The sequence below is a fragment of the Gadus chalcogrammus genome, chromosome 17 (genome assembly GCF_026213295.1).
Source record: "Gadus chalcogrammus isolate NIFS_2021 chromosome 17, NIFS_Gcha_1.0, whole genome shotgun sequence".
NCBI lineage: Eukaryota > Metazoa > Chordata > Actinopteri > Gadiformes > Gadidae > Gadus > Gadus chalcogrammus.
The window spans coordinates 11,903,669-12,040,256 of NC_079428.1; the positions used below are offsets into that span (position 1 = coordinate 11,903,669).

Consider the following 136,588-nt stretch of genomic DNA (forward strand, 5'->3'; position numbering starts at 1 on the left):
CACGACCAGGACGTGCTCCCGGGCTCCGGCCCCCAGCCTCCAGCCCTGAGTCAGGAGATGTACCTCTTCTTTGCTACGGCCATCCACCAGCATCGCCAGGCCAGAGTCGGACAGGAAGTGAGACGAGATGAACAGGAAGTGAGCCGAGATGGACAGGAAGGCATCCAGAGAGAGGTGCGGTCTCGTCCTAGCTCTCTTGTCTCCAGCATAGGGGCTGTGTTGAGGTGTTGGTTCTAAGGCCACAGTATCGATAAACTCAACTGACTTGGTGCTGCTATCGGTACTGGAGAAATTAAGTAGATACACTTTATTTTAATTTAGGCTAGGTATTACATTGCGCTAGTTATATAAATCGCCTGCAGATGCAATTTTGTTCTTCCAGAGTCAGTCCCGATTATGACAATTAAAGAAAATTATCTGATTAAATCGTTAAAATCATACCGATTGCCATCCCTAGTCAGGGCTCAGACGCTTTCCTCTCTTTGGAACCAGCAGGTCTCAATGGACTTCGACAAGACCACCTCCTCATCTACGTCTAGTGGATTGGAGTCCAACTCTTCAACGACAGCCCACTCCTCATCCTTGTCTGGAGCCACAGTGTCCTCCTCACATCTCCCCAAGTCCTCATCTTCTTCAGATCTGCACAAGTCCTCCTCATCTTCTTCAGATCTCCACAAGTCCTCCTCATCTTCTTCAGATCTCCCCATGTCCTCCTCTTCTCCTACTTCTTCTTCTCTCCCTCCGGTCGGAGTAGTCCCTTCCTATTCTGAACAGAACACACAACAGAGGAAGTGTGAAGAATCTCCTGCCCAGGTGTCTGAGGCTTTTGACACAACACACACTCCATCGCCTACCAGCCAGGAAGGGTCACGCATCACTACCACGAACGAGGCGGAGTCTCTTTCTGCCTGTCCACCAATCAGAAGGAAGGAGGAACTAAGTGAAGCAGCCATGGTATGTGAAGATGACGTGAAGAGGCCTGGCCACATGATGGCAGCAGAGACCTCTGCAGTGAAAAGTGCAGCATCACTGACAGGAAAGGATGTCTTACACACTGATCCATGTCGAGAGGAAGATGGGAAGAGAAAGGCCCAGCAAGAGTTAACCCTCACAGGAAAGGATGTGGTTGTCTCTCCCAGCGAAGACATGAAGGAGAACAGAGTAGAGGTCGATGAAACACAAGAGCAGCTGGGTGATGAAAAGACAAGCGACCAGATGCTCCATTCGTGGCCAGAGTGTGATGAGGAGACGCCACATCAAACCCCGGTCCAGGCTGAGACACCAGGCCTCCCTGACCCTGAGAGCCAGACCTCTGAACCCCAAGAGGAGGAAATGTTGGCCAAAGTCGCTGATGAAGCTGAGCCATTCCAGGAGATCCCAGAGCACGAAGAGACCATTTTGGAAGAGGGGAAGGTGACAATTGTAGAAGAACAAATGCCTTCTGTGAATGAAGAAACCCCATCGGTAGTTTCGGAGGCAGCTGATGCATCACTCAACGGTGCATCGACTGAGGAAGGAGACACCAACAGGCTCATGGACTGTGTTGAAGGATCTCCTCCCAAAGAGGAGAAGCAGAAGACCAAGGAAACCCAAGAGGAGGAGCAGAAGACCAATGAGCAGAGCATCAAGGAGGATCAGACCAACAAGGAGAAGAACAGCAAGGAACCCTCAGAGAAGGAGCAGGGCAACAAGGAGCAGAGCAACGAGGCCCACAAATTCAACAAGGGGCCCGCTGTAGAGGAGGGTGCCCCTGAGATGGTTCAGCAACGATCTAGGAGAGGTCATCCCAGTCCAGTGCCGCCATCGACCAAGCCGCTGTCCACCAAACTCGCCACCAGGCACTCCACCCCCTCCATGAAGAGGGAAAGCCCTGGGGAGCTACCAGTGGAGAAGGCAGTCTCTGTAGAAGTGGAAGCCTCCTCCTCCCCCCGGGGAGGTGAAAACCCTTCCTCCGGGGCCCGCCTCCCCCAAGGTCACCCCCATCCAAAGGAAGAAGAGGTAGAATACCAGGTGACGGACTCTGTGGAAGGTGAGGTGGTCGAGGGAGTCCAGCTCCCCACCAGGAGGAAGAGGGGAAGGCCAACCAAACAGACGGCCAAGAACGTCCGGGTGAAGAAGGAGCAGCCCACTGCCCCGGTAGCAGAGGGGGGCAAGAAGCCAGAGGAATCGTTAGAAAACCAGGGCGGTCCAACCAGGAAAGAGACCAAACCCCAGGAGGCCCCAGAAGAGAAGACGAGGGGCAAGGAGGATGGTGCAGAAGAAAGCCAAATGGCCGACATAGTGACCCCAAGCAACCCCAAACCAAGGGTCTCCGGCGAAAGGGTCAGTTTGGAGGAGGTGGCTACATACCAGGTACTGGACTCTGTGGAGGAGCTGGAGGTGAAGGAGGGGCCACCCGTGACGAGGGGCACTAGGGGCAGAGGAAGGAAGGCCAAAACCCCTACGAGGAAGGAGTGCAAGCGGAGTCTAGAGGAAACCGTGTTTGAGGTGTTGGATTCCATCGGGGGCGACGTGTTGGAAGACGCGCCAGCGCCAGAACAACCAGGACGACCCCGACGGGGGCTAGCGAATAAAGACCCAACGCCTGAAAAAGATGGAAAGGTAGTACCTGACGACACTCCTGAAGGAACGCACGGCAAGCAGGAGCAAGTCAAGAAGGAAGAGGAGGTGGCCCGTCCAGTCATGGAGGAGCCACAAGGTGACGAGCAGCCTGCTGCCGGAAAGAGAAGGAGTGGACGAGGGAGGAAAGAGGAGGTGGTTGTCTCTGGGACCTCCAAAATGGACGCCAAAGAAGGTCAACAGAGGGTGAAGGAGGAGGAGGTGTACCAGGTGGTGGACTCCACCGAAGACGACCCCCATGAGGAGGAGCACTTCGACCCCCCCGGTCCAAGGAGAAGGAGCCAGCGGAGGGACCCAGCACCGGCCGTGACCAGAGCCCCCAGAAGGCCTGCTTACTCCACCCAGGGGGAGGAGCCTCTGTACCAGGTGGTGGACTCAGTGGGGGGCGAGGAGGAACCGGCTCCAGTGGAGGAACAGCCGCCAGGGTTAGAGCCTAGGAGGGGGGAGAGAGGTCGTAAGGTCGCGGGGAGCGACTCCGCGACAGAAGACAAAGCGGCAAAGAAGATGAAAACCACGGAGCAAACCGTAACGCCCAAAGTAAACGAGGGTGTTGGAGCAAAGAAGGTGATGGACGGAAGGAAGAAGGAGAGCCAGGAGCAGGAGGAGAACGCTCTGGTGAGTCTGGATGAGGTCAGTGAGGAAGAGGAGGACTACCCCGATGATTCAGTTGAGGAGGAAGAGCTGGGGAAGAGGCAGACAGTCGAGGAGAGGCGGAGAGAGGAAGAGGAGGAGGAGGAGGAAGAGGAGAGGAAGCTGGGAGAAGGAATGGCGGGGCTGGTGACCCTGGATGAGGTTGGAGAGGAGGAGGGGGATGAGGAAGAGGTTGGTCCTGGAGGAGAGGAAGAGAGTGGAAGAAGAGCGGGGGGGATCACACAAGAAGAACTGCAGGCGTTGGTCACTCTGGACGAGATTGTTGAGGAGGAACAGGAAGAGGACGAGTCAACACATTCAGAGCCCCTTCCAGACGACCAATCAGAGGCCAGGTTGAATACTGAGGTGAGAGAAAAGTGAACTTGTGTGCAGATAAAAAGTTTGTTTATATCTATGTATTCAGGATGATAGGGATTGCATAACAGGCTCTTATTCTGTCCTTCACTCCCCCTCCGTCCCTTGATCAGACGGTCTGTGATGAAGAGCAAGCGTCTTCCTCCATCGTTGGTGAATGTAAACAAAGCGAGGAGCAAGCAGGTGAGTGTTTCAGTTCTTGGCCCATTCCATTTCAGAGGATTTGATTGGCTGATTGTGATGGAGGATAGTGCTGCCGTGTGTGGAGGTTGTGACCTTTGAGCGTGTGTCCCACAGAGGAGTGTGTGAGCTTCGTGACCTTGGACGAGGTGGCATACGAGGAGGAGGAGGAGACACAGCCACACAGCAAAAGAGGTAGACAGGCTACAGGTAAACCTCACTCACACCGGGATTCCACCGGACACGTTACGGCAACGTTACGGCTGCGGCACGTCTTGGCCGCGACTTTGCCCTGCTTGCATTTCCACCGGGCGCGTTACGGCAGCGCAACGCTGCCTTGCGAGCCAGCCGTATTCCCGCGAGATCACGAGATCCCGCGATAATCCTAAACCTAATGTACTCACCTTCCACTCCCAAAACTACTGCAATTAAATGCCACGCTTTGTCCTTATAAAAAGGATGATTTGAGACCCTTTGATTGACTGACTGCTGACCTGGTGCCACCGGTCATGACGTAATAATGTTGGCGTTTTATTTATTGTGTTTTATTTTGAAAATTTAGCGGAATGCTCTATGGCTTTTACTTTTTCACTTCCTGCCCTGATCGATCTGCTCTGTTGAAATTGACGCGGTTCAGCAGCGGCTCGCGGCAAAAATAGGAATGCTACGGAATGATAGCGCTGCGGCGCGGCACGCCGCTCCTGGGACGCTGCTGAGACGTTCCGCAGCCGCGCCCGGTGGAAATGGTCTCATTGATTAGAGTGGAACCTATCTGCTGCGGTGACAGCGGCCAAGACGTGCCGCTGCCGTAACGTTGCCGTAACGCGTCCGGTGGAATCAGGCCGTCACTCACTCACTCACTCACTCACTCACTCACTCACTCACTCACTCACTCACTCACTCACTCACTCACTCACTCACTCACTCACTCACTCACTCACTCACTCACTCACTCACTCACTCACTCACTCACTCACTTATCTTCCAACATGGCTCCTCCTTTTTTTTCTCCAGAGAGGAAATGCACCGGGAGAGAACAGCAGCAACAACAACAACAACAACCACCAATGGCTAAACCCTCTGGAGAGGAATCCCCGCCCATCCCGGCTCACGCTACCTCCCTATTGGCCAGCGAGCCCGGGGCTGTTTTGAGCGTCAAAGGAGCAGAGCCAATGGCAGAAAGCCCCGCCCGGGATGGTGAAGAGACTGGGTCGGAGGAGACGAGGCTTCTGAGAAAAGGTACATCTCTCTCTTCTTAATAAATTACCCAATATTGTGCCTTCAAAATAAAGGCGTCTGTGGAGTGCAATAAATGAGGAGATAAGAGACAAATATGCGTCGCGTAAGCTTTACTCTCCACTTATACACAATATAAAACTTCACATCAAACGAGAGTGAGGTCAAACGGGGACACCAGGTTAAACCTGAACTGCTATCACATAACCCTTTCCCTTAAAGGTACAGTCCCTTGGTGATTGTCTCTTAATCGTACTTGTGGGTCACCACAAATGCCCCCCCCCCCCCCCAGAATTCACCCAAAAGAACAGAGCCAGACCTAACGGGTACCCCAAAGAGAACACAGGACACTCTAGTGCAAAACAGAACAGACCAGCTCATAGAAGACCCTAGAAAAGTCAACGTATAGGGGGGCGGACCAGGCGGCTAGAACGGCTGCGCTTAACAGGAGAAGAGCAAGGGCAGGGGCAGGTGTCAAGGCTGCCGCAGGGGGGCGCCCTCGCCGCAGGCTTGAGAAGGTCTATAGCCACCCGCTCAGGCCTTCCCCCCATATCCACAACGAAGTTCTGGATAGAAACTAACCCGGGACGCGCAGGGGCTAGCCGTACACCAGTTCGGCCGATGAGACTTGAAGGTCTTCCTTGGGGGCGGAGCGAGGGCCCAGCGTAACCCATGGGAGGCGGTCAGCCCAGTCACTGCCCGTAAGGCTGGCCCTGAGCGCGGCCTTCATGTCACGGTGAAACCGCTCGCAAAGTCTGTTGCTCTGTGGGTTATACGCTGTGGTACGGTGGACCTTCACCCCCGGGACCCCGCCGACCGCAGTCCAAAGCTCCAATGTGAACTGCGGACCCCGGTCCGAGGAAAGGTCGGACGGTGTGCCGAAACGGGCCAACCAAGCCATAATGAACGCCCGGGCCACTTCTGCTGATGTAGTCGAGTACAGGGGAACCACTTCTGGCCACCTGGTGGTCCTGTCCACCATGGTGAGAAGGTAGGTGGGACTACGGGAGGGGGAAAGTGGGCCCACCAGGTCCACATTCACATGGTCAAAACGTCTCTCTGACACTTTGAAGGGTGCCAAGGGGACGTTGGTATGACGAGTCACCTTTGCACGCTGGCACGCCACACAGACAGCAGCCCAGGCCCTGACTTCCCTCCGCAGGCCCGGCCTGACGAACTCGGCCCCCACCAGCTTGGCAGAGGCCTTCACCCCTGGGTGGGAAAGGCCGTGGATCGTGTCAAAGACCTTACGCCTCCAGCCAGCAGGTACCATGGGGCGCGGTTGGCCGGTGGAGACGTCGCAGAGGAGTGTAGCGTTGGCCGCCCCAAACACATCTTCCATGAGCAGCGCCCGGGGGGGCCGTCCTGTAGGCTTACACCTCAGAGTCTGCAGCCTGATCCTCTGCCATGGCTGTGTAGTCGAGGCCCAAGTGGACGGACCCAGTAACCACCCGGGAGAAGCAGTCCGCTATAATTGTCTTTGTCTTTGCCGGCCATGTGCTGAATGTCAGTGGTGTACTCGGAGTTGGTGGAGAGCTGACGCTGCTGTCGACCAGACCATGGCTCCGAAGACTTGGCCATGGCGAAGGTCAGCGGCTTGGGGTCAATGAAAGCCGTGAAGCGACGGCCCTCCAACAGGAAACGGAAATTACGGGTGGAGAGGAAAAGAGCCAGGAGCTCCCTGTTGAAGGCTCTGTATTTCCTCTAGTTGTCACGGAGCTTCCTGCTGAAAAAGGCCAGCGGTTGCCAGGCTCCGCCCACCAACTGTTCACAGAAAGCCCCCACGGCATAATCAGAGGCGTCCGTAGTAAGAGCAAAAGGGGCGGTCTGAGACAGGTGCGCCAGCAGAGCAGCCTTGGCCAGCGTGGTCTTGGCAGCATCGAAGGCATCCGTCATCTCTGGGGACCAATCCAACAAGTACGCCGGCCTCCTGCCCCGCAAGGCGTCGTACGAGGGTCGCTTGAGTTGGGCCGCATGGTGGTAGAAACGGTTGTAGAAGTTCAGCATGCCCAGGAACTCCTGCAGGGACTTCACATTGCGTGGGCGTGGAAAATGGCGACGGCGTCCACCTTGGCAGGGAGGGGAACAGCCCCCTGTGGGCTGACATGGTGGCCGAGGAAAGTGATGGGCAACCTGCCAAACTCGCACTTAGCCGGGTTGACGAAGAGACCATGCTTACTGAGCCGAACGAACAGCTGCCGTAAATGCGTCAGTCGTCTGCGGACGCACTGTCCACGAAAATATCGTCCAAGTAAGCAAGTCCATGACGCGCTGAAACGTCTGCGCCGCATCCTTGAGGCCAAAAGGCATCCGTAGAAATTCGAAAAGGCCAAAGGGTGTGATGACTGCCGTCTTAGGGACATCCTGCGGGCGGACTGGCACCTGATGGTAACCGCTCACCAGGTCCACCTTCGAAAAGATGGCGGCGCCGGCCAAGTGGGCGGAGAAGTCCTGATCGAGGGTGGTCGCATTGTTCAGGCGACGGAAATCACTACAGGGACACCAACCACCATCAGCCTTGGTCACCATGTGCAGGGGAACGGCGCACGGTGCCGAGGCGCTCCATGGTGGCGAACTCCTCCCTGGCGATCGCAAGCCTGGCAGAGTCGAGGCGCCGGGCTCGTGCATAGACTGGGGGGCCAACCGTGGTGATGTAGTGCTGTAGTGCTAGAGGCTAAGAATGTCGCCCTTCTTAGCCACTGCCGATGAAAACGTGGCCGTGGTGATGGTCAGGAAACACAGCAAGCATTAAATCGGATGGCTTGCTGTCGCCCAGGCCATTCAGGGAAAGCAGGCGGTCTGCCTTCTGCAGCTCCAACAGTTCAAAGAGGTTCAACAGGAACGTTTTGAATGCGTCGTACTTGCCGAAAGCTGGAGGAGCCTCCAACCACGCCATAGCCCTGGCCGTCGTCGAGGCATCTAAGGCCGGTACAACGTGGAAATGCTTTGTAACGTCCTGCGTTATTCCTCACAGCTGGATCTTGAACTCGGCCGTGTTGAAACCACGGCCGTGGGTTGTGCTGCCAAGAGACTGGTGGCAGCATAGATAGCACCGACGTTAGCCGTGACGTCAGCCGCAATGTCAGCCGCAATGTCAGCCGCGTCGCCAGCAGCGGCCAGCACCGCAGCAGCATTTTCACTACCGTCGATGTGAGACATAACCCAGCCGTAATCCAACTTGCGTCGGGGTCACCTATTGTGGAGTGCAATAAATGAGGAGACAAGAGACGGAGATGCGGCGAGTCAGCTCTGCTATAAACCTTCACATCAAACGAGAGTGAGGTCAAACGGGGACACCAGATTAAACAGGAATTGTTATGACATAACCCTTTACCTTAAAGGTAGAGTCCCTCGCTGAATGTCTCTTAATCGTACTTGTGGGTCACCACAGGTGTATGAAAGATTTGGCCCAAAATTTAAGGGTTTGTGCTTATCACCCAGAGTTTAATGGCTGCTAGAAAGTAAAGATAGACATGTCGTCATTTCCTACCACGCCTTTACCGTCTTTCTGTCTGTCCGTCTGTAGCGTCGAGTAAAGCGAAGAGGGAGGAGGAAGGGTTGGAGCCTAAGAAAGTCCGCTCTAACTCTCCCTCCGTTGCCAATGACTACACCCTGCCCGCCTTCAACCCCAACAACCCCCTTGGTGAGAGGAGAGACACACACATTATATCCTTGACAATGACATGTGTACATGTTTGAGGTGATGTTATTATTTTCCCCATCTCTTGATCCGTGCGTCTCTAGGGTCGGAGCATGTGGTTCCTGGGTTCTACTGTAATCTGTGTTCTGTGTTCTACAAAAACGAGACCAGCGCCAGGACACTCCACTGCAGCCGCTTGGGTCACTACAACAACCTGAAGGCAGGCACACCCGTACACGCACAAACACACATACACATGTACATGCACACATAATGGAGCCAGAAAACATCAGTTCCACTATTTAGTGCATCATCCATAGGGGGGGGGACCCCATTGCTCAATTGTGTGCTTAAAGTCAGTTACCCAAACCCTCAAATGTGCTCTTTGCATGTGTCCATCATATTCCCAATAATCCATGTCCAAGAAGCAAACAAGCAAGCAAGCAAATAGTCGTTTTTGGCCCATCAAACCCCCCCCCCCCCTCAGCACGGCGGTGTGAAGGTCCAGGGGTCTCATTTATAAAACTGTGCGTGGTATCGTTACTAAAAGTGTACGTACGCCCAAAAGCCAAGTTTTGCGTGCGCCCAAAAATATTCAGATTTATAAAACCCTGCGTACGCACACCGTACGCAATCTTTGCTTTATAAATTACAGAGTGCCTACAAGTGTGCGCAGCTGAATCAGCTTCACGGTCCGCCCTGTACACGCCCCTTTTTAACCATAAATGGTCAATGCCCATGACCTCATGAATGCGATCTGCATATAAAAAAGACTTGGATGCAAGTATTATGTCTTGCCGGAAACCAATGGCAGAAGGACTGAGAAAAACAAAAAAGCTAGGGTTACGGTAATAAGACTGACCGAGAACACCTTGGATAATCAGTTTGTAATCACCCACGTAAAATGTTCTTGAACATAACACCTTTTTAATGCCTGATTTGTCATGAAAAGCATCAAGAGTAATGGACAACGATTGTGATGAGGGTGGCTTGGTTTTCCACCCTTGGGATTTAAATGACATTTGATTATGTGTTTACACTAGTGTCACATAAAAATATTATGTCATTGACACATGTTGGACAGATGCTTCATTCCATGCAGTCGCGCCGTCAGTGGACAGTATGGAGTGACGGGAGTAAATATTGAGAATTTTTTTAATTTATATTCTAAGGAGATGTGTCTGGAGTTATAACTGAGAAATAACGCAGTTGACTTAAATTATTCTGATTACATAGATTTAACGCATGATACGGGTTGAAATTAAATTTATGAAGGGCGATGATAAAACATAATCGTTCTTCTGCCTCTACAATTCTTCTGTCTGACTTCAGTTCACCACCACACCATCTGTGTCTCCCATTCTCCACCATGCGTACTCATGGGTCAGAGTTTACTTAGGGCTGCGCACATTCTCCCGTCAAGTTGGTATTTTATAGATCACAACCTTGGTGTGGAAAGTCACGTACGCCAATTTCAGCCCCGTTTAGTGCGTACGCAACGGTTATAAATGAGACTCCAGGCCTTTTCAATAGCGGCTACTGCTGTTGCTGCCGCAGAAAGTTTCAACACAGGGAAAACTGAGCGATAGGGCAAAATCTGTCCGTGTTCATGTGGGCGGCAACCGCTTCGTGGTCAACAGCCGCTTTTGTAACCGCCTCCCCTCTGCCGCCCTTCCCTCATTGAAATGTATGGTGGCAGCGAGTTGCCGCGTGGCGGTGTGAAAGCAGCTTTAAAGGGACGGTAGTCTCTAAAGGGCCCTTGTGTCAGCGTCCTAGTCCATACACGACCAGATAACCCAGTGGCTACCCTACTGACATCCTGTGGGTATTGTAGGATCTGACCTGTCTGGATTACTTCCCCGACCCCTTCTTCTGACCTCAAGTTATGAGTACTTAGCCTGAGAGCTGGTATGATGGTCTTTTTTGAAAGGCCGGGCCGCTGATTGAGCTCCTCCGAAGTGAAGCCTGGAGATTCACCCTCAGCACCTTTAAAGGTGACAGGTGTGAGTGTGATTATTAGCCATTACGTTTTGAGAATCTGCCTCTTCTGACATCACAAGTGGGCGTGTCCATCTCCGTTCATCTATCCGTCGTACATCGAGTAGACACAGCCCATCTCGGAAATGGTCCTTTGAAATCCAAGCCTTTTATGAACCTCTTCCACAACCGCAATGGATTAGCAAGGCCCTACTGTCTTGTTACTTCCTGGTTTATACTGCTTGCAGGAACCTCCCAATCGGGAAATGGCGTCCATAGCAATCGTCTCTAAATTATAGCAGCAGTCTGCTATTGAGAAAGAACTGATCGACCAATCTAAATCAAGGACTCATTCAGCTGTGAAACATTTTTACTCTACTGTCCATACGGTATATTCCTCACCAATAGGGTACTCATAATGTGCTTAGTCTAGACTGTACACATCTTGTCCACATCGGGTTACCGTATTCCTTTCTAGTTCATTCCTTCTTCTGCACAGTAGTGTTTCCCAAAGTGAGCGTTGCTAGGGCACTGCAGAGGGGTGCTGAGCTGGGATGGGAGGGTTCTTCTTAATGCATTCTGGGGAGTGGGAAAAGCTCAGTCGCTACAGTTGGAAATGCTCTGCACACTGGAGCTGTACATTTTGCATTAACATTAACATCTAGGACATTTAGCAGACGCTTTTATCTAAAGTGAATTACAGTTCATCTGTAAGAAAGGGAAAAAAATTATCGCTGTCGGTACAATCTGGATGTTAATCGAACAATCACTTCCAATTACTGGGTTAATGCATTCCCCGTGTTCAACAAAGCTGTTAATACATGACTGGTTAGTTTTTTAGCGCCACACACTAAACTCACTCCTCCTCTTACAGAAGTATTACCAGGGTCTCCAAGAGGCACAATCCAGGAGCGAATCAGGAGGCTCTACTCCTGGCGACGCCCCCAAATGACTAGCCCCGCCCACAAACAAACAACCGTCTTTTCATTGGTTTCACCGGAATATGGGGGAGCCTCGTCTATGTTGTTCAATCATTTTTTATATCGTTTGGAGTGTGTGACGAAGGAGATGAGTTTGTTTGGCGTCAAAACAAAAGGACGATGTGTACTCTGACCGTTCAGAGTACAGAAGAACAGAGGTCTGCACTTCCCAGGTCGTTATTAGACGAAGAGTTCACTATGGAGTAGACTGTGCTGGTCTTACTTTTTACTACTTTTTACAGGAGTCATCATGGTGTGACCACTTTATTAAAGTTCTCTATGTATCAAACTATTTTATGTTTAATGATTTCATATAACAATGTTAAATAAATGTCAACAAAAATGTAATCATTTCTTTCATGAGTTGTTTGTCACTCTCTCTCTTAGTTAGCAGATGATCCATGTTGGGCTTTCACTCAGAATAAATAGACAACTAGGAATACACACACAAATTGTGTTATTTATAATGTATATCTTAATACATGTGTGTGTATACATATATATATATATATATATGTATAGCTTATACATGTTAAATGCATATATATATACATACACATATTACATTTTTATTTAATTTCCTATGAAGTGGTTTGGAGGTGCTTCTGATTGGACAAAGCCCTGGGCCCCGTTTCCCGATGACGATGGATCTTCGCTCGTAAGATCATTCTCCCGATGGATCTTTCGAACCATCGATAATTTCTTTGTTGCGTTTCCCGAAACTCCCCTTAACGTGAACGCGCATTCGCTGCACTCACAACGTCATAGGATTGTAACTGTCTACTGACACAAAATTGTGTTAAAAAGGGTTAAAATATCTCTCCATCAAGGACAACAGCAGAGTAGCCTACGAAAAAAATAGACTGCAATTATATGAATGCTTAAGACATTAAAACACAATTGATTAGGCTTAAGCCGACATATATCAGTCCTAATGCTGAATGCACTGTGCGTTTCACGGCATTTTCTCCCCTGAAATAATTCCATATGACAAAAATTAAAAATAGGCAATGACGTTTGATATAGGCCTACCCTTAACAAATTAGCTGTTTAACATTACCGAGTGTCTGATTGATTGTTAATCATGTGTTGATAGTGTAGTGTTGTAGGCATGACGCATCAAATTAACAATCGTTGACAGGTTTGATTAATTAGTCTCTGAACATAGGCCGATATAGTGCAAGGGACAATGCAGTACATCAGTGCAAATAATGGCTGGGAGACAGCGTGTGCTAGCGCTCCGTGCGCAAGAGGGAGGGAGAGAGGGAGAGGGGTAGAGAGAGGGGGAGAGGGGGAGAGAGGGAGGAGGCGTCCCCGGAGTCGCCTTGTTGCGATCAATGGCCGAATCCGGGACAACTTTGACCCCCTCGAGGTCTACACTGACGCGGCAGTCATACAGCGCTACAGGCTGCCCAGGGAGGCCATCAGACAGCTGCTTGGGGCGATCAGGCAAGACCTCAGACGTGCTACAAGGAGGAGCTTTGCGCTCACATCGCAAGTGAGGCTCTTGGCCGCCCTCCGATTCCACGCCACAGGGAGCTTCCTGCAGGTGGTAGGAGATGGCCACGGCCTGTGAAAGGCGTCAGTGTGCAGATCAGTCCAGGCAGTGACATACAGCCTCCTTCGTCTCGTACCGCGACACGTCCGTTTCCAAAGCAGAGACGAGATGGGTGCGACCCAAGAGAACTTTTTTCGGTCGTTCCGCATCCCACAAGTGGCCGGAGTCGTGGATGGAACTTTGATTCCAATTCTCACGCCCCACGTTGATGGCCACGTCTACATCTGTCGGAAGGGATATGCCGCTGTCAACTACCAGGTGGTGTGCGACCATCAGGGCATCATCCTGGATGTCGTAGCGAGATGGCCTGGAATCACTCACGACTCCTTCGTGTTCCGCGAGTCCTCCATCGGACGGCTGGCTGCAGCCTCCAGGGGAGAGTGGCGGCTCCTCGGAGACAGTGGCTATCCGCTTAGGCCTCACCTGTTCACCCCAGTTGCGAACCCGGGAGACGTCCACGAGGAACAGTACAACGAAGCCCACCGTCTGGCCCGGTGCATTGTCGAGCGCACGATCGGCAGGTGGAAGTTGCGCTTCCGATGCCTCCACAAGTCCGGCGGAGGGCTCCAGTTTGCGTCAGCCAAGTCGTGCGCTGTGATCTGCGTGACAGCAATGTTGCACAACATTGCAGCTGGGGTGGCGTTGGGTGAACCGGACGAGGACGAGGAAGATCCGTTTCGGGACGGCCTCCCGGATTACGCTGCTGGTTTGGAATCACGCCGAAGAGTGATCGCGGCTTTTTTTTAACCCCCCCCCCTCCCCATGTCACTAAACATCCCCGTCAACGTGACCAATCCCCACCATATACCAGCCTTTTGCCTTTCATTTTTTTTTCATTTCTTTCATTATTTTGTATATTTTTTTTAGGTTTTATGAGTAGCCTATGTCACAGTCTGCACAAATCCCCCACTTTCTCGCACACATTTTGAGTGCCCTGCCTGCGCAAACATTTTCTGGACTGTCCCGTTTTATTTTGGCCATTTTAACATCTTTATTAATAAATAAATTAATAATCTTTATTAATCACCAAACTAAGAACATAAAGGCGCAATGCGTTTTAAGAAAACGCATCCAATACACGGAATGTCCGATGGTGACGCCACTGAGGCTATAGTAGGCTAACGATGCTCTTAGCGTCCTACGAGTACCAACGAGTACCCCTGGAGTACTCGTTAGTTACGAGCGTTTTCACGACGTTCGTTACCAACGATGCTTTCGGGAAACGCGGTGAAAACTCTACGATGCCCTTTCGACGCACTTCACGATCCACTTAGGCTAACGACGCTTTCGGGAAACGAGGCCCTGGTACACGTGTGAATGTTTTTTGTACATTTTGTTTGACATGGCATTCGTTATTTGGATAATAACATACCATCTCCCATATGCCCGTCTCTTCTGTTCTTGCTCATTCTCCCTCTAACCCTCCCATCTCCCTAATTGATATGATGGCAGTCGTGCATGCTATAGCATTGTTCCTAGCATCACTTTACTTCATGCGGTGTGTTTGCAGCTGTGTGTTCATACACAGCTCTACCGCCCCTCACTGTGTGTGTCAGTGTAGGAACTGACGTTTTGTGTTGCTCTCAGAAAGTGACTCTGGCTCACTTCTCCCCGGCTCGTCTATTACTCAGAGCGGCTCCTCCTGACATTTATTTAGGTGTTGAGTATTTGCATTAAAAATGTAAACTACATTGTTATATGTATGTATAGATAGATTTTTGCTATATATGTGTACAGATTATATGGTTGGCTGTCTCTATCTCTCTCCCTCGACTTATAAAATGCATCAACAGACAAATTCTGTGTCAGTATACCCAAAGGATTGTTTGGATTGTGCGTGTGTGAGGGAATGTGTGCATGTGAAAGTGTGCATGTGAAAGTGTAGGCTGCAATGATGCTCACTGGGTTATGACTGAAAGCTGTGTGTGTGTGTGTGTGTGTGTGTGTGTGTGTGTGTGTGTGTGTGTGTGTGTGTGTGTGTGTGTGTGTGTGTGTGTGTGTGTGTGTGTGTGTGTGTGTGTGTGTGTGTGTGTTCTCTCTAGTATACATCTCTCTTAGTTAGTCTTCTGTCTCCGTCGCCACGGATACCACTGTATGGTATCCGCCACTCACACAGCCACATACTCTGTGTGTGTGTGTGAGCCATGCTGCGTGTGCTCCTACTCGCTGCAGAGCGGCTTCTGACAGCGGACGATGACATCAGCGATGCCTCTACTGCAGCGCCACCTACGTCGGTAAGGGAGGGCTTACACTGTTGATAAAGTGGGGTTCACTTTGGCTCTCTCTCTCTCTCTCTCTCTCTCTCTCTCTCTCTCTCTCTCTCTCTCTCTCTCTCTCTCTCTCTCTCTCTCTCTCTCTCTCTCTCTCTCTCTCTCTCTCTCTCTCTCTCTCTCTCTCTCTCTCTCTCTCTCTCTCTCTCTCTCTCTCTCTCTCTCTCTCTGTGTGTGTGTGAAGACTGTTGTATTCCATCACGCACCAGGGTGAGTTATAACAACGACAAACCCTGGTTCAGAGCCAAACTCAGGAACCTACGGCTGCAGAAGGAGGAGGCGTTTAGGAGTGGGGACAGAGAAAGGTTTATAGAGTTAAAGTACGCGTTTAGCAAGGCGGTGCGTGAAGCTAAACGTCAGTACTCTGAGAAGCTCCAACATCAGTTCTCAGCCAAAGACTCTAGATCTGTTTGGAAGGGGCTCAAGCAGATCACCAACTACAAACCAACCCCCCCTTGCTACATCAACAACCTGCGCCTTGCAAATGAGCTCAATGTGTTCTACTGTCGCTTTGATAGGCAAAGGGACAGGCCTGACACCATCCCCCACGACACCTTCTCCCAGCCTCATCCCACTGACTCCCCCACCACCAGCTCTACAGGACCTCCACACCTTCAATCCTCTGTGTCCCCCACCTCCCCCACCACAGTGACGTCTCTCTGCCTGCAGGAGTGGGACGTCCACAGGCTCTTTAAGAGTCAGAACCCCCGCAAAGCAGCCGGCCCAGACTCTGTCTCTCCATCCACCCTGAAGCACTGCGACGACCAGCTGTCTCCAGTGTTCACGGACATCTTCAACTCCTCGCTGGAGACCTGTCACGTGCCAGCCTGCTTCAAAGCCTCCACCATCATCCCCGTCCCCAAAAAACCAAGGACCACAGGACTCAATGATTACAGACCCGTCGCCCTGACCTCTGTGGTCATGAAGTCATTTGAGCGCCTTGTGCTGCCCCACCTGAAAGCCATAACCGTCCCACTCCTGGACCCCCTGCAGTTCGCCTACAGAGCCAACAGGTCTGTAGACGATGCCGTAAACATGGCTCTGCACTACACCCTCCAGCATCTGGACTCCCCAGGAACATATGCCAGAATCCTGTTTGTGGACTTCAGCTCTGCATTTAATACGATCCTCCCAGCTCTGCTTCAGGTCAGGCTCTCCCAGCTCCACGTGCCCGATTCCACCTGCAGGTGGATCACGGACTTCCTGTCTGACAGGAAGCAGCGTGTGAAGCTGGGGAAACATTTATCTGAATCCCAGACCATCAGCACCGGATCCCTCCAAGGCTGTGTTCTTTCCCCTCTGCTCTTCTCCCTGTACACCTGGGGCCGGTTGCACCAACTGGGCGTAACTAAGACTGGTCGTAACTGCTAAGTAGGTCTTAGTTACGACCTGGCGTTAGAATGGAACTAACGCCGGTTGCACCAACGGGACTTACGCCTGGTCTTAACTACGCCCGGTCTTAGCCATGCGCGGCCATGTGAATGTTCCATGGTATGCGCATATCACCGCGTTGCTAGGATACCTCGTGACAACAGCTGTTTACTATTTTATTTGACATGCTGTTGGACACCGAAATAAATAATTCATTCGTTCACTCATTGTCATTCATCAATTGTGTTAATGCCTAACAATAAAACACTGCAAACGAATATATAATTAAAATATGTATTTGTAATGTCTGGTTTACGACGAGCAGGCATTTAGACGGGAATGTTTCTGTAGGAGAGATTTGTTTAATGTGTCGGCCTGTATAAAATATATAAAAATAGTTAAAACAACATTCACAACTGATTATAAGTTGAGAACGGACTAATCGGCCAGCGATATCTTCCCGACAGGCAGTCGATCTGTGAACACTGATCATATCGCCGGCTGTGCTTTGAAATGCAGTTTAGCGAAGCGTTGCAAGGATGGTGGTAAAGCTGCATTGGATTGGATGTAATTGCTATAGAAACAGCCTGGAATTTCAACTCTACGCCTGCCCCTGACCAGGCGTAGGATTTACGCCTGGTCTTAGTGAAAAGAACGCTAAGCCCAGTTGGTGCAACCGGCGTAACGGTTAGGTTGGACTTAGAACGCCAAGTTACGACCAGGCGTAGTTACGACCAGGCTTACGCCCAGTTGGTGCAACCGGCCCCAGGGGTTTTCAAAGTGTGAGAGAGTGAGCCCCCCCTCAGAGAAAGAAATTCAGCTGAGCCCCCCCCCCCCCCAATTTTTTTTTATAAATACCTGTGTTTTGAAAGCTATTTTAATTATACTACACATTTCAAACATCTCCGATCATAATTTTAAAACATTTGGAACATATTTTTGAAACATTTGAAACAAATTTTTTAACATATCTTTTAAACATATTTCTGAAACATTACTTATCTTTTTGCGTTTTTAAACAACACAATTTAACAACTTTATCTGAGCATGTTTTAGCTTAACCTTTTTTAAATACATTTGAACATCTTAATCTGTGTAAACCAGTGTTAATTTTGTCAGCTATTTTAGATTTAGTCTTAGTCTTAGTCTTTTGACGAAAATGCTTAGTATATTTAGTCACATTTTAGTCATTGTTTTCCTTTGTAGTTTTAGTCTAGTTTTAGTCGACGAAAATTCCTTACATTTTAGTCAACTTTTAGTCATTACTTTTAGTCAAAATGTTTTCTCTTTTTAAACTAGGCTATATGGACACCTGCTAAGTTGTTCCACTCAAATAGAGTACTAAAGTGAAAACGTTACGTTGTCCTGGCAACCGGATTTTCAGTTCTAAACAACCGAACGAGAGATGGTGTTCTCCATTGCTTCCATATGTTGTTTCTTTCAAAATTAAAATAAATCAATTTCAAGAGGTGAAAATCACTACCAATCGAAAAATATCGAGGCGTTCATGTATTCCCCTGGGGTATTAAAAGGAAAAGTTTGTCAACGTTAGTTTAGTTTAGTTTTTTTTTTAATACGAAGACAATCTATTCTCAATATTACTTACATCATTGGTAAAGCAAACTCACAAATCAATTCGCAAAAAGATTGTTCCTTTTCTATAAAAGGTTTGTGTGCCATAGGATTTCCCCTTGTTAATTTGGTTTGTGTAGAACCGAAAATCTGTTGCTCTCGAAACGTGACGTCACACTTTACTACTCTTGTCTGTTCAGCCTTCAAAACGATAGCTGGTAAATTGTGAACAATGCATTAAACTGTAATCAGAAAACGCGGTTATATGCTATAAACCCGATAGTATCTTGGGAATAAAGGCTGGGACGAATTTCAAAGTCCACCTTATGTTGAAGTCAGAGTATAGACCGTGGCGATTCCCATTGAAACGAATGGCGCGGTGATTTTCTTCAAAACAAGAGCCGGTAAATTGTGAAAAATGAATTAAACTGTAATCAGACAACGCGGTTATATGCTATAGACCCTAGTATATGTGGAATAAAAGCTGGGAAGAATTTCGAATCATGTACAATGCATAACGTTAGCTCATAGCTGAGTGGACCATACCTCCCGTTGCCAAGTCGTAGCTAAGGTCCGTCCTATTTACTGGAGGAGTGAACAGTTGCTTAAGAACCTTACGGGAGTGCACTGATTGGAAAATATCGTGCATTTTGAATGTCCAAATAGCACACCAATAACATTTTCGTCCTGTCTCGTCTCGTCAACGAAAACAAAATGACATTTCGTCATCGTTTTTATTATCACAGATCTATTTTTAGCTCGTCAACGTCTCGTCTTAGTCACGAAAAAAGGTCGTTGACGAACATTTTTCGTCATATTTTTCGTTAACGAAATTAACACTGGTGTAAACTGCCAGTTTACAGATTCATTCAGGGTCCCCGACTCTGAATTTTCTGAGTCGAATCAGATCTGCCTTTTCAGTCCAGAGATTCGACTATTCGGCGGGGTTTGTTTACCGGCGTTGCTATGGTGACTTAAATTATTATAAGCAACTGAAAACGACGCCGGTTTGAAACTAAAACTGTGATTCTGAAAAAAGTATAAATGCAATCAAAATTCCGTTTAGATAGTATTGAAGATACAAGTGTGTAGATTTCTTTAATGGTTTGAATGATGGTAAACGGTTGAAAAAGGAATGAGTTACGATGTCTAGAAGTAGGTGTATCAGAATGGGCTGACGTCTTCAATGAAAACATCTGAAAACGAAGCGGTATGAAACTAAAACTGTGATTCTGAAGACATTTTAAATGATATCGAAATTCTGTTTAGATATTATTGAAGATACAAGTGTGTAGATTTGTTAAATGGTTTGCACGAAGATAAACGGTTGAAAATTGATTTAGTTATGTTACTTCTACAGTTGAAGTACGTCTGATGATTTGAATCATCGTCTTTCAGGGGTTTTTTTTGTTGGTTTTTTTCTCACGTCGCGCCCCCCCTGAAGAACTCTGGCGCCCCCCAGGGGGGGCGCGCCCCACAGTTTGAAAACCACTGCTGTACACAAACAGCTGCACCTCCAGTCACCAGTCTGTCAAGCTCCTGAAGTTCGCGGACGACACCACGCTCATTGGGCTCATCTCTGGCGGGGATGAGTCCGCCTACAGGTGGGAGATTGACCATCTGGTGACCTGGTGCAGCCAGAACAACCTGGAGCTTAACCCTTTAAAAACAGTGGAGATTATTGTGGATTACAGGAAGAACCCAGCCCCATCCACCCCCATCATCCTGTGTGGCTCCCCAGTCGACTCTGTGGAGTCCTGCCACTTCCTGGGCACCATCATCACCCAGGACCTAAAATGGGAGCTCAACATCAGGTCCCACACCAAAAAAGGCCAGCAGAGGATGTTCTTCCTGCGCCAGCTGAAGAAATTCAACCTGCCAAAGACTATGATGGTGCACTTCTACACTGCAATCATTGAGTCCATCCTCACCTCATCCATCACTGTCTGGTACACTCAGTTGGGTTCCTTAACAAGTCCCAGGACCACCACCCCCACTGACTGACACTGACTCTGGCACTCATACCCATCACCAATTTGTAAATTCTTATGTTCTTGTATCTTAAATTCCAAACTTTGCACACGACATCTTCAGACGCACACGCAAAGAATGCATGAAACACTTTTTTGATCCGACCTTCGACGACGAAACGGTAGCGTTTTGAATATTGGTTTATTAGCTAAATTAGACGTGGAATATCAAAAATCCAAAGAAATCCAAAATTAGACAAATTTTACATACATGTTGGTGCTAACCTTAATGTCGTTCGGTAAAAATTTCGGAAAATTTCGCCATTAGGGGGCGCAATAAACGAGGAAATTGTATATCTTCTACAAAATTTCGCTGCGAAAACGCTACACTGACTTTTCGCTACTCCTACCACAGTCAAATCCTTTGTATCCACAGGTTCAGGGTAGCGTTTTGAACACATGCTTCGCTTTGTGCCGGCGAAACGCACACTTCTTGGACCCCTGCATAACTGCTTGCAGTTCTAGTTGTTATTGTCTTAATGTATGCACCTTAATCACCAAGCCAAATTCCTGGTTGGTGTAAAACCCTTCTTGGCAATTAAATCCTTTCTCATTCTGATTCTGATTCTGATTAAAATAAAATAAATAAATGAAGTTATTATGCTCCTTGACCTTTTGACCTCAAGTTGTCAAACCAACTGTATAACACAGATAATAATAACCCCCATGTGCCACAAGGCTTATTTTTCAATATTATATTTTCGGCATTTTTTCAAAATTAAAATTAATAAATAAACTTATTATGATCCTTGACCTTTTGACCTCAAGTTGTCGAACCAACTCTATAACACTTTAATTGCGTCCCCTGAATTGAGACACAGGCTGTGTCTCAATTCAGGGGATGCATCCTTCGAAGGGTAGGGTAGAATTGTTATTGTACTTGAAGGGTGTATTCGAAGTGCGACGCATCAAGGGCTGTCCCATTTCGAAGGCTCCTTCAAATGCGGCCGACAAATGCAGCCTTCTTTTTCCCGGATTTGAAGGATACCAGGATGTATCCTTCACGGCCAAACGTATTTGCGCGTTCGATTTTTTCAGAAATGGCGGCAGAGAGAGCGGAAGCGGCAGGTGCAGCAAATTGCATATTCAATGACAAAACTATTAAACATTTTTTTATATTAAAATAAAGTTGGGACTATTTTGAATTTGTAACTTTATTGTCAAAGTTCAATTTCATTAACACGAGCCATATAAGGTTAAACTAATTAACGTTATATTTTATATAATTATTATATGACCGAATCAGAAAACTTCATTGATCCCCGGGGTGAAATTGTTTTGTTCTATGTGCTCCGTACAAATCGAAATTACAAGCATAGAAGATAAGATTAGAAAAATAGAAAATTATAAATAAAATACAATAAAATAAAAGTAAGAATAAAGTAAGAAGTGGACATCTAAGTGAAAGTGGACATCTGTGAATGGGTTACATAAAACGGCTCCATATTTCTGCTCCGCCGTCCGGTTTGAACCGCAGCTGTCAGGGTTGCTAGGTGACAGGAGCGGCGCGTCATCACACAAGGTAAAGGGTGTTAACGGCTTGTTACGCAAACTTGAAATGCTCCGTAGGGCAGACCGTCTCAATTAAAAACGTTTGTTCGGCTTTCGGTCCGGCCTTCACGGTCTACGAAGGCCACAGCTTCATAGACCGCGTCCTTCGAGGTTGCGTCCCCTGAATTGTGACACAGCCCCTCTGTTGCCAACGACTACCCTGCCCCCCTTCACCCCCTACAACCCCCCTGAGTGAGAGAAGAGAGACAATTAAATGTTTATTTTGTGACATGATTTCTCAATTCACTACCACTTTTTCCCTGCCATGTCTGTTTCCGAACGCATTCTCTGTCGTTGCGGGTTATGCATTCGAGGCGCAACGAACTCTGACGTAGTCCCGTGCACCTAGTAAAACTCTAGGACCCTACGGCGCTACCTAGGCTGTCCCAAGTGCCCGAAAAGAAATAACAATATACATATAAGGAAGGAGGAAGGGGCGGAGCCTAAGATAAATCACTCTCTCTCTCCCTCTGTTGCCAACGACTACACCCTGCCCCCCTTAACCCACTACAACCCCCCCTGGGTGAGAAAATAGACACAAATGTTATGATTTGCAGTACTATTAAATGTTTTTTTGGGACATGATTTCTCATTTCACTACCATTCCTTTTTCCCCACCATGTCTGTTTCCCTCCGTCTCTATCGGTGTGTCTCGGTCTCTAGGGATGGAGCATGTGGTTCCTAAGACTGGGTTCTACTGTAATCTGTGTTCTGTGTTCTAAGAAGACGAGACCACAGCCAGGACACTCCACTGCAGCAGCTTGGGTCACTACCACAACCTGAAGGTACCTTTACTTACTCACTCACTCACTAAACACCTCCTGTTCTTGGTGTTTTACAAGAAACTAAAAGAGGAACAATCAAGGAGCCAATCAGGAGACTCCGCTCCTGGTCACTCCTCTGGATGATGCTAGCCCCGCCTACCTGCTCACGTCAATCTTTTCAGCTGTTTCAGAGGTCTATACTTCCCAGGTCGTTATGAGACAGCGTTTAGATAGATAGATAGATAGATAGATAGATAGATACTTTAATAATCCCAGGGGGAAATTATATCTGGAGTCAAACTCCAGATATACATACACAAATATTACGAAATATATTACGAAAATAAATATAAAATATAATATTATATATATATATATATATACACACATACATATACATATATATATATATATACACATACATACATATACACATACATACATATACACATACATACATAAAAGACAGCGCTGTACAGTATTGTGCAAAAGGTGCAAGAATTATAGTCCTTGTTTGAGGTCAGAGATTACAGAGAGGGAGGGGGGGGGGGGGTGTCTGACATTCTAATGGAGGCGTTGTAAAGTTTAATGGCCACAGGCAGGAACGATTTCCTGTGGCGCTCTGTGGTGCATCTGGGTGAGAGGAATCTTCTGCTGACGGTGCTCCTCTGCTGGGCCCGTGTGTCGTAGAGAGGGTGTGAGACATTTCCAAGATGGACTGAAGCCTGGACAGCATCCTCCTGTCTGCCACGGTCGTCAGGGTGTCCAGTTTCTCCCCCACAACATCACCCGGCCCTCCTGATCAGTTTTTCAAGTCTGTTGGTGTCTGCAACCTTCATCCCACCGCCCCAGCATGTGACAGCGAAGAAGAGTGCACTGGCTACAACCGACTCATAAAACATCCTCAGCATCGGCCGGCAGATGTTAAAGGACCTCTTTGTAGACGGCCTCTGCGTTTCTAGTCCAGTCCAACTTGTTATTAAAGTCCACCCCCAGGTACTTATTCGTATTCCTCAACAGTATCCACTGGGACCCCCTGTATGGAAACAGGGGTCACAGCTGCTGTTTTCTCCTTTCTCACACCATCGGGGCCTGCAGCTTTGCCGGAGTGGAGTCTTGTCAGCTGTCTTCTCACCAGGTCGGGTGTGAAGGACACTGTAGAGGGGACAGTTGGGGTAGGGGTGAGGTCCTCAGGTTGTAGAGGACATGAGGCAGAGCAGGGAGGAGGGGTGGAGTAGGTAGGTGTGAATTGGAGGTGTCGAGGGGCGGACAAGAGGTCTGTAAGGAGAAGGAGTAGGGGGAGGTGGAGTGGCAGTAGGTGTTGGGCAGCCAGCAGAAGAGTCTTGTGGGGGAGGCGCGCGCATTATCAAACCTATTGAAAAATAGGTTCAGTTCATTGGCCCGGTCCAACCCCATGCCACCAGTCTTCTGGAACCCAGTGATGTTTCTCATACCACTCCACACATCCCTCGTGTTGTTTTGCTGGAGTTTATTCTCCAGCTTTCTCCTGTATCTGCCTTTTGCCTCCTTGGTTGCAAGGTTGAGTACCACCTGTACTCTCCTGCCCTCATCACGGTTGCCCTCTCTGAACGCCCTCTTCTTTTCATTCAGGATGGCCTTAATGTCCTTGGTGATCCACGGCTTATTGTTGGCATGACGGGTAACAGGGGGGAGGGACATTGCAGTCCACACAGAAGTTGGTATAGTCTGTGATGCACTCTGTGAGCCCCTCAATGTCCTCCCCGTGGGGCTCACAGAGTGTGTGGGAGAAATTAACCATTACCTTTGTATTAACTATGAGTATTATCAGGCCTATATACCAAGGCATAAACATTAATGGTGGAAAAGTAGAGAAACCACCTCTGGACCCAGAGCAATGGCCTAATAAGGCGCCAAAGACTTTGGGGCCCAGGCTACAGACATCCTCCCATTATTTACATTTACCACAGGAGATGAGCACACACGTAAGGGAATGTAAGGCTAACTTTACATACCATGTAAGGCCATTTTGAACATATACCAGGACGGTCATATAACATACATGACAGCTCAGTTTGGGTGGATAAGAGGGACTGGGATCGGGGCCCCAGTCAGTGTGTCTTTTGCAAACCACATGCTCGGCTCTGTTGTACCTATTTTGTGGGTGACAATAAAGTCTCTGTCATTACTTTTTCCGGACTCCCCGTTTTCTATTGCTCATAGCTAGTTGAAGTAAATCAGATAAGTCGTTAACAAAAATTGCAACTACAAGTGCAGGCCAGTCAGTCACCTCAAAGCAGCCTTGCAGTGCCTCATAAGCCTCCCCCGACCACCTCCTCACAGTCCTTGTGGTCGTAGGCTTCCTCTTCACCAGAGGTACATTGCAGGGTTTTGAGGTGCACCAGGTTATGATCTGACCTGCCCAGAGGGGGGAGAGAAGAGGAGATGTATGCATCCTTAATGTTAGCATACATCAGATCCAGGGTCCTCTCTTCGCTGGTAGGACAGCTCACATATTGCTTGAAGGTCGGCAGAACTCTGTCCAAGGTGACGTGGTTAAAGTCTCCCGACATGATGATGAGGGCACTGGGGTGTTGAGTCTGGAGTTAGGTTCAGTGGGATGACGACACTGGTCTTACTTTTGACTTGTGTCTGAACTGATTGGGGCTGCTTTCAATGATGTCCTTACTGTTTCCAGTTAGGTCATCACTTACTGGAAATGTGAGCTCTCATCTGGACTTGATATTTGGAATATATTCAGTTTATATCTCAATGTATCGTGTTTAATATGTTTGTCTTTATGTAACCAGTTTGAAACTTAACAGTTGATACATAACATTTGTTTGCACACACACACACACACACACACTCACTCACTCACTCACTCACTCACTCACTCACTCACTCACTCACTCACTCACTCACTCACTCACTCACAGGCACACGCGCACATATATATATATATACAAATATTATGGAAAAAAGTATAATGTGCTGAGGTTGGTCAGTGTGCTGGGAAAAACATTAGAAAACGTTAGAGACATCAAAACAGGAAATGTGAGCTTGGAGCTGAATGTGTTCACGTATAGTATCAGTTGAGTATCAGTTGGGGGTGGACATTTAGAACGCAAACCACTATTTTAGGAGATATTCTGGTGGATTTTAACCGAGATATAAAACACAGCAAAAGAAATCGAGGTGTCCGGAGCAAGTATTGACAAAAGACTTTAAAAAAAAGCAACAACGATAACACCCAAATGATTTGCCAAGCACTGCTGGTCAACGGATCTCGGCTTCTTCTTTATTCACACACAAAGCAGTTTTTTTGTTCGAGGTTTCCGCCCCCAATCAATCATGAGTTCGTCGAACCAAATTATTAACAAAATAATTTAGGACACCAGTCTGAAGTCAGCACGCGTTAACCCCGTATCTTCCTGCTCCTATGGGGGGTTTCTTCCAACATACGCTCTGACCCCAGTCAAGCCCTGGATCAGAATCCAGAGACGCTTTAAATGCTTTCTACCATTAGATATATAGTAATAATCATGGTTTACCATAGAATATAATCATTAATTTCTACCACAATATGTAAAACCGAGAATAAGAAAAACAATGGTATGTTTGGATGCGAGCCCTGATAACAATGACTGAAATGATGATTGAACAATGATGATTGAACAATGATGATTGAAAACGAGATTAAAATCGACACGTCGACTTTTAAGTCAACATGTCGACATTAAACTCGAAATGTCGAGAATAAAGTTGAAACATCATATCGACTTTAATATCGACGTGTCCATTTTCCGTTCCTCTGTCAGCACGCAGACGCTCCGGGCATCCTCCCAAGCGTGCAGCGGATGACACGAAGTAGTAGGCAATAACCCTGGGGTCATTGTTTGTGGTGTAGGCCTCCATCCAAACAATATAGCGACTAAAACCGTCAATGCAACCACTGATGGCAATGCCGCACTACTACAGCGGATGACTACTTCGTGTCATCCGCTGCACGCTTGGGAGGATGCCCGGAGCGTCTGCGTGCTGACAGAGGAACGGAAAATGGACCCGTCGAGATTAAAGTCGATATGATGTTTCAACTTTATTATCGACATTTCGAGTTTAAAGTCGACACGTCGAGATTAAAGTCGACATGACATTTCAACTTTATTCTCGACATTTCGAGTTTAATGTCGACATGTTGACTTTAAAGTCGAATCTCTATCGATTTTAAAAAAGAATTTATTTTCTTCAAGTGTGGCCCTAATACTCCGTCGTAGTCGTACACTCCCGATCATAAGATCCCTGTCTTTTTATTCTCACACACCAAGCTATTCCCCATATGATATGCCCCCACCTACAGAATGTATACTCTCCTTTTATGATAAGGGTCAGCCATGCATTCATATGAAATATAGTCAACTTCTGCAGCTAGTCTAAACTCTGGCGCCGCGTCTCTCCTATGGAGGGGAGAGGCGATTTAGCTGCTTTCCATTATCAATGTATCTATAGGCCTGATAATACTCTATAGTTTGCCATTGAAATGTATGGTTAATTTCTTCCATACATGATCTTTATCTTAAAAGGGTGTTTGTGTGAGTATTTGTGAGAGAAATTAAAATGATTCTTCTAATAAACTAATGTTATATATATTATTAAGTGTTTCTCTTGTCTGGTGCTGAAGCATGCCTATATAAATAATGAATGATTGTGGATGTGAAGTATTCTGCTTCTACTCAATAACTGCGAATACCACAATTCATAATTCATCTGGGAAAGAAACAGGTATTGTTTGAAGGCCGACTTGGCAACCCCGTAGACGTAGTCGGGGGATGAAGGCAGACCTGGCAACCCACGAGTTTTGGTCCATCGCTTGAAAGCGCACAACCAACATCGCCTTGTAAAGAGAGACGTCGGGAGTCGTGGATCCCAGCCGAACAAAGCAACGATATTAGACAAGTAAGATATGCCCGGTGTGTGATATTACATTTATCCTGTGTTGTAGGCTATATGTTGTTTAAAAGTGCAGCCAGCGACGCTATTCAACGGGCTGGCCTGCTGTTGTCTCTCACTTTGGAGTTTGAACTTCTGAACTTTCTTGAGCTTATCGCCATCCAGGTATATCATAAAAGCCTCCAATACTTTCTAAATTCGGGTTTGTGTTGGTAACCGATTGGTACTAAACCACAAACCACGCGGACACGCCGTTTAGTGCCTCTGGTTTTATCAGCTTACTAGTTTAGTTTGTTTACTGTTATCTTCCCTTTTTAAATGAGCCATCAACCATTTAATATCGTGTATCAGAAATAATGAAACCGCTGGATGTACGTTGCTTTTTTGCTATGTCGGATGCAGTGCCTCAACGATGAGAGAAGACTAGACGGGCGTATGAGGTTTGGGCTAGTCAAGTGTGATTCATGAACAGTCGCTCTAACGGAAAGAATCTTGTGCGCGATCCGTATCTGCGAACTTTGATAGCGTTCATTTCTTCTTGGATTTGCACATGCGCATCACTTCTATGATCTGGTACGTATTATCTGTATCTTTGAGTGGCACATTGATTTCATTCATGGTTTTGCTCATCAATTTATAGGGACCCTTTTTCTGTGGCGTTTTAATGTGTGCACTAAAGTGGATCCTCTCACATGTTCGTCTTGTGCCAAAATATACCTTATTATGGGGACTGATTTATGTTGGCTCTATCGTGTAGTTGTCTGCTGAAAAACTCCCTTAACATAGTAGGCTGAAAAATGATCCAAACTTTGCATCACTAGTTAGAGGTGGTTGACAATAGGACTTGTACATCAGAATGCATCATGGGATTTTTTTGTTGGCGATTGCAGTATGGGATAAATTAACTACCATCTAAAGGTAATACATAATTAGGGATATACCGATACCAGTACTCTTGGGCACGATACTGTGCTCATGTACTTGTACTCGCAAAACGTCCTTTTTGTTTTTTTTAAAGGTCCATTGACATGCCACCAGCTGCGAGTGTGATTTGCCTTACAAGTAGGGATGCACCGAAATAAATTCTTGGCCGAAACCGAAACCGAATATACTGAAACAGTTGGCTGAAAGCCGAAGCTGAATACCGAATGTTGCTTATGCTGTTTTTTTATTCATTTTGCTTTAATTTTTCACCATTGCATAAATCAAACAATTAAATGTCCTTTTTATAAACTATTTTGTCTTGCTTTTTAATAAAAAAAATCAATTACAAATTTGATACAAATATTTATTTAATACTGAACGTTTTCTAACATTCCAGCAGACCTTATAGCAAGAATTTAAGAAATTAAGCTTTTTTTAGGGGTCCAAGCCAACCCTATTGTTTTTTCTATTTTATTTTTTTATCAAAAATAAAAATGTTTGGTGTATTTTTTTCGGCCTTTTTACTCCTTCGGCCGAAACCGAAAATTATGTTTTGGGCCATTTTTGGCCAAGCATTTTCGGTGGCAAGCAGTTTTGAAAAAATGCATTTTATCACTGTTAGGGATTTTGTTCTTGTTCCCAATTTAGAGAGATTTGGTGAAAAAAGGGCACTGGCAGCTTGGTTTTTGTGGATGTTTGGACTTTGGGGCTCTGTCCGCGCAGCGGTTGACTGCAGCGTCCAAGAGTAAACCCCCTAAACCTCACTTATAGGGGAAAGGCGATTAGCTACTTTCCCCTATTAATGTATTTATACGATATATAGGCCTGATAATGTAGTAGAAACTATCAGGGTTCTAAAACTTCAACTTACTATAAACATGAGGAATCGGGGAGTCCGGACCAACAACTCTTATCCTTTCATACTGAGCTGTGTTGCATATGACCGCCCTCGGGACATGCTCAGAATTGCCTTACTGATAAGGACGGTCAGTCATGCATTCCTTTGAGCCTGTGGTCATCGCCTGCAGTCAATCTAGACAATGGGAGGACGTCAGTACGCCTTAGCCCCAGATTGCCTGGCTCTGTATGAAGCCCAGAGATGGTTCTTTCTTCTATCCACCATTAATGTATATGCCTGATAGATAGATATATATATATATGCCTGATAATACTTATTGTTAATATAAAAGTAATGGTTAATTTCTCCCATAATAATAATCATAGTTTGCCATAAAATGTAGGGGTTAATTTCTTTCATAGTAGGACTCTCCCCTAGTTAAGATTTTCATGTACAGGGTTAGCCCTAACCCTAGCCCTAACCCTATACATTTATACCAGGGATTAAAACTAACGACGTCCCGAGGACTTAAATAATTGTCATCGGGAGGATCAATATTCTATATCGGGTCGAAGAGAATTTTATGGGCACTGACTTCATTTTTCTGTTTAAGTTTTCAACACTTTCTGTGAACCAGAACGGGTTCGCAGTCGGTGGAAAGGACTTATGTGAAAAAGTAAATGGAAAAAGGACTGAGCTTCGTTCAATTGGCTGGCGCGCTTGTGTTTGTGTTGGTCAGTGAAACGATGAGACTGCTGCCAACAATGGTAAAGGCCTTTTTACATGTCTTATCTCACTTTTCCTTTGTAAAACCGAGGGGGTAAAATCCCCCGTTTGTCATGGCTCTCTTTGTTCATTCGAGAAGGCGGGGCTGAGCACAAAGTCTACACCTCGTTTGAATAATTTGCATACTCCCGAATGTTTTTATTTTTTTATGAATGAAGACACCCACATGCAAGAATGAGTTCACGTCTACAAATGCGATTAACTTTTTACAAGTGCAAAAACGCCAACATATTTTTTATTTCGCTGACCACTTGTTTTTTTATCCAGACAAAAGCCTTGTCAGGATAGTTCCTCTGCGTCTCCTATAGATCGCACCATCGCTCAACGTCTTTGTTTAATGCGACTGCATCACCTTCTCTTGCATGATCTTTGGAGACAGCGCAGGAACACCTCTACCCAAGCCACCCCCCACCCTGGAACCGCAGAGCTGTTGCATTTACATCAAAATGAAACCCAAAGCTGCTCATGGGGAGTCCCCCCCCCTCCCCATGGTGGATTTACGGTGGAATGTCACGTAGACCACAGTTCTGTGACTGAGGGTGTTGGTTGTCATCTTGAAGCTAAACAAATCTAGTCTGGAAATAAATATATTATTTTGTCAACATAATGTATTGTAGTATCAGTGAGTAACAACTCAAAATGTTAAGATAGTTTTTCGAGGCGTTTCCGGGACGGTGGTGAAAATTAGTTTTAACTGCTGATTTATACTTACCAGGGAGCAGCACATTTCCAATTAATGCAATTTATGTTTGATATGAGGAAACAACGTATGACGATGGATGGACAGAATAGAGCATTTAAAGTCTTGGAAGAGGCAAGTTAGTTATTTGCAAACCAACTCAGATGTTACTTGTTAGTGTGATAAAGTCTTTCTTTAAAATGTATCTTCTCTCACGACAACACCTCATATTGAGAGTGACGTAAATCCCAGATGAACGTACAAACGTATTTTTTAGCTGTTTATATAGTCTCTCTGTTGTGTATTTTCACCATAGTAATTATTGTGGAAATCAAGGCAGCTTGACAGGTTGTATCAGAAGAGCGAGTAGATGGTTTATTACAGGATGTAATACAGCAAGATACAGCCTTACTGTACGTTCACACCAAAAGCTGTAAAAGATGCAACATCCCCGAAATAGCTCAAAACGCAACACTTTCAAAAATATTTTCAGCTCATATCGCTCTTGCGCGTGCCGCGTACGTTTACTGGGACCCACGCCGGTGAGAGACATCTACTTTCCGAATGGCTGGCGGTCATTTACAGCCGAAACGCTACTAGCTCATTTGCATAGAGTTGAGCTGTTTTCAACTCTCATTTACAGCTTAACAAGCGTTTCATCGCTTCTATCGCTTTATCGCGCATATCTAATAGAAAGTGAATGGGCGTTTATCGCTTTAAAGCTTTTGCTGTGAATGTACAGTAAGGTTGAATAGTGCAGGTGGGTGAGGAGCATTCTCCATACGAGCTCCTTGGCTTTTTATCCCTCTTCTCACCGAACCAAAGGTTCAGGGTCAGTATTCTACCAAAGAAAGCATAAAGCACAAAAGGAAAAGATGCAGTGTCTCCCTTGATAAGGTATATGACCCTGGCTTTGCCTAATCCAGACGGCAAGGCACCGGCCATTTGGTTCGTCTTTGTAGGGACAAAAACAAATGGAGGTTTGTTGTAAATAACACATTGTATCAGTTAGAGAGGCACAAGCCTGTCCTTGCAAGCTCAAGCGTGTACAAATGGCAAGGTGATGCCCCTGTAACCGGTTTCTCAGGTCAGTCTTAAAAATAATAAATCAACAGCCGAGTGGATGTGGGTAGTACTTCTCGGTGGCCCTGGCATATGTGCGAGCAGTAGTTGCTCCAAGCGCATTTCTCAAATGAAAACGATACATTTCAGATAATTACACCGCAGGCAGTGACATCCGTAGGAATTCTGGGCCCCCTGACAGAATTCAGTTATGGAGCCCCCCACCCCCCAAAAATTCTAAAAATATTTTCTATAACATATATACATTTTAAATGTTATATATTCATTCACATTTTATAATCATTAAATATTGGGTAATACTGGGTCAAAATTGGGTAGTCATTATCATCTGAAGAAAATGAATAACAACATGATAAACCTACCTATCTACCTAGGCTACTTTGTACACTAGATGTCAGTATTTAGTGACACATTTACCTGGGTTGTAGTAACTATAGACAGAAATAAGCTAATAGACTGCTGCAAACTTCTCAGTAAAAAGGCTTCCGCATTCAACCCCTTAATGTTAACATTATATTCAGTCAAACATATAGACTGATCCACTGAAAACTGACATATTTTCAGGTGCACAAATCTAATAGACACAGTAATCAGCAATCAAAACAATAGCAATATTTTACAGATATTTCTAAACTATATGAATGTATGAACGTCATGAAAAAAGACATATAAAAACATCATAGCTTTTTCCCCGCCTGTTGCACTAATCATTTAGATGCCAAAATATACATATATTTTGGCATATAATCATATAATTCTTGATAAGATTCAGTTTATGAAATGCCCTTTCTCCACCAGCAACAGGAGTGCAAAAAATCCAACGGGCAATGCAGACCTCCAAAAATGCTCTGGAGTTGCATTTTATAAATTGCATTCAAGAGACCAAGGCATCTGCAAAGTGAGGGGACGTGGCATTAAATATTGAATTGAGATGTATGATTTCCCTCTCAAATTGAGGTGTGAGGTCCTTTCTGTATTTAGCTATCTGTGGCTGACTCAAAGAGGCAATATCACTGTCACTTAATCGGCCCACTTTAAGTATGACAGCAAATTCTTCAACATTATTTGCTATGGTCTGATAGCGAGAATCTAAGTCACTAATTATGTGGTCAATAGTGGTGAAAAACAGTGTTTCGTAACGTTGCACTGTGGTAGAAAATCTAACCGAATTCTATCACTTCAACTAACAAAGAGTGCACAAGGTATTGGGGAGTCCGGATCAAATATTGACAGACTTTATTGTTACCCGCAAGCAAGCAACAACGAAGCCGAGTGAGGTTTGCAAAGACACTCCAGAATGATTCTCGTCCTGCTCCTTATATACCCAATCCTTACATAATATGAGGTCAGATTTACATCAAATGTTGATTTACATAACATATTTTTCCAGGCCACAGCTTTACCCTTGAACACACATTAACCACAAATGTTGATTTACATAGTATATTTTTCAAGGTCACAGCTTTACCCTTGAACATACATTAACCACTATGCATATAGAACGATGGTGTACATGTGAGCTTTACCCTTGAAAAAGCACACAAGATAGGAACAGAGTGAACTTACTCCCTGGAGCCATGTCAAACCTATCTTATAGGGGAGAGGTGATCAGCTACCTTCCACCATTAAAGTAACAATATGATATATAGGCCTAATAATAGTCATAGTTTTACCATAAAATGTAGGGTTGATTTCTTCCATAGCACCTGCACTGTCTTTCTGTTGGGTTTCCTCCGAGGTCTCACCAGGGAGCCTCTTCCTCTCACGCCTGACCTCTTCCTCTCACGGCTAACCTCTCCTTTGAATTGAGGTGGAATATACATTTCCTGAGCAATTAATGATGCCTCAGAGAGGAAAGAATCCCATTTATTTCTAAAGGCCTGTATCTCACCTTTCAGTGCATTCACGTTGGCCGCCTTTACCTCAAGCGATATCTTGCCTGATTGTAGAATCACATTCCTGTTATCAATACACTGCAATAGTTTAACCCAAATGGTGAGAAGTACAATGGCCTCAAACGACTGAAAATAATTCTTGACACTGACACCATCAGCTCAAGCGTTATTCGCAAGGCTGCATGTGCTTAGAATGGAGGCAAGAGCCTCAATCACTCTGGGCAAGTGTTTTGCCACAGGTCTCACTGCATAAATTCGTGCACTCCAGCGGGTGTCGGGACAATTGATGAAGTGAGCATCCTGTGATCCTTTGAGGAGGCAGTTTAACGGTTGTTCAGTGTCGTTTAATGAGAACTTGCATATCTCTGTAATGCGTGCAGGCACATTTCAGTATCTTAATGACAGCAGAATGCGCGCAGGCACATTCCAGTACCTTAATGACAGCAGTATGCGTGCAGGCAAATTTCAGTACCGTATATGACATTCTGCGGTGGCTTTGATGTTTCGGCCATGGGGGATCCAAAGAGAAAAAATAAAGAGTCTATTGGGACAGAAACTGGTGCTTGCCACCTTCCCAGATTACAGATAAAAGATATGGAAGATTCCCATTCCCCTGCCATTCTGTGATCGGCAATGAACGGCAATTGGCAGATCACGGTTTTGGTGATCGGGCCAAAAAATGTTGATCGGAGCATCTCTAATAAATACATATAGACAAAACAATCCAATGATTTCAGACCCTTGGCCCGTCAACGGGGTGAGATTGCTCAGGAGGTAGACCGGAAATGTCGCTGGTTTGATACCTGGCTTCTCCAAGCTGAGTATCTACCGTGTTCCAATACCCGTACTGTCCGTACTTGCTAGCCAAAATTTGAGTACGCAGTACGTTCCAATTCAGATCCGACGAAAATAAGTATACCTCAAGGACCCGGATGCCGTACTCAAAACGGGCTAATCGTGAAGTGTGGATCGAAGGACACTCCCCGTACTCAACGGCAGACATCTTAGCTACGTAGCGGAAAAGGCGGAGCCAGGCTGAGCCAAAGTCGGCGCATTTTCCACATAGCCTGCATTAATAGTTATTTTGTAGTTTTTATAGCTTTTTATAGCTGCTAGGCGTAAAGAGTTCACCGTTCAAAGCGGGATGTTTATTGCGGGGGAGGAGCCACGGCGGCAGTCGTGATCGTCATTTCCGGTAAGTGCACCACAGAGTACTCGATTTGGAGGGTTAGGGATTTCCAGGGTTGGGGATTATTTACTATCCATGTTAAATAGAAGAAGGAATAATGCCTCAGATTGCAATTTTTTTAAAGTATTGACTATGCTTAAAGGAAGCAGGATTATTATTACTAATTTTTCACTTTATTTTGTTTACACATTTTAAGATTTTATTTAGAGTCACATTTGTCTTGTTTTCTTGATAGTTGTTGATCCGACCCGTGACTCAAAAACCTCGAAACGATCCGAACCTTGAGTTTTGTGATCCGTTGCACCCCTAGATAAAAGCGTCAAAATGTAAAAGTAAATCAACGTATGTGTAGCCGTTAGACAGCAGTTTCCCTATCCATCTACTTGTAGAGGTTACAGATTACGGGTCAAGAACTAGCATGTCAACCACACATGTCGTTTCAATGCAGCCTTAGTGAGCCCATGCGCCAGAATGTAACACAGATCTGACGTCCACACTTGAAAGCAAACTTTCGCTGGATCTGTATTAAGATTTCACTTTCCACCTTTTTGAAAGACGCAAATCTGCTGATTTCGTTTTCGTTAAAAAGCTATTGGATTTTCAATAGATATTTACGCTCTGAATTAGCAATGTGTCGCGGTGAACACAAAATGCGATCACTGTGAGAGGCATGTGTCTTGCGGTTTATGAGAATTACTGCGTCCTGGCACGATCAGATTATTACAGTCGCATTTTAAAACAATGCTAAACGGAAGCTGTCAAGAATGGCTATTTTCTTATGTAAGCGATTCTGCTTCAAAGACGTGTGGTTGAATCCTGGTCTGCAACACCTACTTTTACTGTGGATAAAAAGCTCTGAAAATTTGCCTTGAAAAGGAAATTATGTAATATTTTTTTCTTCATAGCATGCGTATGAAACTATTCTGAAAATAGCATAACTTGAAGGTTCCCCTTCAACTTGTTCATTGTTCCATCTGCTTCCCCAACCATTTCATATGCCTGTAATATCAATGTTCCAATGAAGTAGTTTGCTTGTGGTTACAAATCATTCTGTCTGTACCAAATAAAGAAGCAGTAGCTCCCGCCCCTCCTGCTAGCTCTTTGCTTTACTACCAGGATTTTCGTTGGTCGTGCCATTTATGTTTTCAATTCCTACCTGCAACAGGGAACTGTGACTGCGCTAACTAGGACGTGGCTAATTGGACTGTTCCTGATCGGTCCGGGGAAACCTGCTTGGATCCATTCACCAGAGGCCCCTGATGACGACGATAACTTGATCCTAAAATGTCAACATGTTATCCATCTGTATAACTGTTTTTTTTTTCTAACCATTTTCAGCTTTGGTTTGTTGGACCCTAGTCTGCTTCCTCCTGCCGCCGGGCCGCTCTTAGCTCTGACTGATATTAGCAGCTCTCTTGCTGCTGTCGGCAGCAGCGTTTCCTCGACGACTGTCTCCAACAACCCTGCTTTGTATCAGCACCAGCCCCTTCACCCCATCAACCAGCCTTCTGAAGGTCGCCAACATGTCCCGCGATCTGTATTACCCCCATTCCCCTGAGAGCCAGGACTCTCCACAGCGCTACCAACCTCCAAGTGCCCACGTAGGCCCTGGAAATGTTGGTGAGCCTTCTCACATGGTCCCTGGGTCTACCCATGCATCTTATGGTGTCTACGCCGGGACCTCTATGAATCCCAGCCACATGTACCCATCGATGCACCCTGGGTCTATGGGCTATATCCCTGGTCAGAGTAAGCCAACCACTGAATTGGAGAGTTCCATTGATGTCCACATCACAAGAGCCCGACAGGAGGCGGGCCTCCAATCGATAATAAAGATGCCAGCGCCAGACCAGAATACTCATACACCTGCTTGGCCTCTGGGATCTCTGGACTTGGCGCCCACTGGCTATAGATCATCACCGCCCATCTCCGATGGACAGTTTTCTAGATATTCGGAAACGATGCCAAGTGGTGCCCCAAATTGTCATTGGCCTTCGGGCCAGCAAACAAGCAATTATCACTCCACTTCATTCTCGCCCACTGCAACAAACATTCCCCCATCACATTACTCCCAATCTTCTGAGCGATATCCAGTCTCCCGTTATTCAAGTGGCGATGAATATGTTAGCAACAACAAGTCTTCTACTGCAGCAGCAGATTCTGCACCGTCCCCTCGATCGTCCCTGGCTTTTGAGCATCCTTCCACCACAAGAGAGGCTGATAACAACCAGACCAGATTCACCTGTAATTCAGCCATGGACATCCTCAAATGCTTCGACCTTCAGGTAGAAGACTTGGAGGTACTCTGTGCGTACTCGGAAGACCAGCTCTCTCCCGCCAACCTACCCTACCTGCTGCGAGACATCCGCAAGAAGAAGGAAAAAAACTCATCGGCTGCCTCTCTGTCAAGCACGGGCCACCAGGCTCAAGGCAGCCAGCGTGCCCCAGAAACCAGGGGCGCGTCTGGGGCCGACGTAAAGCGTGAGGCGCAAGCTCCTCCTACCTTTCAGAAGCAAAGTAAAGTGATCAGCAGCAGCTACATGAGCCAAATGTGGGACACTCAACCAAAGGATGCAGCACCAGCCAAATCCAGTGGTCCACTGTCCTCCAATGGCTCACAGAGATCAAACATCTCTTCTCCTGTTTACAGTCCATTACCAAGTGTTAAGGCTTCCCGGAGCCAAAGGCCAGCCGCCCAGTCCACCCAGACTGCCGTCGCTTCCCCACAGAAGGAACCTATTGCGTTGCAGCCAGCAGCACCTGTTGCTAAACCTACGGCCACCAATATTATACCTAAGAGGGATACCGGTGCCGATCGTATGGCGTCTTCAGGATGTCAAAGACCAGCTCCAGGCTCCAGAAGCACCAGTCACAGACCAGCTCCAGGCCCCAGAAGCACCAGTCACAAACCCGCTCCAGAACCTGGGAATACAAGTCAGAGACCAGCTCCAGCCACCAATCCAGGGCCACTTCCCACCACCAGGTCCATCCCTACGAACCAGGGACCCCCTCCAGCATCTGATGTATCCATCCAGAGACCTCCGCCAGTCAAGCCAGCCAACAAGAGAGTGCCGACGGCGGCCATGATCAGCGACTACATGGGCGTCAAACCTGAACTTTTCCCCCACACCTGTAGTCTCTGTAACAAACCTTGTTTTGGCATGAAGGTGAGTACATCAGTGGTGGTTTTCATCACGCCTTTTTGGAGCTAGTTTATAATACATTTCAGGTTGGATAGGCTTGGGAACCAATCATAACTTAGTAAGTTCTTACTTAGTGAGAATATTTCCATAAAAAATTCATTTGTTTGATTACTTTTGCGATACCAAAAAAATTGAAACTCCTTTGCCATTCTTTAAAGATGAACTGAAATAATCAACATCAATAAAGTGTTGGTTTCTGACCATTATTAAGAAAAGTGACACAAAAAAATATATAAAATAATAGGTCTAGGTCGTTGCTGCAGACAAGCGAGGCGGATTCATGAGTGTCACGTTTACTTTAGGTGGATGTTTATGGATATTGCACAGATACATCTTGCTATGAAACTACTTCTTCGAGTTTACCTCCTTCTGCATTAGCAATCGGCTAGTCGGCGAACAGGGTGAGCAGAAAGGGACATTTGTGGAACTTCTGTTTACAGACCCGCCGTGGTTTAATTAGCCGCTTGGAAACAGATCTGTGATATCGTCTGAGTAATAGTTTATACGCCTTATGGTTGGAGTGCTAGCCTTTGGAGATTGACATGACAGGGGCTGATTGACATCGGAGGGTTAGTCAGTTTTAAGGCTGCCAGCCATGTATTAAGACCTGTTTCCTATTCAAAGGTAGCCTGTGGAAATGTATGATTACCCCAGCTGCCTTGACCCTATATAATTCATTAATGCATCCAGGGGCAATGCAATAAGATGCTCGTCCTGTAGACCTGGTCGTTTGCTTTTCCGTAGCCATTTCAGTGAGCCTCGGAGCCTGAGTCAGTCATTACCTGCTATGGCTTCTAGAGCCAAAGAGTAGGAGTAGGTTACCATGCCAGTGACATAGCTGATTGTTGAAATCCAACATGGCGGCGCCCTGTATCACTTTCACCCCTTTCACCTTACAATTGAATCCCTTTTTAGCAAGTTCAGCCCATTTTTGTTATTTTACCGATGAGAAGGCAGACAATACGTCTGTTATGTCAACTAAACTTCAAATTTCCGTTCAGTTCATCTTTAACAACGGTATTAAGGGCTAGGGTGTAGTAGCAAATATCTGTAAAAGAAAACCTTTCCTACTCACCGATATGAATGAGTTTTTTTCTATTTTGAGGCAATTATCAGATATTTTCAATAGTCATCAAAATATTACTTAAAAGTTTGACTGAAACACAAGATAATGTCGATGTCCCGCTTTGCCAAATATGCGCAGGGGCAGGAATATTCACTCTTCCTCTTTTTCAAACTCTTGTAACATTCCTCAAAGGAAAAGGAGCTAACCGGGACATTGTCATCTACGGGTGTTTTGCTTGTCTTAAAATCTTAATGCTGATTGGTGAATGTTTTGTTTTTTGTTTTTTTTCATCAATGATTTTTATTGAATTTTCTTTTTAATTTAAACATACAAACATTAACAACCCCCACTCACCCCATACCCCAAACAATCCTTGGACATATGGAAATTACATTACAAAAAATATAGATACATTTCACCTTAATATAGACAATGCCGATCAAATACTGTACATCACATATGCACACATTCATACAAATCTTAAAAGGAGTACCTTGTTCAGCTTGGTTACCAAACGGACAGGTTTATTACTTAGCCATCGGGAAGCGACTTAAGCTTATTAAAGTGAGAGTTGAAGGGGCGCCACCTACAGTCAAATTTCTTCTTATTCACTCAGAGAATATTTAATTTTTTCCAGTTTGATAAAGAACATAACACGACTCAACCAGGAAGATGACAGGGGAGGCTTGGGAGACTTCCACTCAAAAAGTATCTTTCTCCGAGCTTAGAGAGAAGAGAACACGATAACATCGGCTTGAGGTCTAGAGTAGGCAGAAGGCACAAGGGGAACCCCAAAAATGTCTGTCAAAGGACATGGCTGAAGATTTAGCTGCAGGACGTCATACAGTGTTTTGAAGACAAAACACCAAAAATTGTTCAGTCTTGGACAGAGAAAAACATATGACTGTGGTCAGCCGGGGCAAAGCCACACCGGTTGCAGCTATCGTCTTTGTCAGGGTATATCTCTGCCAATTTGGCTTTAGAAAAGTGGGTTCCATGGAATGCCTTAAACTGTATGAGCCCAAGGCGAGCAAAGGATGATGTTGAGCTCATTCTATCGATAGCCTTAGCCCACCAGTCATCTGTGATATCGACATTTAATTCTTTCTCCCATGCAACCTTAGCTTTGAGCACAGGTTTGTTATTGAGCAACATAAGACCGGTATATATCCGGGATATAAGAGCTTTCTGATTGGGACTTAATTTAAGTAATTCCTCCCAGAGCAAAGTGGAGGGTGGTGAGGGAAACGAAGGATACTGCGTGCAAATGAATTGCCTTATTTGTAAGTAACAAAAGAAATGTGAACGTGGCAAACCAAATTTCGTAATTAGATCTGTAAAACTGGAAAAAACAGTTTTCATATAAATCCAAGAAGCAATTAATGCCTTTTGCTTTCCAGAAAGAAAATGAGGCATCTAAAGCAGGGGGAAATAGGTGGTTACCAACTTTGGGAGCAAGTATAGACGAGGATAAGAATTTGAAATGACGCCGGAACTGATACCAGATCTTAAGGGAAGCCAACACAATTGGGTTTTTGGTGTGCTTAGACACGACAGTTGGAAGAGGGGAACACAACAACGCCGAAAGAGATGTACCCAGACAAGACTTTGATTCAATGGTCCCCCAAGAGGTGTTAACTGTATGGAACCAAAACAAAAGTTTTTGAATATTAGCTGAACAGTAGTAGTACATAAAGTTTGGCAAGGCAAGGCCCCCTCCAAATTTAATAATTTCTAGTACGTTCTTGGTGACGTTCTATTTCTTGGGTGTTTTCCCGTCCAAACAAATGATGTAATACGTTTGTTCAGCGATTGAAAGAAGGATTTTGGTAAGAATATTGGAATGGATTGGAATAAGTACAGAAATCGGGGTAAAATTGTCATCTTCACTGAGTTAGTTCTGCCTGTCAGCGTCAGAGGGAGGTTACCCCATCTCTGAAAGTCAGATTTAGTCTGGTTAAGTAGGGGAGTGAAATTTGAGCCATAAGAGCTGAAATGGACGGAGTGATATTGACTCCTGAATAGTTGAACCCTGAGCGGCTAATATTAATTGGCAAATTCAACTGCTGGAGGTCTGAGGGGGGGGATGTTAAGAGGGAAACACTCACTTTTCTGCAGATTAAGCTTATACCCGTAAAAGGAGCGAAATTCATTAAGAATAGAGATCACAAACGGAATAGCTGTAGCAGGATTCGAGACATCGAGCAAGAGGTCATCCTCATATAATGACACAGGATGTTCGATTCCCTCACGATAGATTCCCTGAAGTAGGGCGGAAGAGCGCAGGGCTACGGATAGGGGCTCGATAGCTAGGGCAAATAAAAGCGGACTTAAGGACCAGCCCTGCCGGGTCCCGCGTGACAGTGGGAAATAATCAGACCGAGTGTCCCCAGTGCAAACACTTGCCTGGGGATCTGTATATAAAACCAAAACCAAATCTTTTAAGAGCAGTAAATAAATACAGCCATTCTACTCGATCAAAGGCCTTTTCGGCATCCAGTGCTATTACAACTTCAGGACGTTTAGTGGTAGGGGTCGAATAAATTATGTTCATTAATGTTCGGATACTGAAGAAAGAATGATGCCCTTTAATGTATCCTGTCTGCTCCTTCGAGACGATATCCGGCAAAACTGCCTCGAGACGTGTTGCTAGCACCTTCGCTAAGACCTTGACATCAACATTGAGGAGCGATAAAGGCCTGTAGGACCCGCAACAAGTAGGGTCTTTATCCTTCTTAAGTAGGAGAGAGATTGATGCCTGGGTCAGGGTAGGTGGTAATGTCCCACGTTCGATTGACTCACTATATACAGCTAGAAGAAGTGGAGCTAGTTTGCTACTAAATTACTTAAAGAACTCGGGATAGTCATCAGGGCCAGGGGCTTTGTTACTTTGCATAGATCTTATTGCATCAACCATTTCCTGTAGCACCAATGGCAATTCTAGGTTGTGTCCAATTGAAGGATCAATAGTGGGCACACTAAGATTATTAAAAAAACGGTCCTTGTTGGTGTTGTCGGTTTGGGAGTCGGATTTGTAAAGAGCCGAATAAAACGTTTTGAATGTTGCATTAATATCGGAAGGGGCAGACAGGAGAGCACCGAGTCCTTAATTTGAGTAATGAGACGTGAGGAAGCTTGGCGCTTTAGCTGATGGGCGAGCAAGCGATCACCCTCATCGCCATGTTCATTTCAATTACTGCGAGATTGCAAAAGCATGCGCTTTGCCTGCCGAGTGGTGAGCAAATCAAACTCAGCCTGCAGACTGAAGCGCTCCTTATACAGTTCGGGACTAGGGTTACTGGCATATTGGTGATCTAAATTGAGGATTAGGTCCGTGAGTCGAGTCTGATCAGCTCTATACAGTTTAGTTAAATTGGCAGAGTAAGCTATAATTTGGCCTCTAAGGTATGCCTTAAGGTCTTCCCATAGGAGAGAGTAAGAGGTAGAATCATTTTTGTAAATAGAAACAAACTCGTCAATAGAGGAGGAAATATAATCACAGAAACCCTAGTTAGAGAGGACGGGGTCTTGGAGGGGATGTCAATAGCATGTCAAGAACCAAAGGGGAGTGGTGACTTATAACTATCGCCAAATATTCAGTAGAAACCACATTAGGAAGGAGACTAGCATCCACAAAAAAATAATAAATTCTAGAATAGGAGCGATGTGCCGGTGAAAAAAAAGAAAATTCCTTTGCATGTGGATTACGAAACCTCCATGCGTCAGCACATCCGTTTTGTAACATAAATTCTGCAAATGCCCTTGACATGGAAGAGGGATGAGCTAGCCTGGGGCTGGAGCGATCTAATTCGGGGTTAATAACGCAGTTCAAATCACCACCAAAAATTAATCGATGTGTATTTAAAGCATCAAAATTAGGAGCATACACGTTAACCAGTAAAACAGGTGTCTGCTGTATGGTACCTGTTGCAATCAAATACCTTCCATTGGGGTCTGAGATTGAGCTAGTGGGAATGAATTGTGTTCTCTTAAGGATCAATATAGCCACACCCCTAGCCTTTGAGTTAAAGGTAGAGTGGAAGAACTGGCTTACCCAGGATTTGCGCAATCTGACATGATCAGTATTGCGCATATGCGTCTCCTGTATGAAAGCTATATCCGTTTTTAAATGTTTAAGGTGTAACAAAACTCTGGATCTTTTAATCGGATGTCCCGTGCCTTTGATATTCCATGACAGAAACCTAATAGAGTTTACTGAGTTATTAGACATCATTAGGGTAAGTGTGTAGACAGTGTCCTACAAGATAATACAGTGATATGAAAAGACCAAGTATAGAGAGGTGATAAAATAATAACCAGGGATAACCCACCCCCCAAACCCAATGTCCTCATCCCCAAACAATGAAGACGGCAGGTTGAATGCACCTTTAAACTTCTGTTGCATCTCGACAGAAAAATAAAACGCTATCCTCTCTTTATGCAGAGAGGCTCCGAGCGTTCAATCAGAGCACCGGGTGTGTATAAAACAAAAATGAACAACACAATTGAGAAAAGTCACATCTTTAACGATGTATGGGGATGGAGTAGATAAAAAAATGAAAGAAACAACACCCCACACAGATCAGCTGGGAACTTATTCTTTAAGTGGCCAATATCTAGGCTAAAGTATTTTTTACCTTACAAGATGAGAGAGTTCAGTAGTCTGAGAATCATTAGCGGGCAGAAAATTGCGAATCATAAAATGCCTGGGCTTCTTTCGGCCATTCAAAAAACCTCTTCTCCCCGCGGTGCTCCATGTGCAGACGGGCCGGGAACAGGAGGGAAAACCTGAACGTTTCACACCGGCAAAGGATGCTCTCTTCTTAGCGATGTTGGTGGTCATGTCTGGGGGAAAAGTAAACATTCTGTCCATGGTACTTGAGCTGCTGTGCGTCCGTGGCATACTGGTTAAGGAGTTGGACTGGTAACCGGAAGGTGGCCAGTTCGAATCCCGAACCTCCACGGATGAGGTGCCCTTGAGCAAGGCACCTGAAACCCCCCTGCTCCCCGGGCGCTGCACCGCGGCAGCCCACTGCTCCGGGAGTGCCGGTGTGCCCCCATGTGTGTAACCGCATGTGTGTACCTGCGTGTGCACCTGTATTTGTGTACCCCACGTGTGTGGACCTCTGTGTGTGTATGTGTTCACCGGCTACCCGGATGGGTCAAATGCAGAGAAAGAATTTCCCCCTAAAAAGGGATGAATAAAGGACTTATCCTTATCCTTATTATTCTTATCTCAAGTTTCCTGTGTAAAAACGACGAGGGGGTCAAACCCCGGTCGTCACGGCGCGGGCTTTCTTGGTTCACTGGAGAAGGAGTCTAGACCTCTTTAGAATATTTTGTAGTATTGCATACTCCCGAATGTTTTATTTTTTTTATGAATGAAGACACCCGCATGCAATAATGAGTTCACGTCTGAGTGTAGACTACAAACGCGATAAACGAGGGATGTTCGTACTCTCCAGACACGGTCTAATAAATAGTGAACTTCATCACAGCCTTACCGAAGAGCCTACAATGCTTAATGCAAACAATAGCAACAAAAAACGCCTGCAGAAATTACCCGACACCCTCTGGGCTCAGCATGATTCATGTCTACAGTAGCCTATGCCTTCTATCATTGATCAATATGTGGACATTTTAACCACGATGGTTGAATTAAAATCAGAGGGAGACGGCAAGTGCAGCTCGAAAAGCGACCTCCCACACGAGCAATGGAATCATTTGATTTTATTATATGCCTTGTGGCGTGGTGATTGATCGGTACATTTCGGGTGTGCATGTATTTTTGGAATTTTAAATTGCTGCAATAAATTATGTTGTTGTTGACTTCTAACATGTCTCTATCTTTGCTGTTTAAATCTAACAGTAGTCTATGAGTAATATATCGGCGGTAACCACTGTTTTTGGTTGCAAAATTTTGCCAGCTGGGCATTCCGTGGTGTTGGATGTGTTTTAATAAAACGCATCCAATACACGGAATGTTCGCTGGTGATGCCACTGAGGCTATAGTAGGCTAACGATGCTCTTAGCATCCAACGCGTACCCCTGGAGTCCTCGTTAGCTACAAGCATTTTCACGACGTACGTTACCAACGATGCTTTTGGGAAACGATGTGAAACTGTACGATGCTCGTATGACGCACTTCACAATCCACTTAGGCTAACGATGCTTGGAAACTGGGCCCAGGGCTGGTTCAGGTCCAACCTAAACCACCCATTCTGTGAGGCGTGTCATTAAATCAAACAATGTAAACTCATGGATTCATTAGGCCACCATGCTTGTCATACAGTAGTACCCTGTCATGGTTGCGTGTAACTATATTTAATAATTGTAATATTGTTTTTAAATAACATTTAGTTTGATTAATTAAGATGTTGGCATGGTCCAAGATCTTGAAGACAACAATGAAAACTCAATTTTAAAACATCTTAATGTCTGTATTTTACTTTTCTTGTGGATTGAACATCTTGTGTGTTGAGTCAATGTTCGACACGCCCACGCACAGACACCAACTCTTAACGTAATAACTTCTTGTGTGTGTTTCCTACAGGCCTGGCTGGAACACAGGATTCACATAGTCCACCTTGCCTATTGCAGACTTCTACGCAGACAGTCAGTAAACCTCAAACTCAAACTAGATAAAAAGCTGTTGTCCTCAATGTTGGTGGTTGGAGTCTGATGTTTGGAGGCATGATGTGCTTTTCTCTTGCCCAGGTATTCTGAATGGGAGCCGGATACAGTTTCACTTGAGTAAGTTCCCCTAAAATAAGTCTCAAACACAATTTCTGCTGTGTGTGTGTGTGTGTGTGTGTGTGTGTGTGTGTGTGTGTGTGTGTGTGTGTGTGTGTGTGTGTGTGTGTGTGTGTGTGTGTGTGTGTGTGTGTGTGTGTGTGTGTGTGTGTGTGTGTGTGTGTAAAATGAACTACCTTTTTAAAAACCATTCAGAGAACCGTAACTAGAGCAAGGAGATATAAGAAGTGAAATTGTCAGAATTAAACTAGACAAAAGGCTGTTGTCCTCAATGTTGGAGTCTGATGTTTGGATGCATGATTTGCTTTTCTCTTGTCCAGGTATTCTGAATGGGAGCAGGATACAGTTTCACTTGAGTAAGTTCCCCTAAAATAAGTCTCAAACACCCTTTCTGCTGTGTGTGTGTGTTTGTAAAATATACTACCTTTTTTAAAACCAATCAGAGAACAGTAACTAGAGCAAGGAGCTATAAGAAGTGAAATTGTCTGAATTAAACTAGACAAAAGGCTGTTGTCCTCAATGTTGGTGGTTGGAGTCTGATGTTTGGATGCATGATTTGCTTTTCTCTTGTCCAGGTATTCTGAATGGGAGCTGGATACAGTTTCACTTGAGTAAGTTCCCCTAACATAAGTCTCAAACACCCTTTCTGCTGTGTGTGTGTGTGTGTGTGTGTGTGTGTGTGTGTGTGTGTGTGTGTGTGTGTGTGTGTGTGTGTGTGTGTGTGTGTGTGTGTGTGTGTGTGTGTGTGTGTGTGTGTGTGTGTGTGTGTGTGTGAAGTGTACTACCTTTTTTAAACCAATCAGAACAGTAACTAGAGCAAGGAGCTATAAGAAGTGAAATTGTCTGAATTAAAGCAAGTGTTTGGAGAACAAGCAAAAATCAAACGTCAATTTAAAGGCATACAAACGAAAAATATCCCAGCCTTACAGGCCTACCTCCAAAGGCCCTCTCCCAAAACCCTCAAATAGCTTGTTAGCTTTAGCAACAGGTCTGCCTTGCACTGTGGACAGGCAGTGTTTAAATCAAGGTAGGTAGACAAGACAGTTGGCGCATCCCATCATTATAATCTGCCAAAATGAATTGATCGCACAGGCTTATTACAGACCTTCGACAGCCACAGAAAGTTTTCCTTTTTTTTAGCATTTCATTTATTAATTGCTGAGATTTTCCAGAGACATGTTGAGGAAAATTTGCTAGAATAAATTGCCTACCACAGCTTTAATAGGTGTGACTGAAGGCCAGAATGGGAAATGTTTTCTGCTCAAACAAATTTGTCAATGATAGGGAGCACATGACAACAAACATCAAACAATCAGAATACCTCGCTCAAATCACTCAAAGCTTAACCGTATTTGACATTACTGTATGTCTGCTCGTCTTCCTGCTTTAGCTCAACCCCTGAAGAATCCCAGCAACCCCCCACGACAACCGCAGTCCCCGCCTCCTCCCTGAGTTCCAGGCCCAGTCTACAGGCAATCAGCCATGGAGGTCCTGGCCCGTCAAACTCTGCACCTCCCTTGCCGAGGAGGATTTTGGAAGCACTCGCGTCTTGGACTCCACCGAAGAGATCAAGGTCAAAGTCTTCAGGAAGGAAAGGATCGAGGTCTCCACGGACGAAGAGGTCAAGGTCTCCACGGACGAAGAGGTCAAGGTCTCCACGGAAGAAGAGGTCAAGGTCTCCACGGAGAAAGAGGTCAACGTCGCCAGCGAGTTTGTGGTCCCCAGATTGGAAGCGAACCAGCGGTATTGCTAGCTCATTGCTTCGCTCCAGACCTATCCACAGGTAACCGTGATTCCTTCAATCTCAATGGTGTAGTTCACCAAATGCATCCGCACTATCCTTCATACTCTCTGACTTTAACAATATACATGATTACATGATAAGACCTCAGTACTTCCCATACGTAGATCAATGTGTGGCGCAGCGCCTCAGAAACCGGACCGAGCGCCACAAATTGATTCCGTTTTTTTTTTTTTTGTATCTTTCCGTTCATTCATCTCTGCATAGCACTCTTTCTCCCTGTCATTCTCGTTCGCAGACGCACACACAGAGAAGCGCGCATACATGCCAATGGTGCGCGGGTATCCACTACCACTTATTGGATCAACCCGCCTATCACTGATGCATGCACGCGCACTGACAGCTGATTCGCCCGCTCCTCCTCTCAACGCGCCTACAAAGGAAAATCAGAAGCAGCGTGATATTTGGCACAATGAAGACAGTCGACGACATCTGGAGTTTACCAATGTGTGCTCAAGCACACCTGCCCAGAATTATTCTTGACTCAGAAAAGATAATGTTAGCCTTATGAACTCAACCTTATTGATATTGAACATCCTGCACCCTAGGTCAGCATAGACAACGTTGGTAACGCAGCAAACAATGTGATTAATGTAAAATGCGGTTATAGTTTAGATAGATCAGTGTTAGACTGGGTTCCCCCAGCCCGTTCTGCCGGCGATTTGAATTCGCTCTGCAGCAGGGGCTGTACAGGAGCAATGCATTGCCTTCTGTTTCCGATCCCCGTTTACTGGAGCCAATCACCAATCACCTTTTGGCTGGTTTAGCACAATCAAAACCGTGAAGTGATTTCTGCGATCGAAGCGATCGTTGGTCGGATAGTTTGAAGGACTATTTTTTTTTTCATTATATTGTTAAATGAGCAATCGCGGCCTCCTCGTCTCACTCCGCTATCATTTTACACTATTATATTATAGTGTAATATAATATTATACCCCCATTATATTATACCCCCATCCTTCCCGCCTGAAAGTCCGGGAGCACCAAACGTTGCTACCTGATCTGTGGGAAACACTGGACCTCCTGTCTGGCCCTTCCACCTCACCTCTTTGTGATTGGTTCCTTCTTTCTCATTAACCAGCCGTAGAAGCCGCTCCCGGTCCTCGCCAAGCTCCTCCCCCAGCTCAGACCGTTACCGTGGCAAAAGGCCGTCCTCACCAGCCAGGAGATCTAGGCGAAGCTCTGGGTCCCCACGAAGGGGTCGGGGGTCACGATCGCCCCGACATGCACGTGGTACCAGACCCAACCGCAGGTGTGTTGGGTTACTTGTTTCTTTGAATGGTTTTATGGTTCACTAGTAACCATAGAAACAGTAACCGACTTACCACTCGTTACCAATCAAAACCACTGTTAAGTGTAAAGTAGTGACATCAACACAAGGTTAATATTTATTTCTTTATTATTAGTGAATAAAGCGGTAATACATTTCACAGTAATAAGTAGTAGTTGTTAAAGCGATGGTCTAGTATTCATGGTGATCTTGATCCTCCCAGGTCCCGCTCTGGGTCTCGATCCCCTCACCCCTCCTCTCAGCGAAGACGGTCGCGCAGTCACGATGGGAGGTCTTCGGGTCGCAGACAAGAGGAGACCAGCGTAGAACAGCTGGCCAAGAAACTACTGGAATCCTCTGGTAAGAGATCAGGTAGAGAGTAATGGAGGGAGGGAGAGAGAAGGAGGGAGAGTTATAGGTAGAGGACCTCGTGGATAAACCAGGAGAGGGAATGATTTAGTCTTTACGCACAGTTAAACCTTATGTGTACTTTTCATAATACTTACATTAATCAAATTTGATGTCTATCGCTTATTCCTACTCTAATCTCTTCCTTCTGTCTTTCTTGCCCGTCTTCCTCTGATCTTCACACCTCTTCTCCTCTTCCTCTCTACTTCTTCTCTTTCTCTCCATCTCCTCTTCTTCTCCCTGTTGTCTTCCTCTCCCGCTCCTCCCCTCAAGGTGTCCAGAGCTTTACAGGCTCCTCCAGTCTAGAGCTTGTGGTCCAGACTCTGGCCCCAGTGCTGCTGGCAGAGCTGGCCAAGCTGAAGGCCGCTTCATCATCATCCTCTGATTCATCTAAAGATCAAAAAAAGCCATCCTCGTCATCTAGAGATGAACAGAAGCAGTCATCCTCCTCATCTAGAGACGAGAAGAAGCCATCCTCCTCCTCTAGAGATGAACAGAAGCCATCATCCTCATCATCTAGAGACGAGAAGAAGCCATCCTCCTCTTCCTCATCTAGAAATGAACAGAAGCAGTCATCCTCCTCATCTAAAGACGAGAGGAAGCCATCCTCCTCTTCCTCATCTAGTGATAAACAGAAGCAGGCATCCACTTCTTCGACCAATGGAGGGAATGAACCACCTTTGTCCTCTTCCTCTGTTAAGGGAATCAAGAAGGTGCTGGTTAAGAAGAGTGAACCAACTAAATCTGCAAAACCTCCAGGGGTGAGTAGTTGAGTTGAGAAGTTTTCACCCTCCGTGTTTCCCACTTGAATCTCTTGTCTTTTTCTCTGCGTCCTCGTCTGTTTCCGTGTATCTGTGTATAACTCTGTGTCTCCTGGGTCTAGTCGGGTCTCCTGGGCTTCGTACCGGCCCACCCTCCCCTGCTCCTGTCTGGGCTTCCCTCCGAGGTCACCCAGCAGCAGGTGTTCTCCGCTGTGGAGAAGTTCGGAAAAAGCAGACTCACTTCTGTGGCGGGACAAGAGGTGAGCACTAACCTCTGGTAGTTAACTCCTGAGGTCAGAGTAAACTTTGGTTGGACTGAGCCATGACATGTTTCCACTTAAGGTGTAAGTGAACACACTGTTAAAGCTGGAATTCAAACATGATGAGATCAAAAGAAAAAGGTTTTTGGGGCTCGAGTTCTAGGAAGGCGGGGAGCACGTTACAACGGATGAAACAACTCTAGATACTTTTTTTTAGTACCGTTGTTTTTTAACGTTGTATTTGAAATGTTACACTTAGAAGCTTAACCCTCACTCGTCTGCAGGCACCAAAATTAACCGCTGCTCAGACAGAGCTCCAAACATTCACACACACCGCAGCGTTATTATGAGTGGCTCCTGAGAAGATTTGCTTTGTATGCCTGTGTCTTTAGGCCACGGTGTACTTTCTACAAGAAGCTGCCGCTCATGCCTTGCTCGGCTTTACGGAGCTGAAGATTGGTGGAAATCCAATCACTGTGACACGGATAGCGGTAACGGACAAACACTCACGCACATCATGTATCTCTAATGGCTCTTCCTCCTTTCTGTCTGTAACCAAATGGTTGTCTTTACAGGTACCTGGGACAACAACAGTGCCACACCTTCTTCCGACCCCGGTTTCTTCTGTCCAAGTAAAAAGCTCTGCCGCAATGGCCATCAATGTTGTGGCAGAACCTCCCTCAATTTCCTTGCAAAGCAACAAGACGACCGCGCCCGGTATCAAAACGACCACACCCGGTACCGAAGGGACCACGCCTGGCAACAAGAAGGCCACGCCTGGCAGCCAGAAGGCCACGCCTGGCAACCAGAAGGCCACGCCTGGCAACCAGAAGGCCACGCCTGGCAACCAGAAGGCCACGCCTGGCAACCAGAAGGCCACACCTGGCAACCAGAAGGCCACACCTGGCAACAAGAAGGCCACACCTGGCAGCAAGACAACCACGCCTGGCAACAAGAAAACCACGCCTGGCAAAAAGACGCCTACGCCCAGCAAGTCAACAACCACGCCTGACAACAAGGTGACAACACCCGGCAACAAGGCGGCCTCGCCTGGTAACAAGACTGCCACGCCTGGCAGCACGACCATGCCCAGCAAAAAGATGATACCTGGCAACACCATAACCACGCCTGTCAACAAGACGGCCACACCCGCCAACAAGATGGCCCCGCCCGTTACCGTAACGATCACACCTGGTAGCGACACGACCACAACCGGCAACACAACAACCATGTCTGAAAACAAGACGACCACACCCGGCAACAAGACGACTGTTCTCTGCAAAACGACATCCATGCCTAGAAACACAACGACTGTGCCTGGCAGCACAGCAACGGCCGGCGACAAGATGACCACACCCGGCAACAAGACTGCCACACCTGGCAGTGACACGACCACAACCGTAAACACAGAAACCATGTCTGAAAACAAGAGGACCGCACCCGACAACAAGGCGGCCACGCCTGGTAGCACAACAACCATCCCCGGCAGCAAGATGACCACACCTGGTAACGAGATTACCACGCCTGGTAGCACAACAACCATGCCCAGCAAAAAGGAGATAACCCCTGGCAACACCATAACCACGCCTGTCAACAAGGCGGCCACACCTGGCGACAAGATGGCCCCGCCCGGGGACAAGATGGCCCCGCCCGTTACCGTAACGATCACACCTGGCAGCGACACGACCACAACCGGCAACACAACAACCATGTCTGAAAACAAGACGACCACACCCGGCAACAAGACGGCCACACCCGGCAACAAGACGGCCACACCTGGTAACAAGATTGCCATGCCTGGTAGCACAACAACCATGCCCAGCACAAAGAAGATAACTCCTGTCAACACCATAACCACGCCTGTCAACAAGGCGGCCACACCCGGCGAAAAGATGGCCCTGCCCGTTAACGTAACGATCACACCTGGCAGCGACACGACCACTACCGGCAACACAACAACCACGCCTGACAACAAGGTGACCACACCCGGCAACAACACGGAAACGCCTGGAATAAACACCGCCCTGCCTGGCACAGCATCAATTATGCCTGGCAACGAGACCGCAACCCCTGGCAACACAATAGCCACGCCTGTCAAGAACACTACCATGCCAAGCAACGCAACAACCTTGCCTGTCAACAAGATTACCGCACCCGGCAACAAGGCGGCCTCGCCTGGTAACAAGGCGGACATGCCTGGCAGCACGACCATTTCCAGCAAAAAGATGATCCCTGGCAACACCATAACCACGCCTGTCAACAAGACGGCCACACCCGGCAACAAGTTAGCCCCGCCCGTTAACGTAATGATCACACCTGGCAGCGACACGACCACAACCGGCAACACAGCAACCATGTCTGAAAACAAGACGACCACACCCAGCAACAAGACGACTGTTCTCTGCAAAACGACATCCATGCCTAGAAACACAACGACTGTGCCTGGCAGCACAGCAACGCCCGGCGACAAGATGACCACACCCGGCAACAAGACTGCCACACCTGGCAGTAAAACGACCACAACAGGAAACACAACAACCATAACTGAAAACAAGACGACCACACCCGACAACAAGGCGGCCACGCCTGGTAACGAGATTGCCACGCCTGGTAGCACAACAACCATGCCCAGCAAAAAGAAGATAACCCCTGGCCACACCATAACCACGCCTGTCAACAAGACGGCCACACCTGGCGACAAGATGGCCCCGCTCGTTAACGTAACGATCACACCTGGCAGCGGCACGACCACAACCGGCAACACAACAACCACGCCTGACAACAAGGTGACCACACCCGGCAACAACACAGCCACACCTGGCAAAAAGACCGCCCTGCCTGGCAGAGCACCAATTATGCCTGGCAACGAGACTGCAACCCCTGGCAACACAACAGCCACGCCTGTCAAGAAAACTACCATGCCAAGCAACGCAACAACCTTGCCTTACAACAAGACGACCACACCCGGCAACAAGTCGACTGTTCTCTCCAAAACGACATCCATGCCTAGCAACACAACGACTGTGCCTGGCAGCACAACAATGCCCGGCAAAAAGACGACGACACCCGGCAACAAGACGCCCACACCCGGTAACAAGATTGCCACGCCTGGTAGCACAACAACCATGCCCAGCAAAAATAAGATATCCCCTGGCAACACCATAACCACGCCTGTCAACAAGACGGCCACACATGGCGACAAGATGGCCCCGCCCGTTAACGTAACGATCACACCTGGCAGCGACACGACCACAACCGGCAACACAACAACCACGCCTGACAACAAGGTGACCACACCCGGCAACAACACAGCCACGCCTGGTAAAAAGACCGCCCTGCCTGGCACAGCACCAATTATGCCTGGCAACGAGACCGCAACCCCTGGCAACACAACAGACATGCCTGTCAAGAACACTACCATGCCAAGCAACGCAACAACCTTGCCTCACAGCAAGACGACCACACCCGACATCAAGACGACTGTTCTCTGCAAAACGACATCCATGCCTACTAACAAAACGACTGTTCCTGGCAGCACAACAACGCCCGGCAACAAGTTGACCACACCCGGGAACAAGGCGGCAACGCCTGATAACAAGATTACCACACCCGGCAACAAGGCGGCCTCGCCTGGCAACAAGGCGACCATGCCTGGCAGCACGACCATGCCCAGCAAAAAGAAGATAACTCCTGGCAACACCATAACCAGGCCTGTCAACAAGACGGCCACACCCGGCAACAAGATGGCCCCGCCTGTTAACGTAACGATCACACCTGGCAGCGACATGACCACAACCGGCAACACAACAACCATGTCTGAAAACAAGACGACCACACCTGGCAACAAGGCGGCCACGCCTGGTAACAAGACGGCCACACCCGGCAACAAGATGGCCCCGTCCGTTAACGTAAAGATCACACCTGGAAACAAGATGGCCTCGCCTGGCAAAACGACGAACACACCTGGCAGCGACACGACCACAACCGGCAACACAACAACCATGTCTGAAAACAAGACGACCACACCCGGCAAGAAGGCGGCCACACCTGGTAACAAGACGGCCACACCCGGCAACAAGATGGCCCCACCCGTTAACGTAACGATCACACCTGGTAGCGACACGACCACAACTGGCAATACAACAACCATGTCTGAAAACAAGACGACCACACCCGGCAACAAGGCAACTGTTCTCGGCAAAAAAACATCCATGCCTAGCAACACAACGACTGTGCCTGGCAGCACAGCAACGCCCTTTGACAAGATGACCACACCCGGTAACAATACTGCCACTTCTGGCAGCACAACAACCACGCCCCGCAACAAGATGACCACGCCTGGTAGCACAACAACCATGCCCAGCAAAAAGAAGATAACCCCTGGCAACACCATAACCACGCCTGTCAACAAGGCGGCCACACCTGGCGACAAGATGGCCCCGCCCGTTAACGTAACGATCACACCTGGCAGCGACACGACCACAACTGGCAACACAACAACCACACCCGGCAACAAGACGCCCACACCCGGCAACAAGACGCCCACTTCCGACAACAAGACGCCCACTTCTGACAACATAACACCCACGCCTGACAACATGGCAATCGAGCTCAGCAACAACACGGACATGCAATGCGACACAGAAGTTTTCCCCACCATCCTCTTCCTCGAATCAATTCGTGAGTATCTACCCCCATCATTCATCAATAAGTACCTTCAGCCCGGGGTTAGATTTGGGCATAGTGTGCTTTAGTGATTTTTGACCATTTTAACCATCACCTTGCTGACTATTTACAGTGCTTATTTTCTCTCTGTCATTTAAACAGAATGTCTGGATGTTCAGTGTTGGACATGGAATAACGTAGGTCTAATAACGGTATCAAACAAACACACTCATGCATGCACACACGGCCAATAATTAATCTCAGTCTCTTTGCTGCTCTCTCGATATAGTTCCTATACTACGCCACCAGTGGTGCCACCATCATGGTGACTGATCTGCCAGAGATAAAATACGATGTTTACACTGCTACTTCGATCACAAAAGTTTTGGAGAAGTTTGGCAACATCCAACGTGAAAAATGCTTCATCCTTCCTGACAACTCCACGGTAAAGTTGAAACATAATTTACATTTACATTTACATTTAGGGCATTTAGCAGACGCTTTTGTCCAAAGCGACTTACAATAAGTACATTTGTCATAAGAAGTGCATCAATATATCGCTGTCGGTACAGAAAGGATGTTCATAGAACCAAGTGCAAGTACCACAATCGCTAGGTCAATCAATTCCCCGTGTTACAGACATGATAGCAGCTACTGCAGTTGCTACACAGTTAAGTAATACAATACAATACAATACAATCCAGTGCACAATGGTGGTCAGAAGTGGAAAGGTGGCTATGCAGAGTCGAGGTGGACTCTGAACAGGTGAGTCTTGAGTCCTTTTCGGAAGACAGTGAGTGACTCTGCGGTCCTGAGGGCGTCAGGGAGTTCGTTCCACCACTGAGTTCCCAAAACCGAAAAAAGTTGTGACTTTGCTGAACGGCCTTTGCTACTTCTTAGCGATGGTGGTTCCAGACTTCCAGCTGAGGTAGTTGAGCGGAGGGATCGAGCTGGGGTATGTGGCTTTAGCAATGCTTGGAGGTAGGCAGGGGCAGTTCCATCGACTGCCTTGTATACCAGTACCGTCGTCTTAAATTTGATGCGATCTACTACGGGAGCCAGTGGAGGTCCCGGAAGAGGGGGGTCACATGGGAGAACTTCGGTAGGTTGAACACGAGGCGCGCTGCCGCATTCTGGATGTGCTGCAAAGGTTTAATCGCAGAGGCAGGAAGTCCAGCCAGGAGTGAGTTGCAGTAGTCGAGGTGGGAGATGACCAGTGATTGGACAAGAAGCTGAGCTGCTTCTCTTGTGAGGAAGGGCCGGATTCTGCGAATGTTGTAAAGTGCAAATCTGCAGGATCGGGCGGTGATGTTTGCAGTGCAGGATAATTGATTGTCCAGTACCACCCCAAGGTTTCTGGCAGTTGTAGACGGAGATACAGTTATGTTCTCGACGTTGACCAACAAGTCCATGTGTGGTCAGTCTTTCCCTGGGATTAGGAGGAGCTCTGTTTTGTTGAATCATACATTCTACTTTAAACCTGCAACCATGTCACTTTGTACCGCACTAGGTGTGCATCGGATCACAAAACTCACGGTTCGTATCGTGTCACGGTTTTTGAGTCACAGGTCGGATCATTTTTTGATCAACAACAACAATAAAGATAACAAGACAAATGTGACTTTAAATAAAATCTTCAAATGTGTAAAAACAAAATAAAGTGAAAAAATTGGTAATAATCCTGCTTCCTTTAAGCATGGTCAATATTTTAAAAAATTGCAATCTGAGGCATTATTCCTTCTTCTTTTAACATGGATAGTAAATAATCCCTAACCCTGGATTTACAATTCAGGATGTCTGCATTGCCTGGGGAGTGTTTAGAGTCCACACCCCCAGGCAACGCAGACATCCCCATCCTCTTTTTTTTTTTTCATCAAGTATGGTAGCGAAATACAGTTTCTGTCGTGTTTTATTCTTCATTTTGTAAATCCATTGATTTTGGTTGGAAGACTCATTGCTCATTGCAAGGGAGATTGGTTGTAGTCTTTTTGCTCGGTTCTAGTCCTACTGTTCATACGGAGAACCGAGCGAAAAGACTACAACCAAACATAAATATGTCAGGTTCCGGTTCCGGTTTCCGTTTCAATGGGATTTACCGAACGCCAAATAAAACACAACAGAAACTGTATTTGCTACGAAACTTGATGATGTTTTTAATACCGGAATTGTCCTCAAAAAATGCGCTGATCAAGTGAACACACAACTTTTTTTTTTATCAGCCGATCCGCGGATCACTTGCGTCCCGAACCGTGAGGGTCGATCCGTACGGCTCACGGGTGACGCCTCGTGCCCACTACCTCCGTCCGTTGACTGATCCCCATTGACTTTGAATGGGGACAGACGCGCAATGCATTGTGGATCCGTCCGTCCCGTTGGAGCCTTTGGCTCCGCCAAAAAGTAGAACATTTTTCAACTTTTTCGGCAGCGACGGATCCGTCATCCAATCAGATCGCGTATGCAAATTTAAGCACTGTGACGCGACTCGGGCTCTGACGATACTGGAAAGCGGGAAAGCGGGTCATCTTGACAACGCAACAAGCAGGAAGAAGCGGGAAGAACCCGGCGAAGCGATTTGATTGGCTGACGGATGCCTCTGCAAGGACTACTCCCCCATCCGTCAGCCACGCCTTCCCACGTCCGTTGACTGACGGTGCAGTGGGCATGTAGCGTAACGCCTCGTGCCAACTGCCTCCGTCCGTTGACTGATCCCCATTGACTTTGAATGGGGACGGACGCGCAATGCATTGTGGATCCGTCCGCTGAAGGCTCTGTCAAAAAGTTGACATTTTTTTAACTTTTCCGGCAGCGACGGATCAGTCATCCAATCATATCACATATGCAAATTTAAGCACTGTGACACTACTCGGCGTCTAACGACCCTGGAAACCTCCCCCATCCGTCAGCCACGCCTTCTGAGTCCTTTGACTGACGGTGCAGTGGGCACGAGGCGTAACCCGTGAACCGTTGCACCACGATACCGCACTGATGGTCTCCGTTATAGTTTGTTTATTTGTGTCTAGGGAATCAGTGCCATTGTTGTTCTTTTAGTTATGCCGACTGCTTTCTGTATCCAGGCGTTTGTAACCATGACGGCCAATAGGATGGCATCCCTGATTGAGGCGCTGATGATGGAAGCCTTCTTGAACTTCAAAACTGTCCGCTTTCACCTTCTGAAGGAAAACGCCCTTGAATCTCCGGTACACACCCAAACTCACACACAGGAAAACTGCATTCTCTGAATCAATGGAGGTCTTGAAACGATTTGATGTGAATACTGGGCTTAATCTGACGTAAAAAAGCCCCCTATTTCCACTGAGACCGGCCCCTGTTTTTCTTGCTTGTAATCTATAATTACATTTTATATTACTCTATAGTATACAAAATCTGTCTATTGGCAGCCTATGTACAGTTTATATGTAAGATTGAATGCAGCCGCTTACATGGACAGGCACAGTCGTGATATTTTGAAAACTGAATTTGTTGGTGGAGGTGGTTTGTCGTGTAGTGGAGGTGCTGCAACCCTTGTAATAACCCCTCACTGCCTTTCAGATCGACTTCTATAAACATCTTCTGCGCTGGAGTGAAAAGGTGACACGCACACACCCACACTCCCACTGCGATCTGGGACAATCACAACCTTCAGTCTTCCTAGCAAACACGTTTGTTAAAATGAAATAAAAGTTTAAAGTTGGTTGAAGTTCCACTGAGCGCCACAGGAAATCCCTCATTCCACTGGCCATCAGACTCTTTAACTCCTCCCACTACCGAAGTGTGTGAGTCATTGTGAGATCTGCACTGCTTTTGTTTTTGTTAATTATTGGAACCAGAGGACCTGTGCAATTTGTTGGCACTTTATTTTGAGATGAACTTCATCCGGGATCAATACAGTCACCTGTGTCTGTAAGGCGGTGTGATCAGCAGGAATATGTGCTTGTCCGAAAAAGGTTCTGGCTTTATTACCGAATCCAATGAGGTAATAAAGCAGGGTAAACAGGGTATAGTAAAACCTCCTTTTACTATACCCTGTACTGTACAGGGTATTTACTGTACCCTCAAGACCCACGCATTGTCCAATGTTGGAGATGAAGTTTCCTTAAGGGGTTAAGGGGCTTTGAAATTTGCACAATGGGGATTGAGAGAAACATCCTAATGGAATCGAGCCTAGGTGTTGAATGTCTACTTCCTGTGGTCTAGCTTTATGATGAGTCTACATTGGAGTACAGACTGGTGTTCATCAGCAACATTCCTTATTGCAAATCCTCGATGGACGACATCCATAAAGTCCTCATCAATACCGGAGGAGTCAGGCACTACCTGCCGATGATTGGCAAGGTACAAACATGCACTTCCTGATCTGTTCTACCTAATTTGCTTAACACATGGCAACCTGAAACATTATTTTATGTGTGTGTGCGTGTGTGTGTAGATATTTGTAGAATTTGTCACGGTGGAGGATGCAGACCGATTCGGTGTCTGGCTGTCCACATTTCCACTGAGCTGGGAAATCCATATCTCGCGTCCTGGTACGTGACACAACAGCACCACCTAGTGCACACAATGCAACAGCACCCCACCTCAACCTCATGCGCTTGTTAATGTCTTCACACTGCAGATCGCATCCATTACTCTATCCTATTGATCTATCTATTTATCGATCCTCCACTCTACACATACTGTCTTTACATTGTAGAAATCAATCCTCCACTCTACACATACCATCCTTACACTGTAGATATCAATCCTTCACTCTATACATGCTGTCTTCACACTAGATTTCGATCCTCCATTCTAAAGATATTGTCTTTACACTGTAGATATCGATCCTCTAGTCTAAACATACTGTCTTTACACAATAGATAGCAGTGGCAGTGTGTGCTGGGACTGTGTAGTGTCCTTGGTGATGTTGTGTGCCCTCTTTGTTTGATGGGAAGGCTGCTCCACAGATGTATTGTGCCGTTTTAATCGCACGTTGGAGAGCCTTCCTTTCCTGTACCGTGCAGTTTCCAAACCCCACTGTGATGGAGTTGCTCAGGAGGCTCTCCACTGTACACCTGTATAAGTTGCTGAGGAGTTTGGATGACAGTCCAAATTTCCTCAGCTTACTTAAGAAGTACAGCCGCTGCTGAGGCTTCTTGGCAATGTGCTGGGTGTTGTGAGACCAGGAGAGGTCCTCGCTGATGTAGGTGCCGAGGAATTTAAAGGTTTTCACCCTCTCTACCTGAGTCTCGCCGATGTGTAATGGACTGTGCTGGTCTCTCCTCTTCCTTGGGTCGATAATCAACTCCTTAGTCTTCTCAGTGTTTAAGGAGATATTATTTGTGTGGCACCAGGACACCAGCTGAGCCACCTCATCCCTGTAGTCTGTCTCCACCCCACCAGTGATCAGTCCGATGACTGTTGTGTCATCCGCAAACTTGATGATTGTGGTGTTGCGCTGGGTGGAGGCACAGTCAGTCACAGTCAGAGGGTGTACAGCAGCGGACTCAGCACACAGCCCTGGGGGGTCCCTGTGCTCACCGTCCTTGTGCCTGATGTCCGGGTACCAACTCTGACTGTCTGGGGTCTGTCTGCAAGGAAATCCAGAACCCAGCTGCAGAGGGACGGTGTCAGTCCGAGGAGGAGGAGCTTCTCAGCCAGTCTGGTCAGGAGGACCGTTTTGAATGCTGAGCTGTAGTCGATAAACAGCATTCGAACATACGTGTCCTTGATCTCCAGATGTGTGTGTGTGTGTGTGGTGCATACCCCTGTGTTTAAATAAAGGTTGATAATATATCCCCCCAGGCCTCGACCAACACAAGGCAGGGCGTGAAGATGCGTTCTTGATGGCGGTGGCCAACCAGACCATATTCTATCCCACCCTGTCCCCCCAGTTCTACACCCCTGGTGAGACCCCCTAACTATCCATGTTGTTTTCTGATCTTCAAGTGGACTGACATCTTTTTATCCATTTTTTTTTTTTTTTTTAATGATTTAATAATGTAATGGTCAGGTTGATTCTGATGATTCAATTATTGGATGGTTGGAGGGGGAATCATTGATTATTATTATTTATGACACTTAAGATCACGTGTTTCTTAATATTAAAGGGATGGTTCGTATGAAATTCACCCTCAGGTCCTTTGCAACATAACATCCAGCCAAATACCACCTCAGAAGCTTTTTCTTCTTTTTTTAACTGTAAGAAAAAAGCTAGTGAATTCAACCCTCCTTAAAAATGTATTGACAACTAAAATAATTCAATTATTTCAGTTGTCAATACATTTCTATGGAGTGTTGTACCCCGCCTACAGTAACCAAACGAGCGAGTCTGTTTCAGCGCCCCCTCCTACGTAGTAAGGGGGTACATTTTACATACATGTATGGATATTCCATACAAAAATAGATGTCTAATTCGTCAGTTTGCCATGTGACTGACTGACAGGGAGCCTGCCAGAGCTGCCGGACTGCCGCCAGAGCCTTGGCGGCAATCCGGCAGTTTAGCTCCGGGAGTACAATCCCTTTCTCCTCCATGTCACGGTTTAATCTGGACTTCAGAGAGTCAAACCAAAGTTCCTTTCCCCCAATTCTTCTCAACCATGGCTGAGAAAACCCCCACTAGAAGTCTTTACTTGTTGTGGAAGTACCAGAGACGTCAGACGCAGTCTTTATGATTCATAATATCATCTGATGCGCACATATCTTTTGGCCCCTGATATTGGATATAATATTAGATAAATACCTATATATTATATCATATTATTATTATATAGATAAGAGATTCGGGAGTCCGCAAACGGCAACAATCACTTCTCCTCCATGCTGTGGTTCACTCTGACAGCTCATTAGTCAATCGGCAGCTGCTCATTTGCATTAAAGCTACAGACACCAGAAACAGCGCATTCTGAAAGGACAGAGGGGAATAGATGTAGGCAAGATTTATTTTCCCAAAAGCTATTTCTACAAAACAGCTTAAAAAACAAGTTTTCTGAAACTCATATACTATCTTTACTTGTTGGGAAAACACCATATTATTTCTCCTTTAATATACTCCTGGTGTACTTACAAATTGAACAATGCCTAATTTTATGAGTACAGACCCTGTTTGTACTACTGACGAAGTGTTGTAATAGTCCAAGCATTATTAGTGGGGTCATTTACAAGATACAGGACAGGTTCCATTAGCGCAGGAACTAAGCAAGTCGACTGAAAACTCTAACTTCACCAATGTTCGACCAAGGGATAAAAACTGAGGGGGTATTTGGCTGGACGTCATGGTGCAGAGGACCCAAGGGTGAATTTACTGCGAACCATCCCTTTATTGATAATGAAGCTGTGTCAAATATTGTTTATGGTTATAACATTGATGCCAGCCTCATGTGTGTTGATTCATAATAATGATAAAGAAAGCAAACCGGGCTGTATGGACTCCTGCTAATATTAATGATTAACGTCGCTATTGTCTGACCTCTCAGCACACAGGACGGTGAACGGACCAGAAGACCTTGAGGTGAGTCGGTCCGTCTGTCTGTCCGCATGCATCCCAACAATTAAGAAAATTAATTCCCCATTAGGCCCTAATTTGACCTTTTATTCAGACTGACCGTGTTAGTGTCTGTTGGGGCAGTGTGCAACACCTCTCTAATTATTTTATTCTCTTAACTGGTTCTGTCCTGAAGTGGGCGGAGACCAATTTGACTACGCAGAGCGTCATGGTGACAGGGCTGGCGTTAGGCTCGTACCGCCACATGGACCTCGTGGATGAGGTGTGGCCTTACTTCGTGGAGAAGGACATCAGCCGTGTGTACTACTCCGTAGTGATACTACCTCTGCAGAGAAGGGTACGCACGCACACCCACAAACTGTGTTTCGATGTCATGCAAGTCCTTATTATTATGTCCTTGCCTCCTGTCCGCCATTATTTTTCCGTCTTGCCTCCTTTCCATCCTCTAATGTCTCCTCCTATCTCTCCTTCTCTTATTTTACCTCCACTCCCCCTCTTCTTCTCTTTCCTCCTCCCCTCTCATCTCCTCCTCCTTTCTCCTCCTCACTTCTTCTTCTCCTCCTCACTTCTTCTTCTCCTCCTCTCTCGTCTTCAGGCCTTCATCCACTTTGACAACGCTTTGAAGTGTAAGGAGTTTGTCTCAGATTTCCTCCACAAGCCGTTCACTATCGGAGGATCTGACCTCACCCTCCACTTCCTCCTGGACCATCTTGAGCCCTGCACCTCAGAGGTATAGACACAGAGAATACAATCTGTAATTATGCCTGGTTGATGTACTGTCATGACATTGTGTGTGTGATGCCGTGACAAGTTATTTATGTGATGTCATGACAGATTATGAATGTGATCTAATCGACAGATGATATATGCTCTCTTTGCAGCTGCAATTGTACAACAGACTGCTGGGATGGACCAATGTGGTACGTTTTTAGCGGCTGTAGCAGTCTGTGTGGTGGTTAAGCAGTCTGAGTGGTGTTAAAACATTCTGTGTTGTGCTTCAGGATTCTGAGGGGCCTGGTTACCAGGACCAGCTGATACTGAAGGAGATGGATTACTGCAGCAGGAAAGAGCTGAGGTGCATCTTTGACCACTTGACGAACAAAGCACGCATCAACTGGGTCAGCTGCCTAGTCCTCGCCAACCGGGTACGTCTCGCTGTGGTCCTACTGGACAGGTAGAAGGGTTGGGGGAACGGTAGGGGGATGGTAGCATAGAATGAACTACGGTATGAATCTGACCTACAGTATTAATTTCGGCCAAACCGTTCAACCTGTGTAGAGCAAAATTCCTCGTTCCAAAAGGAGAAAAAAGGATGCACGCTCATCTGTGAAGTGTGTGTTCACCTGAGAGGTGTTCAGTCTCTGTTAACGACCCACTCCAGGTTTCGCCCCAAAGAATGTCTCTGTGGTGGCGGGAGACTATAGGAATTTGAAAACCAAAACATTTTAAAGGTGACCCATTATACCATCTGGTGTGACTGTGATTAGCCGTTACAAGCAGTTTTGAATATCTGCCTCTTCTGACATCACAAGTGGGCGTGTCCATCTAGATGTATGACGGATAGATGAGCAATGTCTGCTACAGTCCACTGGGTAAGAGGCAGTTTTTCAAAACGGCTTGTAACGGCTAATCACACTCACACCTGGTGGTATAACGTGTCACAAAAGAGCAGGGCTTCAAAAAAGCACAACTTCCACATAAAAAGTATGCGTCGTGTGGAGGAAGGATACAACCTTGTCGTTGATCCGTTATATGGCGGCCCTGATCTGAAGCAAAGGCACACAGAGATGTTGGTAAAAGAAGATCATAGTTGGGCGGTTTCCTTGTGTTCTAGCCCCTCCCAGTGCGATACAGTGGTATACAACATGTCATAATTTAAATTTATACCTACCGTATATATTTAAGCAATATCACATGAGAGGGAGCAGTGTTGTCGCTCTATATAAGCGCTGCTGTGATTCGGCCGTAGGTACGAGGGTAGGTAGACGGGTAGACAGACAGGTAGGTAGTAGGGCTTTGACTTTTGCCCAAAAATCATATTCTAAGTTTGTTTGTTTAGTAATATTAAAATATATTAGAATATTTGTTAATAATATTTTTGACCATTAAATGCCTTCGGTAAGACCTGGATTGGGCTTTGCGGGGTTTGTTTACCGCGTTGCTTTGGTTACCGGTCTTCCGTGTTCCAACAGTTTATTAGGTTTCTAATAATTCGCTGTCTAATAGATACTTTATGCACTACCTCTTCCGTGGTCATTGCAATATTATGAATTGACTGCGTCGGGTTCTCCGACGTCTCTCCCTCTTGGCCTGCACATAACAGGTTCGAATATTAAGGGCTGCCTGATATTCGTTTGAATTTTTATTTATTTTTTGATATTCGAATAACGAAGTTCAGAGTCCAAGCCCTAGTAGGTTAGACGGGTAGACAGACAGGTAGGTTAGACGGGTAGACGGACAGGTAGGTAGATGGGTATGAGACGGGTACGTACAATGACAACAAAAACATGCTCTCTCTCTGTAGGTGGTTTTCCGGCTCGTTGTGGGACGACCCGATATTAAGAGGATGTCCAAAGTGTTGTATAAGCTCAATGGTAAAAAGGGGAGGACTCCAGTTCAATATGGGTATGTGTTTTCATTCCTTGCCCCCATCTTAGCACTCCGACATAAGATTTAACATGTTGTTTATAGGTGAGTGCGAGTGTGTCTGTATATTAAATAAATAAATTGTCTCTCCTACAGGACCAATCGGGAGGTTGTAGACAAAGTGTGGAAATCGTGAGTCTCTCAGTCTCCTTATCGATTAGAAACGTTGTCAACATCTTTCGGGTTGCAGACTTTTACAGTCACTGAAAGCAGATCTAACGATACCATTTTGTTATTTCAGGGTAAGCGATTTCACGTCAAGCATTCAGAAAATAGATGTCAGGACAGTGATCAACAGTCCCCAGCATGCAAAGTCTGGCCAATCGCCACCGGACCCCTCAGGTCCTGGCCAATCGCCACAGGACCCCTCAGGTCCTGGCCAATCGCCACCGGACCCCTCAGGTCCTGGCCCCTCAGCGCCTGGCCCCTCAGGTCCTGGCCCCTCAGGTCCTGGCCCATCAGCGCCTGGCCCCTCAGGTCCTGGCCCCTCAGGTCCTGGCCCATCAGCGCCTGGCCCCTCAGCGCCTGGCCCCTCAGGTCCTGGCCCCTCAGGTCCTGGCCCCTCAGCGCCTGGCCCCTCAGCGCCTGGCCCCTCAGGTCCTGGCCCCTCAGCGCCTGGCCCCTCAGCGCCTGGTCCCTCAGGTCCTGCTCTCCTAACCCCCATGGCCCCTGCAGAACTCTGCGCCTCAGCCCACGACCAGGACTGGCCCCCGGGCTCCGGCCCCCAGGCTCCAGCCCTGAGTCAGGAGATGTGCCGCTTCTTTGCTATGGCCATCCGCAAGCATCGACAGGCCAGAGTCGAACAGGAAGTGAGACGAGGTGGACAGGAAGGAAGCCAGAGAGAGGTACGGTCTCGTCCTAGCTCTCTTGTCTCCAGCATAGGGGATGTGTTGAGGTGTTGGTTCTAAGGCCACAGTATCGATAAACTCAACTGACTTGGTGCTGCTATCGGTACTGGAGAAATTAAGCAAATACACTTTCTATTAATTTAGGCTAGGTATTACATTGTGCTAGTTATATAAATAGTCTGCCGATGTTTTTTTGTTATTCCCGAGCAGTGTTGCCAGTTACCTTGAAAAAGTTAACCGATTACTGATTACTAGTTACTCCTTAAAATAGTAACTCAGTTACATTACTGATTACTTGATTTTAAAAGTAACTTACTTAGATTTCAAGTTACTTTATTAGTTACATTCAGCTGCGACAACACCCCCTGCCACCTCAAAATAAAAACGTACAACCGGTTATGCCCCCCCTCCTTGTCAACAATTTCTTCAATCAATTCTGCGCAGGGGGCTGGTAGGGGGAATTTGTGGGGGGGGCCATCCGTACCTCTTGTATACATGGCCCAGAATTTTGTGCTCCGGCCCTGGGTGCACACACTGACACACGGCTTTCAACCGTTTCCGCAAACTTTTAATGCGTAGACAAAATATCCCTCGGCGCTCACCGGACACATCTCCACGTGCGTGACGTAAACGGCGCGTTCTAGCGCTCGAGCTAATCAGACCTCCCCGTGGGTTTAGCTCTCTGGCGATAACGTTGAGGCTCTCTCTCCTGCCGTCGCTCCAGGGCAACACACACACAGCACTGCGCGACTAATTCAGACTCTTTCCTCTCTTTGGAACCAGCAGGTCTCAATGAAGCTCCACAAGACCACCTCCTCATCTACGTCTACTGGATTGGAGTCCAACTCTTCAACGACAGCCCACTCCTCATCCATGTCTGGAGCCACAGTGTCGTCCTCCTCACATCTCCCCAAGTCCTCCTCATCTTCTTCAGATCTCCACAAGTCCTCTTCATCTTCTTCAGATCTCCCCAAGTCCTCCTCATCGTCTTCAGATCTCTCCAAGTCCTTCTCTTCTTCTCTCCCTCCTCCGGTAGAAGTAGTCCCTTCCTCTTCTGAACAGAACACACAACAGAAGTGTGAAGAATCTTCTGCCCAGGTGTCTGAGGCTTTTGACACAACACACACTCCATCGCCTACCAGCCAGGAAGGGTCACGCATCACTACCACGAAGGAGGCGGAGTCTCTTCCTGCCTGTCCACCAATCAGAAGGAAGGAGGAACTAAGTGAAGCAGCCATGGTATGTGAAGATGACATGGCGAGGCCTGGCCACATGATTGCAGCAGAGACCTCTGCAGTGAAAAGTGCAGCATCACTGACAGGAAAGGATGTCTTACACACTGATCCATGTCTAGAGGAAGAGGGGAAGAGAAAGGCCCAGCAAGAGTTAACCCTCACAGGAAAGGATGTGGTCGTCTCTCCCAGCGAAGACATGAAGGAGAACAGAGTAGAGGTGGATGAAACACAAGAGCAGCTGGGTGATGAAAAGACAAGCGACCAGATGCTCCGTTCGAGGCCAGAGTGTGGTGAGGAGACGCCTCACCAAACCCTGGTCCAGCCTGAGATACCAGGCCTCCCTGACCCTGAGAGCCAAAACTCTGAACCCCAAGAGGAGGAAATGTTGGCCAAAGTCGCTGATGAAGCTGAGCCATTCCAGGATGTCCCAGATCACAAAGAGAATATTTTGGAAGAGGGGAAGGTGACAATTGTAGAAGAACAAATGCCTTCTGTGAATGAAGAAATCCCATCGGTAGTTTCGGAGACAGCTGATGCTTTACTCAACGGAGCATCGACAGAGGAAGGAGACATCAACCGGCTCATGGACTGTGTTGAAGGATCTCCTCCCGAAGAGGAGGAGCAGAAGACCAAGGAAACCCAAGAGGAGCAGAAGACCAAGGAAACCCAAGAGGAGGAGCAGAAGACCAAGGAAACCCCAGAGGAGGAGCAGAAGTCCAAGGAAACCCAAGAGGAGGAGCAGAATACCAATGGGCAGAGCATCAAGGAGGAGCAGAGCATCAAAGAGAAGAACTGCAAGGAACCTTCAGAGGAGGAGCAGGGTACCGAGGAGCAGAGCAACGAGGCCCCCACTGAAGGGGCGGACAACAAGGGGCCCGCTGTAGAGGCGGGGGCTCCTGAGATGGATCAGCGACGATATAAGAGAGGTCACCCCAGTCCCGTGCCGCCAGCGACCACGCCGCTGTCCACCAGGCACTCCACAGCCACCATGAAGAGGGAAAGCCCTGGGGAGCTACCAGTGGAGAAGGCAGTCCCGGTGCCTCCCGTGACTAGGGGCAGAGGAAGGAAGGCCAAAACCCCTACGAGGAAGGACGGCAAGCGGAGTCCAGAGGAAACCGTGTTTGAGGTGTTGGATTCCATCGGGGGCGACGTGGTGGAAGACGCGCCAGCGGCAGAACAACCAGGACGACCCCGACGGGGGCTAGCGAACAAAGACCCAACGCCTGAAAAAGATAGAAAGGTAGTACCTGACGACACTCCTGAAGGAACGCACGGCAAGCAGGAGCAAGTCAAGAAGGAACAGGAGGTGGCCCGTCAAGTCATGGAGGAGCCACAAGGTGACGAGCAGCCTGCTGCCGGAAAGAGAAGGAGTGGACGAGGGAGGAAAGAGGAGGTGGCGGTCTCTGGGACCTCCAAAATGGCCGCCAAAGAAGGTCAACAGAGGGTGAAGGAGGAGGAGGTGTACCAGGTGGTGGACTCCACCGAAGACGACCCCCATGTGGAGGAGCACGTCGACCCCCCCGGTCCTAGGAGAAGGAGCCAGCGGAGGGACCCAGCACCGACAGTGACCAGAGCCCCCAGAAGGCCTGCTTACTCCACCCAGGGGGAGGAGCCTCTGTACCAGGTGGTGGACTCGGTGGGGGGCGAGGAGGAACCGGCTCCAGTGGAGGAACAGCCGCCAGGGTTAGAGCCTGGGAGGGGGGAGAGAGGTCGTAAGGTCGCGGGGAGCGACTCCGCGACAGAAGACAAAGCGGCAAAGAAGATGAAAACCACGGAGCAAACCGTAACGCCCAAAGTAAACGAGGGTGTTGGAGCAAAGAAGGTGATGGACGGAAGGAAGAAGGAGAGGCAGGAGGAGAACACTCTGGTGAGTCAGGATGAGGTCAGTGAGGAAGAGGAGGACTACCCCGATGATTCAGTTGAGGAGGAAGAGCTGAGGAAGAGGCAGGCAGTTGAGGAGAGGAGGAGAGAGGAAGAGGAGGAGAGGAAGCTGGGAAAAGGAATGGAGGGGCTGGTGACCCTATATGAGGTTGGAGAGGAGGAGGAGGAGGAGGTGGATGAGGAAGAGGTTGGTCCTGGAGGAGAGGAAGAGAGTGGAAGAAGAGCGGAGGGGATCACAGAAAAAGAGCTGCAGGCGTTGGTCACTCTGGACGAGATTGTTGAGGAGGAACAGGAAGGGGAGGAGCCAACACATTCAGAGCCCCTTCCAGACGACCAATCAGAGGCCAGGTTGAATACTGAGGTGAGAGAAAAGTGAACTTATATGCAGATAAAAAGTTTGTTTGTATCCATGTATTCAGGAGGATGGGGATTGTATAACAGGCTCTTATTCTGTCCTTCACTCCCCCTATATCCCTCAAACAGACGGTCTGTGATGAAGAGAAAGCGTCTTCCTCCATCGTTGGTGAATGTAAACAAAGCGAGGAGCAAGCAGGTGAGTGTTTCAGTTCTTGGCCCATTCCACTTCAGAGGATTTGATTGGCTGATTGTGATGGAGGATAGTGCTGCCGTGTGTGGAGGTTGTGACCTTTGAGCGTGTGTCCCACAGAGGAGTGTGTGAGCTTCGTGACCTTGGGCGAGGTGGGATACGAGGAGGAGGAGGAGACACAGCCACGCAGCAAAAGAGGTAGACAGGCTACAGCTCACTCACTCACTCACTCACTCACTCACTCACTCACTCACTCACTCACTCACTCACTCACTCACTCACTCACTCACTCACTCACTCACTCACTCACTCACTCACTCACTCACTCACTCACTTATCTTCCAACATGGCTCCTCCTTTTTTTTTTCCAGAGAGGAAATGCACCAGGAGAGAACAACAACAACAACCAGCAACGGCTAAACCCTCTGGAGAGGAATCCCCGCCCATCCCGGCTCACGCTACCTCCCTATTGGCCGGCGAGCCCGGGGCTGTTATGAGCGTCAAGGGAGCAGAGCCAATGGCAGAAAGCCCCACCCGGGATGGTCAAGAGACTGGGTCAGAGGAGACGAGGCTTCTGAGGAAAGGTACATCTCTCTCTTCTGAATAAAGTACCTAATATTGTGCCTTCACAATAAAGGCGTGTGAAAGATTTGGCCCAAAAATGTCTTAAGTTTGATGCTTATCACCAGGAATTGAATGGCAGCTAGATAGTAAAGATAGACAATGGTCATAATTACCTACCCAGCCTTTACCGTCTTTCTGTATGTCCGTCTGTAGCGTCCAGTAAAGTGAGGAGGAAGGAGGAAGGGGTGGAGCCTAAGAGAGTGAGAGTCCGCTCTCACTCTCCCTCCGTGGCCAATGACTACACCCTGCCCGCGTTCACCCCCAACAACCCCCTTGGTGAGAGGAGAGACACACACATTATATCCATGACAATGACATGTGTACATGTTTGAGGTGACGTTATTATTTCCCCCATCTCTTGATCCGTGCGTCTCTAGGGTCGGAGCATGTGGTTCCTGGGTTCTACTGTAATCTGTGTTCTGTGTTCTACAAAAACGAGACCAGCGCCAGGACACTCCACTGCAGCCGCTTGGGTCACTACAACAACCTGAAGGCAGGCACACCCGTACACGCACACACATACACATGTACATATTGCTCAATAATGTGCTTAAAGTCAGTTACCCAAGCCCTCAAAAGTTCTCATTGCTTGTGTCCATCATATTCCCAATAATTCATGTTTTTGGTTCATCAACCAAAAAAAGTCCTAGTCCATACACGACCAGATAACCCAGTGGTTACCCTACTGACATCCTGTGGGTATTGTAGGATCTGACCTGTCTGGATTACTCTTCCCCGACCCCTTCTTCTGACCTGTTGTATCTGCGACCGCCGCTCAAGTTATGAGTACTTGGCCTGAGAGCTGGTATGATGGTCTTTTTTGAAAGGCCGGGCCGCTGATTGAGCTCCTCCAAAGCGAAGCCTGGAGATTCACCCTCAGCACCTTTTAAAGGTGACAGGTGTGAGTGTGATTATTAGCCATTACGTTTTGAGAATCGGCCTCTTCTGACATCACAAGTGGGCGTGTCCACCTAGATATACGACGGATAGATCAGTCTACAAGCCTTCCCAGTGGACTGTAGCAAACGTTGCTCATCTATCCGTCGTACATCTTGGTGGACACACCCACTTGTGATGCGACTAGAGGCAGTTTTTCAAAACGGCTTGTAATGGCTAATCACACTCACACCTGGTGGTATAATCTGTCACCCAATTCTACAGTTGGTCCCATTGAAGCCGTCTGCCCATTCTGACACTTAAATTACTTGAGACATCGTAACTCGGTCAAATTTCAACCGTTTGCCTTCGTTCAAACCATTTAACAAATGTACACACTACCTTCAATAATATCCGGAATTTTGATATCATTTAGTCTTTATTCAGAATCAGTATTAGTTTCATGCCGGCTTCGTTTTCAGTTTGCCTCATTGATTTACGTTGCCAGATTGGGCGTTTTTCCCCGCCAGATTTGGCTACTTTTGGAGGGCGTTCAGGCAGTGTTGCCAGATTGGGCGTTTTTTTCCACTCTTGAGCTACTTTTAATCACGCAGCGGCTCGTTATTCTCATAAACGCACACGCACACAGTGTGCAGGGCAATACATTTTGCATTTCTAGCAATGCTTTGCACTCTTCATTCATTTCATTCAACTTTATTTGTTTCCAACCATTTACTTTTTATTAAATGGTGTGTATTTTTACATTGTTTACTCCATTTAGACATTTGAACTTTTGTTCAAATCCCTTCACTTTATTTAACATTTCTTTATGTCTATATCAATGTGGCTTTATTAAAAAATATTTTCAACCTCATTTTGTACTACAGCACTCACCGCATTCTCTGCAGGAAATGCATTTTCTAGTATTATGTATTCTGGTGAGGGGGAAAAGCTGAATCGCTACCATTGGCTCTGCACACTGGAGCTGTACATTTTACATAAACATTAGCATGTAGGACATTAAGTAGATGCTTTTATCTGAAGTGATTGACAGTTCATTTGTCATAAGAAAGGGAAACAATGAATCGCTGTCTGTTCCGTGAGGATGTTGATGGAAGAATCACTTCCAATTGCTGGGTTAACACATTCCCAGTGATCAACCAAGCTGTAAATACATGACTGTTAAGTATTTCAGCGGCACACACTAAACTCACTACTCCTCTTACAGAAGTATTACCAGGGTCTCCAAGAGGAACAATCCAGGAGCCAATCAGGAGGCTCTGCTGCTGGCAACTCCCCCAAATGACTCTAGCCCCGCCCACAAACAACCGTCTCTTCATTGGTTTCACCGGAATATGGAGGAGCCTCATCTACGTTGTTCAATAATTTTTTATATCGTTTTGAGTGTGTGAAGAAGGAGATGAGTTTGTTTAGCGCCAAAAGAAAAGGACGATGTGTACTCTGACCGTTCAGACTACAGAAGGAAAGAGGTCTGCACTTCCCAGGTCGTTATTAGATGGCGTTCAAGATATAGAAGACGCCGCTGGTCTTACTTTTTACTTACTTTTTACTACTTTTTACTTTTTACAGGAGTCATCATGGTGTGACCGCTTTATTAAAGTTCTCTATGTATTAAACTATGTTATGTTCAATGATTTCAAATAACAATGTTAAATAAAAGTCAACAAAAATTGAATAATTTCTGTCATTGAGTTGTTTGGCACACTCTCATATTTAGCAGATGATCCATGTTGGGCTTTCACCAAATAGACAACCAGGAATACAAACACAAATTTTGTTATGTATAATGAATATCTTAATACTTGTGTGCATGTGTATATATTATATATGTATTGATTTTACATGGTAAATGCATATATATATACATATATATACTATACATATTACATTTTCATTTAATTTCCTATGATGTATTGCGGTTTGGAGGTGCTTCTGATTGGCCAGACAGCCCTGGTACACGTGTGAATGTTTTGTGTACATTTTGTTTGAGTGTTGGGGGTAACGAGTTAGAAAGTGTCGGATTACAGTAACGATATTACTTTTTGGGGTAACGAAGTAAAGTAACGCATTACACTAAAAATATTGGTAACTAGTACTACACAACTTTACTAGACTATAGGAACGCGCATTCCTGCGTTACCCCAGCCATGTTTGCCTGTTTTAAAGTTCTGATCTCTTTAAGAGGTGCGTGCATGCGTGCTGACTGTGTGTGCTGGTAACACGGAGGTAACACAGAAAGACATTAACAGGCTGGTTGCAGGGTTCATTGTAGAAGACATGCTTCCCCTGTCGACTATTGAATTGCCCAGATTTAGATAAATATTCGATAAAAATATCCGTGACTCGCAAGCCAACATCCGACAGGAAAACATTTGCCCATTACCTGAACAAGTGTTATTCCGACATGGAATTGAAGCTCAAAATAATTTTAGAGTCCCTGGATAATGTGTCCACCACCGCAGACATTTGGTCCGCCAACAACAAAAGTTACTTCAGAATATTTTTAGTTTTACTTTACTTCGTTACCCCAAAAAGTAATATCTTTACTGTAATCCGTTACTTTGTAACTCGTTACCCCCAACACTGCGAATAGTGTTGGGGTAGTTACTCAAAAAAAGCACTTTGTTACTTATTACTAGTTACTTCTGTAAATTGTAATGAAGTTACTTTACTAATGACTGCATTTGAAAAGTAACGTCACTACTTATTACTTTACTTTTCTCGTTTCTTAATTTACTGTAGATTTCATGGACAAACAGGATGAACAAATGACAAAAAAAGAAATGACGGTGCACTTGATAGACAGCATTCCTTTAAACGTGAGAAGGTTCTTTCCTGCAAGAGGGTGAGAGGAAGACACAATGTCATAGCTTGTGAAATTGATCATGTTCATCCAGCCTTTGGACAATCACAAAGTAACAACATGTTACAAAGTAACATGTGTCACCACCGCTTAACGTTTTGGGATAAAGTGACCTTTATTTTTATATTTTTCATTGACCACTTGAATGTTGTTCTCATGTTTCCCAAAGCCCGTGTTTTGAAATTTGTGTGTTGATTGACCGTACAATAGCCTCTTTTATCCTGTTTGTGGATTTTACAGTGAGGCATATTTCTTTGTGCAGGCAGGGATATTGTTCTTTCATATGGTTTTATGCCATTTTGTATACATTTATACAATAAACACCAAGTGATGATAGGGCTATGATGTTTGTCCATGTATCTACAGTAAATTAAGAAACAGGAAAGTAAAGTAATAAGTAGTGAAGTTACTTTTCAAATGCAGTAACTAGTAAAGTAATCTCATTACAATTTGCGGAAGTAATAAGTAACTAATTACTTTTTTTGAGCAACTACCCCAACACTGTTATTTGGATAGTAATATACCGTCTCCCATAAGCCCGTCTCTTCTGTTCTTGCTCATTCTCCCTCTAACCCTCCCATCTCCCTAATTGATATAATGGCAGTCGTGCATGCTATAGCATTGTTCCTAGCATCACTTTACTTCATGCGGTGTGTTTGCAGCTGTGTGTTCATACACAGCTCTACCGCCCCTCACTGTGTGTGTCAGTGTAGGAACTGACGTGTTGTGTTGATCTCAGAAAGTGACTCTGGCTCACTTCTCCCCAGTTGGTCTATTACTCAGAGCGGCTCCTCTGGGGGGAAACATTCGGATCACATTTAAACAGTTTTTTTTTGTTCATGTACACCCTACTGCCCTGTCTGTCCGTCTCTCTCTCAAATTCAAATTCAAATAGCTTTATTGGGTTGTAAAATAAACATTTACATTTCCAAAGCAGGTGAACAAAGGCAATCTAACAAGTAATAGAGTATAGTATTGAAGGTAAATTCTTTATATTGTTGACCCTTATTCATAAGTATAGACATATACTTAGGTGTCCAGTATTTGCTACAAAATTGAAACTTGTTATAAGCCTTAATGAAATACACCCCCAGGGGTGCCTGAGAGGGGGGGAGAATGAGCACCCCAATAGGACGGTCCTAAAGTTAACAACCAACGCAAACAGATTATCGACAACAATTGCAGAATGTGTCTGCGGCAAAGTATGCAAAAACCTGCGTGGCCTGAAGGTCCACCAGGCCAAGATGAAATGCTTGTTGAAAGAGCAACTGTTACAGCGCACAGGGATCACCCCTGATGAGAAGCAGGGGGAGCCAGGCCCGGAGTCCCCCCACAGTGCTCGGAACCTCCACCTACCAGTAGCCCCAGACCAAGGCAGAGTAACCGAACATCGTCGGGTCAAGTGGCCTCCGGCAAGAAAGGAGAAACAGTGGCTCCAGTTCGATGATGATGTGGATACGATCCTAGAATCAGCAGCGAAGGGCGACGCAGATAGGAAGCTCAAATCAATGGCAACCATCATCATCAGCCTTGCTGTCGAGAGGTTTGGTACATTGGAGAAGTTGGCTGGAGGTAGAGTCTGGGTCAGGCTGGGCCACATCAAGTATTCCACAAAAAAAAGTAGCACAACTGACTCAATCTAAGTTAATGATCGGGCTATAATTACATCACGTTGGCTATGTAATCGCTGACAGCAGGGGACATTTCATAGTGCCTGGTGGAAACCGGGATATTTTAGCGCCATTTGGCTTTTGTCGGGACTCAGGACACCCAACTCAAAATTGGAACTGTCCCGGCAAAACCGGGACATCTGGTCACCCTATCACAAGTGATTATAAAGCGTGGCAAGCGACTCAGCAAAAATGTGCGTATGGTTTGTGCTAGTATTTGTGAGAGAAATGAAAATTATTCTTCTGATAAACTAATGTTCTATATTTTTTAAAATGTGTCACTTGTATGGTACTGAAGCATGCCTATATAAACAATGAATGTTTGTGGATGTGAAGTATTCTGCTTCAACTCAATAACTGCGAATACCACAATTCATAATTCATCTGGGAAAGAAACAGGTATTATGCTGCGTTTTTTTTTTAAGGCCGACTTGGAAACCCCGTAGACGTAGTCGGGGGATGAAGGCAGACCTGGCAACCCAGGAGTTTTCGTCCCTCGCTTGTGCAAGCACGCAACCAACATCGCCTTGTAGAGAGAGACGTCAGGAGTCGTGGATCCCAGCCAAACAAAGCAACGATATTAGACAAGTAAGATATGTCCGGTGTCTGATAGTACATTTATCCGTATGTTGTTTAAAAGTGCAGCCCGGATTGGTGTACTCGGGGGCAGCGCGGCTATGCAACGGGCTGGCGTGCTGCCGTCTCTCACTTTGGAGTCAGCATCTGAACTTTCTTGAGCTTATCGCCTTCCAAGTATATCATAAAAGCCTCGACTACTTTCTGAATCAGGGTTTGAGTTGGTAACCGATAGTGCTGCACCACAAACCACGCGGACACGCCGTTTAGTGCCTCTGGTGTTTACAGCTAGCTAGTCAAGCAAACGTCTGTTTACTGTTATCTCCCTTTTTTAAATGAGCCATCAACCATTTAATATGGTGTATCAGAAATAATGAAACAGCTGGATGTACGTTGCTTTTTTGCTATGTGGGATGCAGTGCCTCAACGCTGAGAGAAGTCTAGATGGGCGTATGATGTTTGGGGTAGTCGTGTGTGATTCATGAACGAGTCGTTGAAACTGAAAGAGTCTTGTGTGCGATCTTTGATATAGTTCATTTGTTCTAGGATTTCCATGCGCATGACTTCAATAATCTTGTACGTATGATCCGTATCTGTGAGTGGATCATTTATTCGTTCATGGTTTTGCGCATCACTTTTCAGGGACCCTTTTTATGCCCCCCCCCCCCCCCCCAAAAAAAAAAATTCCCGTGGCCGTCTGCCTGATTTAATACACGCCTCTTCATTGAATGCCATCTTTTGTGTGTTCCAGGCAATGATGACTTTCAATATCTAATCAAATGTATTGACATGACATTTTATTTCCACAACTTTTTTAAAAGTGCATTCATAAACGATTCTTTGCAACAGCAAATCATTTCCGTCTTCATGCAGGACTAATTGAGGCTACTTTTAAAATCACTGAACATCAGTAGGCCTATCCACAAGTCAACAAAACAAAGCTACAACTGACGACACGGGGGGGCGCTAGAAACATTATTGGATAATTCTTATAATTGACATTTCTCTGGGCCAATCGGAATCTCAGCACTTGCTTCAGAATCTTGAAACACACAGCGCCAACTGAGCTCGCTTTTGGACAAGACACCTGGCTACCGCGGGAGTCTGATGGAAACTAACATCAATTTGAAGTAGGGGTGTACGGCAGAGCATGTGAGCGTGGAGCGGGTGGTGGAGCGGAAGAAATAAGGTTGGAGCGGGTTGGAGTGCAGAGCGGTTTTAAATTCAAAGGCCGGAGCGGGGATTTCACTCCGCCCCAGTCCGCTCCGATTTTAACTGCTTCTAGCGGCTTACATGTAGGTGGTTCACGTAGAATAGAATGGGTTTATATGGGAGCATCGAAGCAACCTGATTGGATAAAACGCGTCACGTGAGACCCTTCCAACCCCCCCCCCCCCCCCCCCCCCCCGCAACACCGGTTAGTGTTTGGGAAGTACTATGAAAATTTGTAGCGGAGCGTGGAGCGATTTCGCCGGAGCGGCAGGAAATTTAAGACGAGCGCGGAGCGGTTTTGAGCGGAGCGCCCTGGCACAACGTTGAGCGGCAGAGCGAATGAGCGGACTTCCTCCTGAGCGGGGAGCGGGAATTGCGCGGCGCTCCGCTCCGCTCACATGCTCTGGTGTACGGTATGAACGGTATATAGAAAGTAGATTTGACAGCGATACTGCCTTCTCAGGCAGTATGCTAATGCGCAAGCACGCAGGCGAGCCACGAGCTCTCATTCCACACCGTACGAGACAACCGCTGGTAGCGTGAAGCTGTCTCTGCATATCAGACATTGGCTGAATCCGAATACTTAGTACATACTATTTCTGTTCAGTGTCTACTACTTGACCGTACTACACTTGACAGTGTAGTGCGGTCTACAGCATTGGTTCTCAAAGTGCGGCCCGCGGGCCAATGGTGGCCCGCAGAAACATTCCTTGCGACCCGCAATGACATACAGATGTAAGTTAAAAAATAAATAAATAAATATAAAGAGAAAAGTCGACTCTGTAGCTTTCATTTAAATCCTGTTATTTGTTAGTTTTAATCCGACTGTACATTACTTTGAAATGATGAACCTCAGTTTTGTGATTTAGATCTCACTTGACCTCACTCCCAGAGGTCAACGGTGCACTGTTTTTATTCACCACTGGGATGCTGACAGTTTCCCGCCTACATTTTTTTCCTTTGCCGGCCCTCAGTCAAATTTTGGGTTCCTAAATTGGCCCTCAGCTGTCAAAACCTTGAGAACCCCTGGTCTACAGCTATGCGTAGAACGCCTCTGAACGAATCCGAACACCGCCGAAACTCCACTGGATGTTTGGAGATGACGTATCTCCCCTCAGATGCCGGCAAAATTACCTTGATAAGTTACCTGTTTTCCGTCTTGTCATCGTTGCTATTAAATTAAAAATGTTATTAAATTAAAGAAACATTTAATGCCAACAGCGGAAACATTTAATCCGCTGTTGGTGGTGTCGGGCCAGCCATCTCTTCTTTGTTCGTTACCAGACTCCGGTTGCATTGTGGGATAGCGTAGTGACCTACCGTTGTATACTGTGGCGGTAGTACGCATTCGGAAACGTTTTCCGTACTACACAATGCGTACGGGTTATGTTGCGCAGAGGTTGCCAAAAATGCAAACATGTTATATGCAATCTAACAACTGCATATAGACTTATGGCATGTAAAAGAGTGACAGTATTGCGAAGTGAAATTAAAAAAAAAAAAAAAAAAATCTTTCTCTGTGGACCGGTACCAAATGACCCACGTACCAGTCCGCGGACCGGGGGTTGGGGACCGCTGCCGTACATGACAGCCACATTCTACGGTGGCTTTGATGTTTCAGCCATGGCGGATCCAAAGAGAAAAAATAAAGAGTATTGTGAAAGAAACTGGTGCTTGCCACCTTTCCAGATTAAAGATTAAACCCTTTTAGACAGCATTTTCCCTATCCATCTACTTCTAGAGGTTACAAATTACAGGTCAAGAACTAGCATGTCAACCAGACATTTCGTTTCAATGCAGCCTTTGTGAGCGCATGCGCCAGATTGTAACACAGATCTGCCGTCCACACTTGAATGCAAACTGTCGCTGGATCTGTATCAAGATTTCACTTTCCACTTTTTTTGAAAGAGGCATTCCTGGTAAATCTGCTGATTTCGTTTTTGTTTAAGTTAGAAACCTACTAGATTTTCAATAGATATTCAGGCTCTGATTTAGCTATGTGTCCCGGTGAACACTAAACTCGATCACCGGTGAGATTTGTGTGTCTAGCGGTTTATGAGAATTACTGCGTCCTGGCATGATCTGATTATTACAGTCGCATTTAAAAATCATGCTGAAGAGAAGCTGTCAAGAATGGCTATTTTCTTATGTAAGAGATTCTGCTTCAAAGACGTGTTGTTAAATCCTGGTCTGCAACACCTACTTTTACTTTCGATAAAAAATCGGAAAATTAGCCTTGAAAGGGAAATTATGTTGCAGACTGTGGTTTTTCCCATTTTTTTTATTCATAGCATGCGTATGAAGCTATTCTGAAAATAGCATAACTTGACGGTTCCCCATCAACTTGTTCATTGTTCCATCTGCTTCCCCAACCATTTCATATGCATGTAATATCAACGCTCCAATGAAGTAGTTTGCTTGTGGCTGCAAATCATTCTGTCTGTACCAAATAAAGCAGTTGCTCCCGCCCCTCCTGCTAGCTCTTTGCTTAACTACCAGAATTTCTGTTGCTCGTGCCATGTATGTCTTCAATTCCTACCTGCAACAGGGAGCTGTGACTGCGCTAACTAGGACGTGGCTAATTGGACTGTTCCTGATCGGTCCGGGGAAACCAGCTTGGATCCATTCACCAGAGGCCCCTGATGACGACGATAACTTGATCCTAAAGGTACGGCCACACTGAACGTGTTACGCACGTAAGAGGGGTTGAAAATCGGCATTTTTGCATAGGAAACATTGGTTAAGGCGCGTAGATGAGTTACACGCTAAAGCGTTAGATGCGTTTTATGCACCTAAATAATGCGCCCAACGAACTAGCGTAAAATTGAACTAGCGTCATGCGCCTAGCCAATCAGCGTTGAGCTTGACCCGACGTCACTGGCCGAGAGACGAGGACCTGTGGAGGACGCACAGAAGCAGGAAGAACATGGGACAACAAAATCATTGTTTCAGTGAGTGCTGAAACGATGAGGAGGTGGTGAAACTCACCCAGCTAAGAGCGCCTACGGAGGATGTCATGCACTAGAGTTTAGATTCTCTGCCCGGCCCAGAAAATCAAGACCCGGGCTTGATTTTCTGGGTCCGATCTAAGCTCTATCATGCACCCAAACACGGCAATTTGGGTTCTATTTCATCCTTACTGACCACCAGAGGCGGTGCTTAAAGCACTGGATCTCCACCTCGTGTATGCGCATTTCGAGTACCTAATACCAACATAGTCACCTCCCGATCAGCCCGGTCGTTCGGGGCGGCAGCGGCATGATGGGGCTGCGGCTATGGGTGCCCCCCCCAAAAAGAAGGCAAGGGGCGGGCTGGCTGCCAAGGTGGAAGGATTGGCGGCCGACATGGAGCAAATCCGGTCCCTCCTCCTGCCCCTTCAGCCTGGGACTGGTCAGGGGCTGGCGGGGCTACAGCCTGGCCCTCCCTCGTCCCAATTCGACGATGCCCTCTCTCTGGCGGCTTCGGCTAACCTCTTTAACGAGGTTATGAAAGAGGGCGATGCCTCCCACACACTGGATGAGGCCTCCTGCTCCTCTGCACAAGGCTCCCTGCAGGGGGCAGCAGACACCTCCATGGCGGCCGTCCTGCGGTCCGCTCTGGCTCGCCTGCAGCTCGATGCGGTGCAGACGCCAGCGCCTTCTTCAGGCGCAACCCTGTCCCGGCCACATTCTCCGTCCCTCCTTCAGAGGATTACTTGAAGGAGCTCCATGCTTGCTGGAGGGACACTAGGGCCCTATCCCACTCAACGTTGGATGCCCGGACCTTGGCTGCCTTGCAGAATGCGGCACAGGTTCGGCTGGGCCGCATGCCACCAGTCGAGCCTGCCATCGCCTCCCTAAGTCTGGCCCCTGATGAGGCTCTGAGGCCAAATGCCAGGTGTCCTCGGCCACAGTGCAGGGTCACAGACGACCTCCTGTCGAAAGCCTACGACGCAGCGGCGCGCAAGGGTCGTATTGGGAACTCCCTTTCCCACCTGTTGCTGGGTATTTCGACCTCTACAGCAGGCCCAGGTCGAGCCGTCGCTGCAGAGTCTGAGTGACGCCACATTGCAGGCTTTTGCCGTCATGTCAAGGGAGTTAGGGCGCACTATGTCCACCCTCGTACAGACTCGCCGCCAGGTATGGCTTGCGCAGTCGCCCCTGACGGAGACATGTAGGAGGGTCCTCCGTGCGGTGCCGGTGGAACCAGGGGAGCTCTTTGGGTCAGCTGACCTGGAAGCATTGGAGGGGGCTGCCCGAGCTAGGCAGACCAGGCAGCAGCTGTCCGGTCTAAATAGGAGTGTGTCCGCTCCTAGCAGGCCTGGGGGCCCCTCGGTAGTCCCCCAGCCCCGCTTTAAGCCACCTGATTACTCCGCTGGCCTACGAAGGTCTCAGCGGCCTGCGCAACAGCCTACGGATGGCTTTCGGGCCCCCGAACGCCTACCTACCTGGCAGCCTCCTGCCCCACAACGCAACTGACGCCCCCCCAGAGCCTCAGGAGGCCGGGGGGGCAGGCGCTAGGCCCTTGAGGCTGGTCGTCGGGTGTTTTTCCCATCAGCAGCTCAGTTACTGGGCTGCCTGTACTTTGCAGTTCCGACACCGGCCCCTAGCCTTCAGCCGGGTCAAAATGACTGTCGTCAATGACCTGGCAAAGCCCTTAGCTCTGGACCAGGAGTTGTCCACCCTCCTGGCCAAGGGGGCAATCAAGCCAGTGGATCCTCTGCTGCACCCCAGAGGATTCTACTCAAGGTAATTTCTGGTAAAAAAGAAAGATGGCAGATTTCGCCCAATTCTCGACCTGAGGGGACTCAACAGGTTCCTGATGGTCCTACCATTCCACATGCTCACGGCATCAGACACGCTGCGGGTGGTCACAAGGGGAGAATGGTTCACCACGGTGGACCTGAGAGACGCATACTTCCACGTCCCAATTGCACCGCGCCATCAGCACTTCCTCCGGTTCGCCTTTCGCGGCCGGCATTTTCAATCTTCATTTTCAACTTCCCTTTGGTCTCTCCGTCTCCCCGAGGGTATTCACCAGGGTGGTGGCGGCAGCTCTCGCACCCCTGCAGAAGAGTCGCCTGGACCCATCCCAACGGGTCACATACCTGGGGATGGTCCTGGACTCGGATGCTATGAGGGCCCATCTGTCACCTCAGCGTGTAACCGACATCCTCCTCTGCCTCCCCCTCTTCGGGGATGGCAGGATGGTGCCATTCATTTTTTTTTCCTGCAGCTCTTGGGCAGGCTGACAGCTGCCTCAGCTGTGGTGCCTCTCGGCTTGCTGTCTCTGCGCCCTATGCAGATGTGACTGAACAGCATATCCCCGCGTGGCCAGCGTACGGGCGGTCTTCATACCGGGGCAATGGAACCAGGTTGCAGATTTTCTATCGCGGCAGAAGCCTCCACCGGGGGAGTGGCGGCTTCATCCGGAGGTGGTGGAGACGATGTGGGGTCTCTTTGGCAGGGCGGAGGTGGACCTCTTTGCTTCAGTGGAATCCGCACATTGCCCCCTCTGGTTCTCCTGGACGGAGGTGACCGGCCCCCTCGGACAGGATGCCTTAGCTCACGACTGGCCACAGAGTCCTCTGTATGCCTTCCCACCACTGCCCCTGATTCTTCCCACACTCCAGAGGGTGTTTCTTCGGGGCATCAGGCTACTTCTGGTGGCCCCCTACTGGCCAGGGAGACTCTGGTTTCCACTGCTGCGCATGCTCTGCTGCAGCTCTCCATGGCGCCTGGAAGGACAAGAAGGACCTCCTTTCGCAGCTGGGGGGGTCAGATTTGGCACCCAGATCCCCGTCGCCTCCAGCTCTGGGCTTGGCCGCTGCAGGGCCCACTCACTCAGGAATACTATTCTGAGTGCCAGGGCAACATCTACCAGAGCACAGTATGCCAACAGATGGAAGTTATTCTCTGACTGGTGTAGGGGTAAGACAGTAGACCAGCACGTTGCTCCGTGGCCACCGTTATGGAGTTTTTGCAGTCCCTCCTGGATGGTGGTCGCTCTCATTGCACCTTGAGGGTTTATGTTGCTATCTCTTCCCGACATGAGGTGGTCGACGGAGCCACAGTGGGGTGCTACAGGTTGGTGTCCCTCTTTCTTAGGGGGGCCCTGAGGCTGCGTCCCCCTAGGACTCTGAGGACTCCAGCTTGGGACCTGCCCCTGGTGCTGGAGGCCATGTCATCACCTCCTTTTGAGCCTCTGACCCAGATAGGATTGAAGTGGCTGTCCATGAAGGTGGCTTTTCTGCTCGCCATTACCACTGCGAAGTGGGTCGGGGAGTTGCACGCCCTATCCGCGGTAGATGCATGCCTGCGCTGGAACCCTGATGGCTCATGTGTGGTTTTATGGCCCAATGTGCTATTCCTGCCCAAGGTGCTTTCACACACCTATTTTAACCAGCCAATCCAGCTTGCATGTTTTAACTCCCCATCTGAGGGGAGTGAGTCCGAGATGCTGTGCCCGGTACGGGCGCTTAGGGCTTACATTGCTGCTACGGCCGGTATACGGCAGTCCGAGGTACTGTTCGTGTATCTACGGTTCTATGAATCCTGGATGACCGCCAGAGCGTTCAGTCACTCAGAATCCTTGTGTTCTCGCGAGAAGATTCTAGGAACAGATCCTCTGACACCGGAAGATATAGCCTTCCAGGTGTCCCGTGGGGGTCACAGGTGACTATGTTGGTATTAGGTACTCGAACTGCGCATGTGCGAGGTGGAGATCCAGTGCTTTAAGCACGTCATCCAGGATTCATAGAACCGTAGTTACATTTGTTTCTTTCGTTTCCTACTTTCCTCGAACTCCAACAACAAATAAAGAGCAGCGATGGTGGTGATCTCAGCCATGTTTGTAGGGCAAAATAAAGTAGCGGGGGGAAATACGTTTTTGGCGGGCTCATCTAGCTGCGTAGGCGCGTTGAACCATTTTTGTGACACACAATGATCAAGCGTCAGGTTAGGCGTGTAACGCGTTCAGTTTGGCCGTACCTTGAAATGTCAACGTGTTATCCATCTGTTTAACCTTATTATTCTTTTTTCTAACCATTTTCAGCTTTGGTTTGTTGGACCCTAGTCTGCTTCCTCCTGCCGCCGGGCCGCTCTTAGCCCCTTGTTTGGAGGGGCTCCACGGGAGCTCTCTCCCGATTGGCCAGCAGACAGCTGGTCTTCATTTGGCGCAGATGGAAGACCAAGCTAGCTCTGACTGAAATTAGCAGCTCCCTTGCTGCTGGCAACAGAAGCGTTTCCTCAACGACTGTCTCCAACAACCCTGCTTTGTATCAGCACCAGCCCCTTCACCCCATCAATCAGCCTTCTGAAGGTCGCCAACATGTCCCGCGATCTGTATTACCCCCATTCCCCTGAGAGCCCGGACTCTCCACAGCACCCCTACCAACCTGCAAGTGCCCACGTAGGCCCTGGAAATGTTGGTGATCCTTCTCACATGGTCCCTGGTTCTACCCATGCATCTTATGGTGTCTATGCCGGAACCTCTATGAATCCCAGCCACATGTACCCATCGATGCACCCTGGGTCTATGGGCTATATCCCTGTTCAGAGTAAGCCAACCACTGAATTGGAGAGTTCCATTGATGTCCACATCACAAGAACCAGACAGGAGGCGGGCCTCCAATCGATAATAAAGATGCCGGCGCCAGACCAGAATAATCATACAACTGCTTGGCCTCTGGGATCTCTGGATTTGGCGCCCGCTGGCTATAGATCATCACCGCCCATCTTCGATGGACAGTTTGCAAGATATTCAGAAATGATGCCGAATGGTGCCCCAAATTGGCATTGGCCTTCGGGCCAACAAACGAGCAATTATCACTCCACTTCATTCCCGCCCACTGCAACAAACGTTCCCCAATCACATTATTCCCAATCTTCTGAGCGATATCCAGTCTCCCGTTATTCAAGTGCCGATGAATATGTTAGCAACAACAGGTCTCCTACTGCAGGAGCAGATTCTGCACCGTCTCCTCGATCGTCACTGGCCTATGAGCATCCTTCCACCTCCAGAGAGGCTGATAACAACCAGACCAGATTCACCTGTGAATCAGCCATGGATATCCTCCAACGCTTTGACCTTCAGGAAGAAGACTTGGAGGATCTCTGTGCGTACTCAGAAGACCAGCTCTCTCCCGCCAACCTACCCTACCTGTTGCGAGACATCCGCAAGAAGAAGGCAAAAAACTCATCGGCTGCCTCTCAGTCAAGCACGGGCCACCAGGCTCAAGGCAGCCAGCGTGCCCCAGAAACCAGGGCGGTGTCCGGGGCCGAAGTAAAGCGTGAGGCGCAAGCTCCTCCTACCTTTCAGCAGCCAAGTAAAGTGATTGAATACGGACATACGAGTACATATTCCTTAGGCTTCCGTGAAGAAGAAAAGGATGGAGGACACCACAGCAGCAGTTACATGAGCCAAATGTGGGACACTCAACCAATGGATGCAGCACCAGCCAAACCCAGTGCTCCACTGTTCTCCAATGGCTCACAGAGATCCAACATCTCTTCTGCTGCTTACAGTCATTTACCAAACGTGAAGGCTTCCCTGAGCCATAAGCCAGCCACCCAGTCGATCCAGACTTCCATCGCTGCCCCAAAGAAGGTACCTATTGCGTTGCAGTTAGCAGCACCTGTTGCTAAACCTACTGCCACCAACATCATACCTAAGAGGGATTCCGATGCCGATCGTATGGCTTCTTCAGGATGTCGAAAAGCAGCTTTTGGAGCTGGGAATACAAGTCAGAGACCAGCTCCAGCCACCGATCCAGGGCCAGTTTCCATCCCCAGGTCCATCCCTACGAACCAGGGGCCCCCTCCAGCATCTGATGAATCCATCCGGAGACCTCCGCCAGTCAAGCCAGCAGACGAGAGAGTGCCGACGGCGGCCATGATCAGCGACTACATGGGTGTCAAACCTGAACTTTTCCCCTACACCTGTAGTCTCTGTACCAAACCTTGTTTTGGCATGAAGGTGAGTACATCAGTGGTGGTTTTTAACACGCCTTTTGGGAGCTCGATTATAATACATTTCAAGTTGGATAGGCTTGGGAACAAATCATCACTTAGTAAGTTCTTACTTAGCGAGATTACTTCCATTAAAAATGAACTTGTTTGATTATTTTTGCGAGACCAAAAAAATGGAAACTCCTTTTCCATTTCTTAAAGGTGCCATGACATACTATTTTTTGGATGCTTTAATATAGGTATTTGGGTGCCACTAAGACAGTATTCAAAGACGTTCCCGAAACTCAGCCGTGGTGCAGAGTTACAGCCACTCCGAGCCAGTCGCACTTTGAGCTTTCCCCAAATGCGCTGTTTTGGTGTCTGTAGCTAAAATGCAAATAAGGAGGAGCAAGGCGGGTCAAGGAGGAGGGTGGGGGTGTGGCCCTGAGCAGCTTGCAGCCACGGTACCATGTGCTCTGTTTACAGTGGAGGTATCGCAGCCTTTAGCCGTGTTCTGCAAATATTCTAGAATACACGGGAGTCCTGGAGCTCTTTATCTCAATAATATCATATTATACATGGATATCTATATCATATAATATATTTTATCACGGCCAAAAGCTGTGTGAGCCGATATTATGAATCGCAAACGATCGCGTTGGGTTCTCCGACGTTCCTGTTTCTTCCACGTCCACATCAATGTGAAGTAGGCTGAACCGCGACAAGTCGGAGAAAGGGATTGTTGCCGGGCAGCGCTAAGGCACCTCCGCCTCTTGCAGCGCCGAGGCGGTGGTCCCTCGGCAGCGGGAAGCGGGGCTCAAGCGGGAGACATTCGCCGCCAACAATCCCTTTCTCCTCCATGTCGTGGTTCATGTTCTTGAGGGAGTCAAAGCCAAAGTTCCTTTCCCCCAATTCATTCACACCCATGGCTGAGATAACCCCCACTACGAGTCTCATTGTAGAAATACCAGAGACGAGAGTCAGACGTGTTATGCGGCATAACACCAAAAGCAGAACGGTTATCAAAATAACAAGGAACTGTACAACACTTGCATTACAGTCCTGGAGCTCTATATCTAAATAATATCATATAATACATAGATATCTATATCATATGATACATATTATCATGGCCAAAAGCTGTGTGCGCCTCCATACAATATTTGGAATCACAAACGACTGTCGGGTTCTGTGACGTCTCTGGTTCTTCCACTTTCACATCAATCAGAAGTAGACTGAACCGCGCGCTGCCTGCTGCCGGCTGCCCGCTGCCGGCTGCCCGCTGCCGGCTGCCCGCTGCCGGGCGGTGGTGCTACGCGGCGGTGGTGCCTCGCGGCAACCGGCGGCATGTCGCAGTTCATGTATTTCAGGGAGTCAAGGCAAAAGTTCCTTTCCCCCAATTCCTTCTCGACCATGGCTGAGATAACCCCCACCACAGTCTCGTTGTGGAAATACAAGAGTCGTCAAAGAACCGACAACACTTGCGTTAGTGTGTGTATTCACACACACAGACACACATGTGGGGCTCGCACGCTCGTGTCTCATTGGCGGGCCGAATCTCTGGGCGGGCCAGGCAGAGTAAGGGGAGGAGCTTACTGCAGTGTGACGACAAAGGAAACCACATTCCAAATCAGCGCGTTGAGCCTCGGTTTTTTTCAAAGGCGAGCAGAACACCTAGTTCTCGTTTTACACCAAACGCAAGTTTTAGCCACTTGGGGACCATAGGCAGGATAGAAAAAACCTCAAAGTGAGATTTTCATGCCATGGCACCTTTTAACAACGGTATTAAGGGCTAGGGTCTAGTGGAAAATATCTTTTGCTATTTTGAGGCAATAATTAGATATTTGCAATAGTCATCAAAATATTACTTTAATGTTTGACTGAAACACAAGATATTGTCAATGCCCCGCTTTGCCCAATGTGCGCATGGGCAGTAATATTCACTCTTCCTCTTTTTCAAACTCTTGACGTTCCTCAAAGGAAAAGGAGCTAACTGGGACATTGTCATCTACGGGTGTTTTGCTTGTCTTAAAAGTTTTATTGCTGATTGGTGAATGTTATTTTAAGATATATTGCACTTAGGGCTGGGCGATATGGACAAAATCTTATATCACGATATGAGTAATTTTATATCACGATATGGATATATATCACGATATGGTATTTTTGAAGTAAATTAAAATAATAAATGGCTTAAAATAACCATACTTCACATTTGATCAGTTTTTTCTTTTATTTTCAACTTGAATTTCCATGCTTACAAAGGAGTAAGTAGCGAACAATCTGTCATTAACTGCAGTGTCATATAGTGCAAACATCTTGTAAACATTGAACTGTTTTTTCAATACAAATAAAAATTTTTTTAAAGGTGTGCTTCACACCTGCCTGGCTGTCAGTCAGTGCAGTGTAATATCAAATAAAAATCACAGCATCACACAAATATTTTAAATACTAATTATACACTTATAAAATAAAGTTATGTGCTGTGCAAATAGCTGGTGGTAAAAATAGAACTGTTTCTTCAATACAAATGAGATTTTTTTTAAGTAAAGTAAACGTATATAACGCGGTGTAACGTCTTACTTTGTAGTGCGTTACCCGGCTTGCAAAACATGTATGTTGAAGGGTTGGTAAAAAAGTTTAACTTCGGTTAACTTTGTGGAAACAAGAATTGTGATTGAACAATCGACATTCAAGTACTGGTGAACTCGTGTTGAATTTAATTTCCTGGTTTTAAGAACTTCCTTTGACAACGTTGTGAACTCCAACAAGCAGCAACTGGAGATGCCACGCCGTGCACATCGTGGATGGGCTGGTTCGGGCCATCATGGTACTGAGAGACAGCTGCTCACCTCAATCAAGGAGAACCCTCATTGGACAGATATTTGGTTGTTATTTGTTGTGAATGTATGTGAAACTGAAAAAACGTAGGAACCCTAATGTATTCGTTGTATAGAATTATCTATAGGTGGTGGTATTGGTTCCGGTAATCCAGTTTTGAAGGCATACCAATGCTATATTACCTTAACGATGAAGCTCACCATACCTCCACATATGGAAGACTTGTACTTCTTAACATATAGTCTAATTTGCCTTACCCAGTCAATATGTTCCTGTTGTGTCGTGGTATTGCCTCTTCCTCATGACCAGCGCTGGTTCAGGTCCAACATAAACCAACCATTCTGTGAGGCGTGTCATTACATCAAACAATGTAAACTGTCATGTATTCTTTAGGCCACCATGCTTGTCATACAGTATTACCCTGTCATGGTTGAGTGTAATTATATTTAATAATTCTATATCTTTTTTTAAAGAATATTTAGTTTGATTATTTAAGATGTTTGGCATGGTCCTAGATCTTTAAGACGACAATGAAAACTCAGTTTTAAAACATCTTAAAGTCTGTATTTTACTTTTCTTGTGAATTGAACATCTTGTGTGTTGTTGAGTCAATGTTTGACAAATATTTCTCAGTACATTAATTTCAGTACAAAAGACACAATTCAGATTCATACATATGTATCTTTTCATTATCACAGCCTTTTTTGTGAAGAGCTGCAGTTAAGCATGCGTGCGCACACACAAACACGCACGCACACACACACACACACCCAGAGGACTTGAGTGGTTGTAGTCTTGTGTGTGTGTGTGTATATATATGTATATATTTTTTTTAAACCAAGATTTGCTATAGACATCACTATCTTTTTTTTTTTTTTAATCCCTGCAGGTGAGGTGCTTTATTATAAGGAATGTGTTTCCTGCAATAATTGTTATTTAATACGTTATGTGACGTGGATGTTTATAAATCGTCCTGGAAAGATATGTGTATAAAAGGATGGACTTTACGCCCACGCACACACACCAACTCTTAACGTAATCACTTCCTGTGTGTGTTTCCTACAGGGCTGGCTGGAACACAGGATTCACATAGTCCACCTTGCCCGTTGCAGACTTCTACGCAGGCAGTCAGTAAACCTCAAACTAGATAAAAAGCTGCTCAATATTGGTGGTTGGAGTCTGATGTTTGGAGGCATGATGTGCTTTTCTCTTGTCCAGGTATTCTGAATGGGAGCCGGATTCAGTTTCACTTGAGTAAGTTCCACTAACATAAGTCTCAAACACCCTTTCTGCTGTGTGTGTGTGTGTAAAATGTACTACCTTTTTAAAAAACAATCAGAACAGTAACTAGAGCAAGGAGCTATAAGAAGTGAAATTGTCTGAATTACACTAGACAGAAAGCTGTTGTCCTCAATGTTGGTGTGGTAACCCGGGACGGTGAGCGAACCACCTGCTCCCAAACAGGACACAAGTTCGCTGGCCAAAACCAAAAAGGCATGTTTTATACCAAACTCAAACATAAAGTCTCTCGCTGAAGAAACCCAAAAGAACGTAAAACCTGGGATGAATCAACGGTCCCCTCCTTCGTGGGATGAATCCCCGTCACCCACGAGGACCGGTCTCTCCGTACAGGAGCCACATGGCTGGGGGAGCCCCGAATGAGTGGAGAAGCAGGCTATTTAAGCCCTGCTACTCCACCTGTCCCTCAGGTGCTCTGCATCTTCTTAAGTGGCCCGGGCCGGGTTGCCACACTCCTCCACCCTTTGCTGAAGCCTCGGGCGGCCTTTCGGAGGAGCGGCGGTCCGGCGCGCAGCATGCCACTGCCACTGCTGCCGGCGTGCCTCGTCTCCCGCGGCCTCGTCTCGGCCTGCGTCGTCTCTAGCTGCGTCGTGGTCTGGTTTGGGGTTGCTTGAGGTTGGGGTTCCCTCCCAGAGTGGTCCGTCGCTCGGTCGAGTTGACTGCATTCTCCACCGTATGTGGCAATCCCCGGTCAACGGCGGCTGCGATTCCCGAAACAAACGCTCAGGCAGGGTTGCGGTGCAGTGGTTTCATTGCGTGCAGCTCACAATAGAAAGGGGAAATCATGCATCAACTTGTTTCTTCCACACTGGGGCAAAAAGGGTGTGGGGACTCTGGGTCGGGTCCGGTCCGTCGGTGAGGTCGTCGTATCTACCGCTCCCGGCTTCTGCCCAACTCGGCACCCTCCGGGCACGTGCCACATGGCTGAGAGAGCTCCAGAATGAGTGGAGAAGCAGGCTATTCAAGCTGCTTCTCCACGTGTTCCTCAGGTGCTCTTCATCTCCTTTATTGGCAACGGCCGGGTTGGAGTCTGATGTTTTGAGGAATGATGTGCTTTTCTCTTGTCCAGGTATTCTGAATGGGAGCAGGATACAGTTTCACTTGAGTAAGTTCCCCTAACCTAACACCCTTTGTGTGTGTGTGTGTGTGTGTGTGTGTGTGTGTGTGTGTGTGTGTGTGTGTGTGTGTGTGTGTGTGTGTGTGTGTGTGTGTGTGTGTGTGTGTGTGTGTGTGTGTGTGTGTGAATCCAATCAGAGAACAGTTACTAGAGCAAGGAGCTATAAGAAGTGAAATTGTCTGAATTAAAGCAAGTGTTTGGAGAACAAGCAAAAATAAACGTCAATTTAAAGGCATACAAACGAAAGATATCCAAGCCCTCCACTTACAGGCCGACCTCCAAAGGCCCTCCCCCAAAACCCTCAAATAGCTTGTTAGCTTAAGCAACAAGTCCGCCTTGCCTTGTGCACAGGCAGTATTTAAATCTAGGTAGGTAGACAAGACACTTGGCGCATCCCATCATTATAATCTGGCCAAATGAATTGATCGCACAACATTTCATTTATTGATTGCTGCGATTTTCCAGAAACGTGTTGAGGAAAAGTTGCTAGAATAAATTGCCTACCACAGCTTTAATAGATATGACTGAAGGCCAGAATGGGAAATGTTTTCTGCTTGAACAAATTTGTCAATGATGGGCAGCACATGACAACAAACGGCAAACAATGAGAATTTTTCACTCAAATTACTCAAAGCTTAACCGTATTCGACATTACTGTATGTCTGCTCGTCTTCCTGCTTTAGCTCGGCCCCTGAAGAATCCCAGCAACCCCCCACGACAACCGCAGTCCCCGCCTCCTCCCCGAGTTCACCCCATCACCCCACTCCGTTCGCCCCGTCAAACTCTGCACCTCCCTTGCCGAGGAGGATTTTGGAAGCACTCGCGTCTTGGACTCCACCGAAGAGATCAAGGTCAAAGTCTTCAGGAAGGAAAGGATCGAGGTCTCCACGGCCGAAGAGGTCAAGGTCTCCACGGAAGAAGAGGTCAAGGTCTCCGCGGAGAAAGAGGTCAACGTCGCCAGCGAGTTTGCGGTCCCCAGATTGGAAGCGAACCAGCGGTAAAGCTAGCTCGCCTTGTAGCTCAAGACCTATCCACAGGTAACCGTGATTCCTCAATCTCAATGGTGTAGTTCACCAAATGCATCCGCACTATCCTTCATACTCATTGACTTTAATAAGACACATGATTACATGATAAGACCTCTGTGCTTCCCATACGTAGATCAATGTGGCGCAGCGCCTCAGAAACCACACCGAGTGCCACAATTTTATTTATTTTTTTGCGATTTTGAAATCTAAGTATCGTTCCGTTCATTAATCTCTGCATAGCACTCTTTCCCCCTGTCATTCTCGTTCGCACACGCACACACAGACAAGCACGCATACATGCCAATGGTGTGCGGGTATCCACTACCACTTATTGGATCAACCCGCATATCACTGATACATGCACACGCACTGACAGCTGATTCGCCCGCTCCTCCTCTCAACGCACCTACAAAGGAAAACCAGAAGCAGCTTGATATTTGGCACAGTGAAGATGGTCGGCGACCTCTGGAGTTTACCAATGTGTGCTCAAACACACATGCCCAAAATATTGTTGACTCAGAAAAGATACATTTTAGCCTTATGAACTGTATAGATATTGAACATCCTGCACCCTAAGTCAGCATAGAAAAACGTTGGTAACGCAGCAAACGATGCGATTAATGTGAAATGCGTTTATAGTTTAGATGGATCAAAGTGTTAGACTGGGTTCCCCCAGCCCGTTCTGCCGGTGATTTGAATTCGCTCTGCAGCAGGGGCTGGACAGGAGCAATGCATTGCTTCCCCTTTTACTGGAGCCAATGACCAATTACTTTTTGGCTGGTTTAGCACAATGAAGACAGGGAAGCGATTGCTGCGATCGAAGCGATCGTTTGTTGGATAGTTTGAAGGACTATTATTATTTATTATTTTTATATTGTTAAATGAGCAATGAACCCCCCCCCCCCCCGCCCACCTGAAAGTCCGGGAGCACCAAACATTGCTACCTACAAAATCGTACTCATCACCTACAAGGCCCTCAACAGCCTAGCCCCCCCCTACCTTGCCGACCTCCTCCATCACCACGCCCCCTCCCGATTCCTCAGGTCCAATTCTGCCAACCTGCTACAAGTTCCACGGACTGAGCGACGGACTTGGGGTGATCGGGCCTTCTCAGTTGCTGCCCCCACCCTTTGGAATTCACTCCCCTCCCACATCAAAGTCTCTCCAACCCTCTCTTCTTTCAAATCTGCCCTCAAAACATACCTTTTCACACTAGCCTTCCCCACCTAACTCCCACCTTATTCTTCATGTTTAACCTCTGTTTTTCTTTTATTCCTAGTCTGTCTTACATAGTTTTGATAGGGCAATATGTAAAGCGTCTTAGAGTACCATATTAAGCGCTATATACATTTTATTTATTATTATTATTATTACCTGGTCTGTGGGAAACACTGGACCTCCTGTCTGGCCCTTCCACCTCACCTCTTTGTGATTGGTTCCTTCTTTCTCATTAACCAGCCGTAGAAGCCGCTCCCGTTCCTCGTCAAGCTCCTCCCCCAGCTCAGACCGTTGCCGTGGCAAAAGGCAGGCAGCCAGGAGATCTAGGCGAAGCTCTGGGTCCCCACGAAGGGGTCGGGGGTCACGATCGCCCCGGCATGCACGTGGTACCAGACCCAACCGCAGGTGTGTTGGGTTACTTGTTTCTTTGAATTGTTTTATGGTTCACTAGTAACCATAGAAACAGTAACCGACTTACCACTCGTTACCAATCGAAACCACTGTTAAGTGTAAAGTAGTGACATCAACACAAGGTTAATATTTATTTCTTTATTATTAGTGAAGCGGTAATACATTTCACTATAATAAATAGTAGTTACTAAACCGATGGTCTAGTATTCATGGTGATCTTGATCCTCCCAGGTCCCGCTCTGGGTCTCGATCCCCTCACCCCTCATCTCAGCGAAGACGGTCGCGAAGTCACGATGGGAGGTCTTCGGGTCGCAGACAAGAGGAGACCAGCGTAGAACAGCTGGCCAAGAAACTACTGGAATCCTCTGGTAAGAGACCAGGTAGAGAGACCTAATGGAAGGCGAGGGAGAAAGAGATTGAGGTAGAGAGACCTTGCAGAATATCCCCGTAGATGAATCAGGAGAGGGAGTCAAGCACATTTAAGATTGTTAGATACAGGCAAAGTGAAACCTGATCAGACTCTTCCTGCTTCTCCATTCTCCTCTTCCCTCTGTCTTTCTAACCTCGTTTTCCTTTCTACTTTCTCTCCATCTCCTCTTCTTCCCCCTGTTGTCTTCCTCTCCTTCTCCCGCTCCTCCCCTCAAGGTGTCCAGAGCTTCACTGGCTCCTCCAGTCTAGAGCTGGTGGTCCAGTCTCTGGCCCCAGTGCTGCTGGCAGAGCTGGCCAAGCTGAAGGCCGCTTCATCATCATCCTCTGATTCATCTAAAGAAAAGAAGCCATCCTCCTCCTCCTCATCTAGAGATGAACAGAAGCAGTCATCCTCCTCATCTAGAGACGAGAAGAAGCCATCCTCCTCCTCCTCATCTAGAGATGAACAGAAGCAGTCATCCTCGTCATCTAGTGACAAGAAGAAGCCTTCCTCATCTAGAGATGAACAGAAGCCGTCATCCTCATCATCTAGAGAAAAGAAGCCATCCTCCTCTTCCTCATCTAGAGATGAACAGAAGCCGTCATCCTCCTCATCTAAAGACGAGAGGAAGCCATCCTCTTCCTCATCTAGAGATGAACAGAAGCCGTCATCCTCATCATCTAGAGACGAGAAGAAGCCATCCTCCTCTTCCTCATCTAGTGATAAACAGAAGCAGGCATCCACTTCTTCGACCAAAGGAGGGAATGAACCACCTTCGTCCTCTTCCTCTGTTAAGGGAATCAAGAAGGTATTGGTTAAGAAGAGTGTACCAACTAAATCTGCAAAACCACCAGGGGTGAGTAGTTGAGTTGAATAGATTTCACCCTCCCTCTTTCCCACTTGAATCTCATGTTTTCTTTTCTCTGCGTCCTCGTCTGTTTCCGTGTATCTGTGTATAACTCTGCGTCTCCTGGGTCTAGTCGGGTCTCCTGGGCTTCGTACCGGCCCACCCTCCCCTGCTCCTGTCTGGGCTTCCCTCCAAGGTCACCCCGCAGCAGGTGTTCTGCGCTCTGGAGAAGTTCGGGAAAAGCAGACTCATTTCTGTGGCGGGACAAGAGGTGAGCGCTAACCTCTGGTAGTTGACTCCTGAGGTCAGAGTAAACTTTGGTTGGACTGAACCAGAGCCATGACATGTTTCCACTTAAGGTGTAAGGGAACACACTGTTAAAGCTGGAATTCTAACATGATGAGATCAAAAGAAAAAGGTCTTTGGGGCTCGAGTTCTAGGAAGGCGGGGAGCACGTTACAACGGATGAAACAACTCTAGATACTTTTTTTTAGTGCTGTTTTTTAAATTTGTTTTTGAAATGTTACACTTAGAAGCTTAACCCTCACTCGTCTGCAGGCACCAAAATTAACCGCTGCTCAGACAGAGCTCCAAACATTCACACACACCACAGCGTTATTATGAATGGCTCCTGATAAGATTTGCTTTGTATGCCTGTGTCTTTAGGCCACGGTGTACTTTCGACAAGAAGCTGCCGCTCATGCCTTGCTCGGCTTTACGGAGCTGAAGATTGGTGGAAATCCAATCACCGTGACACAGATAGCGGTAACGGACGAACACACACGTCATGTATCTCTAATGGCTCTTCCTCCTTTCTGTCTCTAACCAAATGGTTGTCTTTACAGGTACCTGGGACAACAACAGTGCCACACCTTCTTCCGACCCCGGGCTCTTCTGTCCAAGTACAAAGCTCTGCTACAATGGCCGTCAATGTTGTGGCAGAACTTCCCTCAAGTTCCATGCAATGCAACAAGACGACCGCGCCCGGTATCAAAACGACCGCACCCGGTACCAAAGGGACCACGCCTGGCAACAAGAAGGCCACGCCTGGCAACGCGACTACCACGCCTGGCAGCAAGACAACCACGCCTGGCAAAAAGACAACCATGCACGCCAACAAGATGTCTACGCCCAGCAAGTCAACAACCACGCCTGACAACAAGGTGACCACACCCGGCAACAAGGCGGCAACGCCTGGTAAAAAGCCCGCCCTGCCTGGCACAGCACCTATTATACCTGGCAACGAGACTGCAACCCCTGGCAACACAACAGCCACTTTTGTCAAGAACACTACCATGCCAAGCAACGCAACAACCTTGCCTGACAACAAGACGACCACACCCGGCAACAAGACGGCTATTCTCTGCAAAAAGACATCCATGCCTAGCAGCACAACGACTGTGCCTGGCAGCACAACAACGCCCGGCAACAAGATGACCCCACCCGGCAACAAGGCGACCACGCCTGGTAACAAGACTGCCACGCCTAGTAACAAGACTGCCACGCCTGGTACCAAGATGACCACACCCGGTACCAAGATGACCACACCCGGCAACAAGGCGGCCTCGCCTTCTAACAAGACGGCCACACCCGGCAGCAAGATGGCCCCACCCGTTAACGTAACGATCACACCTGGCAGCAACACGACCACAACCGGCAACACAAAAACCATGTCTGAAAACAAGGTGGCCACACCCGGCAACAAGACTACTGTTCTCTGCAAAAAGACATCCCTGCCTAGCATGACAACGACTGTGCCTGGCAGGACAGAAACGCCCGGCGACAAGACGCCCACACCCGGTAACAAGATTGCCACGCCTGGTAGCACAACAACCATGCCCAGCAAAAAGAAGATAACCCCTGGCAACACTATAACCACGCCTGTCAACAAGACGGCCACACCCGGCGACAAGATGGCCCCGCCCGTTAACGTAACGATCACACCTGGCAGCGACACGACCACAACCGGCAACACAACAACCATGTCTGAAAGCAAGACGCCCACTAACGGCAACAAGACGCCCACTAACGGCAACAAGACGCCCACTTCTGACAACATAACACCCACGCCTGACAACAAGGCAATCGAGCTCAGCAACAACACTGCCACACCTGGCAGTGACACGACCACAACCGGAAACACAACAACCATTTCTGAAAATAAGACGACCACACCCGACAACAAGACGGCCACGCCTGGTAACAAGATGGCCCCGCCCGTTAACGTAACGATCACACCCGGCAGCGATAAGACCACAACCGGCAACACAACAACCATGTCTGAAAGCAAGACGACCACACCCGGCAACAAGACGCCCACTTCCGACGACAAGACGCCCACTTCCAACAACGTAACCCCCACGCCTGACATCAAGGCAATCGAGCTCAGCAACAACACGGACATGCAAGGCGACACAGAAGTCTTCCCCACAGTCCTCTTCCTAGAATCAATTCGTGAGTATCTACCCCCATCATTCATCAATAAGTACCTTCAGCCCGGGGTTAGATTTGGGCATAGTGTGCTTTAGTGATTTTTGACGGCTCTTTTAAAAAAATTTGACCATCACCTTGCTGACTTTTTACAGCGCCTATTCTCTGCAAAAAGACATCCATGCCTAGCAACACAACGACTGTGCCTGGCAGCACAGCAACGCCCGGCAACAAGATGGCCACACCTGGCAGTGACACGACCACAACCGGAAACACATCAACCATGTCTGAAAACAAGAGGACCACACCCGACAACAAGGCGGCCACGCCCCTAAACGTAACGATCACACCTGGCAGCGACACGACCACAACCGGCAACACAACAACCATGTCCGAAAACGAGACGCCCACTTCCGACAACAAGACGCCCCCTTCTGACAACCTAACACCTACACCTGACAACAAGGTAATCGAGCTCAGCAACAACAAGGTCACGCAAGGCTGCACAGATGTCTTCTCCACAGTCCTCCCCCTCGAATCAATTCGTGAGTATCTGCCCCCATCATTCATCAATAATTACCTTTAGCCCGGGGTTAGATTCTGGCATAGTGTGCTTTAATTATTTTTTACGGCTCTATTTTTACTCTCATAATAAGAAATTTGACCATCACCTTGCTGACTTTTTACAGCGCTTATTTTCTGTCTGTCATCTAAACAGAATTTCTTGATGTTCAGTGTTGGACATGGAATGACGTAGGTCCAATAACGGCATCAAACACACACACTCATGCATGCAGACACGGCCAATAATTAACCTTGGTTTCTTTGCCGCTCTCTTGATATAGTTTCTACTCTACGCCACCGGTGGTGCCACCATCATGGTGACTGATCTGCCAGAGATAAAATACGATGCTTACCCTCCGTCTTTGATCACACCTTTTTTGGGGAAGATTGGCAACATCTATTGGGACAAATGCTTCATCCTTCCTGACAACTGCATGGTAAAGTTGAAACATAAACATACATTGTACTTTAAACCTGCAACCATGTCACTTTGTACCGCACTGATGGTCTCCGTTATAGTTTGTTTATTTGTGTCTAGGGAATCAGTGCCATTGTTGTTCTTTTAGTGATGCCGACTGCTTTCTGTATCCAGGCGTTTTTAACCATGACGGCCAATAGGATGGCATCCCTGATTGAGGCGCTGGTGATGGAAGCCTCCTTGAACTTCGAAACTGTCCGCTTTCACATTCTGAAGGAGAACGCCCTCGAATCTCCGGTACACGCACAAACACACACACGGGAAAACCGCATTCTCTGAATCAATGGAGGTCTTGAAACGATTTGATGTGAATACTGGGCTTAATCTGATGTAACAAAGCCCCCTATTTCCACAGAGACGGGCCCCTGTTTTTCTTGCTTGTAATCTATAATTGCTGTATTTTATATTATTCTATAGTATACAAAATCAGGCTATTGGCAGCCAATAGCTATATGTACAGTATATATTTAAGATTGAATGCGAGCCGCTTACATGGACGGGCACAGTCGTGATATTTTGAAAACTGAATTTGTTGGTGGAGGCGGTTTGTCGTTTAGTGGAGGTGTCACACTAAATTTGTACCGGCTGCCAAATTTGTACCGGGCGCGTCATCAATACGTAATCCATTCCAAACCTGCCCGGCAACAGATGATCGCGTCGTCCGTTGCCTGGCAACGGACGATCGCGTCGAATGACGTGAAAGGTTCACGAACATACGCGGAACTTCTATCTAGCGATCCGTTATCTGTATTGTGCTATTTCGTCCTTGACCTGCTTTAAACACTGTTTACTTGCTAAATTTGATTAAACAATGAAATACAATACAAATATAAAGTAAAAACAAGTGTTATCTAGCGATCCGTTTTCTGTATTATGTTATTTCGTCTTTGGCAACATGAGCGCGAATGTTTTTTGAAACCCGCTTTAAACACTCAGTTTACTAGCTAAATTTGATTAAAAAATGAAATACAATGCAAATATAAAGTAAAAACAAGTGTTATCTAGCGATCCGTTAACTGTACTATGTTATTTCGTCTTTGGCAACTTGAGCGCAAATGTTTTTTGAAACCTGCCCGGCAACGGACAACGCGATCATCTGTTGCAGGCAGGTTTGGAATGGATTACGTATGGATGACGCGCCCGGTACAAATTTGGCAGCCGGTACAAATTTAGTGTGACAGAGGCGCTTTAACCCTTGTAATGACCCCTCACTGCCTTTCAGATCATCTTCTATAAACATCTTCTGCGCTGGAGTGAAAAGGTGACACGCACACACCCACACTGCCACTGTGATCTGGGACATCACAACCTTCATTCTTCTTAGAAATCACGTTTGTTAAAGTGAAATAAAAGTTGAAGTTCCACTGAGCGCCACAGGAAATCCCTCATTCCACTGGCCATCAGACTCTTTAACTCCTCCCACTACCGAAGTGTGTGAGTCAATGTGAGATCTGCACTGCTTTTGTTTTGTTAATTATTGGAACCAGAGGACCTGTGCTATTTGTTGGCACTTTATTTTTAGATGAACTTAATCTGGGATCAATACAGTAATCTGTGTCTGTAAGGTGGTGTGATCAGACAGAATATGTTAAACATCATGCCTGTCCGAAAAAGGTTCTGGCTTTATTACCTAATCCAATGAGGTACTGGAGGAATCTGAAACACTTCCTTTTACTATACCCTGTGCTGTACAGGGTATTTACTGTACCCTCAAGACCCACGCATTGTCCAATGATGGAGATGAAGTTTCCTTAAGGGGTTAAGGGGATTTGAAGTTTTGCACAATGGCGATTGAGGGGAACATCTTCAGATTTTGATAGGGGGCACAAGTCAAATCACTCCTAATGGAATCCAGCCCAGGTGTTGAATGTCTACTTCCTGTGGTCTAGCTTTATGATGAGTCTACATTGGAGTACAGACTGGTGTTCATCAGCAACATTCCTTATTGCAAATCCTCGATGGACGACATCTTTAAAGGCGTCCTCAAGACCGGAGGAGTCAGGCACTACCTGCCGCTGATTGGCAAGGTACAAACATGCACTTCCTGATCTGATCTACCTAATTTGCTTAACAAATGGCAACCTCAAAAAAAATGTCATGTGTGTGTGTGTGTGTAGATATTTGTAGAATTTGTCACGGTGGAGGATGCAGACCGATTCAGTGTCTGGCTGTCCACATTCCCGCTGGACCGGGAAATCCATATCTCACGTCCTGGTACGTGACACAACAGCACCACCTAGTGCACACAATGCAACAGCACCCCACATAAACCTCATGCTCTTGTTAATCTCTTCACACTGCAGATGGCATCCTCTACTCTCACCACTGTCTCCACACTGTAGATATCAATCCCCCACTCTACACATACTGTCCTTACACTGTAGATATCAATCCCCCACTCTACACATACTGTCTTTACACTGTAGATATCAATCCTCCACTCTACACATAATGTATTTACATTGTAGATATCAATCCTCCACTCTACACATACTGTCTTTACACTGTAGATATCAATCCCCCACTCTACACATACTGTCTTTAAACTGTAGATATCAATCCTCCACTCTAAACATACTGTCTTTACATTGTAGATATCAATCCTCCACTCTAAACATACTGCCTTCACACTGTAGATTTTTGATCCTCCATTCTAAAGATATTGTCATTACACTGTAGATATCGATCCTCTACTCCAGGGGTTCTCAAAGTTTGGACAGTTGAGGGCCAATATAGGAACCCAGAATTTGACTGAGGGCCGCCAAAGAAAAAAAATTAGGCGGGGAACGCCGACAGCATCCCAGTGGTGAAAAAAAACATTGCACCGTGGACCTCTGAGAGTGAGGTCAAGTGAGGTCTAAATCTCGAAACTGAGGTTCATCCTTTCAAAGTAATGTACAGTCGGATTGAAACCAACAAATGTAACAAGATATAATTGAAAGCTAGAGAGAGTCGACTTTTCGCTTCATATTTATTTATTTTTGTTTAAATTAATATTGATATAATGATAAAAGTAAAAAAATCTTTATTATTTTGTTTGTATGTCATTGCGGGCTGTCAGGAATGTTTGTGCGGACCAATGTTGGCCCGCGGGCCGCACTTTGAGAAAAAAAATTCTACTCTAAATATAGTGTCTTTATATTGTACATATCAATCCTCTACTCTAAATATAGTGTCTTAACATTGTAGATATCAATCCTCAACTCGAAACATACTGTCTTTACACTGTAGATGTCCTTCCTCCATTCTAAATATTGTGTCTTAACACTACAGATATCAATCCGCCACTCTAAAGCTGTGTTCGAAATCATTCCCTATCACGGATATAGTGCACTATATAGTAGGTGTGGGAATCTCTTCGCACCTCACGATTCGATTCCGATTATGAGGTCAACGATTCGATTCTGAATTGATTATCGATTAAATAATTTTTTATGAACATTTCCAAGTGTGATTTTCAAAAATATATATATACATCTGGGTTTGCTACTCAGAGTTTGCTATTATTTCCTACTTTTGTGATGATCATTAAAGACATCAACAGATGAATTAACTTATCTAATATTTCATAAGAGAGAAAGCTTTTGTCACAAATATGACTTTCTATGAACAATGCAATAATCAATGCAGCTTGCATTATAACACAATATGGAAGCATGCAAAAAATAGGTTTCAGTTGTATTTTCTTTCCAATCTTTCTTTTCTATGACATTAAAGGAAAAGCTGCTCTTGAATTAGGAGTTCTTCTGTCTGGCTTTGAGTTTGCGCGCATGCTATGCGTAGGCTGAATCGCAATCGTGTCAAGACAAATCGGATTGGTCCATCCACACTGAAGATAATTCAATAATTTTAAAATGACAAAAATTATCCCTCTCTAGCGAACAGAATGTTGCAGCAGGCAAAAAAACAACTTCTTTCCCTTATATTCCGATTAATGTTAGTCTGAATCGATACAGAATCGTTCAAGCGAGAATCGCGATGCATCGAAGAATCGATTATTTTTCCCACCCCTACTACATAGGGTGCTCGCCATTTTGTAGTGGTGTTTGAATTCTCAGTGGTTAATTTCATGCACTATATGGTGGACTTAACATACCCAAAATGTGAGTGTACATACGATGTTCCATACATGTTACTCCCGTATACCACAATGCAATGCGGTTGTGTTTTTCCGGGGGAGAAGAAGAAGCTGAATAACCGCGAAAACATATACATTTAATGACGGAGTCTCCGGCTTTCGTTTAGAACTGTCAACAATTTATTTGGGATTCAACATAGAAAATGTAACATAAAAAATGAATTAAAAAAAACCTTTATCAAGGAAATGTAACATTCGTTTGTTTACATGATGTGGGCGCATCTGTCTGCGTCACACAAATACCCGGCGCATTTACTGACGCAAATTACGTTTAGAAATGTTCAGCGTAGTCCGAATTCTCGTTTGTTCGTTCCCTATATAGTGCACTATATCATGAACACTATATAGGGAATAGCGAGTGAGTGTATAGGGAACGATTTCGAACTCAGCTCAAGTGTGTGTGTGTGTGTGTGTGTGTGTGTGTGTGTGTGTGTTTGTGTGGTGCCTACCACTGTGTTTAAATAAAGGTTGATTATATATCCCCCCAGGCCTCGCCCACGACAAGGCACGGCTTGAAGATGCGTTCTTGATGACGGTGTTCACCCAGACCGTATTCTATCCCACCCTGTCCCCCCAGTTCTACACTCCAGGTGAGACCCCTAACTATCCATGTTGTTCTCTGATCTTCAAGTGGACTGCCATCTTTTTATCCTCGGGCTCCATTCGACCCCAGCAATTCAAACCTCGCGAAAATGATTGAAATTGTTACCCAAGGTTATGTGTGAGGTACTTTGTTTTCTTTGCTGGCTACCTTAATAACACTTAACTTAAACATAATCAACAGAATATGAAGTATTTTTTTTTTAATGATTTAATAATGTAATGGTCAGTTTTGATTCTGATCATTCAATTATTGGATAGTTGGAGGGGGAATCATTGATTATTATTATTTATGACAATTAAGATCACGTCTTTCTTAATATTAAAGGGATGGTTCGGAGTAAATTCACCCTTAAGTCCTTTTCACCATAACATCCAGGCAAATACCACCTCAGAAGCTTTTTATTTTTTTTATTGAAGTGTAACAAAAGAGCTAGTGAATTCAACACTTCTTAGCAATGTATTGACACCTGAAATAATTCAATTATTTCAGTTGTCAATACATTTCTATGGAGTGTTATAACCCGCCTACAGTTACCAAATGAGCGAGTCTGTTTCGGTCGCCCCCTCCTCAGTAGGAAGGGGGTACATTTGAATATTACCTCCCACTTCCCCAGCCGCCTCCAATCAGAGCATAGCTAAGATTTTGTGGACCAGTGGACGAGCGCTGGGCTGAGATGTTCGAGCATTTCAGAAGCAGGGATATTCCATACAAAATGTCTGAGACATGTTTGCCATGTGTTTGTCAGTTTGCCATGTGACTGACTGACAGGGAGCCCGCCAGAGCTGCCGGACTGCCGCCAGAGCCTTGGCGGCAATCCGGCAGTTTAGCTCCGGAAGTACAATCCCTTTCTCCTCCATGTCGCGGTTCAATCTTCAGAGAGTCAAAGCCAAAGTTCCTTTCCCCAAATTCTTCTCAACCATGGCTGAGATAACCCCCACTAGAAGTCTTTAATTGTTGTGGAAGTACCAGAGACGTCAGACGCAGTCTTTATGATTCATAATATCATCCGATGCGCACGTATCTTTTGGCCGTGATATTAGATATAACATTATATGAATACCTATATATTATATCATATTATTATTATATTATATAGATATAGAGCTCCGGGGGTCCGCAAATGGCAACAATCACTTCTCCTCCATGCTGTGGTTCACTCTGACAGCTCATTGGTCAATGGGCAGCAGGTCATTTGCATTAAAGCTACAGACACCAGAAACAGCGCATTCTGAAGGGCGCAGAGGGAAATAGCGGTAGGTACGATTTATTTTCCTAAAAGGTATTTCTAGCAAACGGCTTACAAACTTTACAATGCCTCATTTTATTAGTACAGACCCTGTTTTTACTACTGACGAAGTGTGGTAAAACTCCAAGCATTATTAGTGGGGTAATTTACAAGATACAGGACAGGTTCCATTAGCGCCAGTACTAACCCAGTCGACTGAAAACTCTAACTTCACCAATGTTCGACCAAGGGATAAAAGCTTCTGAGGGGGTATTTGGCTGGATGTCATGGTGCAGAGGACCCAAGGGTGAATTTACTGCAAACCATCCCTTTATTGATAATGAAGCTGTGTCAAATATTGTTTATGGTTATGACATTCAAGCCAGCCTCGTGTGTGTTGATTCATAATAATGATAAAGAAAGCCAACCGGGCTGTATGGACTCCTGCTAATATTAATGATTAACGTCGCTATTGTCTGACCTCTCAGCACACAGGACGGTGAACGGACCAGAAGACCTTGAGGTGAGTCGGTCCGTCTGTCTGTCGGCATGCATCCCAACAATTAAAAATTAATTCCCCATTAGTGATGCCCTAATTTGACCTTTTATTCAGACTGACCGTGTTAGTGTCTGTTGGGGCAGTGGGCAAACACCCCTCTAATTATTTTATTCTCTTAACTGGTTCTGTCCTGAAGTGGGCGGAGACCAATTTGACTACGCAGAGCGTCATGGTGACAGGGCTGGCGTTCGGCACGTACCGCCACATGGACCTCGTGGATGAGGTGTGGCCTTACTTTGTGGAGAAGGACATCAGCCGTGTGTACTACTCCGTAGTGATACTACCTCTGCAGAGAAGGGTACGCACGCACACCCACAAACTGTGTTTCGATGTCATGCAAGTCATTATTATTTTGTCCTTGCCTCCTGTCCGCCATTCTTTTTCCGTCTTGCCTCCTTTCCATCCTCTAATGTCTCCTCCTATCTCCTTCTCTTATTTTACCTCCACTCCCCCTCTTCTTCTCTTTCCTCCTCCCCTCTCATCTCCTCCTCCTTTCTCCTCCTCACTTCTTCTTCTTCTCCTCTCTCCTCTCCAGGCCTTCATCCACTTTGACGACGCTTTGAAGTGTAAGGAGTTTGTCTCCGATTTCCTCCACAAGCCGTTCACTATGGGAGGATCTGACCTCACCCTCCACTTCCTCGTGAACCATCTTAAGCCCTGCACCTCAGAGGTATAGACACAGAGAATACAATCTGTAATTATGCTTAGTTGATGTGCTTTCATGACATTGTGTGTGATGTCATGACAGATTATGAATGTGATCTAATCGGGAGATGATGTATATTCTCTTTGCAGCTGCAATTGTACTACAGAATGCTTCATCTGAGCAATGTGGTACGTTATTATCTTCTATCTTCTAGACTTGTATTGACTACTGTTATGTGTGTATAAGTCTGTTTTGTAATATAACAATCTGTGTTGTGATATAGCAGACTATGATGCACCAATCTAGGCTTTGATTTAACAGTAGGTTGTAATATAGCAGTATGTGTTGTATAGCAGTCTATGTTGTAGCAGCAGTCTTTGTTGGGATGTAGTAGTCTGGGTTGGGCTGTAGCAGTCTGGGTTGGGATGTAGCATTCTTGATTGGGCTGTAGGAGTCTGTTTGGTGGTAAAGCAGTCTGTGTGGTGGTAAAGCAGTTCGTGTTCTGCTACAGGTGTCTAAGGGGACTGGTCACCAGGAGCAGCTGATACTGAAGGAGATGGATCACTGCAACATGAAAGTGCTGAGGGACATCTTTGACCACTTGTCGAAGAAAACACACCTTAAATGGCTCAGCTGCCTAGTCCTCGCCAACCGGGTACGTCTCGCTGTGGTCCTACTGGACAGGTAGAAGGGTTGGGGGAATGGTAGGGGGACGGTAGCATAGAATGAACTACGGTATGAATCTGACCAACAGTATGAATTTCGGCCAAACCGTTTAACCTGTGTAGAGCAAAATTCCTCCTTCCAAAGGAAGGAGAAAAAAGGATGTACGCTCATCAGTGAGGTGTGTGTTCACCTGATTGGTTTTCAGTCTCTGTTTACGACCCACTCCAGGTTTCGCCCAAAGATTGTCTCGGTGGCGGGGGTTTGTAGGGATTTGAAAAGCAAAACATTTTAAAGGTGACCTATTATACCATCTGGTGTGACTGTGATTAGCCGTTACAAGCACTTTTGAATATCTGCCTCTTCTGACATCACAAGTGGGCATGTAAGAGGCAGATTTTCAAAACGGCTTGTAACGGCTAATCACACTCACACCTGGTGGTATAATGTGTCACAAAAGAGCAGGGCTTCAAAAAAGCACAACTTCGACATAAAAAGTCGTGTGGAGGAAGGATACAACCTTGTCGTTGATCCGTTATCTGGCGGCCCTGATCTGAAGCAAAGGCACACAGAGATGTTGGTAAAAGAAGATCATAGTTGGGCGGTTTCCTTGTGTTCTAGCCCCTCCCAGTGCGATACAGTGGTATACAACATGTCTCATCATTTTAATTTATACCTACCGTATATATTTAAGCAATATCACATGAGAGGGAGCAGTGTTGTTGCTCTATATCAGCGCTGCTGTGATTCGGCCGGAGGCAATCACAGCAGCGCTGATATAGAGCGACAACACTGCGACCTTGAGTGTGATATTGCCTTTATACAACAGTTATACGAGATAAATGTACTGTTAACAATAATAATTGACTATGTATTGTGATTTGTTTGTTTATTTAATCATATAAATGAATGAATTTGCTTCCGCCAACAAAAATAGATCCCCACTCAGCGGACTGTTGCCAAGCAACAAACAAATAACAAAGCAGTTTAAAGCCCACACAGTTGGCCTTACGGTGTTGGCTTCATTTTTGCTCCTCTCCAACCTGTCAAGCTCAGACGCTTACATCGGGGCACATCTGGAGTCTCGATTGTGCATCAAATTAAATGTTATATTTGGAAATATATCCATCTGAAGGCTATGGCGCAAAGCTGGTTCAGGTTTGGTCCAAGGTAACAGTTTATGTCAGTTAAAGTAAGTTGGTTACAGCTGGAATGCGGAGTGATTTTGACAGTTGGTTTACAGTTTGGTGAACAGTCCGAGTGATGTTTGACGCTCATATCAGCACTCCTGCAAAGCTCATGGAATTTCTCTTGTCCAATCAAATTACTCGCTCAGAACCACTGTTTGAATAATGTATGAATACATTTTCATAGTATGTCACTTTAGGAGGTTGATGGGTAGGTGTCGGGTAGGTAGATGGGTAGACAAACAGGTTGGTAGGTAGATGGGTATGAGACGGGTACGTACAATGACAACAAAAACATGCTCTCTCTCTGTAGGTGGTTTTCCGGCTCATTGGGGGAAGACCCGATATTAACAAGAGGACCAGAGTGTTGAATAAGCTCAATGGTAAAAAGGGGAAGACTCAAGGTCAATATGGGTATGTGTTTTCATTCCTTGCCCCCATCTTTGCACACCGACATAAGATTTAATATTTTTATAGTTGAGTGTGTGTGTTTTAAATAAATAAATTGTCTCTCCTACAGGACCAATCGGGAGGTTGTAGACAAAGTGTGGAAATCGTGAGTCTCTTAGTCTCCTTATCGATTAGAAACGTTGTCATCATCTTTCGGGTTGCAGACTTTTGCAGTCATTGAAAGCTGATCTAACGATACCATTTTGTTATTTCAGGGTAAGCGATTTCACGTCAAGCATTCAGAATATAGATGTCAGGACTGTGATCAACAGTCCCCAGCATGCAAAGTCTGGCCAATCGCCACCGGACCCCTCAGCGCCTGGCCCCTCAGGTCCAGGACCTTACCTCCAGAGAGAGGTACGGTCTCGTCCTAGCTCTCTTGTCTCCAGCATAGGGGATGTGTTGAGGTGTTGGTTCTAAGGCCACAGTATCGATAAACTCAACCGACTTGGTGCTGCTATCGGTACTGGAGAAATTAAGCAAATACACTTTCTATTAATTTAGGCTAGGTATTCCATTGTGCTAGTTATATTAATCGCCTGCAGATGCAATTTTGTTCTTCCCGAGTCAGTCCCGATTATAACAATTAAAGAAGATTCTCTGATTAAATCGGCAAAATCGTAACGATTGCCATCCCTAGTCAGGGCTCAGACTCTTTCCTCTCTTTGGAACCACCAGGTCTCAATGGAGCTCGACAAGACCACCTCCTCATCTACGTCTACTGGATTGGAGTCCAACTCTTCAACGACAGCCCACTCCTCATCCTTGTCTGGAGCCACAGTGTCCTCCTCCTTACATCTCCACAAGTCCTCCTCATCTTCTTCAGATCTCCACAAGTCTTCATCTTCTTCAGATCTCCCCAAGTCCTCCTCATCTTCTTCAGATCTCCCCAAGTCCTCCTCTTCCTCTACTTCCTCTTCTCTCCCCCTTCCGGTCGGAGTAGTCCCTTCCTCTTCTGAACAGAACACACAACAGAAGTGTGAAGAATCTTCTGCCCAGGTGTCTGAGGCTGTTGACACGACACACACTCCATCGCGTACCAGCCAGGAAGGTACACTTATCACTACCACGGAGGAGGCGGAGTCTCTCGTTCCTGCCTGTCCAGCAATCAGAAGGAAGGAGGAACTAAGTGAAGCAGCCATGGTATGTGAAGATGACATGGCGAGGTTTGGCCACATGATGGCAGCAGAGACCTCTGCAGTGAAAAGTGCAGCATCACTGACAGGAAAGGATGTCTTACACACTGATCCATGTCTGGAGGAAGAGGGGAAGAGAAAGGCCCAGCAAGAGTTAACCCTCACAGGAAAGGATGTGGTCGTCTCTCCCAGCGAAGACATGAAGGAGAACAGAGTAGAGGTGGACGAAACACAAGAGCAGCTGGGTGATGAAAAGTCAAGCGACCAGATGCTCCATTCGAGGCCAGAGTGTGGTGAGGAGACGCCTCACCAAACCCCGGTCCAGCCTGAGACACCAGGCCTCCCTGACCCTCAGAGCCAGACCTCTGAACCCCAAGAGGAGGAAATGTTGGCCAAAGTCGCTGATGAAGCTGAGCCATTCCAGGAGGTCCAAGAGCACAAAGAGACTATTTTGGAAGAGGGGAAGGTGACAATTGTAGAAGAACAAATGCCTTCTGTGAATGAAGAAACCCCATCGGTAGTTTCGGAGGCAGCTGATGCTTTACTCAACGATGCATCGACAGAGGAAGGAGACATCAACCGGCTCATGGACTGTGTTGAAGGATCTCCTCCCAAAGAGGAGGAGCAGAAGACCAAGCAAACCCAAGAGGAGGAGCAGAAGTCCAAGGAAACCCAAGAGGAGGAGCAGATGACCAAGGAACCCCCAGAGGAGGAGCAGGGTAAAAAGGAGCAGAGCAACGAGGCCCCCACTGAAGGGGCGGACAACAAGGGGCCCGCTGTAGAGGCTGGGGCTCCTGAGCTGGATCAGCGACAATCTAAGAGAGGTCACCCCAGTCCAGTGCCGCCAGCGACCACACCGCTGTCCACCAGACGCTCCACCAGGCACTCCACACCCACCAAGAAGAGGGAAAGCCCTGCGGAGGAACCAGTGGAGAAGGCAGTCTCTGTAGAAATGGAAGCCGTGTTTGAGGTGTTGGATTCCATCGGGGGCGACGTGGTGGAAGACGCGCCAGCGCCAGAACAACCAGGACGACCCCGACGGGGGCTAGCGAATAAAGACCCAACGCCTGAAAAAGATGGAAAGGTAGTACCTGACGACACTCCTGAAGGAACGCACAGCAAGCAGGAGAAAGTCAAGAAGGAACAGGAGGTGGCCCGTCAAGTCATGGAGGAGCCACAAGGTGACGAGCAGCCTGCTGCCGGAAAGAGAAGGAGTGGACGAGGGAGGAAAGAGGAGGTGGCGGTCTCTGGGACCTCCAAAATGGCCGCCAAAGAAGGTCAACAGAGGGTGAAGGACTTGGAGGAGGTGTACCAGGTGGTGGACTCAGTGGGGGGCGAGGAGGAACCAGCTCCAGTGGAGGAACAGCCGCCAGGGTTAGAGCCTAGGAGGGGGAAGAGAGGTGGTAAGGTCGCGGGGAGCGACTCCGCGACAGAAGACGAAGCAGCAACGAAGATGAAGACCACGGAGCAAACCATGCAGCCCAAAGTAAACGAGGGTGTTGGAGCAAAGAAGGCGATGGACGGAAGGAAGGAGAGCCAGGAGCAGGAGGAGAACGCTCTGGTGAGTCTGGATGAGGTCAGTGAGGAAGAGGAGGACTACCCCGACGATTCAGTTGAGGAGGAAGAGCTGAGGAAGAGGCAGGCAGGAGAGAGGAGAGAGGAAGAGGAGGAGGAGAGGAAGCGAGGAGAAGGAATTGAGGGTCTGTTGACCCTAGATGAGGTTGGAGAGGAGGAGGAGGAGGAGGTGGATGAGGAAGAGGTTGGTCCTGGAGGAGAGGAAGAGAGTGGAAGAAGAGCGGGGGGGATCACAGAAGAAGAACTGCAGACGTTGGTCACTCTGGACGAGATTGTGAAGGAGGAACAGGAAGGGGAGGAGCCAACACATTCAGAGCCCCTTCCAGACGACCAATCAGAGGCCAGGTTGAATACTGAGGTGAGAGAAAAGTGAACTTATATGCAGATAAAAAGTTTGTTTATATCTATGTATTCAGGATGATAGGGATTGTATAACAGGCTCTTATTCTGTCCTTCACTCCCCCTCCGTCCCTCGAACAGACGGTCTGTGATGAAGAGAAAGCGTCTTCCTCCATCGTTGGTGAATGTAAACAAAGCGAGGAGCAAGCAGGTGTGTGTTTCAGTGCTTGGCCCATTCCACTTCAGAGGATTTGATTGGCTGATTGTGATGGAGGATAGTGCTGCCGTGTGTGGAGGTTGTGACCTTTGAGCGTGTGTCCCACAGAGGAGTGTGTGAGCTTCGTGACCTTGGACGAGGTGGGATACGAGGAGGAGGAGGAGACACAGCCACGCAGCAAAAGAGGTAGACAGGCTACAGGTAAACCTCACTCACTCACTCACTCACACTTATCTTCCAACATGGCTCCTCCTTTTTTTTCTCCAGAGAGGAAATGCACCAGGAGAGAACAACAACAACAACAACCAGCAACGGCTCAACCCTCTGGAGAGGAATCCCCGCCCATTCCGGCCCATGCTACCTCGCTATTGGTCGGCAAACCCGGGGCTGTTTTGAGCGTCAAGGGAGCAGAGCCAATGGCAGAAAGCCCCGCCCGGGATAGTGAAGAGACAGGGTCGGAGGAGACGAGGCTTCAGAGGAAATGTACATACATCTCTCTCTTCTGGATAAAGTACCTAATATTGTGCCTTCACAATAAAGGAGTGTGAAAGATTTGGCCCAAAAATCTCAAGTTTTATGCTTATCACCAGGAACTGAATGGCAGCTAGAAAGTAAAGATAGACATTAGGTCATAATTACCTACCCAGCCTTTACCGTCTTTCTGTCTGTCCGTCTGTAGCGTCCAGTAAAGTGAGGAGGGAGGAGGAAGGGGTGGAGCCTAAGAGAGTCCGCTCTCACTCTCCCTCCGTTGCCAATGACTACACCCTGCCTGCCTTCACCCCCAACAACCCCCTTGGTGAGAGGAGAGACACACACATTGTATCCTTGACAATGACATGTGTACATGTTTGAGGTGATGTTATTATTTCCCCCATCTCTTGATCCGTGCGTCTCTAGGGTCGGAGCATGTGGTTCCTGGGTTCTACTGTAATCTGTGTTATGTGTTCTACAAAAACGAGACCAGCGCCAGGAAACTCCACTGCAGCCGCTTGGGTCACTACAACAACCTGAAGGCAGGCACACCCGTACACGCACACACACATACACATAATCATACACACATAATGGAGCCAGAAAACATCAGTTATTTTTCATCCTTACTGACCGCCAGAGGCGGTGCTTCAAGCACTGAATGATCCATCTCGCGCATGCGCAGGTCGAGTGTTAATACCAACAAAGTCACCTGTGACCCCTGATGAGCTCCGGACAGCCTATATCTTCCAGTGACATCAGAGGATTTTTACTTTTCCATCTTCTCGCTTCGCAGGAATCTATGTATAAGCCGCGCTAGCTAAAGCTAAGTGGCCATTATTATCTTGATCGTTCGTTGCTGGTGGCCTTGCGACGTCTTGTCGGAGCCGCCAGCTGCTCCCCTATCCAATGGACGCAACGGACCCGCCGAGAGGTTTGGATTGCGTGGAATAAGCTGGATAAGTTTACTTTGTGGTTATATTTTTGTGTTTCGGTGAAGGCAGTGTACCCACAACCTCTCCCGGGGTTGGTACTACGCTTATCGTTTTATTTCAAAGTTGTGTCGGTGCGGCGTGATGTACCCTTTTTTCGTTGCTATTGGTGACGGCAATGTGTGCGCTCCCACTCCCGGCTTAGGTACGTTTTACTTTGGTGCCAACTCGGTTTTGCCCGCTTTGTGTTAACTGGTGAAGGCAGTGTTTTCGCTCCCGCTCACAGCATTTATAGTTATAGTTAGCCTTGTAGTTGGTAGCACTGTCTAGGCTGTTATCCCTGCAACATTTGTCAGCGAAGGCTCTGCTTTCTCTCCCTCTCCCGTGATTTATACTGCACTTATTATTTCATTTCGTTCTGACCGCTTACCCTCAACTGGTGACGGCAGTGCTCCCGCTCCCAGCAGAGGTGTGACTGTAGTTGGTAGCAAGTGTTCCCGCTGAGGCTGCTAACTTGTCTGGGTTTCTTTTCATACATTTTTATCCTGTGTGATTTTGCTGGTTGTCAACATGGTTGGCGACCACTCATGCTCGGCCTGTATGGCTTCACTGCAGCTTGAGGATGGCCATGATTTGTGTCCCTCATGCCTTGGCCTCGGGCATCTGAAGGAGGGTCTTTCAGATGATCCCTGCACGAACTGCAGTTGTATGCCTCAGGCAGTGAGAGCTGCTAGACTGGCTGAGGTGGAACAACGGTTGGCCCTCGTTTCGTTCCCACTGTTGCCCCCAGCCCAGCGACATAATGCAGCTCAGGATGGTCGCTCTAAACGTCGGGCTTCGGAGACCCCAGGCCCCACTTCTCGGAAGAAGGTTAGGGAGTCCGGGCTTGCCTCCAAGGTGGGCCAATTAACAGCGGAGCTCGAAAGCATGAAGTCCCTCTTCCTGGCCTTTCAGGCTGGGACTGGTACGAGCCGGATGGGGTCCTACAGGATGTAGCCTCCCGTGCCTCCGCAGCGTGCTACCGTCCTTCGACCCACAGCTCTGCTGGTGCTTCTGAGGAGAACTCAATGGAAGCCATCCTGTCCTCGTCCCCAGTGTCGGGTTAGGGATGACCTGCTCTCCAAAGCCTATGACGCAGCGGCACGCATGGGACGCATAGGCAATTCTATGTCCCACCTGATGCTCGCTCTGTCAGCATCCCTGCAGGAGGTTGCAGTGGTTGCTCCGGCCCACGATTTCAGCGACGCTTCTCTGCAGGCATTCGCGCTGATGTCGAGAGAGTTGGGGCGGTTGATGTCCACTCTCGTCCAGGCTCGCCGCCATGTTTGGTTGGCACAGTCTCCTCTCACTGAGGCATGCAGGAGAACCCTCCGCAGTGTTCCAGCGGAACCTGGGGTGCTGTTTGGCTCAGCAGCTCTAGAGGCGCTTGAGCGAACAGTCCAAGCCAGAAAGACTCGCCAGCAGCTCTCTGTGCTTCAAAGGACTGTGTGCCTCCTCCTAGCAGGCCTAGAGGTTCTTCAGCTGCCCCACAACCCAGCTCTGGACCACAGGCTCACCCCAGTGGCTACCTCAGGCCTCAGCGTCCACGTCCACAGCCTGCTCAGCAGCAGGCACAGGCCTTTCGGGCCCCTGAGCGACTGCCCCCGGGGAAACCTCAGGTCTCACATGCTGCCCGTCGTTCCCCCAGAGTCTTTAGAGGCCGGGGGACCCGGAGCTGAGGGTCAGGGGCCGGTCGTCGGATGCTTTTCCCAGCAGCAGCTCAGCTATTGGGCTGCTTCCACCAAGGACCCGTGGGTGCTTTCCACCTTGACCCACGGGTACAAACTCCAGTGCCGACGCCGGCCCCCAGCCTGTGGCCGGGTCAAGATGACCATCATACACGACCCGTCAAAAACCCAAGCCCTCACCCAGGAGTTGTCCGCCCTCCTGGACAAGGGTGCCATCGAGCCAGTAGATCCCCTGTTGCAACCCAGGGGGTTCTACTCGACTTACTTTCTGGTAACAAAGAAAGATGGCAGACTCCGTCCTATCCTCGACTTGAGGGGTCCCTGTGCATTGTTCAGTTCCAAAGATTTTGGAGTTCCTCCAGTCACTCCTGGATGGCGGCCGGTCCTCAGCTACTCTGAGGGTATACGTGGCCATCTCCTCAAGACATGCTCGGGTGGATAATAGCACAGTGGGGGGCCACAGATTGGTGTCCCTTTTTCTGAAGGGCGCGTTGCGGTTACGACCCCCACGAGCACAGCGTGCCCCAGCATGGGATCTGCACCTGGTGCTCGATGCTTTATGCTTGCCTCCTTTTAAACCCCTGGCTCAGGCGGGGCTGAAGTGGGTCTCTATTAAAACTGCCTTTCTCCTCGCCATCGTGTCAGCGTAGCGCGTCAGGGAGCTTCATGCTCTGTCCGTGAGTGACTCATGTCTGAGGTGGAACTGGAATCCAGCTTTCCTCCCAAAGGTTCTGTCATCGTCGAACCTCAACCGACCTGTCCGCCTGGCACAATTTATCCCCTCGGAAGGGGGGAGGACAGGTTCCAACTGCTGTGTCCTGTGCGGGCTCTGAGAGCGTATGTAGCTGCGTCCGCAGGCATTAGACGGTCGGACCAGCTCTTCCTCTTCTATGGTGGTCCTAGGTGGGGCTGTGCTCTCTCCAAGCAGCGATTGTCTCCTTGGGTTGTGGACGTCATCACCCATGCATATAAAGGAGGTGGTCACCCCCTGCCATCCGGGGTCAGGTGCCACTCTACCAGGGCTGTCTCAACGTCATGGGCTGCCCTGCGGGGCGTGCCCCAGGAAGACATCCGTGATGCAGCATCTTGGACATCGCCATGTACTTTTTCCAGGTTTTACCGGGTGAACGTTGCCTCTCCCCATCGGCCGTGGTCCGTGGTCCTTTTGTCCGACTCTGCCGTTTCCTCCCAATGAGGTATGTTGGAGTTCCTCGTGACCTTGTTGGTATGAGTCATCCAGTGCTTGAAGCACGCTCAGTAAGGATGAAATAGAACGATAGTTACGTATGTAACTACGGTTCTATGAATCCTGGATGACTGCCAGAGCGCTCGGTTACTCAGAATCCTTGTGTGCTCGCGAGAAGATTCTGCAGGAACAGATCCTCTGTCACCGGAAGATATAGGCTGTCCGGAGCTCATCAGGGGTCACAAGTGACTTTGTTGGTATTAACACTCGACCTGCGCGTGCGCGAGATGCATCACCGGTCATCCATTCCCAATAATCCATGTCCAAGAAGCAAACAAGTCATTGTCCTTGTTCAAAAGGCACATAAAAATGTCAAAGCAATGCGTTGCAAAGAACACAAATATCCAGTTACTCTACCAACATGTAAGTGATCCTTGCAGAGAAAAAACATGAATTGCCAAGCCTGTTTACTTAAAGGGGTAGTTCGGAATTTTGGACATAGGGCCTGATTCCGAAGTGAGCATTGGTATTCTATATCACTGGAGACAGTTTTCAACACATTTCAGTCAGTCCTTCTAGTTGCAGAGTTCGCTCGTGCTAGGCTAGCGCAAGTCAACGGGCAATGCTAGCCTGCTATTAAAAACAGTCGTACCCACTCCACAGTACACCCGAGGTAAATCAATTATAACGACAGACTATACATCTAAATGTCTGTTTATAGAATAATGTTAGAAATAAAACCAACCTTGAATTGCATTGCATTTTGAGGAAATTGCGGGGTCTCAGCAGCAGTGTTTATATTCCTGTACGTAGGCTACGGCAGCGGCGGACTGATACCTAGGTTACCTGCCGCTGTCATTGCTACAAACGCAGAGTACAGTGAACGAAGGAATTCTACAAGCGTATTAAATTAACAAGATATGGCCACGTTTGGAGGAGTTAGCGATGCATCTGCTTTTGAAGACGATTATGAGGAATTTGTTGTATCCAACGAACCGTACATGTACGAGCCGGTGTTTTGATGTGAAAGCCAGCAGCAACAAGCCACAGTTGAGTCCTTTCTGGATCTCGCGCTGGAAATTGGTGGAAACTTTGTGGTGCCCATCTGTACCGTTTATTTCTACAATTTCTAAAAGCACAATGAACCATCATGTTGCCTAGTCGTTCAATTGCGCTTCTGTCCCACGCTTCTCTGTTTACGTTCTTCTGTCGTGATTCGGTTACAAACCTAACCAGCGCATAGTAGAATTCCGCTTCTGCTGAGAAAGTAGTCCCTCGATGATTCATGCGATGCATGGTTAGTTTTATTTCTAACATTATTCTATCAACACAGACATTTAAATCTATAGTCTGGCGTTATAATTGATTTACCTCGGGTGTACTGTGGAGTGGGTAAGACTGTTTTTAATAGCAGGCTAGCATTACCCGTTGACTTGCGCTAGCCTAGCACGAGCGAACTCTGCAACTAGAAGGACTGAATGAAATGTGTTGAAAACTGTCTCCAGTGATATAGAATACCAATGCTCACTTCGGAATCAGGCCCTATGTCCAAAATTCCGAACTACCCCTTTAATTCCCTTCAACCACTTCCCTCAACAACTTTTTTTTTATACATATTATACATGTTACATATTTTAACACCAGGTGTGAGTGTGATTAGCCATTTCGTTTTGAAAATCTGCCTCTTCTGACATCACAAGTGGGTGCGTCCACCTAGTTGTGTTCGGGATAGATCAGTCTACAAGTCTACCCAGTGGACTGTAGCAAACGTTGGTCATCTATCCGTCATACATCTAGGTGGACACGCCCACTTGTGATGTCAATAGAGGCAGATTTTCAAAACGGTTTGTAATGGCTAATCACACTCATACCTGGTGGTATAATATGTCACCATTTAACAGCAGGTCCAAACCCTGCCAACTGAATGTTTTAATCGTTGTGGTTTTCGGAGTCCAACGTTTCCCTCTGAAAGGTTTTTTTTTGGCGGTAGCTAGTGATCCATTTCTGGATCACCTCCCCACATTTTACCCAGCTCCGAGAGGATTTTAGGGGTGAACTGTGGACCAGGGTCCAAGACGATGTACTCCCACTAAGTTAATCTTTCACTTAGTAAAGGGCCATACTTACCTTCTCTTAATGGAATCACTTCTGTCCATTTTGAAAAGTAGCCTACCACATCAAGCGAGTAGACACAGCCCTTTATGCATCTCGGAAATGGTCCTTTGAAATCCAGTCCTTTTATGAACCCCTTCCACAACCGCAATGGATTAGCAAGGCCCTACTGTCTTGTTACTTCCTGGTTTATACTGCTTGCAGGAACCTCCCAATCGGGAAATGGCGTCCATAGCAATCGTCTCTAAATTATAGCAGCAGTCTGCTATTGAGAAAGAACTGATCGACCAATCTAAATCAAGGACTCATTCAGCCCTGAAAACATCTTTACTCTACTGTCCATACGGTATATTCCTCAGCTATAGGGTATTCATAATGTGCTTAGTCTAGACTGTACACATCTTGTCCACATCGGATTACTGTATTCCTTTCTAGTTCATTCCTTCTTCTGCACAGTAGTGTTTCCCAAAGTGAGCGTTGCTAGGGCACTGCAGAGGGGTGCTGAGCTGGGATGGGAGGGTTCTTCTTAATGCATTCTGGGGAGTGGGAAAAGCTCAGTCGCTATAGTTGGAAATGCTCTGCACACTGGAGCTGTACATTTTGCATTAACATTAACATCTAGGACATTTAGCAGATGCTTTTATCTAAAGCGAATTACAGTTAATTTGTCATAAGAAAGGAAAACAAATGAATCGCTGTTGGTACAGTCAGGATGTTGATGGAACATTCACTTCCAATTACTGGGTTCAGCCAAGCTGTTAATACATGACTGGTTAGTTTTTCAGCGGCACACACTAAACTCACTCCTCCTCTTACAGAAGTATTACCAGGGTCTCCAAGAGGAACAATCCAGAAGCCAATCAGGAGGATCTACTCCTGGCAACGCCCCCAAATTACTCTAGCCCCGCCCACATACACAGAACTGTCTTTTCATTGGTTTCACCGGAATATGGGGGAGCCTCGTCGATGTTGTTCAATCTTTTTATGTCGTTTGGAGTGTCTGAAGAAGGAGATAAGTTTGTTTAGCGCCAAAACAAAAGGACAATGTGTACTCCGACCGTTCAGAATACAGAAGGACAGAGGTCTGCACTTCCCAGATCGTTATTAGACAGAGTTCATGATGGAGTAGACTGTTCTTGCTGTACTTACTTTTTACTTGTGTCTTAAATGTTTTTCTATGATGATCAAGAGTCATCATGGTATGACCGCTTTATTAAAGTTCTCTATGTATCAATCTATGTTATGTTTAATGATTTCATATAATGACGTTGAATAAAAGTCAACCAAATTGAAATGGAGTTGTTTGTCACTCTCGCTCTCGCTCTGTCTCACATATTTACTCGTGATCCGTTTTAGGCTTTCATTCAGAATGAATAGACCACCAGGAATACACACACTTATTTTCTTATGTATAATTTATATGTTAATGTGTGTATCTGCATGTATTTATATTTTTTTAATGAGATTTCCTATGATTTATTACGGTTTGGTGGTGCATCTGATTGGACAGACAGCCGTGATACATGTGAATGCTTGGAGTACATTTTGTTTGACATGGCATTCGTGATTTGGATAATAATACACCCCGTCTCACATATTCCCTGTCTCTCCTATTATTTTTGCTCATTCCCCCCCATCTCCCTAGTTGATATTATGGCAGTCATGCTATAGCATTGTTCCTAGCATCACCGCACTGCATGCGGTGTGTTTACAGGTGTGTGTTCACACACAACGCTACCGCCCCTCAATGTGTGTGTCCGTGTAGGAACTGATGTGTTGTGTTGCTCTCAGAAAGTGTGACTCTGGCTCACTTCTCCCCGGTTGGTCTATTACTCAGAGCGGCTTCTCTGGGGGGAAACATTCGGTTCACATTTCAACTGTTATTTATAGTTCATGTACAACCTACTGCCCTGTCTGTCTGTCTCTCTCTCAAATTCAAATGCCTTTATTGGGTTGTAAAATAAACATTTACGTCTCCAAAGCAGGTGAACAAAAGAAATCTAACAAGTAATGAGTATTGAAAGTAAATTCTTTATATTGTTGACCCTTATTCATAAGTATAGACATATACTTAGATGTCCAGTACATGCTACAAAATGAAAACTACATTGTTGCATAGATAAATGTTTGCTATATACGTGTACAAATTATATGTTTGGCTGTCTCTATCTCTCCCTCGACTTATAATATGCATCAACAGACACATTCTGTGTGAGTATACCCAAAGGATTGTTGTCTTAATTTAGCTGAGTTTGGATTGTTGATTGTATGCCTGGCCGTGTGGGTGTATGTGTGGGAGTGTGTGTGTGTATGGGTGGAAGTGTGTGTAGGAGAATGTGTGCATGTGAAAGTGTAGGCTGAATGCTCTAATGAAGCTCACTGGGTTATGGCTGAGCAGTGTGTGTGTGCAGTCCTGCATGTGTGTGTGCGCGCGTTCCTACATGTGCATGAGTCAGCCCCTCTACCAGCCTGCCTGTGTGTGTGTGTGTGTGTGTGTGTGAGGAAGAGAGATAGCCGGGAGGCGAGGGAGGGGTGTGACAGCTGAGGTCTGCAGCACTAGCCGGCTCAACTCTCTCCCCCCTCGTTCTCTCATTTCTCTCTCTAGTATACATCTCTCTTCGTTAGCCTTCTGTCTCTCCGTCGCCACGGATACCACACAGTCGACCTGATCTTGCATTGTGGATGTTTTCTATATATGGACGAATACTGTCAGGGTTGCCGCTGACGGACTCTGTGTGTGTGTGTGTGTGTGTGTGTGTGTGTGTGTGTGTGTGTGTGAGCCATGCTGCGTGTGTTCCTCCTCGCTGCGGAGCGGCTTCTGACAGCGGACGATGACATCAGCGATGCCTACTGCAGCGCCACCTACGACGGTAAGGGCGTGCTTACTCTGTTGATAAAGTGGGGTTCCCTTTGGAGGCCTCTCTTTACGCCCTACTGCCCTTGCTCTCTCTCTCTCTCTCTCTCTCTCTCCCCCTCTCTGTCTCTCTTTCTCTGTTTCAGTCTCTGTCCCTCTCTCTGTCTCTGTCCCTATCCCTCTCTGTCTCTCTTTCTGTCTCTGTCTCTTTCTCTGTCCCATTTTCTCCCTCTCTCTCCCCCTCTCTGTCTCTGTCTCTCTTTCTGTTTCAGTCTCTGTCCCTCTCTCTGTCTCTGTCCCTATCCCTCTCTCTGTCTCTCTTTCTCTTTCTCTGTCTCTTTCTCTGTCCCATTCTCTCACTCTCTCTGTCCATTTGGGTCTCTCTTCTCTCCCACTCTCGCTGTAGGCCTATCTCTGTGTGTATTACTCTCTCTGTATACGTCTCTGTATTGTTTATCTTTCTCTAACAGCTGAAGTTATTATGGGGTTGGTTTAGCTCATGCCTCGGGTTCAGCGATGAGAGAGACAATTAGAGATGGATTGAGCGAGGGGCAGATGGGGAGAGAGGTAGGAGATGAGAGACAGGAAGAGAGAGAGGCCAGGTGATGGAAAAGGAGACCTGTTAGAGAGAGAGAGAGAGTGAGAGAGAGAGATACACGCAGTGAGAGAGATGGTGTTGTTGGAATGGGCTGTGTTTGTATCAATCCTTTTTTAAAGGCAAGGCAATTTTATTATTATAGCACTTTTCATACACGAGGCAGACTCAAACTGCGTCACATAGAAACATCGTAAATGAAAAAGTAAAATAGATGAATAAAATAAAGGCAAAGTAAAAAAAATGCAGTGTAGAAAGTGCAATGTATTTAAGATTGAATCCTCAGGAAGTTTATTCCAGCTATTTGTTGCATAGTAACTAAATCCTGCTTCCCCATGTTTCTAGTTTACTCTGGGGATAATTAATAGATTGGTCTTAGAAGATCTTAGTGGTCTAGAAGGCTTATGCAGTGGAAGCATATCAGTTATATACTTTGGCCCTAAACCATGTAGGGATTTATAGGTGAGTCTCCGTCAACTAGTGATTCTTTATTCTTTGATCTGACTACCTGTCCGTCTGTTAGTTGATAAATATTTTCCTCATCAACAGAATACTTCTAAAATAAATCCTGTGACAGATACATTTAAAATACAACGCACACACACACTCAACACATGCGCTTAATACACACACACAAATGCTTAAAATACACGCACACAGACACTCAACGCTTAAAATACACACACACACACACAGACACGCGCACGCACGCACACAGCAGCGTGAGTGTTGGGTTCCTGGTGATATGTAGGTCATAGACTGCTCTGCTAATATCCGGCTGTCTACCCCTGGGCAAGGCACTGCTTTCACTTTACGGAGGGTGTCGGGGGGGTTCACTGTAGATTCCTTGCATGATCCGATATCAACAGGCTGCCTAGCAACATGTCAATATCCTAGCAAATGGTAATCAGTTGCCATGGTTTTTAGTTTGGGCCGAACACTGTAATTCTGTCCACGACATTCAAGTAGCAACTTATAAGTAGTTAGTACTGGTATGATCACTAATGAGTAGTATTAGTATGTCAAGTTGTAGAAGTATCACCAGTGTATATTATGGCCTTGGCATGAGGTTATACTCGTGGAGCGTCCAGACAACTGCATCCATTTATTAATCACAACTGAAGAAGTGTGTTGTTTCCCCAGACGTCATGAGGTTCCGCTGCCTCCAGGCATTACCCAATGAAGGTTCAATCCAGTGCCTAGACCAGTATCATACCCAGTACTGGGAGTATTGGTATGATAACTCAGAAGTAGAAGTAAAAGTAGTAGAAAGTCGTATTAGAATGATTCAGTATTGGTACAATACATTGTAATATTGGTAAAGTGGTATTGGTATGATACAGTATTGGTACAATACATTGTAGTTTTTGTATGATATAAGTAGTAATAGTATGATACAGCTTTGTGTTAGGGTTAGGGTCAGTATATATAGTAGTATTGGTATGACAAGTAGAAGTTTTACACAGTACTAGCACTATAGATAAAAGTATTGGTACGGTTTGTATCAATATGATAACAAACGGCAAAAAAAATTTTGGTTGGAAGTGTGTTGATTTTTCTTTCAGATCTAGCTCCTCAGGTTTAGTTCTCAGAATGATGATACGATGATTTACAAGAGCTGCAATAGAGCTCTTGTTTTGAACATTGATGCCACCATTCAAAATGATGTGCAGTCCCTTTACCATACTGAGACGCAGTTGGTCAGGATGCCCTCCATGGAGCTTGCGGCAGAAAGTAGGGAGATTGTTGTGACTTGAGATAGGCCGGCCCTCCTCAGCCTGCTCAGGAACATACAGGCGTTGTTGGAGGTCCAGGAGAAGTCCTCCTTGATGTGGACTCCAAGAACCGTAAAGTTGTGGCCAGCTCCACTTCCACCCTGTCGATATATATGGGGGAGCGACTGCAGATTTTAGACTCCCTTAAAGATGACGTATTATACCAACAGGTGCGAGTGTGATTTGCCATTTGCAAGCCATTTTGAAAAATCTGCCTCTTCTGACATCACAAGTGGACGTGTCCACCTAGATCTGTTTGCGGGATAGATCAGTCTACCAGCCTACCCAGTGGAGTGTAGCAAACGTTGCTCATCTATCCAGCACCCATCTAGGTGGACACGCCCACTTGTGATGTCAGAAGAGGCAGATTTTCAAAACGGCTTATAACGGCTAATCAAACTCACACCTGGTGGTCTAATTTGTCCCCTTTAAGTCCCTAGTTGGCTCCTTTGTCTTCTGCACATTGAGATACCAGATTGATGAAGCCATACCGAGATGTGAGGTCTAGGACCCTCTCCCGGTAGGCCTTCTTCCATTTGTGATCTGTGTCGTTCCACTGTGGTGTCATCGTTATTAACTTCAGCGTCGAGTTGGGGGCTCAGAGCACAGCCTTGAGGGACAGCGGTGCTGAGGGGGCCGAGGGGAGGAGGTGTGGTTACCTCACCCAACAGGGAGGTAAACCACAGGGTCCGCTCTCAGAGGGAAGGGTAAAGGCCAACGCGTTTGGGGGATAGCTTTGAGGGGGCCAAGCAGTCCCAACAGTGTCCTCTGTATACCTTTTTTGCACAGTAGGTGAACTCATATGGGTAACACTTTATAATAAGGTGTCATAATAAATAAGAAAACTAAATAAATACAGTCATTACCTAACCCTTTGTTAATATTTGTTGATTGTTGCTAAAATATCTTTTTGGCAGAAGTTAATATTTTTTTCATCATTAATTAAATATAAGTTGTTTGCTTAACCCTAACCCAACCCTAACACACGACCCTAACCCTAAAGGTACGGCCACACTGAACGCGTTACACCTCCTGCCCACCGTCAACGGATGACGGAAGGCGTGGCTGACAGATGGGGGAATAGTCTTTGCAGAGGCACCCGTCAGCCAAGCCTGAACATACGCGATCTGATTGGACGACGGATCCTTCGCTGCCTCAAAAGTTGAACATTTTTCAACCTCTAGACGGAGCCGACGGAACGGCTGGATCACAATTGTATTGCGGCTCCGCACCATTCAAAGTCAATGGAATCCGTCAACGGACGGATGCAGTGGGCAAGAGGTGTAAACACGCGACCCTAACCCTAACCAGCGACACTCTGTGGTCCGTGAACAAAACGATTAACTAAAATGTATATTTTAGTAACAATTCACACATATTAAAAAAGGGATAGGTAATGACTAGTTTGCTATTTATATGGCACCTTATTTTAAGCTGCTACCCTGATGTGTCTTTTATATGGGCCAGAACCAAGCTCTAAAAGCACTTTATACTCACGGAGGTGAGTCTCATGAGGGAATTGAATGGTCAACAGTTGAACATGAAACACAAACACACGTCATCATCCAGCTGTGTCTCTTTGTGTGACTGTAGGGGAAGTGGACTTCAGAAACAGAGGTGGTTGCTGTTTCCATTAGTGAACAACAGGGGGCGATGTAGCCACATCCATCTAAGTACACTTAAATGTGTGTGTGTGAAATAGACGAGCACTTTTAGGTTTTACTTATGCTTTTCATTTGTGTATCTTCATTTGGTTCATACTTTGGCAATGTTGACGTATTTTTCCCTTACCAAAGAGCTTTCACATTGAATATAGAGATATATAGAGAGAGATAATCCTTAGGTGAGGGAGGGAGAGCAAGGGAGACAGCGAGAGGTAAACAGAAGAAAGGAAGTCAGGAAGTCATGTTTCCTCTGAATTTGAAGGGGTGTGACGATGGAGTCTGTGTGGGTATGAGAGAGAGAGAGAGAGAGGGAGAGGGGGAGGGAGAGGGAGAGGGAGAGAGAGGGAGAGAGAGCATCTCGTTCACAGCTCCAAACCGAGCTCTTACTTTTGAAGTTAAGCCTTTTCACAAGTCTTTTATTTTGTAATGACCTGAAGAAAGGTCATTGGAAGAGAGGTCGGTCTTCCAGAAAGGTTATTGTGGGATGCTTGGCTGGAGGAGGGCAGGAATTCCTTTCAGTGCCTCCCAGACACTCAGGAATCACCAGAAACAGATCCACCCTTCTTCATCTCAAAGAGGACTTTTATTTCATGCTTTCTTTTCAGAGCGACTTCAACAGACGCACTTCAGATTCATGAAGACTTTTAGTCCTTTCTAACCTTTTTTTCAGACTTTGTCTGACCCTTTATTTTCTCGTTTCTTTTGCATATTGTTGCGGGGGGGTGTATCCCCACTGAACCCAGGGGTTCATCACACACACACACACACACACACACCGACCGGGTTTGGCGTGGAGACGGGGTCCCTAGCAGCGGTTGCCTTGGGTCGGGTGTGCCTGGCGTTTCCATAGCAACCATGCTGCGTTGCGTCCTGCAGCGGGCGTACAACCTCCGCCACTCGGACCCCCTGGCGGGAGTGACCTTCAGAGGTAGGACGGGTGTATTATGGGATGTCTGATAGGAGGGTCGCATCGGGGTTAAAGGAGGACAATGATACACTTATGAACAAGACGTGGGGTTCAGGGTTCAATACCCTGGCCCAGGGTACGGGTCTAGGGTACCAGAGAACACCTGGTACGGGTCTAGGGTACCAGAGAACCCCTGGTCTAGGGTACGGGTCTAGGGTACCAGAGAACACCTGGTCCAGGGTACGGGTCTAGGGTACCAGAGAACCCCTGGTCTAGGGTACGGGTCTAGGGTACCAGAGAACCCCTGGTCTAGGGTACGGGTCTAGGGTACCAGAGAACACCTGGTCTAGGCCTAGGGTACTAGAAAACACCTGATACAGGGTGCTGGTCCAGGTTGCTAGAGTACACCTGGTCTAGATGGTGGTTTAGGGTACTAGCTATGTGTGTTTTAGTTGAGACGTGACTCCATGGCAGCCAGTAGACTGGTACTAGTTATGTGTGTTTTAGTTGAGATGTGACTCCAAAGCAATGTTTTCTCAAGACAATGACGTTCCACACTAGAAGAATGGAGTAACGCATTCAAAGTGTGTGTGTGTGTGCTACTGATAGGGTTGCAAGATGAATAACCATAATCTAGCTTTAAATCCTGCTTATCTGTCTAACTCTCTGCCTGCTCGGCTGTCTGTTTGTCTCTGTCTAAATTAGCTGTACTCCTTACTTCCTGGCTTTGTCCTGATCAGCTTCCTGTTACCATCCCACGCACACGCGTAAACATTGCTATAGTAACTGGTGATTGTGTGCCAGTGCTTTTCTCTCTCTCTCTCTCTCTCTCTCTCTCTCTCTCTCTCTCTCTCTCTCTCTCTCTCTCTCTCTCTCTCTCTCTCTCTCTCTCTCTCTCTCTCTCTCTCTCTCTCTCTCTCTCTCTCTCTCTCTCGCCCTCTGAGTCTTTCTATGTGTCTCTCTCTCTCTCTCTCGTTAAGAATATTTGGTCAATATTGGGCTGTTGGAGCAGAGAGCCTCTCTAGGATCACACAGAGGGTCCCTGTACACCATCCAACCTCTCACCTCCTCCCCCTAGCAGGAGGTGAGAGGAGGTGGGGAATGAGAGGAGGAGGAGGTGGTGGAGGGTCTGTCAAGTATTTCTGGCAAACTGTGTGTGTGTGTGTGTGTGTGTGGTCCATGTTTCCTGTACTGGTCCGATCAGATACCACATCCATTTATAGATGCGAGACACAAATTAAGATAAATCAGAGAGAGACAGAGAGAAGAGGGGTGGGGGGAGAGAGAAGATACAGGGAGAGGGGAGAGAGGTTGAGGGAATGAGAGAGGGGAGAGAGAGAGTTGTATAATGAAATGAGGACATGTCTTTGAGTTTGATTGCTTTAATTAAGCAATATCACGTGAGATGGAGTGCTGTTGTACTGACTATCAGCACTGCTATGATTCGGTCGCAGGTACGAGGTGCCGAGTGCCGAAGATAATCACAGCTGTGATTATATTCAGTTCAACAGCACAATTTTGAGTGTGATATTGCTTTTATAAAACACGCTAAAAGAAAATAAGTTAACAGTAATAAGCAACAACAGATTATGATTTGTTTGTTTATTTAATGATTTATTTGGCAGAATAAATAAGAATTATGAGAACACCTGTAAAGCAGAGTGATACATGTATAGTTAAAAGTTCCAGTGCGGAACTAACTGTTGTATAATAGTATAGTATAATTAGTAGTTGATAGTTCGTTTGACTAACCCTCCAATGCTGTTCTGTGTAGAGTTTAAATATTTTGCGTGTCTTCCTGTGTATGTGCGTATGTGTGTGTCAGTGTGCTTGTTTGTTTGTTTTGTCATTTTTAATTATTAGAGTCTTTTTTCAGACGAGATATTGGCATAGCTTCGCCTTCCACGCACGCACGCACGCACACACACACGCACTCTAACACTAACACTGAGCCAGGTTTCAGTGTTAGGTTTTTTCTGTGTGACATCAGAGGGTCCTGTCAAGGTGCACCAGTTTCAAACCAACCAGGAAGTGGACACTGTGCCACTTCCTGTTCACTTCCTGTCTCTGTGAATCGCACTCCTTGTCCTGGGAGATTTAAGAGGGACGGGAATGCGTGTGCGTGTGTGAATGTGTGTGTATGTTGACAGGATTGGAAACAGGAAGGAGGTGTTGTTGCCAGTGTGTGTTCTAAGGAAAGCAGAACCAATCAAAGTATTATTATTCTTATGAATGTAACAGACTTAGTATTATTATGGGATAGTGTGTACGTGTGTGTTTCTGTGTTTAGTATCACTCTATGAAATCTATTTACTCTAATTTAATGGGATTTAACACAATTGTGTGTGTGTGTGTGTCCTTGTTTGTGTGTGTGTGTGTGTGTGTGTTTGTGTTATCACTCTATGAAATCTATTCACTGCAATCTAATGCAGTTACATTTTTTGTCAATCTTTCAGGATTGACAGATAATTGTCTTCATCCTCTCTCTCTCGCTCTCTCTCTCTCTTCCCCCCCCTCCCCTGGGTGTCTTTCATTTGTATTGATAGCTGATGCATAAAAGGATGTATAAACGCCCTTCAGAGCTTTGTTGCTATCATGATGGTTCCTCTTTTCAGAGGGACCACTGAACAGCCGTCTAATTCATTATTTTATGTATTAAGTTATTATTCTTATTCTTATTCGTTCTAGGCACCAAGAAAAAGACCAAGGTTGTCAAGAACAACCCTAACCCAGTGTGGAATGAGGTAGGAACACTATTAACCACAATCCACCTAACATTGACATGACTTTTACGCACGCAATACGTCGGGATTCACCATGACTATTACCCACACTTCACCCGGAACCACCATGACTTTTACCCACAATCCACCTGGCACCATGAATTTGACCACAAGCCACCTGGCAGCACCAAGACTAATACCCAGAATTCACCCGGCCCCATGACTTTGACCCTCAATCCACCTGGGAACACCATGACTATTGCCTAGAATTCCCCTGACACCACTAGGTTTCTCCAACTGCGGCCAGTGGCCTTTTGCTCTTAGCCATTGATTACATTGAAATCGAAAAATAACTCAGAAGCTCCAGACTAATTTGCAAAATGGTCCGGCGATGTCAGGTCTCCTGGCACCATGCTGTTTATCCACATCCACGAAACGTTACCGGGACTATAACCCACAATCCACCTGGAACTAATCTTTTGATCATTTCAAACTGGTGCATATGGGGAGCATTCGTCTTAAATATGACAATGTATTTCAGGGTTTTGAGTGGGACCTGAAGGGAATTCCTCTGGATTCCGCAGCAGAGATCCACTGTGTGGTTAAAGACCACGAGAAGATGGGGAGGAACAGGTACTGTCTGTCTGTCTGACTGACTGTCTGCCTGTTGGTCTCTCTGCCTGTCTGTCTGACTGTCTGTCTGCCTGACTGACTGTATGCCTGTTTGTGTTGCTCCCTGTCTGCCTGACATGTCTGTCTGTCTCTCAGCCCGTCGGTCCCCCTAGAATTGTTATCGCAACTTGCCATCCCAGAATAGAACCCTGGGCCGCTCAGAGAGGGCGATGCTTCCTCCTGATAGGTCGGGAGACAGGAAGTAGGGTCAGCCAGCAGGACGCTAGGAACAGACCCACTCTGGGGAACAGAGGGAGTGGGAGGTGGAGATACCATTAGGTTATGTAAGGTGTAGGTGACAGGGTTCTTTATACAACACACACACACACACTGGTATCCAGAGAATGCGGCGCCCTCGGTTGCCCTCGGAAACCGATATTCCGAAAAGCATATTAACAGATCCTCCACACAATGGCTAGGTAGACTGGAATGATTTCACCTGTGTTCTAGAATATACCGGCGTACCTCACGTTCAACCGTGACAAACACACACACACGCACACACGCACGCGTGTGCGCACACATACACACACACACAGTGTTGTTAAGGTTATCAAGGTTGCTGGGTGGCAGCATGTATATCGTAATATAATATGCGTTTATGATATTATCCAGGTTCCGGGATGAGAGCCGGTGTATATAGTGTAGCAGGCTAGTGGGTGTGTGGTTTCCATGCTACCAAGTTGAATAGTAAACCACACAACACAGAGAGCAGCAGGTTGCCAGATATACCACTCCCCTCACGCCTCCCTGCCGTCTGCCACGATAGTAATAAATGCGTTTATGATATTATCCAGGTTCCTGGGTGTATATAGTAATGTGTGTACTATATTATCCAGGTTCCTGGGTGTGTATAGTAATATGTGTGTACTATATTATCCAGGTTCCTGGGTGTATGTAGTAACATGTGTGTACGATATTATCCAGGTTCCTGGGTGTATATAGTAATATGTGTGTACTATATTATCTAGGTTCCTGGGTGAGAGCAGGGTGTCTCTCAGGGATGTCCTCAACTCTCCAAACCTGGCGGCTTGCTTCACCGTGTCCCTGATGGACACCAAGAGGAACAACACTGGAGTAATACACACACACACACACACACACACACACACACACACACACACACACACACACACACACACACACACACACACACACACACACACACACACACACACACACACACACACACACACTAAAACACAGTGTTCTCAACAGTGATGTGTGTCTCCCTACTAGGCCACGCTAAGCCTGCAGGTTTCCTACATCCCTCCCCCCGGAGCAGCGCCCATCTACCAGCCTCCCGCCCAGCCTGAGCCCTCCCACTACAGCAACCCCCACGTAGAGCTGGACACCATCACAAGTAACCCCCCGGCCCACCCCCCTGTCCGTCTCTCTGGCGGTCTGACCTGTCTGTCTGTCTGTCTGTCTCCCTCCCTGTCTGTCTGTCTGTCTGCCTCTCTTCCTGTCTGTCTACCTGTCTCCCTGTCTGTCTCGTATACCTGTCTCTCTACCTGTCTGTCTCCCTGTCTGACCACCCTGTCTGTCTGTCTACCTGTCTCCCTCCCTGTCTCCCTGTCTGTCTGCTTCTCTACCTGTCTGTCTACCTGTCTCCCCGTCGGTCTCTCTACCTATCTCCCTCCTTGTCTGCCTCTCTACCTGTCTGTCTGCCTGTCTCCCTCTCCAGTGATCTCCATGGACACCATGGGGGAGGAGGACACAGAGAGCATGCTGATGCTGGAGCCCAGCGAGGAGCAGGGCCTGGACGACGGGGGCCGCTCCCTGGTGGACTCGGGCCCCCAGGGGCCCCAGGGCAGGGAGACCCCCACCGCCCAGACCCCCAAGAGACCCCCACCCTCCTACAAAGCCCAGGCCGGCCTGAGGAAGAGGAGGAGGGGGGCCGGCAGCCAGAACAGAGCCCTCCCCAACAAGCCCCAGGACCTGCAGGTGTGTGTGTGTGTGTGTGTGTGTGTGTGTGTGTGTGGTTGTGTCTGTGGTTGTCAATGTGTGTGTGTGTGTGTGTGTCTGGGTGTCCGTGCATGTGTGTCAGTGCGTACGTTTATGGTTGTCATTGTGGGGGTGTGTTGTTATCTGTGTGTGAGTGTGGCAGTCCATGTGTGTGTGTGTGTGTGTCAGTGTGTGCGTTTATGGTTGTCAACGTGGGTGGATGGGGGTTTGTGTGGTTGTTGTGTGTGTGCATGGGTATTGTTGTCCATGTGGGTCTGTTGGACTGTCTATATGTGTGTGTAGTTGTATGTGTGTTTGTGTATATGTGTGTGTGTGTGTCTGAGATTATGATTTGAATCAGTAGATCAGTCAGAGCCAGTCTCCCTGTACACCTGAACGATAAACTCCTCCTCCTTCAGGTGCGTGTGCGGATCATCGAGGGGAGACAGTTGCCGGGCATCAATATCCAACCAGTCGTCAAGGTAACCGTTGCCGGGCAGACCAAGAGGACCTGCATCCGTAAGGGGAACAACCCTGTGTTTGATGAGGTGAGCAGAGGTCAACGGTCAAAGGTCTTGTATATAAAGTCACTGTGGGTCAGAAACCTCTCTCCGGTTGAAGTTGAGATTTGATCTGTGTGTGTGTGTGTGTGTGTGTGTGTGTGTGTGTGTGTGTGTGTGTGTGTGTGTGTGTGTGTGTGTGTGTGTGTGTGTGTGTGTGTGTGTGTGTGTGTGTGTGTGTGTGTCAGACCTTCTTCCTGAACTTCTTTGAGACACCCTCCGACCTGTTTGACGAGCCAATCTTCATCACCGTGAGTGTCATCCTCTAGCTCATCATCTGCTGCAGCATGTCATATGCTTTATAGTTTTAAAATGACTTTTTGTTCTCTCTCTCCCTCAATGTAAGGTGTGCGACTCTCGCATGCTGAGGCATGATGCTGTCATTGGAGAATTTAAGGTAGGAGCACATACTCTAGACACATATATATAAATATATATGTGTGTGTAAATGACGTATTTCTGCGTAGTGTTCTTGTATTTCTGCAAGTAAGACTTCAAAATGTTTTGGCAGCTGGATGTGGGGACAGTCTACAGTGAGCACAGTAAGTACATTATGAGTACTACAAATTACACACTTACACCTAAACCCTGGGAGCTTCTGTGAGGTTTGAGTGGAGCACTGATTGTTTGAACAGGAAACTGCTGGAAATCAGCTATTTTACTGAGACAGGCCCGTTTTATATTGTAACTTTGTTACTTCTAATACTTTCCTGTATAATAAATAAAAAGAAAGGAAGAAGAATAGTTACGTACTTAATATATCAAAAAAACACTCAACGACTATGAAATAATTCTGATATTTAGTTCATTTCTGCACTGCTTAACGCACTCCCAGCCCTCCGATAAAGTACTTTATTAGTCCTAAACTGGATATCTGGGTCATTCTTAAAGTTGTATTTGTAGTGCTTTGACAATGGTGTCCTCAGCCTACATTTCCCATGATGCTATCTGTCTCGCGTTAGGACACTGCTTCCTGAGGAAGTGGCTGCTGCTCAGTGACCCTGACGACCTCTCGGCAGGGGTCAAAGGTTACGTGAAGGTCAGCCTGTTGGTGCTGGCGGCGGGAGACGAACCCCCGGTGAGAGACCACGCACACACACACTCACACACATGTGATTTTATAATGCGTGGAAGTTTGTTTTTCATTTGTGTTATGTTTACGTGTGTATTTGTCTATGTATACGTGTGTGTGTGTGTGTGTGTGTGCAGGTGGACCAGAAGGAGTGTGTGGAGGAGAAGGAGGACATCGAGGGGAACCTCCTGAGACCGGCCGGTCTGACCCTCAGAGGAGCGCAGTTCTCCCTCAGAGTCTTCAGAGCTGAAGACCTCCCTCAGAGTGAGTCCTCCTCTCCTCCTTATGTCTCCTCCTACTGTCTCCTCCTCAGAGTGAGTCCTCCTTTACTCTCCTCCCCCTGTCTCCTCCTCAGAGTGAGTCCTCCTTTACTCTCCTCCTTCTGTCTCCTCCTCAGAGTGAGTCCTCCTCTCCTCCTTCTGTCTCCTCCTCAGAGTGAGTCCTCCTCTCCTCCCCCTGTCTCCTCCTCAGAGTGAGTCCTCCTCTCCTCCTACTGTCTCCTCCTTATGTCTCCTCCTACTGTCTCCTCCTTCTGTCTCCTCCTTCTGTCTCCTCCTCAGAGTGAGTCCTCCTCTCCTCCTTCTGTCTCCTCCTCAGAGTGAGTCCTCCTCTCCTCCCCCTGTCTCCTCCTCAGAATGAGTCCTCCTCATATCCTCCTCAAATCTCTTCTCCTCCGCTCCCTTCTGTCTTCTTCTCTGAATCGTTGCTCTCCATTTCTCCAATTCTCTCCTTTCTTAATCTATCTTCTCTCGCTCTATCTTCTTTGGATATTCTGCAGCCATTTAGTTCCTCTCCCTCTCTCCCTCTCTCCCTCCCTCCCTCCCTCCCTCCCTCCCTCCCTCCCTCCCTCCCTCCCCCCAGTGGACGATGCCTTCATGGACGGGATGAGGCAGATCCTGGGCTTCGACAGCAACAGGAAGAATCTCGTTGACCCGCTGGTAGAGGTCCACTTTGCAGGCAAAACCGTAAGTGTGCACCAATCCCCCGCACCAACGGAGGACCCTCAGTGGTACAGCTCACCAATACGCTGGGGAGGGATGCACTGCAGGACAGCCTGGTGGACAGGTGTGGGACTCCCAGCTGTAGGTTCTGGGTTGGATTCCCCATGTCAATATTCTACCTGTAGCCACCATAGTGCGAGATGTAGTCTAACACGACCTGCTCCTTACTGACCTGTCTCTGTACTGTCCAACCCCTACCTGCTCCTTAATACAAATGTGTCTAAACTCACTGTCAGTTACTTTAGATGATCGTGACGACTACTAAATGAGAAATAAGGTCAAATAATGTCAAGTAAGGAGAATTCTTGTATCCTCAGATCTGCACCAAAGTGCTGGAGAAGAGCGCCAACCCCCAGTGGAACCAGTGCCTGTCCATGCCCATCAGGGTGAGAATGACACTCCTGCCAACCAATCACATTAGTGCATTACAAGGCTCGGCCAATCACATCACCCCACTCCAGACTGGGCGGGAGCAAAGACTAATGCCATTGTTTTGTTTCCCTTTAGTTTCCCTCCATGTGTGAGAAGATGAGGCTCAGAGTTCTCGACTGGTGAGTCATGTGGATGGTACTGCTCGATGACATCATAATCCTCATGTTCGATGGCCTCATCAGCATATTAAGTGACATCATCGTCCAGTTTCATGACATCGTCATCATCATCCTGTTTTATGACATCTTCATTACGCACTTTGTCTGCAGGGACCGGGCGAGTCACAATGACATCATCGGCACCGCCCACCTGTGCATGTCCAAGATATCAGCCCCTGGTGGAGAGATCGATGGTGAGAAACTGGTCTGGTCTGAACTAGTTTAACCTGGACTGGTCTGGTTTGAACTAGTGTAAACATGACTGGTCTTGTCTGAACTAGTGTAAAGTGGACTGGTCTGTAGTAGTGTAAACCTGTACTTGTCTGGTCTGAACTAGTCTAACCTGGACTGGTCTGGTCTGAACTAGTGTAAACTGGACTGGTCTGGTCTGAGCTAGTCTAACTTGGACTGGTCTGGTTGGAAACAAGTCTAACCCTGGACTGGTCTGGTCTGAACTAGTGTAAACTGGACTGGTCTGGTCTGAAATAGTGTAACTGTATGGTCTGGTTGAAACTAGTGTAAACTGGACTGGTCTGGTCTGAACTAGTGTAAACCTGGACTGGTCTGGTTGGAAACAAGTCTAACCTGGACTGGTCTGGCCTGAACTAGTGTTAACTGGACTGGTCTGGTCTGACCAAGTCTAACCTGGACTGGTCTGAACTAGTGTAAACTGGACTGGTCTGGTCGGAAGTAGTGTAAAATGGGCTAGTCTGGTCTGAACTAGTCTGATCTGAACTAGTGTACACTGGACTGGTCTGGTCTGAACTAGTCTAACCTGGACTGGTCTGGTCTGAACTAATGTAAACTGTACTGGTCTGGTCTGAACTAGTGTAAACCTGGACTGGTCTGAACTAATGTAAACTGTACTGGTCTGGTCTGAACTAGTCTAACCTGTATTTGAAGTGGCTTTTATTAACTCCTAACTGGCTGGGCTGCTCTGGTCAAAGATGTCTCCCTACTTATCTCTCTCTCATCAAGATCCACTCCATCTACTTCTCTTCCTGACTTTCCGACTGAATCTCTTCAACTGAATTTTGATAGTTAATTTGGCCTCTTGTTGCATGCAATTTAAATAAATCAGCACTTCTAGCAAAAATGCTGACGTGGTAATGGTCCTATATCAGCTGGAAACCTAATCCTAATACGGTTCAATGATCTGGAAAACCTAAACGAACCAGCACCTTGGTCAGCATAAAATAGTTGAGGAGCCTCCAAATATATTCCTCAATACTGCAAGTATAGGATTCTCCATCAGCACAATGGATGATCCAACAGGACATGAAGCTAGAGCGAGAAGGTCAGAGACGAGTGATGTTCCCTGAAGCTAAGATGCTCCCTTCTCTCCACTATGTGTGGGTGTGCTATATTGGCCTGTGTTCAGGCTTGAGCTTCTTGTTTAACCAACTAACCTGACATTGTTTTTTAGTGTAGCTTGATTGTCGTGTTGTTCTAACAGATGTTTGAGCGAGCTTTGAGGCCCGCTACGTAACCGCGCTGTGACCGAACGCCACACACAGCGCCAGCTTGTCGGACATGTTGGTCGGTTGCTATCGTGTCCGTTCGTGTTTCCTGGTTCTTTGCACTCTGGGTCTCTCCGTCTCTCACTCGTTCTTCTTCTTCTGTGCACCAGATGAGCCGTCTTCTAGGAGTCTCCAGTCTGCCAGTATGTTCATCAATTTCTCGACCACTTCCCTCACCCCCGCTCTCTCTGATTGTCTCTACCTCTCTCTGCTGTCCTGTCTGTAGTAAC

At 47.0% G+C, this 136,588-nt stretch overlaps 4 protein-coding genes across 8 annotated transcripts in view; all 4 read left to right on the forward strand.

The window, feature by feature from the left end:
- The first annotated feature begins 4,955 nt into the window (after window positions 1–4,955).
- LOC130370406 (matrin-3-like) lies at window positions 4,956–11,891 on the forward strand. The gene is made up of 4 exons (XM_056576164.1): window positions 4,956–5,043; window positions 8,567–8,683; window positions 8,785–8,900; window positions 11,532–11,891. Exons 1-4 carry the CDS (start codon window positions 4,977–4,979, stop codon window positions 11,607–11,609), a joined length of 378 nt encoding a protein of 125 aa, XP_056432139.1. The 5' UTR covers window positions 4,956–4,976; the 3' UTR covers window positions 11,610–11,891.
- A 15,731-nt stretch (window positions 11,892–27,622) lies between these two features.
- On the forward strand, window positions 27,623–73,164 carry LOC130370484 (uncharacterized). The gene is made up of 36 exons (XM_056576232.1): window positions 27,623–27,688; window positions 38,060–38,243; window positions 45,899–45,960; window positions 46,063–46,098; window positions 46,419–46,454; window positions 46,674–46,709; window positions 47,489–47,881; window positions 48,981–49,151; window positions 49,393–49,529; window positions 49,851–50,338; window positions 50,461–50,598; window positions 50,991–51,089; window positions 51,174–55,278; window positions 55,426–55,460; window positions 55,553–55,708; window positions 58,338–58,460; window positions 58,813–58,851; window positions 59,458–59,595; window positions 59,690–59,786; window positions 61,045–61,146; window positions 62,715–62,749; window positions 62,919–63,080; window positions 63,339–63,473; window positions 63,625–63,663; window positions 63,745–63,888; window positions 65,268–65,368; window positions 65,486–65,521; window positions 65,631–65,731; window positions 65,897–66,234; window positions 67,024–69,714; window positions 69,837–69,906; window positions 70,021–70,098; window positions 70,272–70,484; window positions 70,678–70,800; window positions 70,902–71,017; window positions 72,629–73,164. The coding sequence occupies exons 2-36, from the start codon at window positions 38,160–38,162 to the stop codon at window positions 72,704–72,706; spliced, it is 10,935 nt and encodes a 3,644-aa protein (XP_056432207.1). The 5' UTR covers window positions 27,623–27,688; window positions 38,060–38,159; the 3' UTR covers window positions 72,707–73,164.
- Window positions 73,165–76,380: 3,216 nt separating this feature from the next.
- Window positions 76,381–119,756, forward strand: LOC130369694 (uncharacterized). Of its 5 annotated transcripts, none has more exons than XM_056575183.1 (36): window positions 76,454–76,542; window positions 80,291–80,410; window positions 84,775–86,697; window positions 90,576–90,637; window positions 90,729–90,764; window positions 91,879–91,914; window positions 92,610–92,963; window positions 94,413–94,577; window positions 94,815–94,963; window positions 95,229–95,848; window positions 95,973–96,110; window positions 96,506–96,604; window positions 96,685–98,293; window positions 98,425–98,814; window positions 98,988–99,022; window positions 99,115–99,270; window positions 99,426–99,548; window positions 100,534–100,572; window positions 101,201–101,338; window positions 101,429–101,525; window positions 103,938–104,039; window positions 105,767–105,801; window positions 105,974–106,135; window positions 106,373–106,507; window positions 106,633–106,671; window positions 106,995–107,138; window positions 108,647–108,747; window positions 108,854–108,889; window positions 108,999–109,140; window positions 109,462–111,852; window positions 111,975–112,044; window positions 112,159–112,251; window positions 112,318–112,533; window positions 112,730–112,846; window positions 112,948–113,063; window positions 119,297–119,756. In XM_056575183.1, the coding sequence occupies exons 3-36, from the start codon at window positions 85,051–85,053 to the stop codon at window positions 119,378–119,380; spliced, it is 9,876 nt and encodes a 3,291-aa protein (XP_056431158.1). In that variant the 5' UTR covers window positions 76,454–76,542; window positions 80,291–80,410; window positions 84,775–85,050; the 3' UTR covers window positions 119,381–119,756. The 5 variants fall into 5 exon arrangements, with proteins under 5 accessions (XP_056431162.1, XP_056431158.1, XP_056431161.1 ...); XM_056575186.1 differs by having other exon boundaries at window positions 112,159–112,236; XM_056575185.1 differs by having other exon boundaries at window positions 94,815–94,951.
- Window positions 119,757–125,706: 5,950 nt separating this feature from the next.
- The window catches only part of LOC130370485 (dysferlin-like), a 19,687-nt gene continuing 8,805 nt past the window's right edge, over window positions 125,707–136,588 (forward strand). The window contains exons 1-17 of the mRNA XM_056576233.1: window positions 125,707–126,294; window positions 128,962–129,017; window positions 129,538–129,629; window positions 130,640–130,745; window positions 130,908–131,031; window positions 131,356–131,615; window positions 132,035–132,163; window positions 132,364–132,426; window positions 132,522–132,572; window positions 132,687–132,717; window positions 133,138–133,253; window positions 133,385–133,511; window positions 134,109–134,212; window positions 134,566–134,634; window positions 134,756–134,799; window positions 134,950–135,032; window positions 136,469–136,501. Of these exons, the coding sequence (XP_056432208.1) occupies window positions 126,222–126,294; window positions 128,962–129,017; window positions 129,538–129,629; window positions 130,640–130,745; window positions 130,908–131,031; window positions 131,356–131,615; window positions 132,035–132,163; window positions 132,364–132,426; window positions 132,522–132,572; window positions 132,687–132,717; window positions 133,138–133,253; window positions 133,385–133,511; window positions 134,109–134,212; window positions 134,566–134,634; window positions 134,756–134,799; window positions 134,950–135,032; window positions 136,469–136,501 (1,561 nt within the window). The 5' untranslated portion in view covers window positions 125,707–126,221. The remainder of the gene's footprint in view (window positions 126,295–128,961; window positions 129,018–129,537; window positions 129,630–130,639; window positions 130,746–130,907; window positions 131,032–131,355; window positions 131,616–132,034; window positions 132,164–132,363; window positions 132,427–132,521; window positions 132,573–132,686; window positions 132,718–133,137; window positions 133,254–133,384; window positions 133,512–134,108; window positions 134,213–134,565; window positions 134,635–134,755; window positions 134,800–134,949; window positions 135,033–136,468; window positions 136,502–136,588) is intronic.

Bases quoted from the DNA above. Each gene is read 5' to 3' on its own strand.
- LOC130369694 (XM_056575183.1), top strand. From the start codon at position 85,051: ATGTCCCGCGATCTGTATTACCCCCATTCCCCTGAGAGCCCGGACTCT. The intron at 94,578-94,814 runs GTGTGTTGGGTT...TGATCCTCCCAG, and splicing joins GGTACCAGACCCAACCGCAG to GTCCCGCTCTGGGTCTCGAT. The intron at 96,111-96,505 runs GTGAGCGCTAAC...CTGTGTCTTTAG, and splicing joins TTTCTGTGGCGGGACAAGAG to GCCACGGTGTACTTTCGACA.
- LOC130370406 (XM_056576164.1), top strand. From the start codon at position 4,977: ATGGCAGAAAGCCCCGCCCGGGATGGTGAAGAGACTGGGTCGGAGGAG. The intron at 5,044-8,566 runs GTACATCTCTCT...GTCCGTCTGTAG, and splicing joins GACGAGGCTTCTGAGAAAAG to CGTCGAGTAAAGCGAAGAGG. The intron at 8,901-11,531 runs GCAGGCACACCC...CTCCTCTTACAG, and splicing joins GTCACTACAACAACCTGAAG to AAGTATTACCAGGGTCTCCA.
- LOC130370484 (XM_056576232.1), top strand. From the start codon at position 38,160: ATGATCAGCGACTACATGGGCGTCAAACCTGAACTTTTCCCCCACACC. The intron at 50,339-50,460 runs GTGAGTAGTTGA...TCCTGGGTCTAG, and splicing joins AATCTGCAAAACCTCCAGGG to TCGGGTCTCCTGGGCTTCGT. The intron at 55,279-55,425 runs GTGAGTATCTAC...TCATTTAAACAG, and splicing joins CCTCTTCCTCGAATCAATTC to AATGTCTGGATGTTCAGTGT.